At 46.2% G+C, this 144,179-nt stretch overlaps 2 protein-coding genes across 2 annotated transcripts; both read left to right on the forward strand.

Annotated features, from left to right (window-relative positions):
- The first annotated feature begins 14,203 nt into the window (after window positions 1-14,203).
- On the forward strand, window positions 14,204-119,841 carry ITCH (itchy E3 ubiquitin protein ligase). Its single transcript, XM_040438638.1, has 24 exons — window positions 14,204-14,321; window positions 63,006-63,093; window positions 74,730-74,871; window positions 77,768-77,892; window positions 80,640-80,768; window positions 88,378-88,423; window positions 90,041-90,192; window positions 93,212-93,389; window positions 93,706-93,801; window positions 94,397-94,574; window positions 95,256-95,316; window positions 95,824-95,908; window positions 97,023-97,151; window positions 97,270-97,342; window positions 97,534-97,605; window positions 100,720-100,808; window positions 100,891-101,050; window positions 101,495-101,628; window positions 102,805-102,945; window positions 115,986-116,106; window positions 116,197-116,301; window positions 116,522-116,618; window positions 117,530-117,602; window positions 118,401-119,841. The coding sequence occupies exons 2-24, from the start codon at window positions 63,027-63,029 to the stop codon at window positions 118,498-118,500; spliced, it is 2,553 nt and encodes an 850-aa protein (XP_040294572.1). The 5' UTR covers window positions 14,204-14,321; window positions 63,006-63,026; the 3' UTR covers window positions 118,501-119,841.
- Window positions 119,842-129,355: 9,514 nt separating this feature from the next.
- On the forward strand, window positions 129,356-139,722 carry DYNLRB1 (dynein light chain roadblock-type 1). The gene is made up of 4 exons (XM_040438639.1): window positions 129,356-129,455; window positions 130,577-130,652; window positions 137,436-137,603; window positions 139,249-139,722. The coding sequence occupies exons 1-4, from the start codon at window positions 129,453-129,455 to the stop codon at window positions 139,290-139,292; spliced, it is 291 nt and encodes a 96-aa protein (XP_040294573.1). The 5' UTR covers window positions 129,356-129,452; the 3' UTR covers window positions 139,293-139,722.
- The last annotated feature ends 4,457 nt before the right edge of the window (window positions 139,723-144,179 follow it).

Raw genomic sequence — 144,179 nt, forward strand, 5'->3', positions numbered from 1 at the left:
AATGCCACTCTCCAGTGACATGCGGCGAGTGCTACGCTGTGAGCTCTTGCTGAATGAAGCTAGGACAGCCACCGATGTTTCTTCATTAGAGACAGATTTCATGCGTCCACATTTTGGCAAATCCAACACTGAACCAATTTCACGAAACTTAGCAAGCAGTTTGCTAACTGTAGCATGGGAGATGGGTGGTCTTGTAGGGTGTCTTGCATTGAAATCTGCTGCAATGACCCGGTTACTGCATTCACCAGACATCAACACAATTTCTATCCTCACATGTTAACCTCGGCGACATGTCAATGGCTGTAAACAAAGAGAAACTTGTAAATAACTCATGAAAGAATAAAGTTACGTTAAAACCAAGCACACCATTGTTTTTCGTGTGAAATTCCCAATAAGTTTGATGTGTCACATGACCCTCTTCCTATTGAAAAAACAAAAGTTGGATTCAAAATGGCCGACTTCAAAATGGCCACCATGGTCACCACCCATCTTGAAACGTTTCCCCCCTCACATATACTAATGTGCCACAAACAGGAAGTTAATATCACCAACCATTCCCATTTTATTAAGGTGTATCCATATAAATGACCCACCCTGTAGTTAATACCTGGGTTAAAGTTGCAGGGGAAGTTGAAACTGAGGGGTGGCGAGGAGAACTAGTCAGAGGAAGACTGTTGTATACTCAGAAATCAAAAGACAATGACGCTTACGAATGACCTTCCCCCATATCCAACTGCCCCTAGACCTCCAAGAGGGAATGGACCGGAGGGATGGACATGAAATGTCTGTGGCAATCAGAATCCAGACTGGGCCAATGTGTGCCGAGCCTGTGCTGCCCCCCGACCCCACAGACCTGTAGGACTACCCTGTTCTGACTAAGACAAGACTCCGACCCACAACAGGAGGCGATGGGAGGAGGACCTGATACAACCTCAGGACCACCTGGACAAGTCATTGGATCGACCAGCCGGAATCGGGAACCTGAATTTTTTTCACACTAGTGTGACTGAGTACCACCCCTGGAGTCCGAAGGACCAACTCTGACTTTTGAACAGACTGCCGGACCCTCTGACGAGACCTATGCCTACTTCTAGGACTTCAACAGATACAGGTGACATGGGATTACGTGGACTGACTTGAAAGATCTGATGTTGCTGAAGATGGGCGAGTCACAACATTAAATTCTGAATGACTATATGAACGAACACAGAAATGTCCCCATGGATATTATGACTAGAGACTGGGTCAAGACTTTACAGTCTGGGACTGAACTTGTCAGGGTTTTTACAGAATGGGCACGTATAAGGGAAGAAGAAAGTTCCCGAAGTCTTAGATGTAGTACAGGGTCCTCAGGAGACTGTAGAGACTTATGCTGCAGGACTAAGGACTATCTGGACCAACATGGGTTGGGATCAAGCTGAAAACATGGGAGAAAAAACTGTTGACGTGCATTCATGGAGGGGTTCGAACCACCCTCCAGGCTAAGCTGAAAGCTTGTAAACCTGAATGGCGTTTGACCTCTTTAACCCAATTAATTGCTGCAGCCAAAGGGTTAGAACTAGACCTGAAGAAAAACAGTACTCTGGTTAAATACATGGGGCAGGGCACCGGTCCCAAACCCAAACGTGATTTTAAATGTTACAATTGTGGCAAACCAGGTCACATGAAGAGATTGCAGTGCTCTCAGGAAACCTAGAGACCACGGTGGCCAATTTAGTCCACAATCACCACTGTCTTTAGACTAGGATACTGGTACCCCAGTGACTGTTCTGCCTGTAAAAGTAGAGTCCGTGGGCCCTCAAATACATATCCAGAGGAAATAAAAAGGCAGCACCATTCCTGGTCAACACGGGGGCAGCCAAAACAGTTGTTGACCAGAACTTTTTTAAAACCCTATCAACTCAGTCCATACCACGTCTCAGCTATAGGTTTCACTGGGAAAACCGTGTTTGTCCATGAGTCTAAACCAGTCAAATGAAAAATCAAAGACAGTATGGTTATCACTCAAATTTTGGTAAAGGATGATCTCCCTGAACCTATTCTGGGAACTGATGTACTCCAAGCGCTCAGGGCCAGTATCCATCTACACCCAGATGGGACTAGTCACGTAGACTTTGGAGTCCCAGAAGAAGTTCTCTGCCCAATTAAACTTCCTGATTGGACAGAATCTGAAAAGAGTCTGCTCAGCCAGGTCCCCGAGAGCCTTTGGGCCACCTCAAAGACTGACATAGGCAAATTACTTGTGTCCCCTGTGATGATGTCTCTAAAGCCCGGGTGTCAGCCCCCGCGAGTTAAACTGTACCCATTGAGTCACACTCAGAAAATAGCAGTGTCCAGCCAAATAGATGTTTTTCTTGTAAAATTTTTTATTTATAAGAGTAAATAATGCTTTACAAACATTTGGAGTTAATTCACTCCAATCAAATAAAGTTATATCGATTATCATTAAGCAAGACAAGAACAGAATAATACAACCAACAAGGAAGGAAAGGGAAGAGTGAAAATAAAAAGGGGGGGGAGGGAAGAGGGTAAGGAGGTACCAGTCAAAATATTCATATGTAAGTTAATACAATGTGTATTATCACTTTGGACAAAATGTTTTGTACAATTAAACAGATTAACATGACAGTAATTGAGAACCTTTCTCTGGAGTCAAATATTCCAACCAAGTGCTTCATATGTCCTTGTATTTTTGCAGATTTTGTGTATATGGAACAAGGAATTTAACTCCCAATTTAACAATATGCAAACAGAACACATTTTGAAAAAATACCTCACTGTCTCTAAATCTTATCACTATCAAGAAATGCAATATAAAATAACAACTCGCTGGTACAAAACTCCAGCCCTAATGCATAGGATCAACCAGGAGATATCTGATTGTTGCTGGAGATGTAAAAATAAAACTGGTAACTACACACACATCTGGTGCAGATGCCCACACATTATTCCTTTCTGGGAAGCTATAAATAAGGGTACTTTCACACTAGCGTTTTTCTTTTCCGGCACAGAGTTCCGTCACAGGGGATCTATACCGGAAAATAACTGATCAGTTTTATCCCCATGCATTCTGAATGGAGAGTAATCCGTTCAGTTTGCATCAGGATGTCTTCAGTTCAGTCGTTTTGACTGATCAGGCAAAAGATAAAACCGTAGCATGCTACAGTTTTATCTCCGGCGAAAAAAACTGAAGACTTGCTTGAATGCCGGCATTTTTGCCCATAGGAATGTATTAGTGCCGGATCCGGCATTCAAAATACCGGAATGCCGGATCCATCCTTCCGGCCTGCGCATGCGCAGACCGGTAAAAATGTAAAAAAAAAGCAAGACGGATCCGTCTGTCCGCATGACAAGCGGAGAGACTGATCCGTTCTTGCAATGCATTTGTGTGACGGATCCGCATCCATCTCACAAATGCTTCCAGTCACATCAAAATTGGCGGATCCGAAGATAGTAAATGATGTATATAAAACAAAGTCCAAATTCACAGAAAGATTGATATTGTTTAACATATATTTGATGTTGGCCATGCTGATATAAAATCCAAATAGATGTTTTTCTCTGAGCAGGTGTTCTTGTCCCCGGCAAACACTCCCTTATTTCCAGTGAAGAAGGCCGTTAAGGGTCAGCCAGTCACATATCGAATGGTTCATGATCCTTCGAGAGGTCAACAAAGTTACAGTCCTACAAACCCCAATAGTGCCCAATCCCCACACTCTGCTGTCCCAAGTTCCATCCATAGCTACCCGTTTCACTGTGATTGATTTTTTTGTGTACCTCTGCATCCAGATTGTCAGTATCTTTTTGCTTTCACTTTCAAGAGGAACCAGTATACATGGACTGTTTTACCCCAGAGGGCCCAGAACTCGCCCAGCATGTACAGTCAGGCCCTACAGTCTGTCCTAGCCAACTGGTCCCCTCCTGGAACTGTGGTCTTATTGCAATATGTCTATGACTAACTCACTTTTTGTGTGCTGAAACAGAGACCAGCTGTCAAGCTGCCACTCTGTCACTCCTAATTTTTCTCCAAAAAAATAGATGTAAAGCTTCTAGACAAACTGCAGTTTTGTAAAGACAAGGTGATATTTTTTGGACACTGCCTCTCGCACGGTGCCCGGCACCTTACCCCCAAACAAGATACAGGTGCCCAAAGGAGCACAGAACTTGAGTATTTTTGGGTCTTGTCTCATACTGCCACCACTGGATTCTGCACGCGTCTATGTTAAACAGTCATACAGGGGCTGCATTGTCTTCTGATCCCTTTCATCTTACAGAAGAAGCTGTTAATAACTTTCATACTTTGAAACTGTGCCTACTGTCTGCCCCCACTGTGGGCATTCCAAAATATGACAAACCTTTGTTTGTTTTGTTCTGAAATGCAGGGGCATAGCACTTCTGTACTGACTCAGAAACACGGAGATCGGCAACGCCCCGTTGCCTACTTTTCTGCTCGCCTCGATCCTGTTGCCAGAGGCGCCCCCTCTTGTGTCAGCGCAGTAGCAGCAGTGCAAGCCATGATTGAAAAAGCTTCTGAAATTGTTCAAGTCTCCTCATGGCATTCTCACTCAACTCAACTCAGCATTCATTTTGGTTATAATATCATTAGATAATATTGTATACTTATGAAAATGCACAACAAATCCCCCTTCATTCCAAAAATGTTCCATAAAGTGTGAATGTATTTGGAATGTCCAAAAGGGCTTTTCATATGGAATCCTCTAAGGCAGTGGTTCTCAACCTTTCTAAAGCCGGGACCCCTTAATACAGTTCCTCATGTTGTGGTGACCCACAACCATTACATCGGATCTTCTGAGTTACTCAGCCGCAAAACAAGCACCGGCGACCCCCCGGAAAGGGCCGATCGACCTACAAAGGGGTCCCGACCCCTAGGTTGAGAACCGCTGCTCTAAGGATTGGGTGCGTGAACCTTGCTTGTACCACAACTTGGCCAAAGTCTTTTTGAAGAATCTTATCCAACGCACCACTTGGATGGTCAATAAACTCAACCATCCCAGGATAATGCGAAACAGTATATAAGTTCGATAAATGTTTTTTCTGTTTCTCCATCTCCACATGTATACTTAGTAGGTTACTCTTCAGTGAACCGATTTCAAGTTCCAATGTTTTGATAGAGATGGAATTGGCAACTGTTACACCTGTGGCAATGACAGCGCCTACTACGCTAAAGATTATAGCGGCTACGATTGCAGAAATGAATCGCTTTGGTCTTTGGTTCGTAGAAAACTGCTCTCTGGTCAAGGTCTTTCTCGCTTGCTCCAGGATTTGCGTAATCCGTTCTTGGGAATATCCGATGTGCGTCTGGTACCAGGCTTGGATCTCCGGCGACATGATCTTGGACACGTTGAATTGTCTTTCGACAAAAACGCGTGGATCCAGGCTGATGTAGATCTTCTGGGATAGAATCCTCTTGTTTGTCAGTATGAATCCTGCGGTGTCCTGCAGCATGATCCCGGATGAAGGGCCTGGCACAGCAACCGGCTCGGCGTGGAACTCCTTCCCCAAGATTAGGATGACATAAACAATGGCAATCATCTTAGTCGGCATCTTGTACCTATAGAATTGTATGACACATGAAAACATACATCTTTCACTTTTTACCCTGCAAGAAAAGAGTTAATGCTATCATGTATCTTTGATTGGCATAGGTTCTTTTCTTGAACAGAGCAAGTTCTCAGTTTTAGAGGTAAGTTAAGAGATGTATAGTTATGAAGGAAACACACATAAGGATGGTTAATACACATGTTCATACAATACCAATCCCGGTTTCCGTCTTTAGCTGGAACTGTAAAATCTCTCCACCTCTCTTCATCCAACTCCTATCTCGCGAAGTCGTGAGCTAGGATGACAAATACGTAACTGGTTAATGTGCACCCATTTTTCCACAAATTCATCCCCCTTAGGGATTTTTATCTTGTAGACCACAGGTGACAACTTGTCGGTGATGACATAAGGTCCTTTCCAGGAAGGTAAGAACTTCCTCTCCTTCACTTGATCCCGAGCGAGATTTTAGAGATAAACCTGATCGGAAATTTGATACTCCTTCTGTGTAGTCTTCAGATCGTAGTATGTCTTAGCACTTATTGCGGCTTTCTCTATATTCTTCTGGGCGAATGCAAAAGCATGCTGAAGGTGCTTGCGTAGATTTTCCACATATTGATGAGATGTTGTAGCATTTATTAAATTGTGGTCTGTCGTCCGGTAGAATAAATGTTGGGGTAACACCATCTTCCTGCCTGTGATCATTTCGAAGGGAGAAAGTTTGGTTGCTGCGCTTGGGGTGGCTCTGATGGCCATAAGAACCAAAGGCAATTTGACATACCAGTCCTTACCGGATTCATTGACAAACTTTTTTAGAATGTTCACAATGTATTGGTTGTAGCGTTCCACTCCACCACTAGAGACTGGCCGATAAGCTATATGTAGCTTCCTTTTTACCCCCAGTATCTCCCACATCACCTTACTAGTGAAATGACTTCCACGATCGGACTTGATGCGTTGGGGAAGACCAAACCTGGAAAATATGTGGTTAATGAGAAGAGATGCACATACACTTGAACTGCATGTTTTACAAGGCAACTATTCCACCCATTTTGTGTACAAGCTAGTTACGATTAACATATATCTGTTGCCTTTTGATGAGGTTGTTACTGGTCCGATTAAGTCAATTTGGATTTCTGACCATGGCATGGACATCCTCCTTTTCATCAGCGGTGCTCGATGAGTGGGTGTCTGTGGCTGGAATTGAGGGCAGATTAGACATCCTTGACAATACGTGCGAACATCTGGCAACATATGTGGCCAATAAGCGTAGTCCCGTAACAACTGGTACGTCAACTTCTCACCACGGTGACCAGCTGTCGGGCATCATGGGCGTGTTGTAGCATCAAATCTCGGTATGTTGCGGGTACTACCCATTGCGTGATGCCATTCTTCGAGGTCCTAATCAACAATCCATCCTGTAATGAAAATTGGGACTTGCCCTTCATCAAAATCCGTAACTCCTCTTTGCCATCGCAATCTTCCGTATTTATGGGACAATTCTGTGGATCTTCAATGTGTTTATAAAAAGTATCAATAATTGGATCCCCTTTTGGCTCGCGATGAGATCCTCACAAGGGGAATCTTGGCTCCATTGCAACACATTGGCTTTAGTTCCCTTTTGGGCCTGACTTCATGTTGTTGCATCCACTTGGACAGTTCCCATGAGATCATCCACATCCAAAACTTCTCTGTCATTGGCTGCTTGTTTAGTGAGGGAGTCTGCCAGATCATTCCCTTCCTTATCCATACCTGGATACTTTGAATGACCCTTTACCTTTTTCCAGTAAATGGTAAGATTGTGGGTAATAATCATTAATAGGTTTGGCTGGGTTTAGCTTAGTCTGAAGTTTCAGTATCAGTGTAATTTGGTGAGGTTGCCGGTGGCTATAGTATCCTTCACCTGGATACCCAAAGGTCTTTTATGCCTGGATTGTGGCTTTTATCCTTTTGGATGTTAATCTTTTCTTTCTTTTGTCCCTTTTTGGACTAAACATTCATCTGAGCAGAAGTGCTAGATCTGCACTCTCTCAAACTCAGCAGACTGACTTCTGATCACTGATCTGTTCTGTCTATTCTAATCTGACTAACTAGGCCTGACTTAGGTGCTATCCCCATCTAGTGGTGGGATGTATAAATTACACCAGACCAGCCTATGAACAGGGATACAACAGATTTTGTAGTACAAAATAACATGCAGTATGATAATGCAATTTTAAAGTTATTTTGCAGTTCCCACGTGTCCTGAGTGGGACGCTGCAACTATAAAGACCATAGACCGCAGCAGAGGACAGGAAGAGAGACAGGAGATGGTACGTGCGCACTGCGTGCGCCATCTCCTCATACAGCTGATCGGCGGGGGTGCCAGGTGTCGGACACCCGCCGATCTGATATTGATGACTTATCTTGAGGTAAAAATAGTAAAAACCCGGAGAACCACTTTAAAGTCAATAACAAATTACTGAAAAGTTTACATTTACATCAATTTTGTTGTTGGATTTTGTGGCATTTTTACATAGGCTTCAATATACGACTAGAAAAATGGCAAAAAAAACAATGTTCTAAATATTGCAAAATAGAAAAAAATAGCACCAAAACAGGGTGTAAAAAACTCTCTATTACCACTGTCATTTTTTCTTTCAAATCTGCGCCTCTTTTACAGGTCCTGCCCCCTTTAGAGCTGTGCCCAACCACCGCATGAGCATCTCCCTGCCCTCTGGCTAAATGCACACTATCACGATTGTGTGCGGATTTTCACCGCAGATCATGTATATTGTATTCTATGGGAATCTGAAATTCTCATGCACACGATGCAAATTTTTTCAGTGCGGATTTTGACCTACGGTGTGGATTTTATTATCCGCAGCATGTCAATTTATTTTATTTTTTTCTGACTGAATTTTCTCCATTCTCTTCAATGAGGAGAGTAAAATCTGCTGACGGAAAATCAGCACCAAATCCGCACCAATTGATGCTGATTGTCCACACAGATTTCCATGCGAACACCTGCGGATTTCAATGGAGATTGTCCACACATAAATCTTGAACCTGTGCATTTACTCTTAAGGGGCTTTGCGTGTTGGGGCTGCATGTAATGATGACGAATTCTTGCTCCACAGTTACATGGAAGGCTGCTTTCCAGGAAGTTTGGCATCTCTTTCAGGAGTTCTTTCCTCGCGTATGTTCGGAGAAAGTTGCCAGGTATTCTTCTGCCGTTTACACCATGACTGCTGAGGCCACTGACTGGTTGCAGCTGTTAGGTGGACGTGGCGTACACAGGCACAGAATGGAGAGGCGGGGGCTTAAATTGATGAATATATGTCATTATATCACCATTCTTGTCGGGGGAATTATATATTTTTTTAAAACTCCTTTAACCACTACAGGACCGCCGTACGCAGGATTGCGTCTTTGCGGCGGCCCTGTTATTCTGGGTGGACGCGCCGGTGCGTCCTCTCGCGAGACGCGAGATTTTGGGCAAAGCCGGCCTGCGCATTCGCATCGCGGGCCGTCGAAAGTTAAAAGACAAGTTCGTCATCAGCCTGCCAGCCAATGATCGTCGCTGGCAGGCTGATGATTTTCAAAAAAACGAATCAGAAGCCAGTTAACACATTATATTTATAAGTATAATGTGTTAAATGGCTTCTGTGCTCCTCTGCTGGTCCTTTTGGTCGGTTGGTCCCAGCAGAGGAGCACACATCACAGTAAGTACACCCAACACTACACTTAGCCCCCAGATCACCCTCAATCACCCCAATTAACCCCTTGATCACCCCTTGATCGCCCCTGTCAATCACCTAGTGAAAGGGAAAAAAGTGATCAGTGTAAACTGTCACTTTTTTTCCCACTGGTATTGACTGTTAGGTTTTAGGATAGTTTAGGCCCCTTGGTTAGGTAGTTAGCGATAGTTTAGCGCCCAGCCCACCGCACCGCAGTCACTGATTCGCTGATTAGCGTACCGCTAATCAGCATTTGTACTTTTATAGTATCTGTAAGTGATCAGAACTGATCACATTCAGATCTATAATAGTATTAGTGTCACCTTAGTTCGCCCTCCACCCAAAACGCAGTGTTTGCCCGATCAGGCCTGATCGGTCGCCCACACGTGCGTTCACCCACGCCCGCCCCGCCGCAGTGACAAAAAATATATTTTTTTTGATCACTGCACAATCACTTTACAAGCGCTGCGGCGATAAAAAAATCAGTTTTGATATTTTTTATCAATCGCAGCGGCCTCCGGTACTTTGCTAGCCTCCCATTTGTAAGACAGGCTTGCTTTTTTTCTTGGGTAGTCTCAGGGAATACCCCCTAAATTTAGTTGACCAAATGGCAAACAAGGGGTATTCTTCTGAAGAGGCCTACAGGATTCTGACCCAGTCGGATGAGGAATGGGAACCTTCATCTGACGAATCCAGCGGGTCAGAATATGAACCTGTAGAAAGCAGTGGCAGTCTGACCCAAAGTTCGGACAAGGAGGTTGAGGTCCCTGATAGCACCAGGCGTACCCGGCCCCGTGTTGCTAGACCACAGGTTGCGCAGGATCCACTTCAAGGGCAGCAGAGTGGGGCTGGCGCTGTCGGATTACGTGGTGAGGCATACACCAGCAGCGCAGCCCTCCCTGGACCTAGTACCAGCACTGCCGTACAACATGGTGAAGTGGCGAGCACCAGAAGGGCAGTTGAAGCTGGTACGGTGGCACGTGCATTAGTTCCCCCGTCGCAGCCACTGCACAGACCGGCCCGTAGAGCCCCTAGAGTCCCTGAGGTGCTGGCAAACCCTGATTGGCAGCCCCCAACTTCAGCCGCACCTGTAGTTCCCCCTTTCACCGCCCAGTCTGGAGTTCGGGTTGAGACAGCTCAGATCGGTTCGGCACTGGGGTTTTTTGAGCTGTTCTTGACTGCGGAGCTCTTGGACTTAGTTGTGTCAGAAAAAAACCGATATGCCACAGAATTTATAGCTGCCAACCTGGGAAGCTCTTATGCCCAGTCTTTCCGGTGGAAACCCGTCCAAGTTTCAGAATTAAAAAATTTTCTGGGCCTTCTCCTCAAAATGGGTTTAACCAAAAAGCATGAATTGCGGTCATATTGGCCCACGAACCCAATTCATCACATGCCCATGTTCTCTGCTGCCATGTCCAGGACACGATTTGAGACCATCCTGCGTTTCCTGCACTTTAGCGACAACAGCACCTCTAGTCCCAGAGGCCACCCAGCTTTTGACCGGCTCCACAAAATTCGGCCCCTCATAGACCACTTTAACACCAAATTTGCAGATTTGTATACCCCTGAGCAAAACATCTGCGTAGACGAGTCCCTTATACATTTTACTGGGCGCCTTGGCTTCAAACAATACATCCCAAGCAAGCGCGCCCGGTATGGGGTCAAATTGTATAAGCTCTGTGAAAGGGCCACAGGCTATACCCACAAATTTCGGATCTATGAGGGTAAAGATCAGACCCTGGAGCCGGTCGGTTGCCCTGACTACCTGGGGAGCAGTGGGAAGACAATCTGGGACTTGGTGTCACCCTTATTTGGCAAGGGGTACCATCTTTATGTGGACAATTTCTACACAAGTGTGCCCCTGTTCAGGCATTTGTTCCTAGAACAGATTGGCTGCTGTGGCACCGCGCGACCTAGTCGCCGGGGCTTCCCCCAACGGCTCGTTACCACCCGTCTTCCGTCTTGCAAGGGGAGAGAGGGCTGCCTTGTGTAACCAAGAACTGCTCGCGGTGAAATGGAGAGACAAGCGTGACGTTTACATGCTCTCCTCCATTCACGCAGACACGACAATCCAAATTGAACGAGCAACCAGTGTCATTGAAAAGCCCCTCTGTGTCCACGACTATAATGCGCTCATGGGAGGGGTGGACTTCAATGACCAGATGTTGGCTCCTTATCTACTTTCCCGCAGGACCAGACGCTGGTATAAGAAGGTGTCTATATATTTGATTCAATTGGCTGTATATAATAGTTTTGTTCTCTACAGTAAGGCTGGGAGAACAGGATCCTTCCTCAAATTTCAGGAAGAGATCATGAAGAACCTCCTGTATCCAGGAGGTTCCGTGGCTGTAGCAGGAGTGTAATAAAGCGTGACACCCGCTATTTCTGTCCTGACTGCCCTGACCACCCTGCCCTATGCTTTGGGGAGTGTTTCCGGAAGTACCACACACAGGTACACTTAGCATAGGGATTGCGTTTCACAGGACAGGCACACAGGGCTATTAGGGCCCTTTCACTCACAGCTGCTGCAAACCTCTCCTTTCACCTGGGACAAAGTGCATAATGTACTTCACCACATCTTTGGGCGATTTGCGCTTTGCACATTGTCCCATGGGGAAGGAGAGGTTTGTCCTATAAAGGTAAAAAAACAAAAATAAATTACCGGTAAGCACGTTTGCCGAGGCATATGAGCTGAGGGGCGGTGTTCATATGCTTTGGCAAACACTTTGTGTATATATAAAAAAAATAAAAATCCCGGCAATGATTTATTCATCCACATCGATTGATGTGAATGGAGAAATTGGGTTTGCCAGGGCATAAGGGCTAAGTGGGTTTGGATGTTGGGCGGGGCATCTATGTCCTGGCAGACGCCTTTCCCCTCTTTTTTTTTTTTGCACATTTTTTGGCAAAGATTTTTTCATCCACATTGATCCATGCGAATGAAGAAATCTGTGCCGTTCATTTTTTCTTTCAGCCCAAAGGCTAAACGGAAAAAAAATATATCATTACCCGTATGCTCAATATAAGGAGAATAGCAGAAACTCCTAATGCTGGCCATATATGTAATGATTGCGGAGACCCTCCAATGCCAGGGCAGTACAAACACCCCACAAATGACCCCATTTTGGAAAGAAGACACCCCAAGGTATTCGCTGAGGGGCATATTGAGTCCATGAAAGATTGAAATTTTTGTCCCAAGTTAGCGGAAGGGGAGACTTTGTGAGAAAAAACAAAACAAAATCTATTTCCTCTAACTTGTGCAAAAAAATTAAAATCTTCTATGAACTCGCCATGCCCCTCATTGAATACCTTGGGGTGTCTTCTTTCCAAAATGGGGTCACATGTGGGGTATTTATACTGCCCTGGCATTTTAGGGGCCCTAAAGCGTGAGAAGAAGTTTGGGATCCAAATGTCTAAAAATGCCCTCCTAAAAGGAATTTGGGCCCCTTTGCGCATTTAGGCTGCAAAAAAGTGTCACACATGTGGTATCGCCGTACTCAGGAGAAATTGGGCAATGTGTTTTGGGGTGTCATTTTACATATACCCATGCTGGGTGAGATAAATATCTCGGTCAAATGCCAACTTTGTATAAAAAAATGGGAAAAGTTGTCTTTTGCCGAGATATTTCTCTCACCCAGCATGGGTATATGTAAAAAGACACCCCAAAACACATTGCCCAACTTCTCCTGAGTACGGCGATACCACATGTGTGACACTTTTTTGCAGCCTAGGTGGGCAAAGGGGCCCACATTCCAAAGAGCACCTTTAGGATTTCACAGGGCATTTTTTACACATTTTGATTTCAAACTACTTCTCACGCATTAGGGCCCCTAAAATGCCAGGGCAGTATAACTACCCCACAAGTGACCCCATTTTGGAAAGAGGACACCCCAAGGTATTCCGTGAGGGGAATGGCGAGTTCCTAGAATTTTTTATTTTTTGTCACAAGTTAGCAGAAAATGAGACTTTGTAAGGAAAAAAAAATAAAATAAAAAATAATCATTTTCCGCTAACTTGTGACAAAAAATAAAAAGTTCTATGAACTCACTATGCCCATCAGCGAATACCTTAGGGTGTCTTCTTTCCGAAATGGGGTCATTTGTGGGTTTTTCTATTGTCTGGGCATTGTAGAACCTCAGGAAACATGACAGGTGCTCAGAAAGTCAGAGCTGCTTCAAAAAGCGGAAATTCACATTTTTGTACCATAGTTTGTAAACGCTATAACTTTTACCCAAACCATTTTTTTTTTTACCCAAACATTTTTTTTTTATCAAAGACATGTTGTTCTACAGGCTGTGAGCTGTGCGCTGCGATTGGCCAGCGCTACATCCTAGGAGGAGGAGACGCCCACAGGACAAGGGAAGACACCTCCTAATATAACTTACAGAGTAAAGGTACCGGAGGGCATAACGGGAGAACGGAGCGGCGCCCAGGGATAATAGTAAGTGCAGTGAGATCCCCGGGCGCCGCTCTGCATGTCAGCATACTTAGTTCACATTGTTTTTACAAGTGAAAGGTCCTCTTTAAGCTAGGGGAGCTGAGGTGGTTTATTTGCATGCATTACCCAAGGGTCTCCATTTTTGAGCCACCAATTTCCATTTTCAAATATTGAATAGTGTGAATAGATCGGAATTTCTATAAAAATAATGAATTTGGCTTCTTAGTGTTGTTGCTTCAATACACCGACTAAAACGCGGCGCCACACTAGAATGTACATCACACCCTTTTCAAGCTTCCCGCCAAAAGTGTATTAAAAACTTTATTGAAACCTAGCTGACGCAAGTACTCCCGCGCATGCGCCGTACTAACGCGTCCACTACGCAAGTGCTCTGCCGTGCACGCCTCTTTCAACTAAAAAGCTTTATTGCGTGGAGACATTCTGTGTTGTGTTGCCTCCTGCGCATGCGCAGTGATCACTTTAGTTTCCTCCTTTTGCAGCGGCCGCTGCCATCTTCACCGGGGCGGAAGAGCCAAGTACGCGAGTTTCGTCTTGACAGCGCCTTCGGGCCCGAGCTGTGTTGTGTCAGGCCGTTCCCTGGCGTGGTAAGTGTCATTAGGAACGGGGGGTAAACGTTTTCTTGTGCGGTGGCTTGTGGCTCCGTCTTGTCATGTGCCTGTGACTGGTGCTGTGGAGCTACGCAGCGGTGGGTATGTCCTCGTAGTATGTGGCTGTTATTACGTGGTCTCATGGCAGTCCTGGTGGACTGTGGAGAGATCCCTGTTACTTCTGCCCAGGGCTGATCAGCCTAGTCTGGACTGGCACAGAAACTTCAGAAGCCGGTTTTAATTTTTTAGTAGATTAGAAATATCTAGACATCCATAAGGAACAACAGGTTACGTGTCAGCAACTACCGACTCCTGGGATTTTATTCCCTCCCTGCCATACCTGCTGATAGACCCAGAATGACAAGCCAATCAGTATACAGAGATGGAAGGGGTGATTGGAGGGTTGTGACTAGTTCTCCCCCATCCACAGGAAAAGGGATAATTATTAGATTGTTGGGGGTCCTACCGCTGGGGGCTCCAGTCATCAGAATGGGGACCCTTAACCCTCACGGCCTCCTGAAGCTACCCTAGATGCAGCTCTTTTGAAGGACATGTACACGGTTGTGATTCAGATCTGGCAGCCCGGTCCGGCATACATGGTAGCTGTCGGTCAGACAAAATCCGCAGCACTTGGCGGTATTTGTCCACCCGAAACACGGCATTTATGCCAGATCATATCCGGACCCCATTATGCTCAATGGGGATCCAGAGGTGAACTGCGAAATCTGTCAGGCTCTGGATCCGGTGCCACCTACGTGAACCTACCCTCAGGGTGGTGCCATGTAGAGCTGGAACTCCTATAGAGATGAATGGAGCCCGCAGTGCACGTGCCCAACGTGCCGCTTCGTTAATTTCAGATGGCCCGAGTACAGGATCCTGTTCTCCTAATCAGTGGGGGTGCTGGTGGTAGGACCCCTGCCGATCTAAGAGTTATCCCCCCCCCCCTATCCTGGAGATAGGGGATAACTTGTCGCAACTGGTGGTCTCATTTTGACAGCTCCTGTCTGTGAGGGCCCATGAATGTTGTAGAGGAGGTCGCCTGCTCGAAACCCTTGTCTGAGAACCACTATCGAGCACTGGTGGAGCCGGCGCAGAAGGGTCTACAGCAGATGCGGCATCAGTACTCGTCGTAGCTTCACAAAGCCGTCCGCTCCTTGTATTGCAGTCTAGTGCATTGACGATTCGCCATCAGGTTTGTCTAAAGTATTCATTCAATAAAACAGGGGTCATGGACCTCAGGCACTCCAGCTGTTGTGAAACTACAACTCCCAGCATTCTTTTTTGGGAGTAGCCAGGAAAGCCGAGCAGTGTTGGAAGTTGCAGTTTGTGAACATGTGGAGTGCAGGAGGTCGCTGAGTATTTTCATCATTGTCTAACGTCTGGGACCCGCTACTGTCCCAAGAATGGGGCCCCACCGCGAAGGTAGAGCGAGCCGTGCAGGAGCATCTTTCTCCATTCGCTGCTATGGGATTTCCAAGAATACTGAAGCGCTGGCTTTTTCCCGAAGTGAATGGAGGCTGGCTGCACATGCACAGTGTTCTCTCCGCTCGCTGCTATGAGATTTGTGAACATAGCCAAGCTCGGCTATTTTCGGAAGGACACATAACAGTGAATTGAGAGGATGCCCGGCATGCACCTCTTGTACATTTACAGCGGGGCCCTGTTTTTGAGAGGAGCAGGTCCCAGATCCACACCTATGGGAATTGTATAGCATTTTCTATCAATATGCCATAAATGTCCAGAAGGGAATACCCCTATAAAATGACCCTCCAGTCATAGGTTAACCACTCCTAAAACGTGTAGGCTTCAGCCTGTATCTAAGAAGTGGTAAAAAAAAAAAAAAAAGCATACCGGAAATATACTGGTAGTCAATGTCATGGTGGCAGATGTCGCCATTGGTTCAGACTGCTGCTAGGGGGTAGCTGTGATCTAAAACCACCTTCAAAGATATATCAGCACAGTCTCCTCTGTGAAGATGGGCACTGGTTGGCAACTCCATTCACCAGCCACCGCCATCCCACTCCACACTGCATCACTGGGTTTCTATAAGTTCATTTTTTTTGCAATGAAATATAGTGCAACATATTGCTCTGGTACCGGACCTGTGCTCATTGCTTGGTGTTGTGCAAATAATCGGTACAGTTTAGGGATTTAGGACGATGGTTGCTCCCTCGGCTTGCATTGTAGTGTAGCGGATGTATGCAAACTAGATATATCTGGGATTATCAGTGGACTTTGGAGGTTGTGTTCACTGAGGAACCTTTGTTATGTTTGCTTTGCTGAATACCGTCATACAGTATGTACCTGAGATTGGTTTCACATTCTGGCCTTATGGTGATGGTGGATTCATCAGCTGGTAATGCAGAAGTAAAACCGCATGCGTTTTTCCGATGAGGTCTTCTGGCGACTTTAAAAGCGCATCCAAACTGCAGTGTGAAAACCTATCCTAGAAATCGTGAAGTTGTCGATTAATGGTTGGCTGCAGCGGCGCGGGTGATCATACCCATGCTGGGCTGAAGGTGGACACGCGGGAGCCAGCGCACAGGACCGGAGCGGTGGGAAGCGGGTAAGCATGATTCTTTCTCCGACAACCCCTTTAAGGGTCCAAGCATGTCGGTACAGTGGGAAGTTTCCTTGCTCTGCCTATTCCTTGGAGAGACCCTCTTCTTCGCTTGCGCCAAACATTGTAACTTACTGTTCAGTGCATCCACAGAAGACGCTCTGAAACGATGGAGCTTTATGATCGCTGGGGGTCTGACCTCTGGAACCTCCTCTGATCCTGAGAATGAAGGCGCTGCCTTGGCACAGCTTGGCAGGTTAAAGTTCTTGCAGAGCTTGGTGGTTTAGAGGTCAGACCCCCATCGATTATAAAGGGATGGCATATTCTAGGATATTCCTATAACTTTATAAGATAGGCGTAATCCTTTAAAGGGCAACTATCACCATGAAACTGCAGTGTAAGCTACAGGCAGCATGTTATAGAGCAGGAGGCGCGGAGCAGATTGATGTATAATTTTATGGGAAAACTTTTAATTTATTCATTTATATCTCTGCTCGTTCTGGTCTTTGGGGTCGAGGAGGCGGTCCTATCAGTGATTGACAGCTATCTCTATACACAGTCATAGATGGAAGGCTGTCAGTCACTGATCGGACTGCCTCCTTGACCCCAGAGCAAGCTTAGATATAAATTTAAAAATTTTTAAGTTTTATTGAATACTAGCTGAAGGACCCGTCTTCGCACGCGTATATTTAATCTATTTCATTTAATGTTTGTGTGTGTCGTTAAAATATATTGACAGTATCCACTATAACAGTGACATCCACAGTGCCCCGTCTCCTTAAAATGGGACCTCCACAGTAGGGATCGACCGATTATCGGTTTTGCCGATATTGAGGATTTTGAACGTTATCGGTATCGGCATCTATTTTGCCGATATACCGATAACGTATTGGGAACACAGAACGCGCTGCTCTCAGCGCGTTCTGTGTTCCCTCCGCAGCACAGGGGAGAAGGAAGCAGTGTCTCCTCCCCCTGTGATGCTGCTGCCGCTGCCTCCAATGACAGGACGGAAGACAAGAGAAGGGGAGGGGCTGTGGCCGCTGCGCCACCAATGAAGATGAGTCTTTCATTAATTCAAATACAGGAGGCGGGAGCTGGCTGCAGAATCACATAGCCAGCTCCCGACCTCTATGAACGGCAGCTGCGGTCCGCGGTAGTTAACCTCTTAGGTGCCGCGGATCGCAGCTACCGCTCATAGAGGTCGGGAGCCGGCTATGTGATTCTGCAGCCAGCTCCGGCCTCCTGTATGTGAAAGAGAGGTATCTTCATTGGTGGCGCAGTGCGCCCCCCCCCCCTCAAGCAGTGCGCCCCCCACCCCAATAGTAAAAACATTGGTGGCGCAGTGCGCCCCCCCCCCCCCTCAAGCCCCCTAGTATTAGTCATAGGTGGCGCAGTGCGCCCCCCATCCCAATAGTAAAAACATTGGTGGCGCAGTGCGCCCCCCCCCCCCAGTTCTAATCATTGGTGGCAGTGGCCACAGGATCCCCTCTCCCCTGCTCCTCCGATCGGAGCCCCAGCAGTGTAAGCCTGGGGCTCCGATCGGTTACCATGGCAGCCAGGACGCTATTGAAGCCCTGGCTGCCATAGTCAGCTCTATGCTGCTGTGTGCACAGAGTACAGGGCAGCAGGGAGAGTGCGAGATCCTATTCACTCTGATAGAGATCTATCAGGGTGAAAGGGACAAGGGTTCTAGTCCCTAAGGGGGCTAAAAGTTAGTAAAAAAAAAAAAAACACTAAAATATTAAGTATAAATGAAAAAGATTTACAAAAAAAATAAAATAATAATACACGTTAACAATAAACATTAATTTTCAGCAGATTTGTGTAGGAAATTTTTTTTTTTCCTCAAAAATAAAAATACCCAGAATATCGGTATAAATTATCGGCTATCGGCCTGAAAGTTGACAAATTATCGGTATCGGCCCTAAAAAATCAATATCGGTCGATCCCTACTCCACAGCAGCCCACCCCCTTAACTTTGACCTTTTACAACAGCCTGCCTCTTTAACAGTGAGTTCCACAGCACCCCACCCCCTTGACAGTGACCTCCACAGGGGCCTCCCCACTTAAGTCATCTCCACAGCATTTCACCCCCTTAACAGTGACCTCCAGAGTACCCCTACTCCTTAAAGGGGTTATCCCATCTTAGACAATGGGGGCATATCGCTAGGACATGCCCCCATTGTCTGATAGGTGCGGGTCACACCTCTGGGACCCGCACCTACAAGGAGAACTGAGCGGAGAAAGTGGAGGAGGGTGCACTGCGCATGCGCAGCCGCCCTCCATTCAATTCTATGGAGCCACCGAAAATAGCTGAGCGCTGGCTCGGCTATTTCCGTCGGCCCCATCAAAATGAATGGGAGCGGTGGCCGCGCATGCGCAGTGCGCTCCCATTCCCTTCAATGGGAGAGGCGGGGAGCTGCGCCTGGTGGTGGACGGACCCCGTGAAACCCGGGGTCCTCCAGCCACAACTCTCCCCGGCTCCGTTCTCCTTGAAGGTGCGGGTCCCAGAGGTGGGACCCACACCTATAAGACAATGGGGGCATATCCTAGCAATATGCTCCCGTTGTCCACGATGAGACAACCCCTGATGAGACCTCCACAGCAGCCTGCCCCTAGGGTAGCCAGAGGTCCGGTTTTAGGCCGGACAGTCTGGCTTTCAGACTCCCTGTCCTCCGTCCGGCGCAGGGCCTGGATGGATACAGGGGTGTCCTTTTGAAAAGCTCACTCTCGGACAGCAGCACAGTGAAGAAAAAGGGCTGGGTTGTTATGGAAACCTGGAGTAAAACTGTGTGTATGTGGAGACTAAGGACCTGCAAGCTTCTATTGGCTGATAAGGGAAATGTGACCGTGTGTATGCCAGTTGGGATATGAAGAGAATGACCTGCAGGCTTCTATTGGCTAATGTAGGTCATGTGATGTGCGATTTTGCATTTTTTGGGAATATCTCAGGAATGGTACGTCCTAGAGAGCTGAGACCCGATCTAAAACCTTCCTGCACACCTGATGTACCTGTGTGCCAAGTTTCGGGAATGTAAATGTGACGGTGCGGATTCCTTTAGTGGACATACATACTCAGCTTTATTATATTCGATTTTCCCACAAAACTATTGGGGTCATTTATCAAACTGGTGTAAAGTAGAACTGGCTAAGGCTACTTTCACACTGCCATTTCTGGTTCTGCCTGTGAGATCCGTTTCAGGGCTCTCACAAGCGGTTTTGCCCTAATGCATTCTGAATGGATAAGGATCCGCTCAGAAGGCATCAGTTTGCCTCCGTTCAGCCTCCATTCTGCTCTGGAGGCTGCTTGCAGCGTTTTGATGTCCGTCTGACGAAACTGAGCCAAACGGATCCGTCCTGACTTGCAATGTAAGTCAATGGGGACGGATCCGTTTTTACTGACACAATATGGTGCAATTGAAAACTGATCCGCCTGCCATTGACTTTCAGTGTAAGTCAAAACTGATCTGTTTGCATTTTTTTTTTGTTCATGGTAATGCAAACGGATCCGTTCTGAACGGATAAAAGCGTTTGCATTATAGGTGCGGATCCGTCTGTGCAGATACCAGACTGATCCGCACCTAAATGCAGGTGTGAAAGTAGCCTTAATTGCTTATGGCAACCAATCAGATTCCACCTTTCATTTTGGACAGCTCCTTTGAAAAATTTAAGGTGGAATCTGGTTGCTATGGGCAACAAAGCCATTTCAACTTTACACCAGTTTGTTAAATGACCCCCTATATATCATCAAAGCTATCTATCGCTACCTGTAGCTCAGGCACCATGTTCAATGTGACGGGTTCCCTTTAAAGGGATTCTGTCACCAGGTTTGACCCCTGTCAGCTAAACATATGCTGATCTTCAGGGTGTCTTCACGATTCCTAATGTGGGCTTATAAATGTCATCTGTGGGCTTATTTAGCTAAAAAACAGCTTTTACTAACCTGTCAGTCAAACAAATAAGGTGCCCAAGGGGATGTTAATGGGTGCAAGATGCCCGCCGCACCCACCGCCGTTCATGCCCAGCGCCGCCTTTCCGGACTTCTGCACTGCCTCCTAACCCTCTGTGCCGCCTCTCGCTCTCCCTCCCTCCCACCTCCTTCTGCTGTAAGATCTCGCGCTTGCGCACAGGGCTCTGCCTGATGCGCCCGTGCCGACTTCTCCATTTGGCTTCTTACAGCGAAGTGCGCATGCGCCGGCACTTCGCTCAACCCCTCTATGCGCGAGATCTTACAGCAGGAGGAGGGGGGAGGGAGGGAGAGCGAGAGGCGGCACAGAGAATTAGGAGGCGGCGCAGAAGTCCGGAAAGGCGGCGCTGGGCACGAACGGCGGTGGGTGCGGTGGGCATCTTGCACCCATTAACATCCCCTTGGGCACCTTATTTGTTTGACTGACAGGTTAGTAATAGCTGTTTTTTAGCTAAATAAGCCCACATTAGGAATCATGAAGACACCCTGAACATCAGCATATGTTTAGCTGACAGGGGTCAAACCTGGTGACAGAATCCCTTTAATATTCTTACAGGGCAAGGTTTTATTTTGCATACGTGAAATATTTCCACTGTGGTTTTGTTTGCGTTGTAGCCGTACGTCTGCACTGTTTTAGACTTCCTAGAAGCCGTCGGACTAGATTTGAATACTTTAATATGATGGCATGTAATATTCACAAAGCTGATTAGCAGGTAGCCTGCGTACCCAGAAATGTGTGGCTCCTGTAGGGCCACGTTCACACGTTTAGGATTCGGGTGTTGGTTCGCCACCTAGAGCGTGTAGAATGTGTAAGTAGATGGGGGGTTTCTCATCACATGGAAGGTAATTCACTGTATTACGAATGGAAAAGCCCCAGATGAGCTGTAACGCAGGATGCTGATCTGTGTCTGAAAGACGCACAGCGGAGTTTCTGCAGTGTAGACGTGGCCTTTCTGCCGCTTCCTCTGTCTTTCAGAGTACGTTTTTAGGGTATCCATGTGATTAGATTGGTTGATATGGACAGTGCTGGGACCAAATATTTCTTTTTGAAGTTCAATTGAATGTATGTGGCAATGCAGATCCAAAAAGTCCTGGGTGATACTGTATCTCTTTGTTGGGACCCCCAGCTGACATAGCATAGATTTTCCCAGGATGCATTGCTTGTAAAACCTCCTAATTAGCTCTCCTCCAGAAGGAAGAAGAATGTTTCTCTAAAGATCGCTGCCCTGTAAGTTCTAGGGGTGGGCGATATGGCCTAAAATCTATATTGTGATATAATTTGAAGCATGTGCGATATATAGCGATCTATTATTTTCTTCTGTATGTATACAAAAATAAAAATTTTCAAGAAATTTTTAATGTGTATTGTGTAACAGATCTTTTTCCAAACAATGTAAAGATGAAGACTAAGTGTTAGGCCCCATGCACACGGCCGTTGTTGGCGGCTCGGATGCGGACCCATTAACTTCAATGGGGCCGCAAAAGATGTGGACAGCACTCTGTGTGCTGTCCGCATCCGTTGCTCAGTTCCGTGGCCCCACTAAAAAAATATAACATGTCCTATTCTTGTCCGCGCTTTGCCGACAAGAATAGGCTTTTTTATTGAAGGCTGTCTGTGCCGTTCCACAAATTGCAGAACGCGCACGGACGCCATCTGTGTTTTGCGGATCCGCGATTTGCGGACCGCAAAACACAACAGGATCGTGTGCATGAGGCCTTAGTAAGACAAATTTCATACATGTCCCGCTGAGCCAGTGCCATCAGCCCCATGACATTTGACAATTGCCCTCATCATACATGTCCCCCAGAGCCAGTGCCATCAGCCCCATGGCATTTGCCAATTGCCATCATCAGACATGTCCCCAAGAGCCATGGCCATCCTTTGCAAATAGAGCCCCCCCAGAAGAATCGCTGTTATTATACTTACCTTTCCTGCAGGGTGCTCGGCAGCAGCTGGCTGATGGAGTCCGCAGGTGTCACGTCTTTTTCCCAGCATGCATTGGGTGGGACCTGACGTCACACACAGCGTTAGCCAGCGGTCTGACGCTGTGTGCACGCCAGGCCCTGGCCAGTACAGCGCGGTGCGGACTGCGGAGTCGGGAGGCCATGGAGCGGTGAGTTAGAAGCTTCTTCAATTCACTACCGCTCCGTGGTCATATCGCGGTCCGGCGATATAGACAAAATCTGTATCGTTGCACAAATTCATATCGTGCATATTGCCCACCCCTAGTTCTAACCAATAAAAGGGGTTTCCGAGATTTAAATACTGATGATCTGTCTTCAGGAGAGGTCATCAGTATCTGATTGGTTGGGCCCCGGGACCCCCAGCTGATCAGCTGTTTGAGAAGGCACCAGCGCCCCTGTGAGTGCCACAGCCTCTCCACAGCCCTGTACATTGTATACCGGCTGTGCTTGGTATCGCAGCTCAGCCCCATTCACTTCAGTGCGCCTAAGTCGTGTGACCGACGAATATGTCGTCACTCGGCCCAGGGAAAGCTGAGAGAAGACCGCGATGCTACTGTGAGCGTTGCTGCCTTCTCAAACTGCTGATCGGTGGGGGTCCCGGGTATCAGACCCCCACCAATCAGATGCAGATGATCTATCCAGAAGATTGGTCATCGGTATTTGTCTCTGAAAAGAACTAAGCAGATTGGAAATGGGAGTTTCCTTCCCGTTTCATACACAATCGGATTTACAATTATTATTATTTTTTATTTTTTTTAAAGCCACCAATCAAGTCCCTGCTCTCACTTTCCATAGGGCTTCTTATTGGTCGCTCTGGAAAACTGATCGCCTTTTTCCTTCTTCCCATTTAGATAAATAAATCCCAGTGTGTTTTCTAGGGTAAAGTGTATTTTTATTTCTTATTGTATGATACTGTATAATACATGTATAAAATGGTATCCTAATGGGCAAGCTGTCCTGTGCTTACTTTATTGATAAGTCCCGGAGTTTTACTTGCATCTGTCAGCAGTTCTGTACCTATGACACTGGCTGACCTGTTACATGTGCGCTTGGGAGCTGAAGGCATCTGTGGGGGTCCTGTGTAGGGCTGCAGCTATCAATGATTTTAGTTATCAAGTATTCTACCGATTAATCCAACGATTAATCGAGTACTCTAATAGGAAGCAGCTAATTTAAAAGAGCGTTTTCTATAAAAACTCATCAGCTCCCCTGCCATCAGTTCCCCCTCCAATGCAATTAGTTCCTCCAGCAGTACCACCAGCTTCCCCCAGTGCCATCACCCCCCCATGCCACCAGATCCCACCAGCTTCCCCATGTCATCAGTTGCTTCCCCTCCCCGTGCCACCAGCTGCCCCCACTGCCATCAGTATCCCCACTCCCCCTCCTAGCCATCAGTGCCCAGCCGCAGCGCCAGTGAACTAAAATACTTACCTTTCCTGTAGGGGCACTGATGACACTCCAGAAATCTACCATCCTCTTCTTCACGTGCTGCACTGGGACCTGACGTCACACCGCATCAGGCCATAGTGCTTGCGGGCGTACGTCAGGATCCAGTGCAGCGCTGTGCGGGTGACCACGGAGCGTGAGTAATAGCAAGCTCTTCACTCACACCCCATGGTCACATGATACAACCGAATCATCGATGCAAAAAATCTGCATCAAGAATTTTTTTGTCGAGTTAATCGATTAATCCGAGTAATCGTTTCAGCCCTAGTCCTGTGTTCATGTGTGCCCACATTGCTGAGAAAAAAGAATTTTTGATATATGCAAATTAGCCTCTAGGAGCAATGGGGGCGTTGCCGTTACACCTAGAGGCTCCACTTTCTCAGTTCCCCACAGCCAGCACTCATGCAGTCCCAAACTATGACTCTCCCACCACCATGCTTGACTGTATGTAAGACACGCTTGTCTTTGTACTCCTCACCTGGTTGCCGCCACACACGAGTGGAAAATGTCTAATCGGGCACAATTTGGCCATTCTCACTTAGGGCTGTACTCACTTTGGTTGCCAGCGGTTTAGACATTAATGGCTGTGTGTTGAGTTATTTTGAGGGCACACCAAATGTGCACAGTTATACAAGCCGTACACTGACTACTTTACATTGTATCAACGTGTCATCTTCAGTGCTGTCCCAGGAAAAGATATAATAAAATATTTCCAAAAGTGTGCGGGGTGGACTGACTCTTGTGAGATACTGTAAGCATGGGACCAACACGGATGCCTTCGATTGCCAAGCGCGCATGTAGGCACAAATCTGCTGACACATGCCCTTGGGGATACCTCATCTAAGATGATTGCCAGAAGATCGCGAGGCTGTGCCACCATTATTCAATCAATAGAGATCAAAGTGGCAACAGGTTTTTCAGGAAAGTTAGCTGCGCTCCCCATTCTCCTGAGAGTCTGGTCTTTACTTGTTAACAGTATCCTAGGCTTTAGGCAGTCTGTGTATTTTGGTGGTTTATGATGCAGTACATGCGAAAACTTTAGCTTTTTTTTTTTTGGTCTTTCTCAAATACCATTTTCTTCTTCGTCCCCTAATTTTCAGGTGACAAGAATGCGGTCTTTAGCCTAAAGCGGTTGTTGTGAGCCGCATATCTTTCTGAGCAGGGAGAAGCTTGCGTGCCTTCTGTAGGATCACCTTTCCACTACGTTGTACAGGGCGTGATCTTCTTTGCTTGCCTCATGAGAGCTGGGTTATAGCCATGACAGCACGGTTTCACTCGTGTCACAATGCACACTCACTCCTCTCACTTGTTCGGGGAGGGTTACAGTTTTTCCAGTCTTGAAGCCTGCAAAGTTTTAGTCCATTCCAGCACTGACCTCATTACAACAGCGCCCTATAAAAGGGGTTGTCTTGTGGAGGTCTAGAAGAGCGGCTCCTGCTCTGAGGTCCTTGTATTACATAGACAGCCATCCGTCTGATTGAGCCGGCTTTCCCTGGCAAAATTGGCTGCTTGACGCATCCAACATGCCCAACCCACCCTATGGTCCGGTGTAATTTTTCTGGCCACCTTTAGACCACCATAGAGCTGTGCAGAGATCTGCAGCTGAAGGACGCATCTCTGACTGATGCAAACTTCCGTCAGAAAGGTATAAACTTAATATTCATAGGAAACAATGTAAACAATTTTGCCTGTTTTTCTTTTGCAGTACTACAACATTGAGAATTAAACACTGAATATTGTCCTTCTGTAGCAGTCGGCACAGAGAGAGAAAACTCATATAGTGAAACCATTCTTAAAGGGTTTCTGTCACCCTGCAAAACTCATTTTTTTTTTTTTTGGATAGTTAGATTGCTCATAGTGCGATATAGCAGAATATAATGGTATTACTTACTTTCATGCGGCCGATTCTTTATAAAACAAACTTTTATAATATGTAAATGAGGGCTCTACCAGCAAGTAGGGCGTCTACTTGCTGGTAGCTGCTGCAGAAATCCGCCCCCTCGCCGTGTTGATTGACAGGGCCAGCCGTGATCTCCTCCTCCGGCCGGCCCTGTCAGTAATTCAAAAATCGCGCGCCTCGCGTCATTCGGCGCAGGCGCTCTGAGATGAGGAGGCTCGTCTCCTCAGTGCGCCTGCGCCGATGACGTCTTCTCTTTCGGTGATATCATCGGCGCAAGCGCACTGAGGGAGTGCTGAGGATACGAGCCTCCTGAAAGAATCGGCCGCATGAAAGTAAGTAAGAGCATTATATTCTGCTTTATCGCACTATGAGCAATCTAACTATCCAAAAAAAAAAAAAAAAGAGTTTTGCAGGGTGACAGAAACCCTTTAAGCCTCTATTACACTGGCCGATTTTTCGGTCGATAATCGCTTACAAGCGCCTTGAACCGCCAATCATTGAATTTATTTTATTTCCAGCATGCTTAAAAATCACAATACTGCCAGCGGCAGATCACGCTGTGTAATAGCGATCTGCCACCGGCTCACCTCTGCCCTGCATGGTGTCGAGCGATGGCATAGCGATCGCTCCTCCCCATGCTACGGAGAACATTGCTGCATGTAATAGCAGCTGTGTCCTACACTAGCTATCTTACGACTGCCGGGAGGGAACTCTTGTCTCCTGACAACCGTCTGTGGCATCGGGGTGTCTGATACAAAGCTCCTGATAGGCCTAGAGAAGTTGGCCGCAGAAGAGCACGGCACTTATCAGTGAGGCCTTCACCCCTCTTCCCTCTCTTGTATGGCCTGACTGAAGGTCAAGAGGCGCTATATATATATATATATATATATATATATATATATATATATAGAGAGAGAGAGAGAGAGAGAGAGGAGAGAGAGAGAGAGAGAGAGAGAGAGAGAGAGAGAGAGAGAGAGAGAGAGAGAGAGAGAGAGAGAGAGAGAGAGAGAGAGAGAGAGAGAGAGAGAGAGAGAGAGAGAGAGAGAGAGAGGAGAGAGAGAGAGAGAGAGAGAGAGAGAGAGAGAGAGAGAGAGAGAGAGAGAGAGAGAGAGAGAGAGAGAGAGAGAGAGAGAGAGAGAGAGAGATCCAGAAAATCATGTAAAAACAATTGCATAGAAAATTTTATAAATAAGCCGTTAATAAGTGATTAAAAAAGTTTTCTGGTAGCGTCCCTTTAAAGGGAACCTGTCGCCAGGATTTTGGGTATAGAGATGAGGACATGGGTTGCTAGATGGCCGCTAGCACATCAACAATACACAGTCCCCATAGCTCTGTGTGCTTTTATTGTGTAAAAAAACCGATTTGATACATATGCAAATTACCCTGAGATGAGTCAGAGCTTGAAAATATGACTCTTCTCTGGTCACACAAGTAAGATATGACTCTTTTATGTTGCATATGTATCAAATCGTTTTTTTTACACAATAAAAGCACACAGAGCTATGGGGACTGGGTATTGCGGATGTGCTAGTGGCCATCTAGCAAACCATGTCCTCAGCTCTATACACACAATCCAGGTGACAGGTTCCCTTTAAAAGCTCTCCTTCAATCACAATTATCTTTATGCTTGTAACGTTGCTGTGCGAGTTATTCCTCTTTTTTCCCTCTTCCTTTACATATAAAGAGGATCAGTCACAGGTCGGCCTTATGTAAGTGAACTGAAGCAGATGACGTATACATGTTAGTCTTGACCTGGGGCCAACCTGTAATCCTATTATACTGATTCTGGACAGTTGTATAGTTTTATATTGGATACAGATTATTCTTTTTATATTGCCCCCTTTTAGATTCCATATTGTGTCCGCAAGATCCCTGCTCCCTTTGGTTCAGTGAAGCTGAACATAGACCACCGTTGGACCCTAGTCCTTGAGCAGATGGAGTTGCAGTCCCTATGTCCCTTTATGTATAAATTTGATTTCCTCCCTATAGTTACCAAATTGAAATATCTGTGACGTCATGGAGCTGTGACAGAGGGTAGTGTTGCTGTATCCGTTACTTCAGTGAAGGCCCCAGTCCACTCCGTAGTGCCAGGTCCAGGACATGTACATTACAGTTCAGTTCAGTTTTTTTGGCAGCACTGGCAAAATAAGGTGTCGTTCACACAGTTGATCTTGCACTTGGAACTTTTGGCGCAATTCTGGATGCCACTGCCACAGCGCTTCAGTTCACAGCCGGGCAGTTAAAAGTTTGGACCATGCCAAGAAGGGCCACCTCACTTTTTTGCGTGTTGGGTGGAGTCAATGGAGCTAAGCCGCGAGCAGGTCCGTAGTATCTAACTCGGAAAAACTGTAGCAGAAACCGCCTAGGTTTCTACTGTCTAAATCTACCATGTGAACAGCCCTTTAGGGTTGACATCCCACTTGTCTACCTGGGACCCATGTATGTTTCTGTAGTGGACCATATGTCTTAAAAATGTATCGAGATAGGACTGAGTGACTGGAACGGGTCTGCTCTTCGCTTCCAAGTCCATTTACATGGGCCGAGTACTGTGGATGAGCGTTCAGACGAATGCTTGGCCCTTTTACACAGGGCAATTATCAGATATTATTAGAGAGCACTAAATCCTACGTGTACCCCACGGCTGTGCTGTGGTTGCTGCCGTAGGTTTTCTTGAGGACTGGCTGTAGGTTTGGCTCCAATGCATGGCGCTACACTGCAAGCAGGCTCCCACTGCGGATTTGTGAGGGGTCTGCACGGTAACTGCGCCAAAAATGGACCTGTACCCTCTTGGCGTGGTCTTGAAAATTGTGTGGCAAAAACCCTTGGCCACATGAACTGAAAAGTTGAAAACAGTGGGAGGACATTTCAGAGCAGATTCTGTCCGGTTTTTGTCACCAAATCCAAGCTGATACCCTTAGCTGGTACCAATACCAAAAATCCTCTACTTGGGCAGCAAGTCGTCATTTTTGACCAGGGATGTGCTCCCGGCAAGCAATTATTGTGTGTTGGATAAGTGATGGCAGTAGTGATCATTCATGCCCATACCGGAGAGATTATTGCTTCATGCAGACGCCAGTCTCCTCTGTGCTCATGGTCATGGTCATTGCATTATCAGGACAAACCAAATGTGCCTGTATAATCGGCCAGTGTAGAAGGACCTTTATTCTACTTTTATCTTTGCAGATAGCGTCTAGATTTCTTTTGCAGTCTCTGCATGTACTTATCTTGATAGAGACTTTGTACCAAAGGTCAATCTGATGTAGTACTGACACATGGCGATGTGCTGGCAGCGGATGGGAAGTTAATGGTGTGGGTGTGTGTGGGGGGGGGGTCTTGAATAAAGAAGTGTCTTTTTTGAGAGTTTACTAAAAATGTAAAAAATAAATAAATACTCATCCATGATATTAAGAATCTGGTATTATATATTTGTATTAATCACTGAGGTGAGTGGATAAGGAAAGGATTATTTTGCAAAGGATGGCCAGAACCTGATCATCTTCTGATGGCAGTGAGACCGGCTGCTCTGTCTGAATATATAGCAGGGGGGACACATGGAGTCTGATGATGGCAAATGCCATGGGGCGCTGATCTGATGGCACTGGCTCACTGGGGGACACATGGAGTCTGATAATGGTGAATGCCACATGGGGTTGATCTGATGGCACTGGCTCACTGCTGGGGGACACATTTCTGATGATGGCAAATGCCATGGGGCGCTGATCTGATGGCACTGGCTCACTGCTGGGGGACACATGTCTGATGATGGCAAATGCCATGGGGCGCTGATCTGATGGCATTGGCTCACTGGGGGACACATGTCTTATTCAGACATGTGTCCCCCCAGTGAGCCAGTGCCATCAGATCAGCGCCCAATGGCATTTGCCACCATCAGACGGTCTGATAGATGATGGCAAATGCCATGGGGCTGATGGCACTGGCTCTGGGGGGCCATGTCTGATGATGGCAATTGGCAAATGGCATGGGGCTGATGCTGACTGATGGCAAATGCCATGGGGCTGATGGCACTGGCTCTGGGGGACATGTCTGATGGCAAATGCCATGGGGCTGACGCTGACTGATGGCAAATGCCATGGGGCTGATGAAATTTCTTGCAAAGTTTATTAATTAGTATTTTTTGTATAGAAATAGAAAATAATATATCGCATATCGCACATGCTTCAATTTGTTGTAAAATGGCCCGGCGTAACGAGGATTAAGGGTTTTCCATGGGGATGAGCGATTGCTGTAGCAGAAGTGACTGCTGCACGTAAATGCCGCCCTTATCTCCACTGACTATCGGGTAATTATTAATACGTCTAGTTCTTTCCCGAAAATTGCTTGATATACCGGTTTGTGTAAAAGGACCCTTGGGCTACCTGCACATGTTGCAGATTACATGCTGTTTTTTTCAATGTGGAAATCTGGAGATCTGCAACAAATCCGCACCAAAAAACACAAGTAAGGGTCCATTCACACTTCCGTAGTGTATTGTGAATCCGCAATACACCCGGCCGGCACCCCCCATAGAAATGCATATTCTTGTCCGCAATTGTGGACAAGAATAGGACATGTTCTATTTTTTAGCGGAGCCGCGGACCGGAAGATCAGGGCCGCGCTCCGGATATGCGGATGCGGAGAGCACATAGTGTGCTCTCCACATCTCTTCCGGCTCCATAGAGAATGAATGGGTCCGCCCCCGTTCCCAATATTGCGGAACGGATACGGACCCATTTGCGGACGTGTGAATGGACCCTAAGGCTAGTTTCACACTAGGCAGAGAATTGGCTGGATATTCTCTGCATATTTGCAGGATCTCTGCCGGTCTCCATTATAGTAAATGGGGCCGGCGGTTATTCAGGCAGTATCCAGCAATGCCAGATCCAAAAAGCTCTGGCGCACTGTCCCCTGCCGCAACTATGAACGCTAGTGTGAAACTAACCTAAGATCTCTGAAAATGTACAGGAATCTGCATGGAAATCTGTGGATTTTCTGTTTGTAAACCACCAGGCTCCCCGGACACAGCTGCGGATTTCAAAACCGAAAATCAGCATGGTTTTTCATGTAGGTTTCGGCATCAAAAACCACGCGTGTAACTTGCAGTTTTTCTTGCATTGAAAAGGGTGAAATCCGCACAAAAATTGGACAAAGACTTGGCATGCTGCAGCTTACTAAACCTGCACTGAAAAAAAAGCAAAGTGGAGTTGAGATTTGTCTAGTCTCGTACACCTTGCTGGCACTTTATTACACAGCGGTTTTTCAGTATGACAGTCTGCTCTGAAAGCGCACGTAATCCGCAACGCATGCAGGTAGCCTAAGGCCTCTTTTACACGGGCGTTGCGGGAAAATGTGCGGGTGCGTTGCGGGAACACCCACGATTTTTCCGCACGAGTTCAAAACATTGTAATGCGTTTTGCACTCGCGTGAGAAAAATTGCGCGTGTTTGGTACCCAAACCCGAACTTCTTCACAGAAGTTCGGGCTTGGGATCTGTGTTCTGTAAATAGTATTATTTTCCCTTATAACATGGTTATAAGGGAAAATAATAGCATTCTGAATACAGAATGCATAGTAAAACATCCCGATCGTCTCCTAGCAACCGTGCGTGAAAATCGCACCGCATCCGCACTTGTTTGCGGAATGCTTGCGATTTTCACGCAACCCCCATTAATTTCTACGGGGCCTGCGTTACTTGAAAAACGCACAAAGAGGAGCATGCTGCGATTTTCACGCAACACACAAGTGATGCGTGAAAATCACCGCTCATGTGAACAGCCCCATAGAAATGAATGGGTCCAGATTCAGTGCGGGTCCAATGCATTCACCTCCCGCATCGCATCTGCGCGGAATACTCCCTCGTGTGAAAGGGGCCTAAGGGCTCTTTCACACGAGCGCCAAGCCACGCACTGGACAGCAGAGACACAGAGCATTAACCTGATTGATAATGCTTCTGCCTATCTGTGATCTTCTTACTACAAAATCACGGTGACAATTTTCTCTCACTGTCATTTTGTAGTAAAAAGATAAGAGCATTATCAATCATGTTAATGCTCCGTGTCTCTGCTGTCCGGAACGGGGCTTGGCTCTCTTTCACGCAGCGGATTCCACGCACTGGATCCGCTCTTGTGAAAGAGCCCTAAGGGTTCTTTTATACGGACCGATACGTCAAGCAGTTTTTCGGAATGAACCAAACATTCTGATAATCTTATACATGTATGCTAGTACAGTTCTGCACGAGAATCGCCGCCTAAAACTGCACGTATTGCAATGTGTGTTAGTACACATATGATGCTTTTTAGGCTACTTTCACATCTACGTTGGAAGCTCAATTCGGGGCTTCCGTCACAGATTTCATCAAAAATAGTGGAGAGAAAAGTCCTGCATTCCATTTTTTCTCCACTTAAAAAAAAAAGTTCCAAAAGGAAACCTAACGGATCCCATTATAGTCATAGGGATCTGTTAGGCGCTGGTACTGTCTGTTATTTGCTGAAATCCAGCACTTCTGTTATTTTCATTCCAAAAATCATCAGTTGTATGCAGCAGTGATCTGCTGAGCGGGAGCAATAGTTTTCTAAGGGGACAAGCGTTTGCTGTAGCGATCGCCGGTCCCCACACAGCCGAGGTGATGCTGCATGTAGATCCAGCCCTGCTGGTGATCAGGCAATGTCTGAGTCGTTCCCAATAATCTGCCTCATAATCAGTTCAGTTTGAATGGACTCTTTAGGGTCCATTCACACGTCTGCAGAATGGGTCCACATCCATTCCGCAAATTGAGGAACTGGTGCGGACCCATTCATTCTCTATGGGGCAGGAATGGACGCGGACAGCACACAGTGTGCTCTCCTCATCCGCATTCCCGGAGCGCGCCCCCCGATCTCGGTCCGCGGCTCCGGAAAAAAAATAGAACATGTCCTATTCTTGTCTGCAATTGCGGACAAGAATAGGCAGTTCTATGGGGTGCCGGCCGGGTGTATTGCGGATCTGCAATACACTACGGACGTGGGAATGGATCCTTACTCTGAGTAATAAAACCAAAAAGCGGGATCTTTTGGATTTATATCGACAATTCAAATTTCACAAAGCTACGAATGATGTTGGAGCTTCTGCCTACTACAGTTATGTTTCATTTACAATAACTTTTTGGTTAACAGAAAGACAGAGCAGACAGTTAGGAGGAGTTGGTGCTGATATCAGCATAATGCTACGCTCCATACCGCTTTCACTTTCCAGATGAACAGGACTGTATGTCATTACTTTTTTTTATAAAAATCCCCATGAGACCAGCAATGAACTAAAATAAAGAAAGATGAATGTTTGAAAAAAAAATTAAAAAAAAAAAGTCTATATATATTTTTTTAAATAAAAGTTGTGCCAAATCCCTTCCTGATGGAGTGGCACGTCAAGCATGTGCTCTGCTTCTGCATTCATACTCTGTGGGACCAGCAGAAATGGCTGAGAATTTTACTGACAGTATGTTAAAAAAAACAAAAAAAAAGGCTTTTTCAGCATTTTTGTCCAAGTAAAAATTACCGTAACATAAATTACAGTGGCTCAGTGGTTAGCACTGGTGCCTTGCAGGACCTGGGGTCCTAGGTTTGAATCCGACCAAGGATGACATCTGCATGGAGTTTGTATGGTTTATGTGGGTTTCCTCGGGTTCTCCGGTTTATCACACTCCAAAGACATACTGATAGGGAACTTAGATTGTGAGCTGCACTGGGGACAGCGAGTGACATTAATGTCTGTAAAGCGTTGCTGAATATGTCAGCGCTATATAAGTGCCGAAATACACCAAAATGCAAAGAGGGAAAAATCCAAAAATTGTTCTGGCCTCAAGGTCAAAATTCCCCCAGTTTTCATCAAAGTCCACACCCTTCAATAGAAATCAGAGTGGTGTATAGGGTAAGTTCTGTGATGACTAACCTCTGGCACTCCAGCTGGGTCAAACTACAACTCCCAAGATGCACACTTGTTTAGCTGTTTTCCAGAATCCTATAGAAAATAATGACGCATGCTGGAGTAAGTAGTAGTTTCACCACAGCTGGAGCGCCGGAGGTAGCCATCCCTGGGTAAGACATGCCGTGTCTGATTGTGTATGCTCATATATTTCGCCGCTTGTAAGTATTAAAATGCATTGAGAGGACTCTTTGGAGCGTGCACATATGATGGAGAGGACTCCAGGAAGAGTCCTGCCCTGTGCGTGTTACTGCAGGCTTCTGGAGCATAGCATTCAGGAGTATGAAGATACAAATAATCACATTGAGATCGTTCACACTATACACCACTTACTTTAGTTGAAGGGGCGGGAAGGCACTTTTAATTATTATTATTTCTTTCTTTTTTATGTTTGTTAGCAAAATTGTCGCTTGAAGTTCTCGTACACCACTGTGTATGACATTACGATTCTCTTGGCACCGTACAGGCCGGCACGTCGCTGCTTCTGCTTGTACCAGCGGGCTCTCTCCTGAGGGGGCTGTGTCGGCTGAGAGGAGCCATGAGCTCCTGCTTGTACCAGCGGCTCTCTCCTGAGGGGGCTGTGTCGAGCTGAGAGGAGCCATGAGCTCATGCTTGTACCACGGCTCTCTCCTGAGGGGGCTGTGTCGGGCTGAGAGGAGCCATGAGCTCCTGCTTGTACCAGCGGCTCTCTCCTGAGGGGGCTGTGTCGGGCTGAGAGGAGCCATGATCTCCTGCTTGTACCAGCGGCTCTCTCCTGAGGGGGCTGTGTCGGGCTGAGAGGAGCCATGATCTCCTGCTTGTACCAGCGGCTCTCTGAGGGGGCTGTGTCGGGCTGAGAGGAGCCATGATCTCCTGCTTGTACCAGCGGCTCTCTCCTGAGGGGCTGTGTCGGGCTGAGAGGAGCCATGAGCTCCTGCCTGTACCAGCGGCTCTCCTGAGGGGCTGTGTCGGGCTGAGAGGAGCCATGATCTCCTGCTTGTACCAGCGGCTCTCCTGAGGGGGCTGTGTCGGGCTGAGAGGAGCCATGAGCTCCTGCTTGTACCAGCGGCTCTCTCCTGAGGGGGCTGTGTCGGGCTGAGAGGAGCCATGAGCTCCTGCTTGTACCAGCGGCTCTCTCCTGAGGAGGCTGTGTCGGGCTGAGAGGAGCCTTGTGGTGTATGAGCTCCTGCCTGTACAGCGGCTCTCTCCTGAGGGGGCTGTGTAGGGCTGAGGGGAGCCATGAGCTCCTGCCTGTACCAGCGGCTCTCTCCTGAGGAGGCTGTGTCGGGCTGAGAGGAGCCTTGTGCTATATATGAGCTCCTGCCTGTACCAGCGGCTCTCTCCTGAGGGGGCTGTGTCGGGCTGAGAGGAGACTTGTGCTATATATGAGCTCCTGCCTGTACCAGCGGCTCTCTCCTGAGGAGGCTGTGTCGGGCTGAGAGGAGCCTTGTGATATATCTGGCTCCTGCCTGTACCAGCGGCTCTCTCCTGAGGGGGCTGTGTCGGGCTGAGAGGAGCCTTGTGCTATATATGAGCTCCTGCCTGTACCAGCGGCTCTCTCCTGAGGAGGCTGTGTCGGGCTGAGAGGAGCCTTGTGCTATATATGAGCTCCTGCCTGTACCAGCGGCTCTCTCCTGAGGGGGCTGTGTCGGGCTGAGAGGAGCCTTGTGCTATATATGAGCTCCTGCCTGTACAGCGGCTCTCTCCTGAGGGGGCTGTGTAGGGCTGAGGGGGGCCATGAGCTCCTGCCTGTACCAGCGGCTCTCTCCTGAGGGGGCTGTGTCGGGCTAAGAGGAGCCTTGTGCTATATATGAGCTCCTGCCTGTACCAGCGGCTATCTCCTGAGGAGGCTGTGTCGGGCTGAGAGGAGCCTTGTGCTATATATGAGCTCCTGCCTGTACCAGCGGCTCTCTCCTGAGGAGGCTGTGTCGGGCTGAGAGGAGCCTTGTGCTATATATGAGCTCCTGCCTGTACCAGCGGCTCTCTCCTGAGGAGGCTGTGTCGGGCTGAGAGGAGCCTTGTGCTATATATGAGCTCCTGCCTGTACCAGCGGCTCTCTCCTGAGGGGGCTGTGTCGGGCTGAGAGGAGCCTTGTGGTGTATGAGCTCCTGCCTGTACCAGCGGCTCTCTCCTGAGGGGCTGTGTCGGGCTAAGAGGAGCCTTGTGCTATATATGAGCTCCTGCCTGTACCAGCGGCTATCTCCTGAGGAGGCTGTGTCGGGCTGAGAGGAGCCTTGTGATATATCTGAGCTCCTGCCTGTACCAGCGGCTCTCTCCTGAGGGGGCTGTGTCGGGCTGAGAGGAGCCTTGTGCTATATATGAGCTCCTGCCTGAACCAGCGGCTCTCTCCTGAGGGGGCTGTGTCGGGCTGAGAGGAGCCTTGTGCTATATATGAGCTCCTGCCTGTACCAGCTGCTCTCTCCTGAGGGGGCTGTGTAGGGCTGAGAGGAGCCTTGTGCTATATATGAGCTCCTGCCTGTACCAGCGGCTCTCTCCTGAGGAGGCTGTGTCGGGCTGAGAGGAGCCTTGTGCTATATATGAGCTCCTGCCTGTACCAGCGGCTCTCTCCTGAGGGGGCTGTGTCGGGCTGAGAGGAGCCTTGTGGTGTATGAGCTCCTGCCTGTACCAGCGGCTCTCTCCTGAGGGGGCTGTGTAGGGCTGAGAGGAGCCTTGTGCTATATATGAGCTCCTGCCTGTACCAGCGGCTCTCTCCTGAGGAGGCTGTGTCGGGCTGAGAGGAGCCTTGTGGTGTATGAGCTCCTGCCTGTACCAGCGGCTCTCTCCTGGGGGCTGTGTCGGGCTGAGAGGAGCCTTGTGCTATATATGAGCTCCTGCCTGTACCAGCGGCTCTCTCCTGAGGGGCTGTGTCGGGCTGAGAGGAGCCTTGTGCTATATGAGCTCCTGCCTGTACAGCGGCTCTCTCCTGAGGGGGCTGTGTAGGGCTGAGGGGAGCCATGAGCTCCTGCCTGTACCAGCGGCTCTCTCCTGAGGGGGCTGTGTCGGGCTAAGAGGAGCCTTGTGCTATATATGAGCTCCTGCCTGTACCAGTGGCTCTCTCCTGAGGAGGCTGTGTCGGGCTGAGAGGAGCCTTGTGATATATCTGAGCTCCTGCCTGTACCAGCGGCTCTCTCCTGAGGGGGCTGTGTCGGGCTGAGAGGAGCCTTGTGCTATATATGAGCTCCTGCCTGTACCAGCGGCTCTCTCCTGAGGAGGCTGTGTCGGGCTGAGAGGAGCCTTGTGCTATATATGAGCTCCTGCCAGCGGCTCTCTCCTGAGGGGGCTGTGTCGGGCTGAGAGGAGCCTTGTGGTGTATGAGCTCCTGCCTGTACCAGCGGCTCTCTCCTGAGGGGGCTGTGTCGGGCTGAGAGGAGCCTTGTGCTATATAGCTCCTGCCTGTACCAGCGGCTCTCTCCTGAGGGGGCTGTGTTGGGCTGAGAGGAGCCTTGTGCTATATATGAGCTCCTGCCTGTACCAGCGGCTCTCTCCTGAGGAGGCTGTGTCGGGCTGAGAGGAGCCTTGTGCTATATATGAGCTCCTGCCTGTACCAGCTGCTCTCTCCTGAGGGGGCTGTGTAGGGCTGAGAGGAGCCTTGTGCTATATATGAGCTCCTGCCTGTACCAGCGGCTCTCTCCTGAGGGGGCTGTGTCGGGCTTAGAGGAGCCTTGTGGTGTATGAGCTCCTGCCTGTACCAGCGGCTCTCTCCTGAGGGGGCTGTGTCGGGCTGAGAGGAGCCTTGTGCTATATGAGCTCCTGCCTGTACCAGCGGCTCTCTCCTGAGGGGGCTGTGTCAGGCTGAGAGGAGCCTTGTGGTGTATGAGCTCCTGCCTGTACCAGCGGCTCTCTCCTGAGGGGGCTGTGTAGGGCTGAGAGGAGCCTTGTGCTATATATGAGCTCCTGCCTGTACCAGCGGCTCTCTCCTGAGGAGGCTGTGTCGGGCTGAGAGGAGCCTTGTGGTGTATGAGCTCCTGCCTGTACCAGCGGCTCTCTCCTGAGGGGGCTGTGTCGGGCTGAGAGGAGCCTTGTGCTATATATGAGCTCCTGCCTGTACCAGCGGCTCTCTCCTGAGGGGGCTGTGTCGGGCTGAGAGGAGCCTTGTGCTATATATGAGCTCCTGCCTGTACAGCGGCTCTCTCCTGAGGGGGCTGTGTAGGGCTGAGGGGAGCCATGAGCTCCTGCCTGTACCAGCGGCTCTCTCCTGAGGGGGCTGTGTCGGGCTAAGAGGAGCCTTGTGCTATATATGAGCTCCTGCCTGTACCAGCGGCTCTCTCCTGAGGAGGCTGTGTCGGGCTGAGAGGAGCCTTGTGATATATCTGAGCTCCTGCCTGTACCAGCGGCTCTCTCCTGAGGGGGCTGTGTCGGGCTGAGAGGAGCCTTGTGCTATATATGAGCTCCTGCCTGTACCAGCGGCTCTCTCCTGAGGAGGCTGTGTCGGGCTGAGAGGAGCCTTGTGCTATATATGAGCTCCTGCCTGTACCAGCGGCTCTCTCCTGAGGGGGCTGTGTCGGGCTGAGAGGAGCCTTGTGGTGTATGAGCTCCTGCCTGTACCACCGGCTCTCTCCTGAGGGGGCTGTGTCGGGCTGAGAGGAGCCTTGTGCTATATATGAGCTCCTGCCTGTACCAGCGGCTCTCTCCTGAGGGGGCTGTGTCGGGCTGAGAGGAGCCTTGTGCTATATATGAGCTCCTGCCTGTACCAGCGGCTCTCTCCTGAGGAGGCTGTGTCGGGCTGAGAGGAGCCTTGTGCTATATATGAGCTCCTGCCTGTACCAGCTGCTCTCTCCTGAGGGGGCTGTGTCGGGCTTAGAGGAGCCTTGTGGTGTATGAGCTCCTGCCTGTACCAGCGGCTCTCTCCTGAGGGGGCTGTGTAGGGCTGAGAGGAGCCTTGTGCTATATATGAGCTCCTGCCTGTACCAGCGGCTCTCTCCTGAGGAGGCTGTGTCGGGCTGAGAGGAGCCTTGTGGTGTATGAGCTCCTGCCTGTACCAGCGGCTCTCTCCTGAGGGGGCTGTGTCGGGCTGAGAGGAGCCTTGTGCTATATATGAGCTCCTGCCTGTACCAGCGGCTCTCTCCTGAGGGGGCTGTGTCGGGCTGAGAGGAGCCTTGTGCTATATATGAGCTCCTGCCTGTACCAGCGGCTCTCTCCTGAGGGGGCTGTGTCGGGCTGAGAGGAGCCTTGTGCTATATATGAGCTCCTGCCTGTACCAGCGGCTCTCTCCTGAGGAGGCTGTGTCGGGCTGAGAGGAGCCTTGTGCTATATATGAGCTCCTGCCTGTACCAGCGGCTCTCTCCTGAGGGGGCTGTGTCGGGCTGAGAGGAGCCTTGTGCTATATATGAGCTCCTGCCTGTACCAGCGGCTCTCTCCTGAGGGGGCTGTGTCGGGCTGAGAGGAGCCTTGTGCTATATATGAGCTCCTGCCTGTACCAGCGGCTCTCTCCTGAGGGGGCTGTGTCGGGCTGAGAGGAGCCTTGTGCTATATATGAGCTCCTGCTTAGCCTCTACCAATGTGATATGCAGGCTATTAGCGGAGCAGAGCAAGCGCAGGAAAAGTGAAAAAAACAACAAACATTACGAATATTCTTTTTAGCACATTAACAATAGGTTTTAAAAAAGTTTAGTTGTAAGCTTAGGTACACTTTAAAAAATAGTGATACTCTCTTCACGATCCGCCACCGCTCCTGTTCTGACACTTTCTGCCCCCCCACCCCCCAACGTTTCTACCTCCTGGTCCTTCTCAGCATGGAGTGTGATTTCTCAGCCAGTTAGTGACCGCAGATGGTGGGTGTTTCCTTGTTGAGAAGGATCATGAAATAGAGATTTTTTTTTTTTTTTTTTGAGGGGGCAGGGAGAGGGCACCCATAAAATGTGAGAGCAGCGGGTACTTAGTGAGGTCAGTAGTACTTGCTGACCCTTTTTTTTGACAGCCAGTTAACCCCATTAACCATATGGTATCACACAAATGCATTATGGGACCATTCATATGGCATTTCTGTGTGTGAGTCTTCAGGCCAGGTTCACACAGGGTGGTTTGGTCTAGCAATCTTTTGGTCCTTTTACCTAAAGCTAGGAATGGATCCTAAAACTGCCCAGCGGGAACTAGGTCTTATATTGTTCCCATTTTCCCTATCCTCCTATGTACTTGAGGCAAATTTAAAGGGGTTGTTTCATGTGCCCTATAACAGCATATGAATATCATATGGGGGGGGGTCCCACTTTATAATCCAGAATAGAATCAGCCAATGAAAGCGCCTCCTATTCAGGCGGATCCAAGCCTTCTTTGTATTATAAAGACTGCTATTGCCTGACATGCCTAGCAGGCCGCGGCCTCCCCGTCTACATCAGCTGTTCACCATGAGTGGACCACGGAGATGGAAACAACCCATTTGAGTCTTAAAAATTCCAATTAAACAGGTGATTCCAAATTAAAATGATGTCTCGGACCATATGTGATGGGTCGTTTGTGTTGCAGATACTAGATTAAAGGGGTTTTCTGGGATTTTGAGATTGATGGCCTATTTTAGGGATTGGTAATCAATAGTTAGGGTACAACTCCTTGCACTTCCTCAATCAGCTGTTTGAAGAGGCTGTGACCTCCTCACAACATACCTAGCACAGCGCTGTACATTGTATAGTGGCCGTGCTTGGTATTGCAGCTCAGCCCCATTCACTTGAATGGGACTGAGCTGTAAATAGGCCATGTGACCAATGACTGTGACATCACTGACCAAGTAAACAGCTGATAGGGGGTGCCAGGAGTGTGACCCCCCCCACCTATCAGTTCAGTCCACCAATCATAAGGATAGGCCATCAGTATAAAATTCCTTGAAAACCCCTTTAAGGCCTCGTCCACATTTCCATGTCAGGAACACATCCGTGGAAAAAAAGCGTACGTGTTTCATCCATGAAGATGTCCGTCAAGGATCCGTGGTTGGTCAGTGTGTCATCCATAATTCACTGATGCTGCTCAACTGAAAAATTTAATTAAAAAAAAAACTCCTATCTGTCTTCAGTGAAAAACGGACACAAGATTTTCACAGACCCATAGACTTGTATGAGCGTGCGTGGTTCGCATCACGGATTAAAGTAGTGCATGTCTCTATGATTTATTTATTTATTTTTTAACTGACCCCCACGGTCAATAAAAAAAAATATTGAAATGTGAACAGACACATTTATATCAATGGGTATGTGTGCTGTCCGTGGAAAATGCGGACAGCACACGTCGGTGAAAAACGGAAATGTGGTCGAGGCCAAAGACTGTCCACATATATTCCGGTTCTTACAAGCCGTTGTCACGTTGTGCATTGTCTGAATTTAAGAAGCAATTAAAATGCCATGCGCTGGATAGCTTGTCGCTGAATCTCCCTATGTCACACCGGTGTCTCTGGATTTTCTGGTTCTCTAGCAGGTGATTGCTGTGCATGATCTCCCTAGATAGAAAGCGAATAGCAGATCAGTTCCTACTGGCTATTGGGTAAGTACAGGTAGTCCGAGCTCGGGGTGGAAGCAACATGCAAGACTTACTGGATAACATTTATCAAAACTGATGCTAAGGAAAACTGGCTTTGTTGTCCATAGTAATTAATCAGATTCCATCTTTCATTTTCCAGGGGAGCTCTGAGAAATGAAAGGCGGAATCTGATTGGTTGATATGGGCAACTAAGCAAGTTGATAAATCTCCCCCACTGTACACTACTTGTAAATTGCTGAGGGTGCACTCACATGACCGTGTGTATTTTTCTGTCCGCAAAAAAAAACTGATCCGTGTGACCGTCTTTGTTGCATCCGTTTTTTTGTGACCCATTGTAACAATGCCTATCCTTGTTCTATCTTTTTTTGTGAGACAGCGGTTTTGGCCATATTTTGCGAACCATAGAAATGAATGGGTCCGTGTGCGATCCGCGAAAAATGCGGATCGCATTGGTCAAAAATATGTTGTGTGAATGGGCCTTTTAAAAGGGTTTTCTGAGATATCTTAAAATACTGATGACCTATCCTCTGATGCGTCATCAGTATCTGATCGACCTGGGACCTCTGTCAGATCAGCTGTTTGAGAAGGCACCGCGCTCCGTGAGTCCCCTCGAGCTCACCAAGCCTGGGTGCTGTACATAGTATAGCTGGTTGTGCTTGGTATCGCAGCCTCATTCATATCTATGGCTCAGCTGCTCCTAGGTCATGTAACCGATGAATGTGTCATCCACTGGCCTAGGAAAAGCTGCCAAAAACCCTTCTCAGACTGCTGATCGGCCGGATCCCGGTGTTGGACCCCCACAGATCAGATACCAATTACCTATCCTGAGGACAGGTCATCAGTATTTCGTTTCCGGAAAAACCCCTTTAAAGGGAACCTGTCACCAAAGAATCTCTTATTAAGCTGTTCAGAGTACCTTAGAGGCTTACATATAGTGTCCTATTGCACTTTTTCTTCGTTTTCCCAGCATTTAGCCTCTTGAGAAATCAATGTTTTATTGCAGCTGCTGCCCCGTGCTTCAAGTCAGGGCTGAAGTCATGGGGGCAGCGCTGGGCGTCTCCAATCCTGCTCTCCCCCCGCCTCCTGCAGCCTTGATTGACATGCCGGGACCGCGCTCTCAGCCCGCATGCGCAGTAAAGGGCTGCTGTAGAGTGATCCTGGCTTCAGTCTCGCTACAGCGCATGCTCCCGCCAGCCTTACATACTCGCGCCCGGCATCTTCTCTACCTGCGCATACAGAGTGGGCGCATGCGCTGTAGCGAGACTGAAGCCGGCTGAGTGTACGAGCCGGAGCTGGGATCGCGCTACAGCAGCCCTTTACTGCGCATGCGGGCTGAGAGCGCGGATGCGGCGTGTCGATGCGGCAGGCGGGGAGAGCAGGATTGGAGACGCCTAGGCCGCTGCCCCCTTGACTTCAAGCGCGACTTGAAGCACGGGGCAGCAGCTGAATAAAACATCGATTTCTCAATGAGGCTAAATGCTGGAAAACGAAGAAAAAGTTCAATAGGACACTACTATGTAGCACTATAAGGTACTCTGAACAGCTTAATAAGAGATTTTTTGGTGATAGGTTCCCTTTAAAGGAGTTTCAATTTTTCTAACCATTTTTCAGTCCCGAACTATTTTCAAGATTTCTGATTTCTACTAGTGAGTGGAAACATTCTCACGTAAATCCAGAGACTCAAAACCTCCAGTTCTAAGCTGATCAGTAAGCTTAATATGCCGACAGGTATGTTAGAATAGAATAATGTCAGATAACACTAGTAGCCGGAAGGGCACAAAAAATATTGTTCCTTCTGGCTGCTAGAACTCTCGTCGCATCTGCTATGAATGGAGAGGTGACCACTCGTGCATGGTACTCTCCATTTACTTCTGTGAGCGTTCCAAAAATAGCCCTGGTAAGAGCGCTTGTTATTTCCGGAACTCCCCGAGAAGGTTATGAAAGCCACGGAGCACGTCCACTTCTCCATTCACAGTGGCCCGGAGATGGGGCCCTATTCTCCAGATAGGGAGGGCCGTTTAGATGTAGCCTGTAGATATGATGGGAATAGCCCTTTGGTTCGGTGAGTGCGGATTAGTAGTAGTGGGTGTAACGCAGGGCTCGACAAATCCCAGATCGCCATGGCGATCTGGGATTTGTACATAGCCGGCACCCTGCCTCTGACAGGGAGCTGCAATCAGCGGCAGTTAACCCCTCAGGTGTGGCACCTGAAGGGTTAACTGCCGCTGATCTGCTGCCATTACCCGCCTCCTGTATTATGGGTTAATTATCATTGGTGGCACAGTGCGCCCGCCCCTCTCAACCTCCCAGTATTAAAATCATTGGTGGCAGTGGCCACAGGGTCCCCTCCGCTCCTCTTCATTGGTGGCAGTGGCAGCTTCTGATCGGCGCCCCAGCAGTGTAATCCTGGGGCTCTGATCGGTTACCATGGCAGCCAGGACGCTACTGAAGCCATAGTCTGCTCCCTGCTGCTGTGTGCACAAAGCACAGGGCAGCAGGAACAGTGTGAGGTCCTATTCACCCTGATAGAGATCTATTGGGGTGAATAGGACAAGGGATTAAAAGATCCCAGGTTCTAGCCCCTAAGGGGATAAATGGGTATTAAATAAAAAGTGTAAAAAAATAAATAAAAATATTAAGTATAAATCACTCCCTTTTTCAATTTCACACATAAAATATATAAACAATAAACATATCAAATATCGCCACGTCAGAAAAGTCCAAACTATTAAAATATAAAAAAAATCTATGCGGTGAACGCCGGAACAGAAAAAATTAAAACTGCGCAATGCACCATTTTTAAAAAATGCGGAATGCACGTGGCTTTTTTTGTTTGTTTGGTTTTTTTTTGCGTGGTATCGAGTATCGCAATACTTTTTTATGGTATCGAAATCGAATCAAAAATTTGGTATCGCAACAACTCTACTTTGTACACTGCCGCTGTATGTATGCGTGTGCGGTTCTGTACACTGCCGCTGTATGTATGCGTGTGCGGTTCTGTACACTGCCGCTGTATGTATGCGTGTGCGGTTCTGTACACTGCCGCTGTATGTATGCGTGTGCGGTTCTGTACACTGCCGCTGTATGTATGCGTGTGCGGTTCTGTACACTGCCGCTGTATGTATGCGTGTGCGGTTCTGTACACTGCCGCTGTATGTATGCGTGTGCGGTTCTGTACACTGCCGCTGTATGTATGCGTGTGCGGTTCTGTACACTGCCGCTGTATGTATGCGTGTGCGGTTCTGTACACTGCCGCTGTATGTGTTGTTAATGCCCATGTTGTTTGGTTCTAGATTTCTTTATATGTTTATTTAAGAGGTGTTCTTTTTGTCACTGAAAATAAGGCTTTATAAGGTAAAAAAAACAAAAAAAGGCTCCTAACTTTTTTAGCGGGCTCCTAGATTCCAAGGAAATTTGTCAAGCCCTGGTATAACGTGCGGCCCATTCAGCATGTGCGTCCACGTGACTCACTCCGGTATTTTGTCAACACGTTGCTGGTATCCATTTCACAATAGTGCGGCATACTTTCCCTGTTGTCACACCAGCAGGAGTAACATTTCAGCAGGCAGATCACGTCTCCAGCGGGCAGGCACATTAGCAAGGTAAAAATGTAATTTGGCTTGTGTACTAGCTCCTATTGTGTAAGCGAGGAAGACTCTTTCACTATACAGGTAACACACCGGACAACGCAAGGAGGGCTGCGACTTATCAGTCTCCTCTCTGGGATAGGTGCCTGTATTAGATTGTGGGGGGGACCAACTATTCGCAGTGGTACAGCACTAAGCAGAGCTGCTACGAATAGTACCGAGGTCACTAACTCGAGCTCCATGGCCCCTTGACACGGCTCACCAGCAGTAAGTCAGAGCCTCTAAATCTTAGGTGGTGTTCAGATTTTCATCGTCCGCATTTTCCACAGACAGCACACGTACCCATTTATTTCAATGTGTCTGTTCACACTGTGGGTCAGTGAAAAAAATCACGAAGACACGCACTTGTTTGGTCATCGTTGCCCATTGAAGTTTTTGGGTCCGTGAAAATCACATGTTGCATCCGTTCTTCACTGGAAATTAATTTGCATCTGAGCAGCTTCTGTGGAATACGGATGACACACTGAGGGTAAAAACGGACACGCAGTCCAAACACGAATCCTTCACAGACATCTTCTTGGATGTAACACAGAATTTATTTTTTATTTTTTGTTTCACGGACGTGAAACGGCCACTGACATGTGAATGAGGCCTTATATTGCTGGGCTGTCCTAAAGATAGGCCATCAATTTTTTTAAACTGCTAAAGGTGTTGTCTGAGATTGTGATATTGACAACCTGTCCTCGAGAGGTCATTAATATCAGATCCTGGGTGTCGGACTACCACCGATTAGCTGTTTGAGGAGGCCGCGGCTTCCTCGCAGCTTACCAAGCCCAGCATTCTCCACATAGTGGTTGTGCTTGGTATTGCAGGTACTTAGCTGCGGCGAGGCTACGTGACCGGTGAACATGATGTCACATGGCCTAGGAAGAGGTCGCAGCGTAAACTGGAGCACCACGACCTCTTTTTAAACAGCTGATTAGCAGGGTTCCCAATATTCGGACTTCCTCCGGTTTCATATTGATGACGTATCCTGAGGTATCAATATAAAACTCGCAGACCATAACAACCCCAGAGCATATACACCTCCTAGAAGAGTCCCCACAGGAGTCCATTGCACAGCAGAAAAACTACACCATGTGTGGGTTTTCTATAGATCTATGCAGTTTTCAGACTCCATTGTTATTGACGACGCGGTTTTGCTGGCGAAGGCTCCGTGCCGACGAACAGTCAACTTAAAAACTGCCTTGATTTGATGGACTGACCTGGTGACGGACTTATACATTAGATGGGCCAGCCGGTCCTGTGGAGATCCTGTGTCGGGCCAACACCTTTACTAGCACAAGGGGGGTCATACACATTGGAAAGGGCCTGATCTGATGTATATTGGGCGTTGGGGGAGGGGGAGAGGGGAGAATGGTTATACCGTATAGCGTTGTCTAATAGCCAAAAAACCGATCTCATGTTGGAAGGTGAATGAAATGTTACATAAGCTTCAGGTGTATGAAGAACACTACAGGGCGAGGTGTTTACCGTCTCGGAGGAAGTTTGGGTTTTTCCCTGCCTTGTTTCAGCCCTTTCCTTGTTTCCTGCACTAGTGCAAGTAGGACAAATTTACTTGCGCTTTCTGTCATTCCAAAGGTACACTGGTAGAAGTATAAGGGTACATCCACTGTGTGCCCGGTCCCGCTGTGGATCTGGGGAAAAAATGGCACCCATCAAAAAACAGCCATCTGGTCTGGTTTTTTCAGAGTGATCGCAGCAGGTCCTCTGCTGTTTTAAAACCTTGCATTACAAAGTTTGAAAGCCATGGGTATAACCTGCAGCATACATTGGATATAAGTCAGTTGATGCTGTGGGTTTTCTCTGCAGTGTGTGGGTACCATTTCTAAAATCTCATCCACTTTGTACTGTAAATGCTGCGGATTTTCAACCCTAAATTCTGCTGTGGAGCATCCGCAACATTTGCACCATGTGGGATCCCAAAGTTTTTTGCAAGCCCGTCATCCTGGGAATCTCTGGGTAAGGCCTCACCCACACAACTGTGTGCTGACCATACCCGTATTGTGGTCCCCAATATACGGGCGCCAGCCGTGTGTGCACTGTATCATGGGGAAAAGTATATAGAAAAACGTGCTTGTAAGAGTCTGTGGTGTAATCCACCGCAAATGTGTTCAGCAGCATGTGGATGTTTTGCCAAAATATTATCCGCCTTGCTGATACTGTAATACACTGAATTGGACATATTCGTGTATGTATGTATGTGTATATGGGGTCTCTAGATGACACCTGTTATGGGGATCGGTGTATGACAGTTATGGGGGGGATCTGTGGATGATACAGTTATGGGGGGGGGGGGAAATCTGTGGATGACACAGTTATGGGGGGGGGGGGGGAAAATCTGTGGATAACACATATATAGCATCTTATGCTATGTGTCATCCACAGATCCCCTCCATAACAGTGTCCCTGTCGTGAATGACCCTCAATACAAGGGGGTTGGGGTCGCATCTGCTTTTATAATGACAGCGAGGCCCGTGCAGTGACTGTATTCTACTACACGGGCCCCGCTCACTGTATAATCGTATCTGTATTCTGTAATGGGTAATTGTATATAATGTAAGCGCATAATCAGCGCTACTTACAACTACAAGCGCTCGGTAGGTAGCAGAGAGGAGGGAGGAGGCAGGACGGGTGCTGGCAGCGTGAGTCACTACGTCATGCGCCCACGCCGCCTGCTTCATTCATAAAGTGGGGCGGTGCAGGCGCGTGACGTAGTGAGTGACGCGCCTCCCGGCCTGCCTCCTCCCTCTTCTCTGCTACCTACCGAGCGCTTGTAGTTGTAAGTAGCGCTGATTATGCGATTACATTATATACACAATTAACTATTACAGAATACAGATACGATTATACAGTGAGCGGGGCCCGTGTAGTTGAATACAGTAACTGCACGGGCTCGCTGTCATTATAAATGCAGATGCCAGCCCCCAGCCCCTCTCTCCCTCACAGCTGATACACCCGCCGCACGGCATCGCGGCGGGTTGTATCATTGAAAATACGGCAAAATCATCAGCTTTCGCCCCATAAGACGCACTGCTATTTTTCCCCCACTTTTGGGGGAGGGAAAAGTGCGTCTTATATGGCGAAAAATACGGTATATCTTATCTACCTGTTCTATTTCTCATTAATGCAATTATTTAGTCAACCAATCACATGGCAGTTGCTTCAATGCATTTAGGGGGGTTGGTCCTGGTCAAGACAATCTCCTAAACTCCAAACTGAATGTCAGAATGGGAAAGAAAGGTGATTTAAGCAATTTTGAGCGTGGCATGTTGTTGGTGCCAGACGGGCCGGTCCTGAGTATTTCACAATCTGCTCAGTTACTGGGATTTTCACACACAACCATTTCTAGGGTTTACAAAGAATGGTGTGAAAAGGAAAAACATCCAGTATGCTGCAGTCCTGTGGGCGAAAATGCCTTGTGGATGCTAGAGGTCAGAGGAGAATGGGCCGACTGATTCAAGCTGATAGAAGAGCAAACGTTGACTGAAATAACCACTCGTTACAAACCGAGGTATGCAGCAAAGCATTTGTGAAGCCACCAACACGCACAACCTTGAGGCGCATGGGCTACAACAGCAGAAGACCCCACCGGGTACCACTCATCTCCACTACAAATAGGAAAAAGAGGCTACAATTTGCACGAGCTCACCAAAATTGGACTGTTGAAGACTGGAAAAATGTTGCCTGGTCTGATGAGTCTCGATTTCTGTTGAGACATTCAAATGGTAGCGTCCGAATTTGGCGTAAACAGAATGAGAACATGTATCCATCATGCCTTGTTACCACTGTGCAGGCTGCTGGTGGTGGTGTAATGGTGTGGGGGATGTTTTCTGGGCATACTTTAGGCCCCTTAGGCCAATTGGGCATCGTTTAAATGCCACAGGCTACCTAAGCATTGTTTCTGACCATGTCCATCCCTCACCATGTACCCATCCTCTGATGGCTACTTCCAGCAGGATAATGCACCATGTCACAAAGCTCGAAACATTTCAAATTGGTTTCTTGAACATGACAATGAGTTCACTGTACTAAAATGGCCCCCACAGTCACCAGATCTCAACCCAATAGAGCATCTTTGGGATGTGGTGGAACGGGAGCTTCGTGCCCTGGATGTGCATCCCTCAAATCTCCATCAACTGCAAGATGCTATCCTATCAATATGGGCCAACATTTCTAAACAATGCTATCAGCACCTTGTTGAATCAATGCCACGTAGAATTAAGGCAGGTTCTGAAGGCAAAAGGGGGTCCAACACCGTTTTAGTATGGTGTTCCTTAATAATTCTTTAGGTGAGTGTGTGTGTATATATGTGTGTGTGTGTGTGTGTGTGTATATATATATATATATATTTACACAAGTCCATAAATATTGGGACATCGACACAATTCTAACATTTTTGGCTTTATACACCACCACAATAGATTTGAAATGAAACGAAAAGATGTGCTTTAACTGCAGACTGTCAGCTTTAATTTGAGGGTATTTACATCCAAATCAGGTGAACGGTGTAGGAATTACAACAGTTTGCATATGTGCCTCCCACTTGTTAAGGGACCAAAAGTAATGGGACAGAATAATAATCATAACTCAAACTTTCACTTTTTAATACTTGGTTGCAAATCCTTTGCACTCAATTACAGCCTGAAGTCTGGAACGCACCGGACATCACCAGACGCTGGGTTTCATCCCTGTGATACTCTGCCAGGCCTCTACTGCAACTGTCTTCAGTTCCTGCTTGTTTCTTGGGGCATTTTCCCTTCAGTTTTGGTCTTCAGCATGCTCAATCGGATTCAGGTCAGGTGATTGACTTGGCCATTGCATAACATTCCACTTCTTTCCCTTAAACTCTTTGGTTGCTTTTGCAGTATGCTTTGGGTCATTGTCCATCTGCACTGTGAAGCGCCGTCCAATGAGTTCTGAAGCATTTGGCTGAATATGAGCAGATAATATTGCCCGAAAACACTTCAGAATTCATCCTGCTGCTTTTTGTCAGCAGTCACATCATCAAATAAACACAAGAGAACCAGTTCCATTGGCAGCCATACATGCCCACGCCATGACCTACTACCACTATGCTTCACTGATGAGGTGGTATGCTTAGGATCATGAGTAGTTCCTTTCATTCTCCATACTCTTCTCTTCCCATCACTCTGGTACAAGTTGATCTTGGTCTCATCTGTCCATTAGGATGTTGTTCCAGAACTGTGAAGGCTTTTTTAGATGTCGTTTGGCAAACTCTAATCTGGCCTTCCTGTTTTTGAGGCTCACCAATGGTTTACATCTTGTGGGGAACCTTCTGTATTCACTCTGGTAAAGTCTTCTTCTCTTGATTGTTGACTTTGACACACATACACCTACCTCCTGGAGAGTGTTCTTGATCTGGCCAACTGTTGTGAAGGTGTTTTTCCCCACGCCTCCACAACGGCACTACCTGGAGGTTGGCCCGCCTTCTCAGGGACAGGAAACAATAGCGAGATCATCCAATAAAGGGGCCCCCTCCCTCTTACCTCTCCAGTTGTTTCCTGTCCCTCAGAAGGTCGGGATCGCGGATCAGCAGCTCGTGCGGCCTTTTAGTGAGTTTCCCGGCTCTGCCGGAGGGCCGTTGCAGGAGGAGGGTTCGCGGGATGTTGCGGGAATCCCTTTCATTAATTGAAAGTCTTAGAACCATTATTAAAGAAGAAGTGGGGGCTGCAGTAGAAGCAAAAATGTCTACTGTCCCGCCAAAACCCTCTACGTCAAGTGCTTCCATTATTGAGCAAGACTCGGACGTAGACGAAGGGGAAATCTCTGCCGACTCTGACTCCTCTGTTTCTGAGGGCGTCTATCCCGACCAGATCTACTTCTCAAGGGACCAGTAATACATCACAGAGTAAGCCAGCTTCGCTTGACAGTCTGGAAACTGAAAGAAGTATCTTAAGAAAAAAAAGGGTTCTCAGAGTCAGTAATCTCCACACTGTTGCAGAGTAGAAAACCGGTAACGTCAAAAATCTATTTGAGAACCTGGGAATCTTTTTTACGTTTTGGAAATGAAAGGTGGGATCCCTCCAGGGAGCCAGAGGTGACCCTAATCTTGGACTTCCTTCAAACAGGGCTTGATAAAGGTCTATCCGTAAGTACCATTCGAGTCCAAGTAGCAGCTTTAAGTGCTTTTCTAAATATCAAACTTTCAGATTTGAATGTAGTCAAAAGATTCCTTAAGGGGGCAAGTAGAATTCGCCCTAGGCTTAGATCTTCTGTCCCTCCTTGGGACTTGAATCTGGTCCTATCCAGGCAAATGCATCTGCCCTTTGAACCCCTCGGAGAGATCTCCTTGAGAGCATTAACACTCAAAACCGTATTCCTATTAGCAATCACCACTGCAAGAAGAGTAGGAGAAATCCAGGCTTTCTCTATTTTGCCTCCATATCTTACGATTTTAGACAGGATTATATTAAAACATGCTCCAGAGTTCCTTCCTAAGGTAGTGTCCGGGTTTCACTGTCAACAGGAAATCACTCTTCCCTCCTTTTGTTCCCAGGCGACATCAGATAAGGAAAAATTGTTCCATAACTTGGATGTTAGAAGGAACGTACTTTAGTACTTGAAAGCAAACCGAAGTTTTGAGGAAGTCAAACCAGTTACTAGTACAATATCTGGGACTTCACAGAGGCGAAGCAGCCAGCAAAACCTCCATCTCCAGATGGATAAAGGCCCTGCATTACGTTAGCCTACGAAACTGAGGGGATTGCTCCACCTCCTTCACTGAAAGCTCATTCCACCAGAGCATTGTTGGCATCCTGGCCTAAGGTGCCTCGGCTTCATTGGAAGATATCTGGTCGAGCAGCGACATGGTCCAACCCTTGTACTTTCTTTAAGCATTACAAGCTGGACGTTTCCACCAATAGAGACTTGTCCTTTGGCCGCAAAGTCTTATCTGCGGTAGTCCCACCCTTGTTAGGTCTCCTATGTTATTCCTCCAGGTAGTGCCGTTGTGGACGCCTGGGGAAAAGACATAAATTACTCTTACCGGTAATTGGATTTTCCTTTAGCCTCCACAACGGCACGGGATTCCCACCCCAAAAAAATATATAAAAAATGTAGAAGTATGTGGATAGTTCTACATATATTTACTTTCAAATACTCTTTTTGAGATGATTTATCAGGCAGTTGCTCTTTTCTTTATTTATAGCACGCTTTGAAGTTTTGAAGTGCCTCTATTTCGAGTGAGATTATCTCTGTTGTTTGTTATACCTTATTAAATTGCTCCTTGTTTTCATGCCTATTCTGAGTCCTAGGTTAATAAATGGGAGAGGTAAGAGGGAGGGGGCCCTTTATTGGCTGATCTCGCTATTGTTTCCTGTCCCTGAGAAGGCGGGCCAGCCTCCAGGTAGTGCCGTTGTGGAGCTAAAGGAAAATCCAATTACCGGTAGAGTAATTTATATCTATCTTTACCAGGGAAAGAATTCTCGGTCATCCACCACAGTTGTTTTCCGTGGTCTTCTGGGTCTTTTGGTGTTGCTGAGCTCACCGGTGCGTTCCTTCTTTTTAAGAATGTTCCAAACAGTTGTTTTGGCCACGCCTACTGTTTTTGCTATCTCTCTGATGGGTTTTTGTTTTTTTTCGGCCTAATGATGGCTTGCTTCACTGATAGTGACAGCTCTTTGGATCTCATCTTGAGAGTTGACAGCAACAGATTCCAAATGCACATAGCACACTTGAAATGAACTCTGGACCCTTTATCTGCTCATTGTAATTGGGATAATGAGGGAATAACACACACCTGGCCATGGGACAGCTGAGAAGCCAATTGTCCCATTACTTTTGGTTTCTTAACAAGTGGGAGGCACATATGCAAACTGCTGTAATTCCTGCACCGTTCACCTGATTTGGCTGATAGTCAAAATTTTGCCAGGGGTATGAATAATTATGGGCAGCACATGTGTGTATGTGTATGTGTGTGTGTGTGTATATATATATATTTTTTTTTTTTTATATTCGTACAGACCAAAAGTTTGGACACACCTTCTTATTCAAAAAGTTTTCTTTATTTTCATGACTATGAAGGCATCAAAGCTATGAATTAACACATGTGGAATTATATACATAACAAACAAGTGTGAAACAACTGAAAATGTCATATTCTAGGTTCTTCAAAGTAGCCACCTTTTGATTACTGCTTTGCACACTCTTGGCATTCTCTTGATGAGCTTCAAGAGGTAGTCACCTGAAATGGTCTTCCAACAGTCTTGAAGGAGTTCCCAGAGATGCTTAGCCCTTGTTGGCCCTTTTGCCTTCACTCTGCGGTCCAGCTCGCCCCAAACCATCTCGATTGGTTTCAGGTCCGGTGACTGTGGAGGCCAGGTCATCTGGCGCAGCACCCCATCACTCTCCTTTATGGTCAAATAGCCCTTACTTTCAAAGTTTTCCCAATTTTTCGGCTGACTGACTGACCTTCATTTCTTAAAGTAATGATGGCCACTCGTTTTTCTTTACTTAGCTGCTTTTTTCTTGCCATAATACAAATTCTAACAGTCTATTCAGTAGGACTATCAGCTGTGTATCCACCTGACTTCTCCTCAACGCAACTGATGGTCCCAACCCCATTTATAAGGCAAGAAATCCCACTTATTAAACCTGACAGGGCACACCTGTGAAGTGAAAACCATTTCAGGGGACTACCTCTTGAAGCTCATCAAGAGAATGCCAAGAGTGTGCAAAGCAGTAATCAAAGCAAAAGGTGGCTACTTTGAAGAACCTAGAATATGACATATTTTCAGTTGTTTCACACTTGTTTGTTATGTATATAATTCCACATGTTAATTCATAGTTTTGATGCCTTCAGTGTGAATTAGGGCTGCACGATATGGGAATTTTGTGCGATTGCGATTAGGGCCCTAAAAATTGCGATAACGATGTGCGATGCGATATTTTAAGGGAATTGTGCTAGAGGTCTATTTGCTTGGATTTTCCCATATGCGCTGCTGACGCGGCTGGGTATGACATAGTTATGTGGGGGATCTGTGGAGGACGCTGTTATGTGGGGGATCTGTGGAGGACGCTGTTATGTGGGGGATCTGTGGAGGACGCTGTTATGTGGGGGATCTGTGGAGGACGCTGTTATGTGGGGGATCTGTGGAGACGCTGTTATGTGGGGATCTGTGGAGACGCTGTTATGTGGGGGATCTGTGGAGGACGCTGTTATGTGGGGGATCTGTGGAGGACGCTGTTATGTGGGGGATCTGTGGAGGACGCTGTTATGTGGGGGATCTGTGGAGGACGCTGTTATGTGGGGGATATGTGGAGGACGCTGTTATGTGGGGGATCTGTGGAGGACGCTGTTATGTGGGGGATCTGTGGAGGACGCTGTTATGTGGGGGATCTGTGGAAGACGCTGTTATGTGGGGGATCTGTGGAGGACGCTGTTATGTGGGGGATCTGTGGAGGACGCTGTTATGTGGGGGATCTGTGGAGGACGCTGTTATGTGGGGGATCTGTGGAGGACGCTGTTATGTGGGGGATCTGTGGAGGACGCTGTTATGTGGGGGATCTGTGGAGGACGCTGTTATGTGGGGGATCTGTGGAGGACGCTGTTATGTGGGGGATCTGTGGAGGACGCTGTTATGTGGGGGATCTGTGGAGGACGCTGTTATGTGGGGGATCTGTGGAGGACGCTGTTATGTGGGGGATCTGTGGAGGACGCTGTTATGTGGGGGATCTGTGGAGGACGCTGTTATGTGGGGGATCTGTGGAGGACGCTGTTATGTGGGGGATCTGTGGAGGACGCTGTTATGTGGGGGATCTGTGGAGGACGCTGTTATGTGGGGGATCTGTGGAGGACGCTGTTATGTGGGGGATCTGTGGAGGACGCTGTTAGGGGGTGGATCTGTGGAGGACACACATATAGCATCTTATGCTGGTCCCCCTCATGGCCCTATGTGTCCCCTCATGTGTCCTAAACTTCGCACATAACTCTCCTATTCATAAAATGGCCAGCGTCTGTACTTTCACTATGAATGCACTGCCACTCACACTGCAGAGAGCGGCAGCGAGCGAGCCGGCCGGTGCGTGACTGATGTCACTGTTACGCTCCTCCCACTTAGTCACGCTCCTGCTTCCTGAATTAAGTGACGTCAGTCACGCACTGGCCGCCTCGCTCGCTCCCGCTCTCTGCAGTGCATTCATTGTGAAAGTGAGTACAGAGGCTGCCCATTTTATCAATAGGACGGAGGACATTTTATCAATAGGGGCCCCTTCATATATAATCGCGGCATTTTCGGGTCGGCCGAATCGCCATATCGCATTTGCCGATTATCGCGATTCGATTATTTTTGCGATATATCGTGCAGCCCTAGTGTGAATCTACAATTTTCATAGTCATGGAAGTAAAAAACTCTTTGAATGAGAAGGTGTCTCCAAACAAAAATGCAGTCTGTGAGCGGCAGCCTATAGAGCAGGTAGAGCTGAGGAGATTGATATGCTTAGCTGTTAGTCTTTTTTTATTTTTTATATTATTGTAGATTTTGAATTTATTTCTCAAATGAGTATAGTTGTAACACAGCTCAGGTGACGTTAGTGCATTTTAACCCCTTAGTGATCTAATTTTAGCCTTTAAAGGGGTTGTCTCATCATGGACAATAGGGGCATATCGCTAGGATATGCCCCCATTGTCTTATAGGTGCAGGTCCCACCACTGGGACCCGCATCTATATCGAGAACAGAGTCCCGCAAGGTGGTGGCTGGAGGACTCCGTTCCGGCCACCACCAAGCCGGCTCCCCATAGAAGTGAATGGTAGCGTACCGTGCTATTTTCGCCGGCCCCATAGAAAATAAATCGAGGGAGGCTGCGCATGGCAGTGTGCCCTCCTTCACTTGCGGGGCTCCGTTCTCAATATAGGTGCGGGTCCCAGCGGTGGGAACCGCACCTATAAGACAATGGGGGCATATCCTACCGATTTGCCCCCATTGTCCATGTTGAGACAACCCCTTTAAGGGAATCTGTCACCAGCGACCTCCCTAACCTACTGTTTGCATAGATGCATAGCCGTGGTTCACCTGAATAAAAATTTTGTTGTTGATCCAAGTCATACTTTTTCTTGATATTCCTGTTAGGCCATTGGTGCAATGAGGGTATCATCATTGCTCTTGTTGCACCCAAGCTCCACCCCATTCTGTGGTCAACCCATCCCTGGCCGCTTTGCCTTTTCCTGGCCCTATCAATCAAAGCAGCCAGCAAAGGGCTGGTCACAGAAATGAGTGGTGCTTGGGTGCAACAAGTGCAATGGTGACGCCCTCAGTGCACAAAAGTCCTAATTTGCATATTTAGAAAAAGTATCATGACTTGAGAACGGAGCCTCGGATCAACTAAAGAAAAAACACATTTTAAACAGGTGAACCACAGCTTTGTGTCTATGCAAACAGTTGGATGTAGAGGTCGCTGGTGACAAACTCTCCTTAACCCCTTAAGGACTCAGCCCTATTTCACCTTAAGGACTTGGCCATTTTTTGCAAATCTGACCAGTGTCACTTTAAGTGCTGATAACTTTAAAACGCTTTGACTTATCCAGGCCGTTCTGAGATTGTTTTTTCGTCACATATTGTACTTCATGACACTGCTAAAATTGGGTCAAAAAAGTAAATTTTTTTGCATAAAAAAATACCATATTTACCAAAAATTTTGAAAAATTTGCAAAATTTCAAAGTTTCAGTTTCTCTACTTCTGTAATACATAGTAATACCCCCAAAAATTTTGATGACTTTACATTCCCCATATGTCTACTTCATGTTTGTAGCATTTTGGGATTGATATTTTATTTTTTGGGGATGTTATAAGGCTTAGAAGTTTAGAAGCAAATCTTGAAATTTTTCAGAAATTTACAAAAAACAAATTTTTAGGGACCAGTTCAGGTCTGAAGTCACTTTGCGAGGCATACATAATAGAAACCGCCCAAAAATGACCCCATTCTATAAACTACACCCCTCAAGGTATTCAAAACTGATTTTACAAGCTTCGTTAACCCTTTAGGTATTGCACAAGAGTTATTGGCAAATGGGGATGAAATTTGAGAATTTCATTTTTTTGCCTAATTTTCCATTTTAACCCATTTTTTCCACTAACAAAGCAAGGGTTAACAGCTAAACAAGACTGTATCTTTATTGCCCTGACTCTGCCGTTTACAGAAACACCCCATATGTGGCCGTAAACTACTGTACGGGCACACAGTAGGGCGTAGAGGGAAAGGTGCGCCGTTTGGTTTTTGGAGGGCTGATTTTGCTGGACTGTTTTTTTGACACCATGTCCCATTTGAAGCCCCCTGATGCACCCCTAGAGTAGAAACTCCATAAAAGTGATCCCATCTAAGAAACTACACCCCTCAAGGTATTCAAAACTGATTTTACAAACTTTGTTAACCCTTTAGGTGTTGCACAAGAGTTATTGGCAAATGGGGATGAAATTTGAGAATTTCATTTTTTTGCCTAATTTTCCATTTTAACCCATTTTTTCCACTAACAAAGCAAGGGTTAACAGCCAAACAAGACTATCTTTATTGCCCTGACTCTGCCGTTTACAGAAACACCCCATATGTGGCCGTAAACTACTGTACGGCCACACAGCGGGGCGTAGAGTGAAAGGTGCGCCGTTTGGTTTTTGGAAGCCAGATTTGCTGGACTGTTTTTTTGACACCATGTCCCATTTGAAGCCCCCCCTGATGCACCCCTAGAGTAGAAACTCCATAAAAGTGACCCCATCTAAGAAACTACACCCCTCAAGGTATTCAAAACTGATTTTACAAACTTTGTTAACCCTTTAGGTGTTGCACAAGATTTAATGGAAAATAGAGATACAATTTCAAAATTTCACTTTTTTGGCAGATTTTCCATTTTAATATTTTTTTTCCAGTAACAAAGCAAGGGTTAACAGCCAAACAAAACTCATTATTTATGGCCCTGATTCTGTAGTTTACAGAAACACCTAATATGTGTTCGTAAACCGCTGTACGGGCACACGGCAGGGCGCAGAAGGAAAGGAATGCCATACGGTTTTTGGAAGGCAGGTTTTGCTGGACTGGTTTTTTTTGACACCATGTCCCATTTGAAGCCCCCCTGATGCACCCCTAGAGTAGAAACTCCAAAAAAGTGACCCCATTTTAGAAAGTACGGAATAAGGTGGCAGCTTTGTTGGTACTAGTTTAGGGTACATATGATTTTTGGTTGCTCTATATTACACTTTTTGTGCGGCAAGGTAACAAGAAATAGCTTTTTTGGCACTTTTTTTTTTTTTGTTATTTACAACATTCATCTGACAGGTTAGATCATGTGGTAATTTCATAGAGCAGGTTGTCACGGACGCGGCGATACCTAATATGTATACAATTTTTTTTATTTATATAAGTTTTATACAATAACTTCCTTTTTAAAACCAAAAAAAGTTTTAGTGTCTCCATAGTCTAAGAGCCATAGTTTTTTCAGTTTTTGGGCGATTATCTTGAGTAGGGTCTCATTTTTTGCGGGATGAGATGACGGTTTAATTGGCACTATTTTGGGGTGCATATGACTTTTTGATCGCTTGTTATTACACTTTTTGTGACGTAAGATGACAAAAAATGGCTTTTTTTACACCGTTTTATTTTTTATTTTTTACGGTGGTCACCTGAGGGGTTAGATCATGTGATATTCTTATAGAGCCGGTTGATACGGACGCGGCGATACCTAATATGTATACTTTATTTTTATTTATGTAAGTTTTACACAATGATTTCATTTTTGAAACAAAAAAAATCATGTTTTAGTGTTTCTTTAGTCTGAGAGCCATAGTTTTTTCAGTTTTTGGGCGATTATCTTGGGTAGGGTATGATTTTTGCGGGATGAGATGACGGTTTGATTGGTACTATTTTGGCGTACATATGACTTTTTTGATCACTTTTATTACCTTTTTTGGGAAGTAAGGTGGGCAAAATTTTGATTTTCTCATAGTTTTTATTTTTTTATTTTTATGGCGTTCACCGTGCGGGGAAAGTAACATGACCGTTTTATAGATCAGGTCGTTACGGACGCGGCGATACCTAATATGTGTAGTGTATTTAATTTTTTTAATTTTTATTCAGTGATGAATGTTTTTTTTTTTATCTTAACTTTTTTCACTTTTTTTCACTTTTTTTTTGACCTAGACCCACTTGGTTCTGGAAGATCCAGTGGGTCTGATGTCTGTATAATACAGTACAGAACAATATATATTGTTCTGTACTGTATTTTACTTACACTGAACAGATCTATGCTTTCAGCACAGATCTGTTCAGCACCATGGACAGCAGGACGCCTGAGCAGGCGTCCTGTTGCCATGGGAACCCTCCCCGTCTGCTCAGAACTTCGCAGACGGGGAAGGGTAAGCACAGGGCTGAGGGGGGCTCTCTGGGGGCTCCCTCCCTCTCCATCGGGGGGCTGCAAAGGCACAGCAGCCCCCCGATGGAGAGGGAGGGAGCTCCCTGACCGACGACAGTTAACTTTTTCCATACAGCGGTCCGTACGGACCGCGGTATGGAAAGGGTTAAACGGCTGACATCTGCACAGATGTCAGCCGTTTATACCAGGGTGCCAGCAATGTGCTGGCACCCTGGAATAACCACTAGACACCAACGATCATTCATGGGGAGGCGGGCGGGGGATCGCGATCCCGCCTGCCGCACCGCCCGCCTCCCGCAACGCCCCCACCGCATGCGACACCCCCCCCCCGCACCACCCGCCGGCATAAAATCGTGCAGGGGTGCAGGGGGGGGTGAAAAATATAGATTATAGGCACTCAAAAGTTTCTGATCCCCGCGGTCAGGGACCGCGGGCATCAGAAACTGCAAAAAGCGCAGCAAACCGCAGGTCTGAATTGACCTGCGGTTTGCTGCGATCGCCGACACGGGGGGGTCACATGACCCCCCCTGGCGTTGTCACAGGATGCCGGCTGAAGGATTTCAGCCGAAATCCCGTTCCGTTTAACCCCTCGGGCGCCGGAATACTGATTTCAAGTTAGGACGTACCGGTACGCCCTGAGTCCTTAAGGACTCGGGAAATAGGGCGTACCGATACGCCCTGCGTCCTTAAGGGGTTAAAGAGCACTTTTCAGCAGGATCACCCTATGAAACCAGGTATCCTGCTCCGTAGGGTTGATTCATAGCTTTTAAAGAGGACCTGTCACCTCTCCTGGGAGATGACATGAACAATTAAAGGGGTTGTCCGGGCTTTCCTCAGGATAGGTCATCAATATCAGATCAGTGGGAATCCAGCACCAGGCACCCCCGCCGATCAGCTGTAAGACCTCTTACAGCTGATCGGCAGGGGTGCTGGGTGTCAGACCCCTGTCGATCTGATATTGATGACCTATCTGACCATCTGTCATAACTAGTAAAAGCTCGGACAACCCCTTTTTAATGTCATCCCTGTGCCTGGGATTGTCTAAACCCATATGGGGACAGGAGGAACATCTGTGATTCTCTTCCTCTCCCTGCGCCTCCAGCTACCCCCCTCCGTCTCCACACAGGAAGTAGTGAGAGCAGCAAGCAGCTCTAATTCAGGCCAGATCATGGCTAAGAGCTCAAGATGGGCTCTAGCTGCATTCCAGCCTGAGAAAGACCCCTCAGAAGTGACCTCCGATGGAGCCCCTCAGCCCGAGCTGGACTCCTTCAATACGGTATTGTCCTGTTTAGCTTGAATGAACCCAGCTCCGGCTAATCGGTGCGTGCGTGGAGGGGGGTGTTTAGCGAATGAAATACAAGTTATACTAAATCTTTTTCCACAAAACTAATATATGAATCCGGTCAACTCATGTAGCTCATCAGAGTGGGCTCACTAAACGTATTCATCTGTATTCTATTTTGTGTAGCAATTCATTTCCTATGAACAGATCTGGAATGCCACATATTAAAATTCCCCCCCCCCCCCCCCAAAATACTTCTGATTTAAGTGCAGATTTCAGTCTTTGCATTCTGCTGTATAAATTGGCATGCTGCAGATTTAAAATCCGCTTCATGGATGCCGCAGATTTTTTTTCTGCCACGTGTGAATGAGCATTGCTAAAAAAAAAAAAAACACATGTTGCTGGTACTGTACAACACCACAGAAAATCCACAGCTAATCACTTTCGTGTGAACCTACCCTGAAGATCAGCCAAGAACCTCTTGCCGCCGCCTCTGCCATCCTGACTTGATGTAAAAACCTGCGCCGTGCACGCATTCAGAGAGCAGCAAAGGAAGTGTTCAGAAACGTACGGTCACGTTTCTCAGTTGTGAACTGTGGCACAGGTATACGTAAGCGCCATTGCTTATTAATGAGTCCATTGAATGGCGCATTGTCTGCTTTGTACAGGCGGCTGCGCAGGATCTGAGTGTTGCCCTTCGCTTCGTTCTCCCTTTTGTTGTTATTGAATTGTTTATTTTTATTTTTTTCCTTTTACCTCCTATTTCTATCTTCATGTTGAAGATTAGTAGAGATGTCTCTGCCTTCCTATCAGCAGTGCCATGTATGACAACATGCCCGGTGACTGTGGTGTGATTCCCAGCCCGCTCCTTCATATCAGCACTGTCATTCTCTATCAGTATCATTTCTGGATTTCTTACATTCCAGCGAGCGCTCCTGAATACATTAATGCACGTGTTGTGCGGGCGGCAGCAGAGTTAATATTTAGTTTATTTGGGTATTCGGAGTATTTTTTTGTATTTTGGTTTCACATGACCAGTCCGTTCTGGTTGTAAACCTGCCATCGTGCATTTCAGAACAAATGGCATTTGTTGAGGGTTACCGCAGATTTATTTTTAGAGTGGTATAAATGGAAATATTGCCCTTATTTCTAGAGTATCTGGGTTGGTACTGGTCCTCATTTAAAGGGTGCATTCACTCAACTGTGGAATGGCCATGCCTGCGTTGCCGGCCGCAATCTGCGGATCTGCCAATATAGGCACCGGCCGTGCGGACCCGTTGAAGTTATCCGCAAGCTGTGGCAAAAAGATTGGACATATTCTATCATTTGCAGAGCGGAGGCACAGACGCACAAGCGCACGAAAGCCCTTCCACATGTTTCCTGGTCCGTGCCTCCGCCCCGAAAAATATTACTACAGTGTACTGTGTAAGTGGTCAAAAGATCGCATGTCCCCTTTTTGGTACTAGTGAGCGGTAAAAATAAGAGTTAAATAAAGTTTTTATTAAATAAAAATAACTCCAAGTTAACAAATACACCTTTTTCCATTGAAAAAACATTGCAAAAATAAAAACCCCTCCACATATTTGGTATCGCCACTTCCTTAATGACCCTATACCATCATCATGTAATTTATCCCTTACAGTGAATACCATATAAATGACACAATTGCTGTGTTTTTTTTGTGTTTTTTTTTGTCAAAATTAACCAATCAAAAAATGTTGTGTACCACAAAATGATAGCAATGAAATGAAAATAAATTCTGCAAAATTTGCAACATAAAAACTGATTGTGGGGGTCCTCCTCTCCCATAAGACCCAAAAGCATGTATAAATTGTGGTTTGTAGGGATTGATACCCGAGGCTTTCAGGCTTTGTAGTCTACAGGGGCATTCCAGGTTACTATATTTTATTGAAGAATTTTTAACACAAAATGACGCATAGAATAAATGTAACAACCATATGACTCGAACATACTAGAAGCAAATACTGATGTGCCAAGTAATGCACAAAATGAAATCACCTCTATAAAGATTAATATTAGGTTCCCTAGTTAACGGAGTGCAAAATAAACCAATACATTCTGCAAAATCTACCAGGATGTTCCATAGTAATCCTCTTGCATCTGTGTGCTTTACCTGCAGACACAGATTTGAAGAAGGGAAATGGATGGCGGAACCCCAAAACCAACGGTAAATGGCTTCACCATGAAATCACAACTTCAGGTTACAGGTAAGTGATGTTCTTCTCAGCGCAGCGCCCCACTTCTACAGTAGTGATACACTGCAAAAGGGTTGAAAATGTGCTTTATGTGATGTATGCATTTCATGTATTGTTGTATGCATAAGGAGCTAATAGGCCCTAGCTACCATCACTAGGTGGGGTTATTGTCACCCTCCCCGTAGTGAGTGGTTAGAACTCATCTGCACATCCGTAAGTGTTTTGTTTGCGGGCCGCTGAATAGACGTGCGGATGTGGACAGCATATGGTGTGTTGTCCGCATCTTTTGCAGCCCCATTGAAATGATTGAGTCTGCATCTGATCTCCAAACAGTGTGGATCGGATGCGGACAGAAACTACGGCTGTGTGCATGAGCCCTACGGCTGGATGTCTGTGTAGTGTACTGAGGGAGCAGAACACAGCCCTGGAGACGGCTAGCCAGCAAGAAATATTTAAACCAAGAAAAGTTGAGAAAAGAGTATGATATATTTAAGGAGTATTCCCGTGTTGAGAGGGGGTGCGTGTAGAAGTTCTGTGGAGATTAGCTGTCTGAAAGGACTTTATAGGCTCTACAGCAAACTTGTTCAGGAGATTTAAGGCTAGTTTTAACACAAGCGTTAGACATCTCCGGCAGGGAGCAGCCTGCTGGAGATGTCTGGATCCAGCACTGCTGGATGCTACCTGACACCCTTCGACCCCATTCACTATAATAGGGACTGGTAGAAATCCAGTCGCAACCTGGCATGTTTTAGCCTGCGCGCAGCAGTTTTCTTCCGGCGGATTCTCTGCATATTTACCAGGTTGCGGCCATATCTGCACAGGTCCTCATTATAGTGAAAGGGGATGGATGGCGAAGCAGAAGCTTCCGACAATGCCGAAATGCAGAGGGCTAGTGTGAAACTAGCCTAAGTCTTACAGTGCCTAGCCATATATTATAAAACAGCGTGGCCAGCTGTAACGAGAATACCACATCCCGGTGAGGACATTGTGGAAATCATAACTGAAGTAACAACCACGACTACCATGCTTGCTACTATCACTCCTATTCTCTTCTGAGCACCCTGCCCTGTGATATTTTTCATTATGGTACTGTAAGGATAATTTATTATTTGCAACTCACAAATTATTATTCTATATTAAGGATTAGTTGAATTAAACTAATGGCTACAAACACCTTGGGGGAGCATTTTTCCAATTGGTCTTAAATGTTGTCACTGACTCTGCAGACAGACTGTTCTGTCTCCTTCTCGCTGAAATCTATCAGCGAGCTGCTCTGCTGGCTCTTATCTACACTGTCATAAACACCTCACTTAAAGGGGTACTCCCTTTGGCCACATTAAGTTCTCCCCTATCATGTAGTGGGGGTCCCAGTGGAGTACAGTGCTCGGCTATATCCCGAACTCCCATAGAAATGAATGGAGTGGCTGCATGCATGCTGACCGGCCACTGTTCATTTCAGGGGGCTGCAGGTAGTTCTGAATGGTATACAATGGCATTAAGAAATGGCGATATCACAGTTTCTTAATTACAGCTGTATTTTAGTGATGTCAGTAGGGGCAGTCACGCGCTGACCACTTCTAAAACATCAGTACATTGTGCACTTACATGGTGTATTTTGGCCAGAATCTGAATATTTGTGGGTGATCTGCAAAGTGAGTAAATAAAATTGCTGTTCTGCCTGCAGTCTGACTGCTGGGATACTCATGTTGTATGTGTAGGACTACAAGTCCCAGCTGTACGGTACAATCACATTGCTGATGCACACAGGATCTTCCACTTGCTTGTTATTGTGCAATGCTCTGCAGACCCTTCTTCTCCGCACTCTTCTGGCTGTGAGGAAGACTCCTGCAGTCTTTGTCAGCTCTGTGTCTTTAGGATGAGGGGAGAGGGAAGATCCTGTGCACAGCATTTGTCTCCTCACTGCCTGGAGAAGAGGAAATCCTGCAGCTGCTCAGTTCCCGAGGCCGAACCTCCAGCCCTGAGTCTGTGCTGCTTATGGTAGAAGGGGTTAAAATTTGAAGCATCCACTGGGAAGAAGACACAGGACAGACAGCTCAGCCAGCAGATCGGGCAGTTCAGGGGGCGTGGGCAGCAGATTAGGCAGTGAAGGGGGCGTGACTACAACCATCACAGCCTTCACGGTGAGGTTCCATGCACAGCGGCAGACCTTCTCCTGCTCCCTCAGGCTTGTGAACACTTGCATTCTGGCAAGTGTTCAGTATTTTTGGCTGGAGAGAAAACTGCTGCGGTATTTTCTCCGGCCAAAAAGACGTAGGAGGGACTGAACTGATGCATCCTAAACGCAATGCTCTCCATTCAGAATGCATTAGGATAAAACTGATTAGTTCTTTTCCGGTATAGAGCCCCTGTGACGGAACTCAATACCGAAAAACAAAAACACTAGTGTGAAAGTACCCTTAAGCTGAAGCCTTATCAGTTTCATGAGAATTCAGCTTAAAGTGAACCTATCATAAACTTTATGCTGACCTCACTGAGGGCAGCATAAAATAGTGACAGAAATGCTGATATCAGAGGTGTGTCACTAAAAGTAAGTGGTTGCCGAGAACCAGCATCATAATCATTGCAGTCCAGGCCTTGAAAAGTCAAATCCACCGAGAAGAGTCCTGGTTATTCCTAATCTCCTGCTCTCCTGTCCATCTGCTGATGATTGGCAGTTCTCTCCTAGAGAGAAAGGGAGACAACTAGGTAGAAGACTGTCAGTCATCAGCAGGTGGGCAGGAGAGCAGGAATTCATGAATAACCAGGACTCTTCTCAGGTGGCTGGGACTCTTTTCCAGGCCCAGTCTGCAATGATTGTGATGTTGGTTCTCGGCAACCACTTACTTTTAAATGACAGACCGCTGAAATCAACTCACCTGTCACCTGAAAGCAGAAATAAGGGCTACAGATGGAGCTGTCAGAGAAGCTCTAATGGATTTTAGTGAGAAGGGAATCGAGGAGGCTGCGGGGGTGAGAGCGCAGGGAATCGAGGAGGCTGCGGGGGTGAGAGCGCAGGGAATCGAGGAGGCTGCGGGGGTGAGAGCGCAGGGAATCGAGGAGGCTGCGGGGGTGAGAGCGCAGGGAATCGAGGAGGCTGCGGGGGTGAGAGCGCAGGGAATCGAGGAGGCTGCGGGGGTGAGAGCGCAGGGATCAATAGTGAGAGACTATTTTTGATGGGGAGGGTCTGTTATAAAGTGTTGTGATACTTTACTTGGTATCAAAATCAAAGGCAAAATTCTGGTATTGTGACATCTATGGTCAACACCTTGTCTGAATGATGCCCAAGGGGCATAGAGTTCTGTAGGGTCCTGTGACCCAAAGTATCATCCAGCATCAGGAACATAAAACTTGTCATATTTCATGGCTATGATATCAGGCATGCTCAACCTTATCTATCTGTGGATGGTTTTACTGCAGAGGAATGCTGCGTTTTCTGCCTCTGGAGCTGGATAATCTTTTAGATACCGCCTCGCTGGGCTGGAGCTATACCTGTGATACCGGAGCTGAAACTGCTTCCCCGGCAGGCTGGACATGTTTGTATTCATCTTTAGAGCCCTGTGATGCTTGCATCCTAGCTCTAGACGTGTCCTTCCTTACCTTTGCTCTGGGCTCAACATATTCCGAGATGTGCGTCACAAGATTACTAGCTTTTTTTTAACCCCTTACAACGGCAGACAGTTTTGCCACCATTTTAGGGTGCATTGAAAAAAATGATTAACTTATTCTGAGAGTGAATTCAGGGCTTGTTTTGTAGGTACCATGTTTGAGGTAAATATGACTTGGGCGGGCAGCATGTGCTAAAACTGCATATTTGGCATTGTTTTTTGTTTTTTATTAAAATTTATTTATTTTTCTTTGCATTTACTATACAGATTAGGCTACTTTCACACTAGCGTTTTGGCTTTCCGTTTGTGAGATCTGTTCAGAGCTCTCGGACACTGTCCAAAACGGATCAGTTTGGTCCTAATGTATTCTGAATGGAAAAGGATCCGCTCAGAATGCATCAGTTTGCCTCCGATCGGTCTCTATTCCGCTCTGGAGGCGGACACCAAAACGCTTTTTGCAGCGTTTTGGTGTCTGTCTGAGGAACCTGAGACAAACGGATCTCTGGCACAATAGAAAATGGATCGGTCTCCCATTGACTTTCAATGGAGTTCATGACGGATCCGTCTTGGCAATGTTACAGATAATACAAACGGATCCGTTCATGACGGATGCATGCGGTTGTATTATTGTAACGGATCAGTTTTTGCAGATCCGCCCAAAACGCGAGTGTGCAAGTAGCCTTACATGATGATTATTTTTTTTATAGGTCAGGTTGTTACGGATTCAGCAATGCCAATTTTGTGGGTTATTGCCCCCTCCTCTGCAATCACATTGCTGGGTGATAATGAGGTACCGATGCCATGGTTAGCATTTAGGGTTAAACATCTAGGGTTGGAGATATCTCTAATCGACAGATAGCCAGGCCTCTGTGCTTTTTATGCAGCTCCTGTGCCCGCCGCCGATCACCTTGACGCACATGCGTGCCATTTTGCAGGAACTCCTTCCCACTGGTTATGTACATGTACGCCAAATATCTGGAAGAGGCAAAAAAAAAAATATTTTTTGCATTTTTTTTGTCACAAGATGTTTATCCTTCATGTGGTGACCCAGTGGGTATCATGTAAAGCCTGTTGAGGGTTTTGCCATCATATTGCGATATCGCATTGAATTTGTATTGTGAGAATTTTTGAGTCCTCAAAAGAGAATCGTTCACCTCCAGCAAGCCCTGAAAAGTACAGTAATTTGTATGTCGATACTCGCCCCCTTTCTCCAGCTCTACACCCAGACATGGAATTCATTCAGAGGACTCCTGTGCACGTGTAGGAGAGCGAAGAGAAATAAAATAAATGCGCACACGGCTGCAGGTCAAGACGTATGTATGATGTGCGCAGACCTGCGCTCCTTGGAACAGGTAGCTTCTCCACAGACGACGTAATCCTCTCCTTCGGAAGCTTTCTTCCTCCCACCAACCTCTTGCTGTTAAATTAGAGATGGCTTGCACTCACAAATGGCCAAGACCTCCGTGTGTTCTGTCCTCCAAAAAAAAGAATGGACATAGTGCAGACCAAAACACCAGAGGCTTCACGCAGAGACCATTTAATTTACCGGTACATAAAACCGCTTGCGTTATTGTCTTCCGGCATAGAGTTCCGTCGTCGGGGCTCTATGCCGGAAGAATCCTGATCAGGATTATCCTAATGCATTCTGAATGGAGAGTAATCCGTTCAGGATGCATCAGGATGTCTTCAGTTCCGGTACGGAACGTTTGTTGGCCGGAGAAAATACCGCAGCATGCTGCGCTTTTTGCTCCGGCCAAAAATCCGGAACACTTGCCGCAAGGCCGGATCCGGAATTAATGCCCATTGGAAGGCATTGATCCGGATCCGGCCTTAAGCTAAACGTCGTTTCGGCGCATTGCCGGAGCCGACATTTAGCTTTTTCAGAGTGGTTACCATGGCCGCCGGGACGCTAAAGTCCTGACAGCCATGGTAAGTGTAGCGGGGAGCGGGGGAGCAGTGTACTTACCGTCCGTGCGGCTCCCCGGGCGCTCCAGAGTGACGTCAGGGCGCCCCAAGCGCATGGATCACGTGATCGCATGGATCACGTCATCCATGCGCATGGGGCGCTCTGACGTCATTCTGGAGCGCCCCGGGAGCCGCACGGACTGTAAGTATACCGCTCCCCGCTCCTACTATGGCAACCAGGACTTTAATAGCGTCCTGGGTGCCATAGTAACACTGAAAGCATTTGGAAGACGGTTCCGTCTTCAAATGCTTTCAGTACACTTGCGTTTTTCCGGATCCGGAGTGTAATTCCGGCAAGTGGAGTACACGCCGGATCCGGACAACGCAAGTGTGAAAGAGGCCTTAAACAGCACATGTAATATAAACTTGCCCAACCTGGGTTTCGCCACGCTTCTTTAGGGGAGTCACGTGCTTTGTCTATCCATATTGGCGGTATTTATATCCCATCAAAGCCTATGTCACTTCTGCTTATTGCGGTTAAAAAATGTATGTAGAAATCTATTGCTCTTCAATAATCACAGACTAACAATCTGAAAACGGTTTCATCATTATTAAAAGAAATCCCAGTGAAAACCTATTCTGATGGCTCACATATGTAGACCATTTACATCCCGTATTCAAGAACCTCCTACTGACTGCGATCTGGGTTACCCTCATATTGATTACCTAGTGTTTGTAACTTGCGAGGTACACCCTGTTACTCCATTGATAGCCCATTCTATAGTCAAGCCCTTGGGTTGTAAGTAGTGTTGAGCGAACTTGTGGTTTAAGTTCGGCGTCTAAAGTTCGGGTTATCGAACAATCGCGTTATGGATTCTAAATTCCGTTATGGTCCGTGGAAGCGGAATCCCTAACGGGATACTTCGATAACCTGAACCCCGAACTTTAGACGCCGAACTTAAAACACAAGTTCGCTCAACACTAGTTGTAAGGTTTGCATATTAAAAATCCATTATGCTTCTTTCAAATTAATACGTTTGACTGGGTCTCCCCCTCTCCATCTATTTCTCACCAACTCCACTCCCATAAATCTCACACCTCTAGGGTTCTTTCCATGATGTCTATCTAGTCTCTTTTTTTTTTTTATATTCTGGACTTGTTTCCAGTTTCCTTAATGTTCTACCCACGTACTGGAGTCCACATGGACATTCCAGTACGTAGATTACTCCGGCACATTCACAAGAAATATCTCCTTTGATTTTAAACTCCTCCTTATCCTCTATATTGGTTCTAATGTTTTCTGCCTCTTTGTCTTCTTGCGTTCTATTTCTGCACCCCACGCAAAAACCCCTACTCTTGCACGGCTCGTCATTCGTTACGCTGCTGTGAACCAGCTTGTTTCTAATCGTTGGTGCTCTTTTGAAGATGAATAGTGGATTCTTGGGTGACAATTTTCACAGTATTGGGTCACTTAAAAGGACCCTCCAGTTCTTTTTAAAAATATTTTTGATCTGGGGACATTTCTCCGAATATTGGGTTAGAAAGGCAAATTTATATTCACTCTCCCTTTTTCTTATGGGCTTGGTTCTTATTTCCTCTTTCTATTTCGTTCTAACTCTTCTGTTTTTATATCCCTTTTCTTCAGATGTAGTAGTTTCTATAAATTCTCTGAAACTGTCCCTTCGGAATGTCTCTAACCCAAGGCCTGTAGTGACAACTGTTGATGTCACTGTAGCCATTGCGATCTGCACGCTTACAGTATGTTCTGGCTGGGGTGCAGTTTTCTCAAAAATCTCTAAATCTAAAAGACTAATGGACATCTGGCTAATATTTTCAGTGAATTTGATATTCCAATCATTTTCATTGATATATATCGAATATACTATACTACGTCTCCACATACAGATGCAGTCATCTATATATCTTTTCCACGCCAAGAGATTTCTATTGCTGCCCTCTATTTGTAGAAAGGCGGTGGCATAGATCTTCTCCCAATGGGAAGCTGGGGGACTCCTGGAGTCCTCTCCTATACGTGCGTGTGCGCAGGAGTCCTCTGAATGAATTCCATGTCGGGGTCGTGGGTGCAATTTTACAGATCGGAAGAGGACCCATTTATTTCTGTGGGGCCACAAAACATACAGACAGGACACCGTGTGCTCTCCGCATCCGCACTATCCTGGCCCTGCAAAAGGGGAAAAAATATATAAAAACGCGTTACTATGACTTGCTGTGTCCTCTTTAGGTCCATTCACACGTCTGCAAAATGGGTCCGCATCCGTTCTGCAATTTTGCTGAACAGGTGCGGACCCATTCATTTTCAATGGGGCCGGAATGTGCTGTCCGCATCCGCGCACTTCCGGATCCGCACTTCCGTTCCGCAAAAAATAGAACATGTCCTATACTTGTCCGCAATTGCGGACAAGAAAGGGCATTTTCTATGACAGTGCCGGCGATGTGTGGTCCGCAAAATATAGAATGCACGTTGGCGTTGTCCGTATTTTTCGGATCCGCAATTTGCAGATCCGCAAAAGACATACGAACGTGTGAATGGAACCTGAAGAGCAGGAACAAACTGACTGATTGGTGAAAGTAAGCAAATGGATTCCATCAGGGAAGCCTATGCCGGGAGGTAATTTGAATGCTTTCCAAAACCTCGGGGTCTGAGTGTTTAGGTGCTTTTCCACAGCAGACATTACACTTTGGTTAGAAGGAAGCCATGCGGTTAGAACTATAAAATGTGATCACACGTAAGAAGTACCACTGAGGGTGTTAATGCGAGATCACAGCCTTCCAGTTAATGACCGATCTGAAAAACATTGGATGTGTGAATAAATTCTGTCAGTAGTTGGGAGGGGGGGGGGGGTGAGAGAGACACATTAAGTTCAAAACCCGGGTGGTCCTAGTGAAATAACAGGTGCCGTGTGACATCATTGTACTATGTTCTGTTGATTATGGGGACCTGTCCGCTCTTCTGACATGCCTATTTTAGTAAATACTTGTATTTCTCTTGAAATAACAATTCTGGAGAGTTGATGCTGTCCTCTGTTATTCCTCCTGAAAATGTATGAATAGATTGGTAACATTCAGTTTTCATTCTCCTCAAGTGGTGTGTCTCTACACAGTCTGGCAGCACAGTTAGGGTACCACCTCATGGCATGGTCGTCTCCCTGTTGCATTGGGTGCAGTGTGCCCATGCAAGCCTCAGTGGGACCTAATTAACCTGAGACTGCATTGTTAATGCCCGCACGCCGCCCACAATACTGCGCAGCCATTAACCATGCAAAACAACTAAACAGTACAGTCTGATTAGTTAAATTGGGGTCCACTGCGGCCCGTACAGTTGCGTAGTACTTGACCAAAGCGCTGCTACGTCGCAACCGTGCTATGTGGTCGTACCCGTCAGACTATGTAGGAATACCCCCCAAATTAGTAACAAAGAGTTGTGAGTTTATTCATAAATTTCTAGGAGCAGTAGTAGAGGAACTGCACAAAGCAAAGATGTGAGAAGATTGTCCAGAATTATTTCACGTGGAATGCCAATACTTACTGAATTAGTATTTAAGGTCAAAGATATATGTAAGAACAAATCTGAATCTCCAAGCATTTCTGTCCCTGGAAATCTTGACATCGCATTCTAAGTAAAGGTCCATTTCAAGCCCTTGACAGTCGTCAGATGTTCAGCACCGCAAATCTCTGTGCAGTCAGTGCCAAAGGGCTTTATTTCAGTTTGAGATGACAGAATTCACGAATGTGATTTTCTAACATATACAGCCGTGAAACAGGAGATCTGTTAATTGGCAAATTGTGAATTTGCCTCGTCTCTAGAGAAGGTATTGGTCCAGATTTACTAATCCTAAAGATGACATGAGGCTGGTCTAAATGGTCACCAGAAGTGCACACTTCGGTGAAAAAAAATGGGATTGTTGCAAAGCTCGGCATGCAGTTATGTCTCAGGCGGATATGTAAGTTCTTACAGGTGTCTTCTGATATTAGACACTGGGTCATGCCACATGGGGCGTAAAAGTGCTTCCCCCCCGTTATAAAAAGGCTCTGAGGCTACTTTTGGGTAGTGTACTTCATGATGAGAGATTGACTGCTAGACCTGCCTCTACGACGTACTTGGGGGCATTTTGCCAAGTTTGCAAACTTTAAGAGGAAACACATCGAGAAGCAGGATGGTTGTTTTGGCAAATTGCCGTCGTTCAGATGTAGGCATTGGGGGCTGTGGTTATGTGAGGGCACGCACACAATGAAGTACAGGCTCCAGACAGACCACCAGTAGAGAGGATTGTTTTATCCGCAGCTCCCACAGTTTAATTACCCACCATCCAGACACTGGTGGCACATTTATTACACACCCACGTCTTTGTCCAGACTAGTTCTAGGCGCTTAGCAGAAGGAAATTCGGTGTCACGGCGCCCATTCCGTGTCCTGCCATTGACAGCCAGATACCATTGCCTTCTAGGGTTGCGTCGGGTATCGAACTTTTAATACCAAATCGATACTTTTTCACCCGGTTCAATACCAGGATTTGATTTTTTTTTTTTTTAAATACCAGAATTAGTATCTTTTCTTATTAGAGAATATGGCGATCCATGGTATCGAGTATTGCAATACTTTTTTATGGTATCGAAATCGAATAAAAATGTTGGTATCGTGACAGCCCTATTGCCTTAGTTTTCAGTGGTTTTGTGAATGAGAAGCCTGGACTGGAAGAGTATCTTCTTTAGTAAGAAATCCAGGCTCGTTGGGGTCCCACTACGGTCCGGATCGAGTATGGAGCCCTTCAGTCTCGTCTTGTATTCAGGCTAGAGGGTCCTTCCGCCTCCTTTTATATCACCATTACATTCACACATAGAACGTTTGATTCCATTCCAACATCTCTTTCCTGGTCAGTGAGTTAATCTGTTGCCGGGATAGTCACTTTTCTCCGACTCTACCACTTAGGCCTCCTGCACACGACCGTTTTTTTTCCCCCCGTTTACTGGCTGTTTTTTGCGTTCCGTATACAGAACCATTCATTTCAATGGTTCCGCAAAAAAAAACGGAATGTACTCTGCATGCATTCTGTTTCTGTATTTCCGTTTTTCTGTTAAGTTTAAAGATAGAACATGTCCTATTTTTGCCTGAAAATCACGTTCCGTGGCTCCATTCAAGTCAATGGGTCAGCAAAAAACGGAACACATACGGAAATGCATCCGTATGTCTTCCGTTTCCGTTCCGTTTTTTTGCGGAACTATCTATTGAAAATGTAATGCCCAGCCCAATTTTATCTATGTAATTACTGTATACTGTATATGCCATACGGAAAAACGAAACACAACGGAAACAAAAAACGGAACAACGGATCTGTGAAAAACGGACCGCAAAACACTGAAAAAGCCATACGGTCGTGTGCAGGAGGCCTTACTTTGAGACAGATTTTTATGCCAGAATTGTGGCGCATCTTAGACCCCTCCCTTTTCTGCTAGACCCTGCCTCCTTGTGGAGCATGATTGGGGGGGGGGTAAGGTGTAAAAACCTTAAATGCGTCAGTTTGTGCCGCTTTAGGCTACTTTCACACCTGCGTTAGGTGCGGATCCGTCTGGTATCTGCACAGACGGATCCGCACCTATAATGCAAACGCTTGTATCTGTTCAGAACGGATCCGTTTGCATTACCATGAACAAAAAAAATATATTTTTATTTTGTTCATGATAATGCAAATGGATCCGTTTTGACTTGCATTGAAAGTCAATAGGAGGCGGATCCGTTTTCAATTGCACCATATTGTGTCAGTAAAAACGGATCCGTCTCCATTGACTTACATTGTGTGTCAGGACGGATCCGTTTGGCTCAGTTTCGTCAGACGGACATCAAAACGCTGCAAGCAGCGTTCTGGTGTCAGCCTCCAGAGCAGAACGGAGGCAAACTGATGCATTCTGAACGGATCCTTTTCCATTCAGAATGCATTGGGGCTGAACTAATCCGTTTTGGGCCGCTTGTGAGAGCCTTGAAATGGATCTCACAGGCGGACCCAGAAACGGCAGTGTGAAAGTAGCCTAAGCCAGGTTTTCGGTGTAGACACCTTAATAAATCTGGGCTGTTTTCAGTTTTGAAGAAAATGCATAATCCTTTTTTTTTTTTTCTCTACTCTAGTCATATCTGCTAAACTGAAAGACAGCAGAAAGAACTGGTTCGGCCCAAGCCCGTACGTGGAAGTGTCAGTCAATGGACAATCAAAGAAAACTGAAACCCGGAACAACACGCACAGTCCCAAATGGAAGCAGCACCTCACTGTGTAAGTAGCGTTCTATCAGGATGAGACGACACAAACATGGAGACACGCAGGGTACCTGTGCAATCTATTACAAGTGGCGCTGCGCAGTAGTCTAGTATTGTGTGCGCTAGTTATTTTACTTGTGTGCGCTAGTTATATTACTTAAGCTTTTGTGTGTTGGGTTCAGTAGTTGTGGAGTTGTTACCACACGTTTTATGTCTTTCTTAGTAAATGTGTTCCTCATCAAATAACATTTCTGTAGCTTTTTTCTCTAGAACTTTGTGTTGTGGGATTCCTCTGTTATTCTTCCTTGAAATTTGTGAATAAAGTGATCAGTTATGGAGGGTCCCTACTTGGGCTACTCTCATACTAGCTCTAGAGAACCGGCAGGCTGTTCCGGCAGCCCTCTGACACGGGGACTGGTTATGCAGAATAACATGGCACAATGCAAAGCTCTAAGAACAGCGCTGGCTCAGCTATTTCTGTCGGCCTCATAGAGATGAATTGGAGCAGTGGCCGCACAAGCGCAGTGCGCTCCTATTCGCTACCATGGGGAGAGCGCTTGGTGGTGGCCGGACACGGTCCTCCGGCCACCACCTTCTCCGCTCCGTTCTCTGTGTAGGTGAGGGTCCCAAAGGTGGGACTCGCACCTATCGGACAATAGGTGCATATTCTAGCAATATGCCCCCATTGTCTCAGATGGAATACCCCCTTAACTGAAAAGGAAATCAGATTTTTTTATTTATTTATTTTTTAAGAAAAGCCCATACTTACCAATAGAAGGTTTAAAACACCAGGTCCCTGCAGGCCGCTGAGAGGCCACAAATTCATATGAGGGAGACTGCGCAGGTTTGATGAGCATCCACTCAGACACCTATCATCCCGTGCCAGTCACACAGTTAGTTGTAGTGCTCTATGCTGGTTGCCAGCCTCCTGGTCATGCCCATCCTGTTAGATCTGGTGGGTTGTGAGCCTGCGTATTTTGGCCAAAATGTCAGATAATGCCTGGTGTAGATCATTATTGCAGGATGCAGCCTGGTCTTATGATTTTGGGGGAGAACAGGGTGTCGGTGCTTTTGTCAGCGATTGAGTACCGTTCGGCGGTATGGGCTGCAGGTAGGTCCTGTAACGCTAATGAAGACTGCATTGTTAGTGGCAGCTAGGCACCTGCCATACTGTGTGGCTGCTAGCAATGCAGACGACTAAACTGTGCAGTCCTCATTGGTTTAACAGGAGCCAGTTGTCAATTGTACGGATGCAGGGCGGCAAAGTCGCAACCATGACATGATCATGCTGTGCGGTTGTACCCTTAGCCAGCATGGTGCACTACACCTAACAGTGTGACTGGCACCTTATCTCTGTTCATTTAGAATACTGATCGGCCACCACCTCATGGAGTGGGCGTTCATCATAGACCATTATAACCTTTCTGAGTCCTGCAGTGAAGTGGTATTTCAGCCTTGTATTAGTAAGTATGGCCTTTTCAGAGACGCTGTAAATTTGACTTGCTTTTCAGAGGAATAGAAGTACAGTAAGTAACTTTCAGTATAGTTTATCTGAATAGTAATCTGTAATGTTACCAGGCTTCTAATATTAATGACTGGATAGGTCATCAATATCAGATCAGCAGGGGTCCGACACTTGGCAGCCCCCCCCCCTCCAAATCAGCTGTCTCGCTTTCTGCTCTGCTGCTGCTTTGCTGTAGACCGCAGCAGCAGGAAAGGAGACGGGAGATGGCACGTACACTGTGCCCACCATCTCCTCATACAGCTGATCAGCGGGGTGTCGGACCCCCGCCGATCTGATATTGATGGCCTATCCTGAGCATATGTCATCAATATTAAGCCTGGAGAACCCGTTTAAAGCGTCCTTAACCTTTCAAAAAAAGTCTCTGCACTCAGACCCTTACAGGTCAAAATATTTGAAATATCAAAAGTTTTGTGAAAAGTTAGTGACACTTTAAAGAGGACCTTTCACCAGTATAAACTATGTGAACTGAGTATGCTGGCATATAGAGCGGCGCCCGGGGATCTCACTGCACTTACTATTATTCCCGGGCGCCGCTCCGTTCTCCCGTTATCCCCTCCGGTACCTTTGCTCCTTAAGTTATAGTAGGCGGTGTCTTCCCTTGTCCTGTGGGCGTCTCCTTCTCCTAGGCTGCAGCGCTGGCCAATCGCAGCGCACAGCTCACAGCCTGGGAGGTTTTTTTCTCCCAGGCTGTGAGCTGTGCGCTGCGATTGGCCAGCGCTGCAGCCTAGGAGAAGGAGACGCCCACAGGACAAGGGAAGACCCGCCTACTATAACTTAAGGAGCAAAGGTACCGGAGCCTATAACGGGAGAACGGAGCGGCGCCCGGGGATAATGGTAAGTGCAGTAAGATCCCCGTGCGCTGCTCTATATGGCAGCATACTCAGTTCACATAGTTTATACAAGTGAAAGGTCCTCTTTAAATACAAGGCAAATATATATATATATATATATATATATATATATATATATATATAGAGAGAGAGAGAGAGAATTTATTTTTATTTTTTTTGCAGCCCGAAGGCCAATTTCCCAAGAGCGTATTAAGTGCGAGAAATATGTGTGTGAGAGACATTGTCCTGAATGCTGCTTCTGTGATATGGACCCACAGTATTATAATGATTTATAATGCTGTGTGTTCCTGCCTGACCTTAACTCTAAGGAATTGTACTTCGATAATGCTGTCAGTACAAATCGTTAGAGTTGAGGTCAGGAAGAAACACTCAGCATTATAAATCATTATAATGCTGTGGGTCCATGTCACAGAAGCAGCATTCAGGACAGGATATACCTCTCCTACACAGAGTGTCAATATTATATTGTTGGCACCTTGTTATTTCTACATATTTTGTGTATTCATTTAATTTTTGTTTCTCGCTTCCGTTTGCAGCATTGTTACCCCATTCAGTGTGTTAAATTTCCGCGTATGGAGCCATCAGACTTTAAAATCAGATGCCCTCCTTGGCACCGCATCGCTGAATCTGCAGGAAACCCTACTTGCTAATAACATGAAACGTGAGTATGCCTCCTACTGTTGACATGACATTTCATGTGAAGGAGGAACAGCATGGGCTTTCCAATCCTGGTGCTGCCTTTTGTTTCATTTGTAAGATTCCTTCAGATGTTATCAGGTTGAAGTAATCGCCTGGTTGCTCTTATGACACAGCCCTACAGTAGTGGCTCATAAGATCCATCTGACTACACGGAAACGCTGACCTATAGCCATGAGAGAGCTGGTCCCCTGGCATCTCTCTTCTAGTGTCCAAATTAAAAAGAACCCAATTGGAAGCTTGCATCCTTATTGTATTTACTTTCTCAATATTCCTCCAGAACCCTAGTGCTCTCTTACAGGGTAAGGCCTCATGCACACAACGGTAGTTTCGGCCCACAACCGGTCCGCGGTCTGTTCCGCAGCCCTGCAAAAAGAAAAAGTTGCCTATTCTTGTCTGCAAAACGGACAATAGGACTTTATAACAAAGGGGAGACCGTGCAGATCTGCAAAACGTGGAACACACATGGCCGTGTTTTGCTGTGAAAACTCATACAGTTGTGTGCATGGATGGGCATAGCTTATCTAGCTTTGCACTCAGATGCTAATTACTAGAAGGCAGTTAATTCACATGCTGCTCAAATATTTTAAAATTGTTAAAAATGGAGAAAGTAGCAAATAATCCACACAGGGAAAGACCTTCGAGCTCCACGCCTAGGAAACTCCTCTATCAGACACTCCTGTAGGTAGTCAAGGAATCCCAGCCGTAGTGAAGCTCAGACGTCCACCGTATAGTAGGAAAGTTTATTATACTTACAAACAGCTTCTTGTTAAAAGCATATAAAATTATGAAAGTGCACACACACAGGTATAATAAACTTTCCTTCTATACGGTGGACGTCTGAGCTTCACTACGGCTGGGATTCCTTGACTGCCTACAGGAGTGTCGGATAGAGGAGTTTCCTAGGCGTGGAGCTTGAAGGTCTTTCCCCGTGTCACCAATTAACCTTGTATCGTGAATGGAGGAGGTGTCGATAGCACCGCGGTCCCCCACTTTGATGAATTGTCTGTTCCTGTGATTTTACCCACATCACATTGAGGATCTGCAGCGCAACAATACAGCTACGTATCTTAGTGACTCATTTTCTACTGTAGATTTTGTGGTGTAATGTGCTCAAGTGTTCTGGGGTGCATGTTGTTCAATGAGTCGGGCTGCGGAAGCGTTTTGTAAAAGCGACACGATGTTGGCGAGAGCTAAAACAAAAAATTACACCTGCGACAAAGGCTACATGCACGCGAACGTTGTTTGTTTCCGTGTCCGTTCCATTTTTTTTGTGGATAGTATGCGGACCCACTCATTTCAACGGGTCCACAAAAAATGCTGCATCAGTATGTCCGTTTCAGAGCCTCGCAAAAAAAAAAAAAATAGAACATGTCATATTCTTGTCCGTTTTAGGCATTTTTGCAATGGATCTGCGGGAAAAAAAACTGATGGCATACTGATGTCATCCGTTTTTTTTTTGTGGACCGCAAAACGCATACGGTTGTGTGCATGTAGCCAAAATCTGACTTTTCTACGCCAGAATACTGACAGAGCCATAATAAATCTCCCCAACAGTCTGTTGCTCTTTTGTGTCGCGTACTGGTATAACGGACCCCAGCGCTGAAGTAAGGTGCTTAAAGATCATCAAGTTTGAATCTTTAAAAAAATAAAATACATTTAATATATATAAATCAAATAGAATTTGATCAGATTAGCGTCAGGAGAGGTAAGAGAGAAGCTGCAGACTGAGCCATCGTGTCTGACAGAATTATTTATTGAAAAGGAAACACAACACAACAGTGCACAAAGTGTTAAAAGACGTCCATAGTCCATGAACCTGTGGCTGGCATCCAGCTGGGAAGAGCTTTGTTAGCGTCTGTCTGTCCATCATTAGCTCTGTCAGTCTACTTCACCATTGCGGAGAACACTTCTGACGCAGACAGCAGGTTCCGATAATGGTTTAACCCTTAAGGCCCCCATACACTAGTGTCCTGTACTGACACTCTCTGTTTGGGGACTCTTGCCTGACAGATAACGCTGGGGAAGAGAAAGATCTGGCAATCCTTTTGTTGTCCCGGGAGTAGTGCTTCCGTCGTGTTCCGTTCCGCATCTCCGGATTTGCGAACCCATTGAAATGCGGAATGACAATGTAACTATGCCCGTGTATTGCGTATCCGAAATTGCGGTTCGCAATACGGGAACGGGACACCAACTGTCGTGTGAATGAGCCCTAAGATGGTAAGTCTTTCAAACGGATGTAATACTATCCTCATGCATCTAGTGGTAGTGATGCTGAGCAGTCGGCCCGCTCTTTTTAGGCCTCCTGCACCGAACCGTATCCGTTTTGAGGTCTGCAAATTACAAATCCACAAAATACGGACAAGATGCGGTCTGTGTGCTTCCCTCAATTTTTGCAGGTCCTACTGTTTTCTTGTCCATAAAGGGTTCTGTAATTCTATCATTTGTGGTCCAGCCACATGGATGCAGGCAGGATGACATCCTTGTGCAGTTTTTTTGGGGACCCATGTGTGATTTACAAAAAATGTGGATCTGACACGAACCCAAAATAAGGTTGTGTGCATGAGGCACTAAATCCAAACTTACTGATATTGAGTGATTGTTATCTTTTAGAAGTAGGAATGCATTGTTTTATCTTTAGCACATAGAAGTGCATTGTACAGAATTGATTATTTGAATAATAAATAATATTTTGGATCATTTTCATTTCAGTGGAGGAAGTGATTGTGAACTTACAGCTGCAAGGAGACAGAGAGACAGTGGGTGACTTATCAGTGTGCTTGAATGGGTTGCAGGTAGATCCAGAGCTCTTGGCTAATGGAGATGCTACTTGTGTGCCAGGTAAAATCTAAATGTGTTTTTGGGGGGGAAAGGGGGAGGACCAATTAAAATATTTTTTAAAGGGAGTTTTGAAAATGCTAAACTGCTGACAGCTCGATGTAGGGGCTGGGGAGTAAACTACAAACATACCTTTTTGTAGAATTTTATTATCAGGAGTAGAGTGCTTATGAACATTTATTCTGCCAAGTTCTGCCCCTGCAAGCTCCCAGTGCGGGGTTTCACCGTGAAGCGCCCTCTGCTCATTGAATCGAGCTGCTGCACAGCCCCTCCCTGCTGCTCTGAGTGACTGTAGCATCTCACCAGGAGACCACTACCCGTACTCTTTGCTCCGAGTGACCGCTGTAATGAAGTGGCTCAGTGCAGAGAGTGCTTCACAGTGAAATCCTGCCCTGGGCATTTGCAGGAGCAGAACCTGGCACAATTTATATTCACACTATTCCCGATGACAAAGCTCCACAAAAGATGTTTGTACTGCACGCCCCAGCCCCTACTTAGTGCCATCAGCAGTTTAGCATGGTTTAAACTGCTGACAGACTATTTTTTATTTTTTTTAAATGGGTTCTCTGTCTGATAAATATACAGTTAAAACCAGAAGTTTACATAAATATATAAAAAGACACATGTGCATGTTTTTCTCAATATCTGACATGAAATCAGAATAAACCTTTCCTGTTTTTGGTCAATTAGGATTACCATAATTATTATTATTTGCCAAATGCCAGAATAATGAGAGAGAATGTTTTAAGGCATTTTTATTACTTTCTGCAAAGTCAAAAGTTCCATTACATTAATATTTGGTACCATTGCCCTTAAACTGTATGACTTGGGTCAAATGTTTTGGATATCCTTCCACAAGCTTCTCACAGTAGGTCGGAATTTGGGCCCATTCCTCTTGACAAAACTAACTGAGCCATGTTTGTTGGTCGCCTTTGTCGCACCTGCCTTTTCAGCTTTGCCCATACGTTTTCAATAGGATTGAGATCAGGGCTTTGTGATGACCGCTCCAAATCATTGACTTTGTTATCCTTAAGCCACTTTGTAACCAGTTTGGCAGTATGCTTCGGGTCATTGTCCATTTGGAAGACCCATTTCCGCCAAAGCTTTAACTTCCTGGCTGATGTCTTGAGATGTTGCTTCAGTATTTCCACATAATCTTCTTTCCTCATGATGCCATCTATTTTGTGAAGTGCACCAGTCCTACTTCAGCAAAACAACCCCACAACATGATGCTGCCACCCCCGTGTTTCACAGTTGGCATGGTGTTCTTAGGCTTCTCCCTTTTTTCTCCACAAACGATGGTCATTATGACCAAAAAGTTAAATTTTTGTTTTGTCAGACCACAGGACATGTCTCTAAAAATATAGGTCTTTGTTCCTGTGTGCATTTGAAAACATTAATCTGACTTTTTTTATGTTTCTTTTGGAGTAATGGCTTCTTCCTGGCAGAGTGGCCTTTCAGCCCATGTTGATACAGTACTCGTTTCACTGTGGATACACAATCTTACCAGCTTCCGCCATCATCCTCACGAGGTCTTTTGCTTTTGTTCTTGGGTTTGTATATTTACATGTCGGACCAAAGCACGTTCCTCTCTGGGACACAGAACCTTTCTCCTTCCTGAGCGGTCTGATGGCTGGACATTCCGATCTTGTTTGTACTTGCGTATAATTGTTTGTACAGATGAACGAGGCACCTTCAGGTATCTTAAAATTGCACCCAAGGTTGAGCCAGACTTATGCAAGTCCACAATTCTCGTCCTGATATCTTGGCTGATTTCTATAGACTTTCCCATGATACTACACAAAGAAGCAGTGTGTTTCAGGTGTCCATTTAAATACATCCACAGGTGTGTCTCTAATCAACAAACCTAACAGAAGCCTCCAAACACTCATCATCATATGGGCAGTCCAGGATTGTTTAAAGGCATAGTAATCGTAGTGTATGGAAACTTTTGACTTTGCAGAAAGTAATAAAAATGCCTTAAAACATTCTCTATCTCATTATTCTGGCATTTGGCAAATAATAATAATTATGGTAATCCTAATTGACCAAAAACAGGAAAGGTTTATTCTGATTTCATGTGAGGTATTGAGAAAACCTGCATATGTGTCTTTTTATATATTTATGTAAACTTCTGGTTTCAACTGTAGATAAATTCCTAAATGTCTTTCATTATTTATAATGGCTTGGGACAATCAGTGGAGAAATCAAAATGCAGCACGTGTCTGGTCTCCATTCCTACACTTCTGCCTGCCAGTACGAGGTGAACTTTATTCCGACAGCTGCCATTTTAATTTCTCCACAGAGTAAGGCTACTTTCACACTTGCGGCAAAGGATTCCATCAAAACGTATGCAAACTGATGGCATTTGTCAGATGGATCAGGATGACAAATGCATTGAAATGCCGTATTCGTCTCTCCGGACGGATCCAGCATTTTTTTTAATTTTTTTTCCACATTTTTTGCAGTCTGAGCATGCGCAGACTGCAATGCCGGAACACTCAGGGTTGGATCCGGCATTAATGCATGACAATGGGGGAAAAAATGCTGGATCTGGTGTTCCGGCAAGTGTCCTGAAAAGTCAAAAAGACTGAACTGAAGACATCCTGATGCATCCTGAACGGATTGCTCTCCATTCAGAATGCATGGGATATGCCTGATCAGTTCTTTTCTGGTATTGAGCCCCTAGCACGGAACTCTATGCCGGAAAGAAATAACGCTAGTGTGAAAGTACCCTAAGGCTCTATTCATTTTATGCTTAAGGGGGTTGTCTCACCTTGCAATTTGAGCACAGCCTGGATCTATAGCTGTGCACTTTCAGTTCATTCTGGGGCCGTCACACTGCATTGGATTGATGGCACAGGGAACGCTGTAATCATGCCCACAGCTTGCCTGTGCCTTGCTCGCTCCCCTGGCTGAGAGTGCAAGGGCACACTATATTCCGAACATGTAGTAGTTCACCCCCATGCCTGGAGCTGCTTTTTCTTGTGTTGAACAGCTCCCAGGCTTCTGACATCGGGAGCTGTTCAGCACAGTACATAGATGGTGGCCGGAACAGAAGGTAGCTAGTGCGCATGACCAGCTTTGAGAGCTCGCTCCGTGATCCCGGCCACCATACAAGCCAGCGCTGTACTTCCAAAGGGGCAGACGCGGCCACCGCTGCTAGATTGCAGTGGTGGCCGTAACCCCTGACAACGGGCATGCTCTAAAGGGCTACAAGATGAGGATTATCTAGGAGAGGATGCAGTTTTGAAGCATGAAGTATATTAGTATGTTGTTTATTATGGGCTTATATTGAACCTAACTATCATTGTTCCAAGTGAGACAACCCCTTTAAACCTTCTATCAGAGGTATGTGCCACTGTATGCATCCAATATAAGGCTACAACCAGGGGCGTAGCTAAAGGCTTATGGGCCCTGGTGCAAGAGCTCAGCTTGGGCCCCCATTCCCTCAGTGTTTTGTGACCAAGGGCAGGGAAGCATATAGCCTTCATATTGCCTGAGGCAAAAATTGAAACGGCATCCCCCCTCTCCTCCATTTTGACCTAACCGCCTTCCTCCATCCAGAGGTGTAACTTGACCAGCATGCACTTTCTATAATTCCGGTGTCTTCTAATGCAGCTCAAGGGTCTTTGGGCCCCCTCAGGCTCCTGGGCCCAGTAGCGACTGCTACCTCTGCACCCACTATAGCTACGCCCCTGGCTACAACATGCCACTGGTGCATTCGTGGAGTGTAGTTCACAGTGTGAACAGAGCCTTATAATTGCAGATTTTATGTTAATATTTTAAGTTTTCCGCCTGAGGGTTGTTCTGTAATCAGATGATGATCCAGAATATTATATAACCCAGGACCTAATGTATTATGTTCATCGGATAAAAAAATTGTACTCTATATGTGTATGCTAATATATGAATAAAGAGAAATGACAGGTCCTTTTTTAAGTACTAGCATTAAAGGGGTTGTCTCAGTTCAGCAGCTGGCATTTATCATGTAGAGAACGTTAATACAAGGCACTTACTAATGTATTGTTATCATCCATATTGCTTCCTTTGCTGGCTGGCTACATTTTTGCATCACATTATGCACTGCTTGCTTCCATGGTTACGACCACCCTGCAGTCGAGCAGCGGTGGATGTGCTTGCACACTATAGAAAAAAGCGCTAGACTATGCACACCTCCCCGGTCCCAGAGAGGCTGGCGCTTTTTCCTATATTGTGCAAGCACAGCCACCACTGATGTATTTTCAGGGTGGTCGTAACTAGTGTTGAGCGAATCGAGCTTTGGATCCTAGATTCAAAGTCAATTTGCTCCGTACTTCATTTTAATGCTGTACAGAGACGGGTTGTTGATAAGCGAACTTCAAGTTTGGGTGTCGGTATATGCTGAATTGCGTTATGGATCCCGTGACCACAATTTTAAAGGGAGTCTGTCATCAAAGTTTCACCTTTTTAACCCTTCCCATAGCTTTCTAGCAGCCTTACAGTTAATAAAAATGTTACCTTTGAGCAATCCTGGACTTATAAAACCGGCAAAAAACAACTTGGCATATGCAAATGAGCGCTCGCAAGTGCCCAGGTGCGGCGTTACCCTCGTAGGTGCCCAGCTAGCTCAGCCTTATCGTCGCTTCCCCCCGCCCATTCTTTCCCTCTGCCCGCCCATTCTTTCCCTCTGCCCGCCCATTCTTTCCCTCTGCCCGCCCATCTACTTACTTCTTGTTTCGCCGAGATCCCGCGCCTGCGCACTCAGTCCGTCGGCCGGCGCATGCGCACTGCGATGCCCATTCCTTGTACGGCATCACAGTAATTAATGCGCATGCGCCGGCTTTGCGCAGTTAGCTGGCGCATGCGCATTAATTACTGTGATGCCGTACAAGGAATGGGCATCGCAGTGCGCATGCGCCGACGGACTAAGTGCGCAGGTGCGGGATCTCGGTGAAACAAGAAGTAAGTAGATGGGCGGTCAGAGGGAGAGAATGGGCGGGGGGGAAGCGACGATAAGGCTGAGCTAGCTGGGCACCTACGAGGGTAACGCCGCCCCTGGGCACTTGCGAGCCCTCATTTGCATAGGCTACTAAGTTGTTTTTTGCCGGTTTTATAAGTCCAGGATTGCTCATAAAGGTAACGTTTTTATTAACTGTAAGGCTGCTAGAAAGCTATGGGAAGGGTTAAAAAGGTGAAACTTTGGCAGACTCCCTTTAAGGTTGGAATGCATAACAGAATGCCTTTAGGCTCAGTTCAGACCTGAGCCGCGCTGTAAAACGCTCAACAAGGAGAAACCAATGCTTCCCTATGGGAATGGTTCTCACCTGGGCGTTTTACAGCGCGTACGATCACGCTGTAAAACGCCCGACGCTCAAACAAGTACAGGAGCGTTTTTTTGGGCGCTTGTCGCGCGTTCCCGTACATAGACTTTCGGGAACGCTCGACACTGTGTGTACGCTTGTCTCTGTATGCGCGATTGTAAACGCCCGTACAATCGCGCATACAGAGCGCTCCTTTCAGAACGCTCAGGTCTGAACTGAGCCTTAGAGTCATTCCGTTTTGCATTCCTTCATAATAGAAGTCATCTCCTGCATAACGGAAACCAGTCGGATCCGTTATGCGGCCCATAGACTTCTTTTATGACGGAAGGACTCTAAAGGCATTCAGTTATGGCCAGTGGTAATGAAATCCATATCGGAATTGTAATAAAACCCCCGAACTCAAACTTGTAAAACACAAGTGCGCTCATCCCTAGAGACGGGTGTCTGTACAGCATTAAAATGTATGGGCTCTGGTGAGGTGAAGGGTGTTATAATTGAAGTTGTGCGAGACTTCGATGAATATCTTCGGCCATCGATTTTTAAACTTTAAACCTTTTTAAAACATGAATCTGAAGTCTGCTTCAGTATTGACTGGTACCTCGGGCCGAAGCTGACTTCGGATCCATGTTTTAAAGTTGAAAACTCAAACCCTGAAGTTATTCACCGAAGTCCTGCGAGACTTCGGGAATAACGAATTTCCTTCGCCGGAGCCTGTACATTTGAATGCTGTACGGAGATGGATCGAAGTTTTGAGTGAATCGACTTTGGATCTAGGATCCCAATGTCGATTCGCTTAAAGGGAACCTGTCCCCTCCAACAAACATCCCAAGCCGGCAGCAGTACCTGACAGTAGCCAGCAGCGTGTTTGTAACGATCGTTTTCTTCCTGCAGGCAGAGAAGCAAAAGCTGTAAAAACGATCTTTAAAGGGACACTGACAGGCCCTGTAAACATATTTAGTTATTCCTATGCAGTCAGATTATTCCAATGATATATGAGTACCCCCTGTCCGCATTGTAAACCATGTAAAAACAACTTTATATTCATCTGTCAATCACATTTCTTTATACCCAAGGGGCGTTTTTTCTCATACCTTTGTGCCCAGCCGCGCCTCAACTGTCGATTCCTACCGCCGCCCAGCTCATTATTATTCACTGCGCTGGGCGGCTCTTACATTCCCCGATCCTGTCAGCGGAGAGAAGAGTTTCTTGGCCGACGCAGGCTCATTAACTATCTGAATTTCTGATGACATCAGCGCTCTGAAGCACTGGATAAGAGTGCCTTGGAGGAGAGATCGGACGCAGGCGCATTCAATTACAGGCTTGGGAGGGTGCCGGCGCATGCGCAGATGGTCCGATGGAGGCCGATGCCCATAAGTCTCTATCGGGCATGTGCGGGAACTGACAGGATCGGGGAATGTAAGAGCCGCCCAGCGCAGTGAATAATAATGAGCTGGGCGGCGCTAGGAAGCGACAGTTGAGGTGCGGCTGGGCACGAAGGTAGGAGAAAACCCGCCCCTTGGGCATAAAGGAAGGTGATTGACAGATGAATATAAAGTTGTTTTTACATGGTTTACAATGCGGACAGGGGGTACTCATATCATTGGAATAATCTATGACTGCATAGGAATAACTAAATATGTTTATAGGGCCTGTCAGTGTCCCTTTAATCCCCTGCCGGCGCACTTCTCTAGTCAGGCTTGAAGTCACGGTGACCACGCCCACTTTCCCTGCCCCTTCGCTGTGATTGACAGCCGGCAGTTTGGCAAAGCCAGCCGAAGTGTCGTGCATAAGCTCTGTCAATCACAGCGAAGGGGCAGGGAAAGGGGGGTGGTTACCGTGACTTGAAGCTAAGAGGCCGCTGCCCCCGTGACTTCAAGCCTGACTAGAGAAGCGCGCCGGCAGGGGATTAAAGAACGTTTTTACAGCTTCTGCTTCTCTGCCTGCAGGACTAAAATGATCGTTACAAACACACTGCTGGCTACTGTCAGGTACTGCTGCCGGCTTGGGATGTTTGTTGTAGGCGACAGGTTCCCTTTAACACTAGTCATAACCAAAGAAACGAGCAGTGTATAATGTGATGAAAAAAAATAATCTACCCAGGAAAGGAAGCAATATGGACAGACACAATACATTAGTAAGTGCCTTGGACTAACTTTCTCTACATAATGTCACTTGCAGAAGTGACACAACCCCTTCAAATCTTTATCAGAGCGTATGCTCTCTATTCAGGTTGACCTACGTTAGAACACACAGCTCTATTTTGGGGGAATTAGATTTTTATGGTATTTCTTTATTCTGTTCTTGTGTAGCTTCCACTGATAACTCAAGAGTACAGATTGATGCTGCGGCTGCCAGGTAAGGGCAATTCTACGTGTACAAATGTGAATAGTACCAATAGTGACTGGTTTATGTGCACATGACTTGAGTTATGACGGATATACCAGACTGACGGACTGAAAGTGAAGCTGTCAGCTGAAGAGACCTTGTTACAAATTTAAAGATTTTTTAGATTTCTTGGCAAGTGTTCCTTTTCAGATTTACCCTCTGGTTTTAATAAACTTTTGCCCCCTGTCTCCAACCGTATGGTGGCCTTCTTTTTACTGATGCAAGCATTTAGATTTTTATCTTCAGTATTATATTTGAGGATATGTTCCTAAGACCTTGTTCACATCTGCGTTAGTTTTTCCACTCTGCTGTCTGAAAGGAGGAGAACAAGGAAAACAACTGAAACGCTGGTTAACTTGACGGACCCCAGCTGACCCCATTGACTATAATGGGCTTTGTCAAGTTTCTACCAGGGAGCCAGGCATTTAACTTAAGATAGTGCTGCATGCTGTGCTACTTTGTTCGCATCCTCAAACTGCGGCCCTCCAGCTGTTGTAAAACTACAACTCCCACAATGCCCTGCTGTAGGCTGATACCTGTAGGCTGTTCGGGCATGCTGGGAGTTGTAGTTTTGCAACAGCTGGAGGGCCGCAGTTTGAGGATGCTTGCTTTAATGGATCCTTCAGTGCAGATAATAATGAGGCCTAAACCTTTTTTCTTTCCTTGGAAGTCAGTGTGAGACTCCACCGCTGTTATAATCAGGATATTCCTCTTCACTGGCTGTAATAAACTCTGAAATACTTTGCCTAACACTCCTGTGTTCCTCATCTGATCCTACTGTAAGCTCAGGTTTACGAGACTCCTTTTAGTAAATATATTAGGAGATATTTCTAGTCATTTTCTATAGTGAATTTGTAGGCTCTCGAGGTATATTATGCTACAAATGGGAAATGGTAGTATTTTGTCCTGCTTTTTGCCAGAATCTCTGGAGACTCCTTAAAGGGTTTGTCTGCTTTTTACTATCAAAGACCTATCCTCAGGATAAGTCATCAATATCAGATCGGCCAGGGACCGATTCCCGGCACCCCTGCGAATCAGCTGTTTGAAGAGAAGGCAGCACACGTACTAGCTCTGCCTTCTTTGCTCTGTTTACCTGTTGCCACAGGTGCAGCTGATCAGAGGGGGTGGTAGGAGTTGGACCCCCGCCTATCTGATATTGATGACCTTTCCTGAGGATAGATCATTAATAGTAAAAAGCGGACAGCCTCTAAATCTCAGCGTTTTCTGAACTTAATCCCACCCATGTGTACAACTATCAGTGACAGACAGCTATCTCTGTATACACACTTACACAGAGATTGCTATGAATCACTGATGATGCCTTCTTGTGTACAACTGAAGTCAGAAAAATCTGAGATTTAAATCTATAAATTAAAAGTTTTACTGAATGTTTTCCCACAAAATGAAATATCAATCTGCTCAGCTCCTCCTGCTCTATAATACGCTGCCTGCAGATTACATGTCATATTGTGGTGACCGGTCCTGTTTAATTAATTTCTATGTATCCGCACCGTTGCTCTGGTGAATAGTTTTGGCTTTGTTGTATTTGATGGTCCGTGTAGCCCTTCAACCCAGATTGTTTTTCAGCACTGATGGCACAGATGGCGCCAGTCCAAGTGAAGATCGCAGATCCAATGGCACCAATTCACCATCCTTGTCCAATGGAGGTTTTAAACCCAGCAGGCCACCCAGACCATCGCGGCCACCACCACCTACCCCTCAGAGAACTTCTATCTCAGGTATGGTGAGAAAATTTGAGTTTCAAATCAATGACTTGGATGCTGTGATTAAGTCTTCCTCAAAATCCCTGTCATTTCTTTGAAAGCGTATTGTCAACCTTGATGCACAAATGTTTTTTTATTTTTTATATTACATATGTTAATGGTTACCTTCAGTTAAAGAAGTTTCATTAATTTGTAGTTTGCAACCTGCTCCTAGTTTCAGACTTTTCTCGTGGCCATGTCCCACCCAGCAAAACATGCTGGATCAGTGTGTTTAGGATGTTGCTCTCCACCATCTCTCAGCTTAATTCCTGAAATGCAGGGGAGCGCACAGCATCATAGATTACAATGTTGCTTTGCACATCGGGCCACCCGTGGAACTATTGTCTCGCACTCATAAGATCGAATGAGTGCGGGACAATAGCCCCGCGGGCGGCCAGACTTCCACAGCATCATTGTAATCTATGATGCTGTGTGCTCCCGTGCGCACGATCACGGACCGTATATCTCGGAGGGCATACGGTCGTGTGCAAGAGGCCTAATACTGAGAGAAGGGAAGGGAGAGCACTTAGATTTGTCAAATTCAGCAGCAGCACCAGTCATGTGAAGCAGTTGCACACACTCTGCAGATGCACAATGGTAGCAGCTTCTTACTAGAAACTATTTAGGGACCGCGCTGCTACCAGCAATAATAGACACAATGCAGACTTCAACACACGCTCCAGCGGGCAGCTGTTATAAATCCACTCCTATGGACGTTTCCTGCAGCGTCTAGATACCAACCGAAAACTTCAATGTACGGCACCAATTCCTTCACAAGACAAAGAGACACATAGCGCAACACCCAAGTGGTAAAAGTAAGTATCCAATTTATCGTACTTACAAAGTCCCATGTGATAAAAGGCATTTCATAAAATTAATTTTTTAATGAAATGCCTTTTATCACATGGACTTTGTAAGTACGATAAATTGGATACTTGCTTTTACCACTTGGGTATTGCGCTATGTGTCTCTTTGTCCGGTTGGTATCAAGACGCTGCAGGAGACGTCCATAGGAGTGGATTTATAACGGCTGCCCGTGTGAGCGTGTGTGGAAGTCTGCATTGTGTCTATTATTGCTGGTAGCAGCGCGGTCCCTGCAACTACTTGTGGATTTGCCTGTTTTAAGGAGACTGAACCTACTCCTGGATAAGGGTTCCGCTGCTTATTTGTGACTGTGCATCCAGCCCCCCCCCCCCCCTTTTCTTTCTATATTTAGTAGGACGTTTTGTAAGCAAACGATAAAAAAAAAAAAATTCAGTTCAGAGTTCACCTGTTGCAATCATCTTCAGGAGCCAGGGAGAGCAGTATTTCATGACTGGGAGGACTGGTATGTGCTGTGTATTGAGTGGATACCAGTGCTGGGCTTATGCAAGAGCTGCTCAATACAGATTTTAGCAAAACAACTGGGCGAGTTCAAGTAAGGGACCCCACGTTTTGGTAAGGGTATTTCTCACCACCTTCAGCTTTGACAACATAAAACTAGTGACAGATTACCTTTAAATTGTCCTCTGCTTCCTTATTGTGAAAAATGCTATAGTAGTGCTGCCACATGTCGAGGCTGTGCTGCATTTTGAATATGATAAAAAAAAGCGTGCCATTTGTGCAACAGCATACCTGCGAAAAAAGCTAATCACACAGCAAAACTGAGTGACATGAATTACAAAATTTGGAGTTACATTCATGTAATTTAAAATCTGCTGTGTGTTCACCATAACTGTGGGTATGTTGCTGCAAAACCTAGCCCCCCCCCCCCCCCCCTTCCCCCCACATTCAAAGCGCAGCATAGCCGCAACGTGTGGCAGCACCCTCAATCTGCTTCTTAATATTACCATGGAAAGCTGGATGACCGCAAATAGAGATGAGAGCCACCATTCTAGCACCCATACGAGTTGTCTCCCTGCTTTCTCAGATATGTGGATCACATGTCTGCCCAGCTGTGCAGTAATGCAGGGTGAATGTTTTCTCCGCACATAATTATTAGGCAGGGTGACCGGCCCTGTGGGTGTTTGAGGTCAGTAAGTATGGCTCATTCCCCATCCAGAAAGAGTATGCAGTACCAGTCTGAGGAAGCTAAAGTACTCACTTGATCTCTGCTGAAACGGAGTACTAATAGGCTCATGTGTAGTGAGGTGGTGTACTAAATATATAGTGAAAGAAGTGTGTGGCGGTGGAGATAAAAAGCCCTCTGTCGTGATCATGATTACTGGCAGAGCTGATCTGGGGACACCTGGCAGTCGTGTGATCTTCCTCTGTCCACTACATAGAACTCATTAATCGCAAGAGAAGACGGAAGCTGGTATAAGCTGCCTCTGTGTGCTCAGAGACCGGGTCTCTGGCTGTTTCTGATAGGCGCCTTTCAGAAGAGCGGGTGTCACACTACGGACTCGCAGCGCAGTGTCTGGTTCGCATAGCATTATATTGATTTTATGATTCTATGTAACCCTTAGAGGTCTGGATTGTCAGTGTTATCCAGTACATTCCAAACCTCTTAGGGTTATATAGCATCATAAATCGGTATGATGCTATGTGACCCCGGCAGTGCTGGAAGGTCAGGACCGGAGCTGCGCTGCGAGTCCGCAGTGTGACACCGGCTCGCCTGAAAGTGGCCATAGTGGGGGATCCAACTTACTCTAGCTGGATTGTGGGAACATTACTGGACGTGACCCCGAAAGACAGTATGGCAGATTTCATACGCCTGCTGTCAAGACAGATGATTGCTAAGGTGTTAAAATGATCAGAATTTGGGTCACAATGGAGGCAACTTTCCCATCTCTATGATCATATTCAGGTATCACATAAATGCATTTACTTATTGATCGTTAGCAAAGAAATTAGAGGGCATCTGTCAGCAGATTTGTACCTATGAAACTGGATGACCTGTTGCAATCAGCTAGTTTTATAGGTATAAATCAGTATAATGCTATGACAGGTGCCCTTTAAACTTTTTTATTTTTTTTTAGCTTCAAATGAGTGATTCTTTGCTTTTTTTTCCCAGCCCCTCCTAATAATGCCCTCTTCAGTAATTCAGAAACCACTGCAAACCTGGCAGGCAGCGGTCCTCCTCCTGATATAGATGCGACGCCCGGCATCCCTCCTGTTTCCACACAGGTTCTTCCTGTGAACGTGGATAGCCAGAGAATCGGCAATGTCGCCCAAGGAGCCCTTCCTCCCGGGTATGAAGGCATAAGTGTCATTTACTGATATTGTCTGTGCTGGCAACCAGCATAGGCATACTTTCTGTAGAAGTGAATACATGATAGGAGGCAGTGATTGCCTCATATTCGGACTGATATTTCTGCATTTGGACATTCTACTTTATTTGAGCCATGGCCAGCGTTTGTCATGTGAAAATTTTCATGTGTACTTGTAAGATTATGGAAGTCTTTGGGTGGTTTTTCATGTTTTGCACGTTCATAAACGGAATTCACAATGGGAAGCACAAATGTGTTCTATGTGTAGATATTTTATGTCTACTGTCCCTTCTCACAGTTGGGAGCAGCGAGTGGATCAACAGGGACGTGTGTATTTTGTGGATCATGTGGCAAAAAGGACGACCTGGGACAGACCAGAGCCTCTCCCCCCTGGGTAAGAACTTAATGATACGTTTAGGCTGCAGTTATGTTAAGGGATGCATTACACAGCCTGATGTGGCAGATGATTGTTGGGAGGCGAGCGTTTCCTCCCAGCTAGTGAAAGAGACCACTTACATGCAGTGAACTCCTCTGCAGCTAGGCCATCACGCGTCCCCATGTTGTATAGTGGTTTGACGGCAGCAGATCTTTATTAGACACAGCGATCTGCTGCCTGAATTTTTTAACATTTCATTAGATTTAGGTTGCCCAATGATCAAGCGTTTGCTCGTTCATCGTGCAATCGGCGCCAGTACTATACTGCCAGATGATCGCTAACTAGCATTCATGCGAACGCTCTTTAGCGATTATCTGCTGAAAAATCGTGCAGTGTATTACAGGCTTCAGGCTCTGTTCACAACAGAAGGAACAATGCTCTGTGGCACCCATTTGCTTCCCCCAAGCACTTTTGGTGTCAAAAACTGTAGAATACTGCTACCAGAGCCAAAATGCCGACTATGGAGCAACCCTCTTGTGGTCTTTTCTTCAATTGCCAAGGCTGCTTTTTTTTTTTTTCTTTTGAATAAAAAGTTTTTTTGTTTTTTTTTCAGGTGGGAGCGTCGTGTAGATAACATGGCGCGAATCTACTATGTAGATCACATAACACGGACTACTACATGGCAGAGGCCCACCATTGAATCTGTACGTAACTACGAGCAGTGGCAGCTTCAGCGTAACCAGCTGCAAGGGGCAATGCAGCAGCAGTTCAACCAGAGGTTCATCTATGGGGTGAGTGCCTGATATTACCGCAGTGAAGTGTTTGTACTAGGAATTGCAGTGCTAACCTTTGGTCACATGTAGAAAGGGCAAAACATTGTTTGATTAACAACTTATGTCACTGCATAGGCATACTGTGGTCTACACCCCCCCCCCCCCCCCCCCTTTCCATTTTTAAAAACATAAAATATTCTATATATATTTTACTGGATCCTTCTGCATAGAAATACTATTTTATAAAGCAGGACCAAAAAAAAAAGTATGGTGCCAAAAACGGTTCTGATACCCCACACCCTCCACTAGCTTTTCTGCAGTAGCTCTGCTGCCTGTACTACACAGCTCCGTCCATTTTGTAGTGGACAGAGCTGGATACTGGCGCTCTTCCCCCATCGAAGTGACCAGGAGCAGCCCTGCAGTAACCAGTACCATCCTCTACAAAGAGGATGGCGCTATGTGGCTCCAGCACTGGAGCTCATTTTCTAGCTGCTGATCGGCAGGGTGTCAGACCCCCTGTTGATGAGATATTGATAGCCTGTCCTGAGGAGCTGTTGATTTTAGAGGTACTTTGTCTTTAATTTTACATATATTTCAAATGAGGAGTGTTAGAAAGACATACATGTGCATACTAGTACAGAGGAGTGAAATCTAAAATATCTAGATATGTTTTAGCATTTGCTGTCTTACTTCTTCCAGAACCAAGATTATAGTCAAAATAAAGAGTATGATCCCCTGGGGCCCTTACCTGCTGGATGGGGTAAGTACACGGGTTAGATGCTACTTATCCGTTTACATCTAGGTATTTTAAAGAGGTCCTGTCACCACAAAATGCAGTGCCATCTAAAAGCCCCATGATATAGAGCAGGAGAAGCTGAGCAGATTGATATACATATTTTTGTATAAAAATATTCAGTAAAACGTTTTTTTTGTTTTTTTTCACTTCCTGTGAATACCGATCGGTACAAGAGGGAGGTGTTATCAGTGACGGCTATCTTTCTATGCACACTTGTACAGAAAATGCATAGTCACTGATAACCCCTAGGTGTTCAGGCAAAAAAAGCTAAGATATAAATGTATAAAAAAACATATATTAATCTGCTTCTCCTGCTCTATAACATGCTGCTTTCAGATTGCGTTGCATGTTGTGGTGACAGGTCCTCTTTAAACACTATTTACAATGCACAAAAATTGAATGTTTCTGGTAACCAGGTCATTATTTGACCTCTGAATTTACCATTAAATGTTATGCTTTAATTTATTGTAGAAAAGCGGACAGATGGGAATGGCAGGGTGTATTTTGTGAATCACGCTACACGGACAACTCAATGGGAGGATCCAAGAAATCAGGGGTAAGTCAAGTGGCCGTTACTAACAATAGTAGTGGAACATGAAATTTTACATAGTATTCATTGTATGTGCGTATTTTATTTAAATTTTTTAACTCTCATACTGATATTGTTATTTTAAAGGGAACCTGTCATCAGGATTTTGTGTATAGAGCTGAGGACATGGGTAGCTAGATGGCCGCTAGCACATCCGCAGTACCCAGTCCCCAGTCCCCATAGCTCTGTGTGCTTTTATTGTGTAAAAAAAAAACTATTTGATACATATGCAAATTACCCTGAGATGAGTCCTGTCTCTGACTCATCTCACATACAGGACTCATCTCAGGTTAATTTGCATATGTATAAAATAGTTTTTTTTCCAAAATAAAAGCACACAGAGCTATGGGGACTGGGTATTGCGGATGTGCTAGCGGCCATGTAGCAAGCCATGTCCTCAGCTCTATACCCAAAATCCTGGTGACAGGTTCCCTTTATGTCTGTTGTAATGAAGGGTTCCCTTTACATTTGGATTCATTACATAAAAAAGGAAGACCGCCTGGATTCTGCACCGAAAAGTTGCCGTCGGCCGCTCAGAATCTTTCTTCCATTGACACAGTTTACGGCCTTTCTTGTCGTGGCTATAAACCGTTGCTGCATGAATCGCAGCACAACCTCTCATTGAAAACAATAGCAGAAGCAGAATCCGCGCGGCACTCAGCGGCTTTTTGGTGCACATTGAGGAGCTCCCCTGCCTGGTGTTTGCCTTTTTGGTAAAGTAAATAGATGTGTATTCGCTCACCCTTTTGCAGCAGGACCGCACCTCTTGGATTTCCACAGGGCTCTAGCTTGGCTGTGTCAGTCCAGTCCACCCTTTGTGCTGGGAATCCTGGACAAATCTTCTGGTACGTGTGGTTAAAAACTCCAAATCTTTATTTCAAGCTCGTAAAAACATCATCATGCAATACAAAAAAAAAACCATAAAGCTTTTTTTTGTATTGCATGACGATGTTTTTATGCGCTTGAAATAAAGATTTGGATTTTTTTAACCACACGTGCCAGAAAATGTGTCCAGGATTCACAGCACGTTTTGGTTTTTGGTGCAGTGTTAATTGTATTCATTTGTTGTTGTGTATTTCAGGCAACTGAATGAAAAACCACTGCCAGAGGGCTGGGAGATGAGATTCACTGTGGATGGCGTTCCATATTTTGTAGATCACAATAGAAGAACCACTACGTATATTGATCCTCGGACTGGAAAATCTGCCTTGTGAGTCATGGTTTATCATGAGAGTGACGCTCGTTTGTCACGTGCTGGTTTTTACTAGTTTTCTGACAACAAAAACAAGCCGTAAAACATTAGTCCTCTCCTTTCTCCCTGTGTACAGAGATAATGGACCCCAGATCGCCTATGTGAGGGATTTCAAAGCCAAGGTGCAGTACTTCAGGTTCTGGTGTCAGGTAAATACATGTTTGTAGTTGTCAATAGAGCTTTTATATCTGGGCAAAAATAGTTGCACCCAATCCCTCCCCATTTTTCAACTGCACTGTATTTTATAGTAACTTTATAATGCATTCAATTTAAGCTAGTGTTTTGTTTTTTTTTGTTTTTTTTATCAATTAAATGAAAAGTTTTCACTATTTCATTACAGCAACTCTTCATGCCGCAGCACATCAAGATCACAGTCAATAGGAAAAGTTTGTTTGAGGATTCCTTTCAGCAGGTCTGTAACCATGAAATAAGTAAACTCCACTTTAAAGGGGTTATCCAGGTACTGATGATGATGACCTATCCATAGGATAGGTCATCATTATCAGATAGGCTGCGGTCCGAGTCCCCTGCCAGAGCTCTGGGGTGCGCAGCTGGCTCCCGGGTCAGTCTGTCTGGTGGCCAGGACCATGGCAGTGCACATAGGCAAACACGTACAGAAGCTCCCTTCCTAATGTGAACTGATTGACATTACTGAAGGCTAGTGGCTTACATTTGCACATGATAGACTGCAAAGCAAAGGACCATTCAAACCCATGTCAACTTCATCAGAAAGTTAGACAGAAATCTTAGTGCAGTGCCGAAAGAGTTTACATGATCATATTGACTGGGTTTCTACTTTTTGGTCTCGTTTATTTGAGTGGTATATACAGAGAACAAGGCAAGGTTTTACAATATCTTGAGATCATTCTTGGTATATCAGATAGAGTATAAGAAAGAAAATCAACACATTCGGGGGTATATACAGGTAATGGAGGCAAGTACCACGTGCCACACACCTTTCCGAAACTTCTGTGGCCGCCTTTTTCTGAACACAACCTTTTCATATAGGAGTATTTCATTTACGAGGCAATCTCCCATCCAGAGCAGGGGTTTTCTGGGCTAAAAACAGTGTCTCTAAGAAAGCTTCTGGTATGGTGGGGCCATTGTTCTTCTGGTAAAAAACCTAACGAGCAAATCTCAGAAACACAGGGGACTGGTTGAGATATCATTTCCAAAAGGAGGCTAGTGATGTCCTTCTAGAAGGAATGCAGATAAGTACAGTCCCCTATCAAGTGCCAGAAATCTGCTTCTGATTCTAAACCTCTATGGCAGTTAGAGTGGGAGAGGCGACCCTATTATTAGCAGATGGAGAAACCTATAATGGAGACTCCATCACAACCAACCAGTCATCTGCTGATAAGTCAGGTATGTATTCTCTCCATTTAGACTCCACGGACAGCGGAATAGAGATTAACCTCAAATCTATTAGTATTTATACAGAGTAGAGATGACACCTCTTTTGGGACCCCGATCAATGGGTATACAGAGGTGCTGAGCTGGTCTTCAGTTTTTTTGTGGGGCACGTGGTGTAATTGTAGAAACCTATAAAAGTGATTATGAGCAACCCCCATAAGTCTCCTGTATGAGAAAGAGATGACAATACTCCGTCGACATAGAAATCCCTTAAAGTATGAAAAGAAAAAAACGCTGCACTTGTTAATGGTGTGGTGGGTGCAAATCCTCCAAGAATTGTCCACTCAAGGTCCAAGTAAAAAAAAGTTCAGATACGAGGCAGCACTCCAAATAAGGTGAAGGGTGGTGGACCGGGATGAGCGAACTTGTGTTTTCAAGTTCAGCATACAAGGTTCAGGTTATCTAAGAATTCCATTTTGGATTCCGCTACCTCGGACCTTGTATGCCGAACTTGAAAACAGAAGTTCGCTCATCCCTAGTGGTGAACCCAATTTTATTCACCCCAACTGCAATGTTTCAGCCCATCTCTATGCTTGAGAAAGGCCTCATAAAGTTGGACTGAAATCTTGCAGATGGGGTGAATAAAAAGTTTTTAGTTTTTTTTTCCCATCCCTTAAAATAGTTATTGCTAGGCCTTTCCGATATTTGACTCCCTAAAGTTAACAAATGGAAGGGGGGGGGCGACAACAGCAAATTTGCATTCGGTAAATCCTGATAATGACATAATAGCATTGCTGCCTTCCACACCTAGTTGTTCTCTGTCTATAGACACTCATTCCCACACTGGCCAAAGGTTAGTGACCTTTTAAATATCGTCTCCGAAGACTTTCTGAAGTAAGTTAGTTCCAGTAACCCAGGATGATGGGCATCTCAATTGGCTGGCCAGGAAATACAATTAGAAGTCTGGAAGGATATTCCCCTGACCTTTGGGAAGAAGGGTCATTATATTGAATCGCCCAGCTATTAATAATGGCAGAGTTTCCCAAGCTTTAAATACCAGAATACTACCTTATGCCTATTTTACATCAGTATGATGTCTGCTCATCCATACTTGCCAAGATATTACCGCTAAAACTAAGCAATTGGCTGGACTAAATAGGAAGTTCAACACTGATAACCCTTAAAGGAGGACCTTTCGTTGGATTATGGGTTACAAACTGGTATGCTTTCCAGATAGGGCGGCCCCTACAGATGCCACCACTTTATTTTATTTTTTTCTAAAATACCCCTCCGTTCCGGCACCTGATATGTTAATTTACAGTATTGGTACAGGTAGCAGTCGACGGCCGGGTTTCTCAATGGGGAGAAAAAACAGCTCTCCTTCTCCCAGCCAGGGAGAAGGAGATGCCCATTGAGGAACCCGGCAGTCTTCTCCTCCCTGTACCGATACTGTAAATTAACATATGAGGTGCCTTAACGGAGCGTTATTTTAGAAAAAAAAAAGTGCTGGCATCTGTAGGGGCCGCCCTATCTGGTAAGCATACAAGTTTGTAACCCATAATCCCATGAAAGGTCCTCTTTAATGATCTTGTAAATTATTATTACGTTGGAAAATGTTGCTGTAATAGGACCATTAGCGGTTTATAAATCACCTATTTATCCCTTGGGGTATCTTGCCATGGAACAGGACAGTTCTCCTAGCTGGGAAGGAGGAACTGTGCACATGGTCTGGAATCCCCAACAAAATACCGATATATTAGATGGCAAGTTTTGCATTTCATCCTCTGTATCAAAAGGGTGAAATCCACAGCAAGAATCCAAAAGAAAAATATAATGTGTAGGGCGTGCTGTGGATTTGGGCAGCATGCCTAAAATCCACACTGAATTCTTCCTTCCACCATATACCATGTATGAGCCTAGCCTTCAGGGTTTGGCCTGTGCAGTTTTTTCTTCCATAGTCATCTCTGTGGCCCACTGCCTGGCTTTGCCTGATTAACAGGTCTCTGCCTATACATAAATAGAGATCTGCCAGTCAAGCCGGCTAGGGAGCCACCCAGATGACTAGCTGTCTGTAATAAAGGGGCCTGCCTGGATTTCATGCTGCTCCTGTTAATAATAGACTTGTACAGTGTAGGACTAGTTAATTACTCATTGATTTCCTTGTCACATTTAGATCATGAGCTTTAACCCACAAGATCTGAGGAGAAGACTTTGGATTATCATCCCCGGAGAGGAGGGGCTCGATTATGGAGGAGTTGCAAGGTAACACCCTGAGCTATGGCATGAAGTATCCAGACTAAAAAAAGTTCCATACATGTTTCATACCTTATTCTTTTCTCCACAGGGAGTGGTTTTTCCTCCTGTCCCATGAAGTCCTTAACCCCATGTATTGCCTGTTTGAGTATGCCGGAAAAGATAACTACTGCTTGCAAATTAACCCTGCCTCCTATATCAACCCCGACCATCTGCGCTACTTCCGCTTTATTGGCAGGTTCATTGCCATGGTGAGTTCAGGTTTTTGAAGGTCTATGAGGAACCCTTGTAAATGGGTTTTCGAAGTTCAGGATATCGATGGCCTGGTCTCATGGGGTCAATCTCCCAGCTCCCACGGCTGATCAGCTGTTTAAAGGGTTGTGGTTCGCCACGAGTCCGCTGCCCACCAGTCCAATACTGGTGGCCTATCGTGAGGGTAGACCATATATATCCTGAAGCTGGAATCTTAACTAATAAGAGTGTTAGGTGATATGTGGTGAATCTCGCCAATGACTGAAAACTACTATTCTTGGTGATAAACACCGTAAGATGCAATTTTATAATAATTTTCCTCAGGAATAATTAACCGTGCATTATTGAAAAACGTACTTGGAAACAATCCAAGTTCTTTCCACATGTACAATAAGTTAAGATTTCTTATATGTGGTCATGTTGGATTCATCTCCTCCTTATAGGCATTATTTCATGGCAAATTTATAGACACTGGTTTCTCCTTGCCATTCTACAAACGCATATTAAATAAGCCAGTGGGGCTGAAGGACTTGGAATCTGTGGATCCTGAGTTTTACAATTCTCTCATCTGGATCAAGTAAGTGACTTAAAAATACTATATAATTTCTCTTTATTAAAGGGGTTGTGCAGTGGTACTTAATTTTCATTACACTACTCATAGTCTTCCTTGCGGTGGCGTAGTGTAATTACAAGTACTCCCTTCATTCAAGTGAATGGAGCGAGTACTTGTAATTACACTCACTTCTGAGACGATGGGCAGTGTAAGGAAGAGGAAGCAGCACTCGCATGTAGTGACACATCCTCTTCAGACAGCTGATAGTCATGGGTGCCGGGTATTGGAACCCACTGATCAGATATCGATGACCTATCCTCAGGATAGGTAATCGGTAAATACTGCCTGAACAACCCCTTTATAAGGGTCCATTCACACGTCCGTGTCTGTTTTGCGGATCCGCAAAACACGGACACCGGCAATGTGCGTTCCGCATTTTGCCGGCACTAATTGAATATGCCTATTCTTGTCCAATTGCGGACAAGAATAGGGCATGTTCTATTTTTTTCGGGAACGGAAATGCGGAACAGAATTGCGGACGTGTGAATAGACCTTAACTCTTATTTTTGTCAGGGGCCTGGTCTGTAACTTTTAGGCAGAAAATGGCAATTGTAATATTTTTTTTTTTCTAATAAAGGGTGTAGGTTTCATTAGTAACATAGTTTATAAGGCTGAAAAAAGACATCCATCCAGTTCAACCTGTTATCCTGTGAGGAAACTAATTTTCCTCATTTTAGGGGGAAAAAATTCCTTCCCGACTCCAATCAGAATAACTCCCTGGATCACCGACCCCTCTCTAGTAGCTATAGCCTGTAATATTATTACACTCCAGAAATAAATCCAGGCCCCTCTTGAACTCTTTTAGTGAACTCCCCATCACCACTTCCTCAGGCAGACAGTTCCATAGTCTCACTGCTCTTACCGTAAAGAATCCTCTTCTATGTTTGCGAGACCGCTCAGCGAGACCATGTCTTGTGACACAACCCCTTTTGATAAATAAGCTCCAGTGGGGTCACGCATGGTTGTAGAGTTATGGCAGGGTGCTGCCTGTGAATGTCACTATAAAAAAAAGTCTACATGGCTTTTCAACCTTTTTAGTCGCATTGTTGTCGAGAATGAAACAAAAATGCTAAGACTTGGAATTTTTTTTTTTTCATGAAAATCCGCCACAAAAAAGCATAACCTAATTGTTTTTCACAGAGAAAACAACATAGAAGAGTGCGGCTTGGAAATGTATTTTTCAGTGGATAAGGAACTGCTTGGGGAAGTTAAAAGCCATGACCTAAAACCAGATGGGAGCGATATCCAGGTGACCGAGGAAAACAAAGAGGAATACATCAGGTAAAATACATTCCTGGACTGTTGTCTCATAGAGCTGACCAGATGAAGTGGCACTCTACTTTACTAGCACCTATGGCCCTTCATTTCTCGCCCATATTCATTGGGGGACACAGGAACCGTGGGTATAGCTATGTCCTCTAGGAGTCGTTGACACTAGTAAAAGCTGTTAGCTCCTCCTCTGGCAGCTCCACCCTTTTCGGGCGCGGGCACCAGGAAGCGCTGGTCCGGAAGGGTTAACGCCCAAACGATGCCGGGCCGCAGCAAGGGATTCCGGTCCGCGATCTTCCCAGTCCGGGGTGAACACCCCCGGCCGGTGGGCGCAAGTGGCCACTTCCGCTCTCTGCTCACGGTCCCTATGCACCCCGGCCGACCGACAGCTCCCAGTCAGCCGTGCGTGAAAACTTCATCCCCCGCTGCGGACCGGGACCATGCACCGGTCGGACAGGCAAGAAAGGGAGCGGAGGAGGCTCCCCACTCCCCTATATGTGATCCGCTGCAGGGCTCCAGATGGCGACCAAAATGGTCGCCAATGCGACTTAGAATTTACAAATGGCGACAAGACTTTTTAGTCTTGTCGCCATTTGCGACTAGAGCCGAGCCGCAGCTCTGAATACAGCGGCGGGCACAGAAGCTGAACTATCATGTTCTTATCAGCAGCGCAGTGGAAGAGTCTCTCCCTCCCCCTGTGCTGCTGCTGCCGCGGCCAATAAGAAGCGGGACAGGGGGAGGGGCTGTGGCCACTGCGCCACCAATGAAGATAACTGACCTAGTAATACAAATACAGGAGGCGGGTGCCGGAATGTTATAGCGGCACCCGACCTCTATGACAGGGAGCGGCACCCGAGGGGTTAACTGCCGCTGATCGCAGCTCCCTGTCTGTCATAGAGGTCGGGTGCCGGCTATTTGATTCCGGCACCTGCCACCTGTATTTGTATTAACAGGTCAGTTGTCTTTATTGGGGGCGCAGTGCGCCCCCACCTTCCCCAACACCCCAGTATAATAAACATTGAGTACGGCCCCCTCCCCAGTATAATAAATATTGGTGGCGCAGTGGGAAGTGCCAATGAGGGTTAAAAAAAAAATAATAATTAACTCACCTCCTCCAATTGATTGCGTAGCTGCCGGTCTCCTGTTCTTTCTTCAGGACCTGTGGTGACGTCACTGAGTTAATCACATGGTCCATTACCATGGTGATGGATCATGTGATGTATCATGTGATGAGCACAGTGATGTCACCACAGGTCCTGAAGAAAGAACAGGAGACCGGCTGCTATGCGATCAATTGAGTTAATTTTTATTTATTTTTTTAACCCTCATTGGCACTGCCCACCAATGTTTATATGTTTATTATACTGGGGGGGGGGGGGGGCACACTGCGCCACCAATGTTTATTATACTGGGATGTTGGGGGGGCGCACTGCGCCACCAAGGTTTATATGTTTATTATACTAAGGAGGGGGGGGGGGCGCACTGCGCCACCAATGTTAATTATACTGGGGGGAAGCGCACTGCGCCACCAATGTTTATTATACTGGGGGGAAACGCACTGCGCCACCAATGTTTATTATATTGGGGTGTATAATATATAATGTTTATTATATTGACCTTCTACTACGCATTCTGCATTAAAGAATGCTATTATTTTCCCTTATAACCATGTTGTTATAAGGGAAAGTAATACAGTGAATAGACTTTCATCCTAGCAACCATGCGTGAAAATCGCACGGTTCAACCGGAAGGATGGATCCGGCATTCCGGTATTTTGAATGCCGGATACGGCACTAATACATTCCTATGGGGAAAAATGCTGAATCCGGCATTCAGGCAAATCTTCAGTTTTTTTCGGCAGAGATAAAACCGTAGAATGCTGCGGTTTTATCTTTTGCCTGATCAGTCAAAAAGACTGACCTGAAGACATCTTTTCCGGTATAGACCCCCTGTGACGGAACTCAATGCCGGAAATGAAAAACGCTAGTGTGAAAGTACCCTAAAATATTAAGTTTAAATCCCCCTTTTCCCAATTTTACATATAAAATATATAAACAATAAATAAACATATTACATAGCGCTGCGTCCGAAAAGTCCAAACTATTAAATTTTTTTATAAATTTCTCCTATGCGGTGAGCATTCGCCATTTTTAGTCACCTTGTCACCCCAAAAAATAGGATAGGACTGTTCTATTATGGGCCGAACGTTTCATAAAATGAGAAATGCACGCGGCTTTTTTCTTTTTTTTTTTGCACGGTATTGAGTATCGCAATACTTTTTTATGGTGACTAAAGCGAATCAAAACTTTGGTATCGAAACAACCCTACGCCAATCTGATCGGCGTAGCGTTGTCACAATACCAAAATTTTGATTCTGTTTTGATTTGGCGACTAAAAATTTAATTTGGCTCCTTAATATTTCAGTTCAGGAGCCAATGGCTACTAGGTATTTTTTTTAGTCTGGAGCACTGTGCTGGTGTCAGGGCACTTAGGGGGTGATTCGGGCTCTGACTCGAATCCGTTGCAATCTTCCAAGATTGCATTTACGGTAGCCAGCAGTTCTTGTCGTCTGCATTACCCCCTTTCCTCAGGCGGAGTATTTGCACCACTGCTGTATACAATACTTACCTTAGGCATTACCTCCTTCCATAGGTGAACTAACTGCTAGAGCGCTGTTTTCAGTGATGCCTGTAGGCGTTCCCCCTTCCATAGGGGACTGAATTGCATTTACACTGGGTACAGTACATACCGTATGTATTAGCCTCTTCCATAGGTGGCGTTATGACATTATCACCGGTTACAGTGTTTACCGTAGGCATTACCCCTTCCTTAGGTGGAGTAATTGCACTCTCACAGGGTACTTGATTCGCCCTACGCATTACCCCCTTCCATAAACGGCGTAATCTCTCTACCGTTCCATTCAGTTCCTGCTGTATGCATGACCACATCCGCTAGCAGTACTTGTTGTATGCATTACCCCTTCCATAGGCGGAGTAATTGCACTACTACGGATACAGTACTTGCCTTATATATTGTCCCCTGCTGTAGGTGGACTAAGTATAATTACACATTTCAGTGCCGGACGTATGCATCCCCCCTTCGGTAGGTGGCTGCATTGCATCTCCACTGGGTTCTGTACCTGCCGTATGCATTAGCCTTTCTCCCATCACCGTGCTTCCTGTTGCATTTCCCCCTTCCACAAGTGATCCACTTACAGGGGAATACCTAAGCATCTTGGGTTGCTGCAGTTCAATTACGCCACGGCTCTAGATGCCTTAGCTTCTTTCACAGTGGGGCGTGGCAACAGTCGATACCCGCGGGTGCCGGTGCTCTGCATCTGTGGTGTGTGGGTGCCACCAGTGGATACGGTAGCTGTTTCCACATGGTATCCTTCTTATCTTTCGGTGCTGGTTTGGAGCATGGTTGTGACATCCTCTGTCTTAGAGGGGTTGCCTAGCAACACTTATATGTCCTAGAGACCACCCATCTCCATGGGCCTCCTCGGTTCCAGTCGGTCATGATATTGTCCTCATCAATACGTAGTGCATACGCCATTGCGAATAATATGGGGAGTATGTTCCAGCGAGTCGAGTGTTCACTGACTCTGTAATCCCCCTCAGCTGGGGGGTTCTGCCCTGACGCTAGCTTGCTGTTGCTCCTGTTCAGAGCCCTTCCAAGGTAGCTCTACTTAACTGGGGCAGTATGGTGCCATGGCTTCTATGGGATAGCCTCACGCTCAGTTTTGCGCTGATGGGGCAAGCGCTGGCTACTTCTGGGGGAGTGGTATTTGCATTACCACTACATACTATGGTTCTTTTTTTTTTAAATCAGATAATTTTTATTAAAGATTTTCAAGTTTAACCACAGACAGAACACTGTCCCCCAATCCCCCCTCCCCCCAACAGAACCCCTTGGGACAAGAGCAGTTAAATGACGTCGCATCATAGGGTCTGGCATATCATCACATTAATCATACACATCACGATTAGAGTTGAGCGAACACCTGGATGTTCGGGTTCGAGAAGTTCGGCCGAACTTCCCGGAAATGTTCGGGATCCGAACCCGACCCGAACTTCGTCCCGAACCCGAACCCGATTGAAGTCAATGGGGACCTGAACTTTTGGGCACTAAAAAGGCTGTAAAACAGCCCAGGAAAGAGCTAGAGGGCTGCAAAAGGCAGCAACATGTAGGTAAATCCCCTGCAAACAAATGTGGATAGGGAAATTAATTAAAATAAAAATAAAAAAAATAAAAATGAACCAATATCAATTGGACAGAGGTCCCATAGCAGAGAATCAGGCTTCACGTCAGCAGAGAATCAGTCTCTTCATGCCATAGCAGAGAATCTGGCTTCATGTCAGCGCAGAATCTGTCTTCATGTCATAGCAGAGAATCAGGCTTCACGTCACCCACCACTGGAACAGGCCACTGTCACACATTTAGGCCCCGGCACCCAGGCAGAGGAGAGAGGTCCCGTAACAGAGAATCTGGCCTTATGTCAGCGCAGAATCTGTATTCATGTCATAGCAGAGAATCTGGCTTCATGTCAGCGCAGAATCTGTCTTCATGTCATAGCAGAGAATCAGGCTTCACGTCACCCACCACTGGAACAGGCCACTGTCACACATTTAGGCCCCGGCACCCAGACAGAGGAGAGGTTCATTCAACTTTGGGTTGCCCCGCAATATAATGGTAAAATAAAAATAAAAATAGTATTGAATGAGGAAGTGCCCTGGAGTAGAATAATATATTGTTAAGGGGAGGTAGTTAATATCTAATCTGCACAAGGGATGGACAGGTCCTGTGGGATCCATGCCTGGTTCATTTTTATGAACATCAGCTTGTCCACATTGGCTGTAGACAGGCGGCTGCGTTTGTCTGTAATGACGCCCCCTGCCGTGCTGAATACACGTTCAGACAAAACGCTGGCCGCCGGGCAGGCCAGCACCTCCAAGGCATAAAAGGCTAGCTCTGGCCACGTGGACAATTTGGAGACCCAGAAGTTGAATGGGGCCGAACCATCAGTCAGTACGTGGAGGGGTGTGCACAGGTACTGTTCCACCATGTTAGTGAAATGTTGCCTCCTGCTAACACGTTCCGTATCAGGTGGTGGTGCAGTTAGCTGTGGCGTGTTGACGAAACTTTTCCACATCTTTGCCATGCTAACCCTGCCCTCAGAGGAGCTGGCCGTGACACAGCTGCGTTGGTGACCTCTTGCTCCTCCTCTGCCTTCGCCTTGGGCTTCCACTGGTTCCCCTGTGACATTTGGGAATGCTCTCAGTAGCGCGTCTACCAACGTGCGCTTGTACTCGCGCATCTTCCTATCACGCTCCAGTGTAGGAAGTAAGGTGGGCACATTGTCTTTGTACCGGGGATCCAGCAGGGTGGCAACCCAGTAGTCCGCACACGTTAAAATGTGGGCAACTCTGCTGTCGTTGCGCAGGCACTGCAGCATGTAGTCGCTCATGTGTGCCAGGCTGCCCAGAGGTAAGGACAAGCTGTCCTCTGTGGGAGGCGTATCGTCATCGTCCTGTGTTTCCCCCCAGCCACGCACCAGTGATGGGCCCGAGCTGCTTTGGGTGCCACCCCCGCTGTGAACATGCTTCATCCTCATCCTCCTCGTCCTCCAGTAGTGGGCCCTGTCTGGCCACATTTGTACCTGGCCTCTGGTGTTGCAAAAAACCTCCCTCTGAGTCACTTTGAAGAGACTGGCCTGAAAGTGCTAAAAATGACCCCTCTTCCTCCTGGGCCACCTCCTCTTCCATCATCGCCCTAAGTGTTTTCTCAAGGAGACATAGAAGTGGTATTGTAACGCTGATAACGGCGTCATCGCCACTGGCCATGTTGGTGGAGTACTCGAAACAACGCAACAGGGCACACAGGTCTCGCATGGAGGCCCAGTCATTGGTGGTGAAGTGGGTCTGATCCGCAGTGCGACTGACCCGTGCGTGCTGCAGCTGAAACTCCACTATGGCCTGCTGCTGCTCGCACAGTCTGTCCAGCATATGCAAGGTGGAGTTCCACCTGGTGGGTACGTCGCATATGAGGCGGTGAGCGGGAAGGCCGAAATTACGCTGTAGCGCAGACAGGCGAGCAGCGGCAGGGTGTGAACGCCGGAAGCGCGAACAGACGGCCCGCACTTTATGCAGCAGCTCTGACATGTCGGGGTATTTGCGAATGCAATTCTGCACCACCAAATTCAGCACATGCGCCAGGCAAGGGATGTGCGTCAAACCGGCTAGTCCCAGAGCTGCAACGAGATTTCGCCCATTATCGCACACCACCAGGCCGGGCTTGAGGCTCACCGGCAGCAACCACTCGTCGGTCTGTTGTTCTATACCCCCCCACAACTCCTGTGCGGTGTGGGGCCTGTCCCCCAAACATATGAGTTTCAGAACGGCCTGCTGACGTTTACCCCGGGCTGTGCTGAAGTTGGTGGTGAAGGTGTGTGGCTGACTGGATGAGCAGGTGGAAGAAGAGGAGGAGGAAGCTGAGTAGGAGGAGGAGGAGACAGGAGGCAAAGAATGTTGCCCTGCGATCCTTGGCGGCGGAAGGACGTGCGCCAAACAGCTCTCCGCCTGGGGCCCAGCCGCCACTACATTTACCCAGTGTGCAGTTAGGGAGATATAGCGTCCCTGGCCGTGCTTACTGGTCCACGTATCTGTGGTTAGGTGGACCTTGCCACAGATGGCGTTGTGCAGTGCACACTTGATTTTATCGGACACTTGGTTGTGCAGGGAAGGCACGGCTCTCTTGGAGAAGTAGTGCCGGCTGGGAACAACATACTGTGGGACAGCAAGCGACATGAGCTGTTTGAAGCTGTGTGTGTCCACCAGCCTAAATGACAGCATTTCATAGGCCAGTAGTTTAGAAATGCTGGCATTCATGGCCAGGGATCGAGGGTGGCTAGGTGGGAATTTACGCTTTCTCTCAAATGTTTGTGAGATGGAGAGCTGAACGCTGCCATGTGACATGGTTAAGATGCTTGGTGACGCAGGTGGTGGTGTTGGTGGTACATCCCATGTTTGCTGGGCGGCAGGTGCCAACGTTCCTCCAGAGGCGGAGGAAGAGGCCGAGGCAGCAGCAGCAGAAGAGGCCGAGGCGGCGGCGGCAGCAGCAGAAGAGGTAGCAGGGGGAGCCTGAGTGACTTCCTTGTTTTTAAGGTGTTTACTCCACTGCAGTTCATGCTTTGCATGCAGGTGCCTGGTCATGCAGGTTGTGCTAAGGTTCAGAACGTTAATGCCTCGCTTCAGGCTCTGATGGCACAGCGTGCAAACCACTCGGGTCTTGTCGTCAGCACATTGTTTGAAGAAGTGCCATGCCAGGGAACTCCTTGAAGCTGCCTTTGGGGTGCTCGGTCCCAGATGGCGGCGGTCAGTAGCAGGCGGAGTCTCTTGGCGGCGGGTGTTCTGATTTTGCCCACTGCTCCCTCTTTTGCTACGCTGTTGGCTCGGTCTCACCACTGCCTCTTCCTCCGAACTGTGAAAGTCAGTGGCACGACCTTCATTCCATGTGGGGTCTAGGACCTCATCGTCCCCTGCATCGTCTTCCACCCAGTCTTGATCCCTGACCTCCTGTTCAGTCTGCACACTGCAGAAAGACGCAGCAGTTGGCACCTGTGTTTCGTCATCATCAGAGACGTGCTGAGGTGGTATTCCCATGTCCTCATCATCAGGAAAAATAAGTGCTTGTGCGTTAGTGCATTCTATCTCTTCCACCCCTGGGGAAGGGCTAGGTGGATGCCCTTGGGAAACCCTGGCAGCAGAGTCTTCAAACAGCATAAGAGACTGCTGCATAACTTGAGGCTCAGACAGTTTCCCTGATATGCATGGGGGTGATGTGACAGACCGATGGGCTTGGTTTTCATGCGCCATCTGTGCGCTTTCTGCAGAAGACTGGGTGGGAGATAATGTGAACGTGCTGGATCCACTGTCGGCCACCCAATTGACTAATGCCTGTACCTGCTCAGGCCTTACCATCCTTAGAACGGCATTGGGCCCCACCAAATATCGCTGTAAATTCTGCTGGCTACTGGGACCTGAGGTAGTTGGTTCACTAGGACGTGTGGCTGTGGCAGAACGGCCACGTCCTCTCCCAGCACCAGAGGGTCCACTAACACCACCACGACCATGTCCACGTCCGCGTCCCTTATTAGATGTTTTCCTCATTGTTCCCGTTCACCACAATTTTGAGAGTGGCAAATTTGGGAATAGTTTTTCAACCCAGAACAAAAACTGTGCTTTTACCATCACTACAAATAACTTGACCAGCTAAAACAGTACAGATTTGGTTGAATAGAAATGTGAGGCCTGTTTTTTTTTTTGCGCTGTGTGACAGGTATAGGTTTAATCACAGAATTAGACTTCTATCTGCACGGTAGCGTGTGTCTTAGGTTTTTCTGAATGACACTATCAGCACCTTCAATGTAAGATATCCTTTTTGGGATAGATTTCAAGTAGGCCTCATATAGCAGAAACTAGTTATTTTGAGAATGGCAAATTTGGGAATAGTTTTTCAACCCAGAACAAAAACTGTGCTTTTACGGTCACTACAAATAACTTGACCAGCTAAAACAGTACAAATTTGGTTGAATAGAAATGTCAGGTCTATTTTTTAGGCGCTGGGTGACAGGCTCAACTTGCCCCTGATGTAGTATATGGCCAAAAAATAACCACGCTATTGATGGTTAAATGCACTTGGGTGACACAGGCTCAGCCTGCACCAGATGTAGTATATGGCCAAAAAATAACCAGACTGTTGATGGTTAAATGCACTTCGGTGACACAGGCTCAGCCTGCAGCTGATGTAGGATATAGCACAAAATAACCACACTATTGATGGCTAAATACACTTGGTGATAGCTTGTGCTGGCGCACCACAAGCCACAAAATGGCCGTCGATCACCCCAGAAAAAAGTGATCTAAAAACGCTCTGGGCAGCCTCAAAAAAGTGAGCAATTGAATATCAGCACTTCAATGATCCACAGCTGGAGATCGATCACTGAATGAAGTCTTTTGGAGGAGTTAATCTGCCTAATCTCGCCCTAACGTCGCAGCAGCAACCTCTCCCTACGCTTGTATCAGCAGAGTGACGTGCAGCGCTACGTGACCCAAGCTTATATAGAGGCTGGGTCACATGCTGCACTGGCCAATCACAGCCATGCCAATAGTAGGCAAGGCTGTGATGGCCTCTTGGGGCAAGTAGTATGACGCTTGTTGATTGGCTGGCTGCTTTGCAGCCTTTCAAAAAACACTGAACCCGGACTTTTACGAAAAGGTTTGGGTCCGTGTCACGGACACCCCAAAATTCGGTACGAACCCGAACTATACAGTTCGGGTTCGCTCATCCCTAATCACGATGCATTAAGTCATAACAGTACACTTTTGAACAATGTAATACATCCTTCAAGAGTAAACAGTCAGGTATACAGAATATGAAGTACTCCTATTCCAGAAGTCATTTAAGGCAGCTCATTTAAGTAAACAATCCCCTTATATTTCTTTGCTCACCTTTCCACCCTCTCCTTTACATCCCTTATACTCTCACACATTCACTCCCTTACACCTGCAGATTATAATGTTGAATCCAAAGCGACCATATCTTTTCAAACTTTTTTAAACAGTTTCTCTTTTGGTAGACATAGTTTTCAAGGCTGATCAGCATATGCACCTTTTTTTCTAGTTCACCCACTGATGGCGGTTGACTATCCAACCAGTGAAATGCTATTATCTTTCTAGCCTGGTATAGTACCCTAATGACAGCCAATCTTTTCTCAGGCATCAATTCTGGTACATCCACGCAGCCCAATATACACGTCACAATCTCCACGCTGAGCTCAACATCAAAGACAGTTCTCACTATCCCTACTACCCCCATCCAATACCTTCTCAGTCTGGGACAATTCCACATTAAGTGTATGAGATCTGCATTCGCCACATCACACCTCGGGCAGCAATCATCAGTTCTCTACCCCATTTTTTTCAATAGGACCGGTGTTTTGTATACTCGGTGTAACAACAGGAGTTGACACCCTTTGAGCTTCACACATACTATGGTTCTTACTGCTCAGCTCCTTCATCAGGTGGCGGATTCTTCTAGCACTGAATTGCTGGCCTCTGCGGTGTGGCCCCTCCTCCGCTGGGGTATGGGCTAGCGATACAGTTGTGGCTCCCCTTGCTTGGCTTCCTCCTCAGGCAGAGTTTTGGCACAGCCACTAAATCCCTGGTTGCATTTGCACGGGGTATTCTTTTGTGGCCTTCTATTCCAGAGTTCCGGACCCGGCTGGTGGGCTGTGGCACACTCCACATCTCTCCTTCTACAGGTGAATCCTTCCCTTTGGTCCTGGGTGTGCTACCTGTATCTACATTACCTCTCAACACATGACTAATGTCTAGGTCACGTCAGCCCTCTGGTGATCATACTTTCCACCGCCCATTCCGTGGGTAGGCTACAAGACTCCCCAGACCAGACGGAGCGGAGTTGCTGTCACGTCTTGCCACGCTGATAAACGTTCCATTCCTGGAACGGAACACTCTTCTATTTCTTCTTCCTCCTCGAAGAGAATGGCTGCCGGCCTCTCTTTTCTGTATTCCGGGACTGCGGAAGGTGTTCGAGGCGATCTGTCTGCGTTGGAGTCGCCCGGACGTGGACTTGAGGGCTTAGAGACTGACTCGGAAGCTTCCCACCTTTCTCTCCTGAGCAAGAGATCCGGAAGCTTGCGGCGTGGACGCCCTTTTTTTCCCTTGGCAGGGGTTCTCCCTCCTTTGCGTTTTCCTCCCTTCCCCCTCCTACCCAGAGTTCTACAGAAGATCAGGATGGAGGGTATGCCGACTATCCGAGTCACCCTGGGGATTGGCCGTCGCACGTGGTACGCCGACCTCGTTCTCCTTCTAGGAGACGTTCTTGGTCACTGCCACTCGGAGATGACCTTCTTTCGCAGAGTCTGGTCTTCCGTTAGTATTTAAGGTCTCTTCGTTTGCTGGCGTGGCTATTAAGACCGCTATTCTACGCGAAGAGGTTTTTTCGGCGGATGTCATCCGCAAGCCTGCATCGTCCAGGATCTAGTCAGGACCTGGAGGTCCTTCCTGGGTTTCTGTGGAAGCCAAAATGTTCCGCCACTTTGTTTTTCTCTCCCCACGGTCCTGTCCTTGCTACAATCAGGGTTGGACCTTGGTCTGGCCCTGAGTTCTTGAAGGGTCAGGTGTCAGCGCTTTCTATCCTTTTCCAGCGCCCTCTGGCCCCCCTGGGGCCTATAAGGACCTTCTTCAGGGAGTGGCACATATGGTTCCCCCTTTACCACCTTGGGATCTGAATTTAGTCCTCTCAACGCTCCAGGCTTGCCCTGGAGCCCTTGCGGGAGATTTCTCGCCGACTCCTGTCCTGGAAGGTAGTTTTTCTGGTTGCTATCACTTCCATCAGACGGGTGTCTGAGTTGGCGGCGCTCTCTGCAGAGAACCCTTCCTGGTTATTCATAGGGACAAGGTGGTTTGCCGGCCTGTCCCTTCTTTTCTTCCGAAGGTGGTCTCTGACTTCCATATTAACGAGGAAATTGTCCTTCTCTTACTGTGCCCATCTCCTTCACGCCCTAAGAAAAAGGAGTTACACCATTTGGACGTTGTCAGAGCTCTGAAAATCTACTTAGCAGTCTCCAGTCCCTTCCGCCGTACGGATCCCCTTTTTGTCATTCTGGAGGGTGCTCGAAAGGGATTGGCTGCTTCCAAGGTGGCAATCACAAGCTGAATTTGGTCTACAATTGCTGAAGCATACCGCGCCCGAGGCAGGGTTCCGACCTTAGGTGTCACGGCTTACTCCACCAGAGGGGTGGGCGCATCTTGGGCTCAGAGGAATCGTGTTTTGGCTGCACAGTTGTGTAAGGCGGCTACTTGTCCTCCTTACACACATTCACTAAATTTTACCAGGTGCATACTTTGCATCGGCGGACGCTGCCTTAGGCCGCATGGTCTTGCAGGCAGCAGTTCTTAGATGCCTGCAGGGATGCTTACTTCCATGGGTCTGTTGTTTTTCCCTCCCTGTGGACTGCTTTTGGATGTCCCACGATTCCTGTGTCCCCCAATGAATATGGGCGAGAAAAGGAGATTTTTGTATAACTTACCAGTACAATCTCTTTCTCGCTCTTTATTGGGGGACACAGCACCCACCCAGTATTGTTGTTCGACCACAGTTGGGCAGTTGCTGGTTCCATGTTTTTTCTTTGGTTGGCTTGCTTCTCCTACTGCTTGTACACAAACTGAAGCTCTCTCTCCAGGCTGGAGGGGGTATAGCTGCCAGGGGAGGAGCTAACAGCTTTATCTAGTGTCAACGCTTCTCTGCACAGACATCTCCACTGCGCCTGTTCCTCGGAGCACTATGATGTCATCGGCGCAGGCGCAGTGGAGATGTCTGAGCAGGGAAGCGGTCAGACATTCACTGCGCATGCGCCGAACAGAGACGCGCACAGGGAGGATCGCATTCAGCAGGAGATGGGCGGGCTGGAGGGACGCGCTGGGCGGCGGCAGATTATGAGGGTAGACGGAGCCTCTAGGTGCTAATGACGCCCCCATAGCACCTAGAGGCTCATTAGCATATAGATATAAGTTCTTATTTTAGCGAAACGGCTGCCCCAAAACCTATCATATTAGGATGGTTTGTTAGAGCAGACACTAGCGGATCGCTAGTGTCTGACACCTAAATATGTGATACGAAGTGATAGAAACCCTTTAAGGAAAACAGTAAAAATGCAGAGCCTGCTACTAGAGAATCTCAAGGCTGTACAGAGAAAGGGGCTCAAGACCAAGTGAAAAAAAGATTTTTAGCTCAAAATGAGTACTATGCAGTAATAAAAAAAAAAATTGCCAGCAAAAAGTGTGCATAGCCTTTAAAGTATTGCTTACTGCTTTCATTGCACACTTACAGGCATTAATATGGGCATTGCCACGCTATAGCTTTCTAGCTCTTGTACTATGGCAATGCTCAGGATATATGGTGTAAGTAATAAGTAGCATTCCTGATGCACATACTGATCCCAATTGACCATTTGTACCCACTTACTGCAGGCTTGTCGCAGAGTGGAGATTATCTCGAGGAGTGGAGGGGCAGACGCAGGCATTTTTTGAGGGTTTTAATGAAATTCTACCCCAGCAGTATTTGCAGTATTTTGATGCCAAAGAATTGGAAGTAAGTGGAATATAGCAATATGGTAATCCAAATAAAAGCTGCTCTGCGGTCAACAACGTGTACATAATCTGTTTTCTCATCCCCCAACAGGTTCTCCTATGTGGGATGCAGGAAATTGATTTGAACGATTGGCAGCGAAACGCAATCTACCGGCACTACACAAGAACCAGCAAGCAAATAGTGTGGTTCTGGCAGGTGAGGATTTTTACTTGCTTTGATAGGATATGGGTATATGACAGTCCAGTGCCCCATATATGTTACATAGGTTGTATGAGATTAGAATATGAAAGTCTTGTTTTTCTCCCCCAGAAACAGAACCACTTTGTCCATGGGCTGTGTTTAGTATTGCAGCTTTATAAGAATTTCCCTTTATTTTCATTTACTGTTTATTTTATTTTTTTCTATTTCGTTTTAGTTTGCTAAAGAAATTGACAATGAGAAGCGCATGAGACTTCTTCAGTTTGTCACTGGGACTTGCAGATTACCAGTTGGAGGCTTTGCAGATTTGATGGGTATGTAGATCATCTATTTCTCTCCATACTAAGGCAGCCGTGCAGATGAAGTAACTGTTGGCCAAACCATCCTTCAGCCGACATAATCAGCCCTGATATGAAGTGCTCTTTGCTGAGTCTGCACATTTAATACACAGCTGGAGAGAATCGGCTTTAGGACCTTGTCTTCAGTGGAAACCGTAGAATGAAATCTTTCCAAACCAAATGTTTTCCACAAAACATGTCCTTGGAATACTGGTTTAACAGGCTTATATGACGCTGCGATTGATATCTGTGGGGCTCAACATCCCATGGCCACTGAATTTATGCTGTTTGTCAGGGATGCCCAACCTGTGGCCCTCCTAGCTGTTGCAAAACTACAACTCCCAGCATGCTCTGACAGCCCACAGCAGGGCATGATGGGAGTTGTAGTTTTACAACAGCTGAAGGGCCACAGGTTGAGCATCCCTGGCTTATGTAATTGGGAACGGGGCGCCAGCGCTTCATTCTTCATAAAATGAGGAATTCTAAATCGCAGGACCATGTGCTTAATCTGTGCTTGCCATGAAACCATGGCATTTCATAGTAGACCGCTGTGCCCCTGCTGCATGGTTCTTGGCTGCACTGCACACTACTACCCTGTGGCCGCAAATAGAAACCCAGCTTATACAGCATGGCTGCTAATGCGGCCGGTGAATTAATGTACTGTCCTGGTTTAAAGTTGTCTGGCTTTAAAATAGCAGATGATCAGACATGCAGGGCATACTCTGTAGAGACATATTTCTGCCTGCTGGACTATATCACGGTCACCCAGCCAGTCCTTTTAACTAGATCAAATGGCTAGGTATGACATAAAGACTGATAAAATTTAGAGTCGCCACTTTTGACTGTTTTTTTTTTTTTTTTTTTCAACATAAATTCTTATCTTGTAGGGAGCAATGGTCCTCAGAAATTCTGCATTGAGAAGGTGGGGAAAGAAAACTGGCTACCTAGAAGTCACACATGGTAAATACACTGTGCTAACATGTATCTGATTTATACCGGAGAAAGCAGGTTTTAGGATCACTTGATTTAGACCAAAAACAAGTCAAGGAGGCAGCATTTTTGTGCGTCTCCTTCTGTAACTGTTATGGGCTCATCTGATCTGATTACTGACAATTAAAAGGTATTCCCATCTGAGTCATCGCAAGGATATGCCATTAGTGTCAGATAGTTGCAGGTCCCACCTCTCGGACCCACTCGTATCTACAGAATAAGGCCCCTGAAGTGAAGGGAGTGTGCCGGTCATTCGCGGCCTCCCTCTCGCCACTGCTATGAGACTTACAAATGTAGAGCCACACTCGCTCAGTCCCATAACAGTGACTAAAGAGCAAGCTTCGTGTACACAGTGTGCTCCCCTTCACATTGGGGGCCTCGTTCTGGAGATAGGTGCATGTCCCACAAAAGGGACACACACCCACCTCCAGTCTTGGGGTGCATTTACACGACCATATGAATGGATCCGCATCTGTTCCACATTCATTTCAATGGGGCCGTAGGTTAGTTTTGCGGCCCCGCAAAAATATAGAGCATGTCCTATTCTTGTCCGCAATCACGGACAAGAATAGGCTTTTTCTATATAGCGCCGGCCATGTGTGGTCTGCATAATGCGGAACGCGCACGGCTGGTATCCTGCAAAACACTTACGGTCGTGTGAATCCACCCTTACAGTCTGACAGATTGGACAGCCCCTTTAACAAGTCTGTAGCCAGTCTGCAATGATGTCAACTCAATCACTTTTTTTTTTTTTTTTCTTATTTTCAGCTTTAACCGTTTGGATCTTCCACCTTATAAAAGCTTTGAACAACTTAAGGAAAAATTGCTCTTTGCAATAGAAGAAACAGAAGGATTTGGTCAAGAGTGAGAAGCCCCTGACATATCCTCCTGGCACAATGAGAGTGTGTATACTGCTGATCCCCTCCCTGGCCTCCTCCATTCTCCAATTAGTTCTTTTTCCTCAAGGATCCAGTCTTCAGTGACGGCATATGGTCTCGCGACATCTTCCAGACTGTTTTACGTCCTTCTCAGCCGGACCGTTTTCTGCACACCTCTATCTGTGATCGGTCACCTGGAGATACATGGCTCTCTGTAAATGTAGCTGAGGCTTTGGTTTTATTACAGTCTTCCAGGGATGTGACACTATGCGTCCCATGTGGGGATAACATTCACAGAGTTCTGTCCACTTTACCCGAGTTCTGCCGCAGGACACCCACAGCCCATTGAGCTGTATATAGCCATATTTATTATGCACTACGGGAGGGTGTCCTGCGGAGAAACGCTCAAGAGGAAAGTTACCTCTCCTGCTTTCTAATGAAAGCAATACCCCGAGGTCTACTCGAATTAGGGGGTGTTGTTTTTACACCTGTAGAAAGCGGGACTTTGTCTACTTGATCATGTCACCTCAGAGCTTGCACAGCGTGGCCTCCAGTCACTGGTTATTTCGGGAAGCAGACTTTTAATAGGCATCTCATCCCCCATTAGTTTATTACTGTATGGATTGTCTGCGGTCCTTGTACAGAACATAAAAGCACTGTAACTTTCATACAGATCATTTTACGTTTGTTCGACAGATATCACGTAAACGCGCATGCTTTCTATTTCATAGAGGACCATTTTATAGGCGACTGGAGATTTAGAGCAAACGTCTGAAGAATCAAGTCTTAAGCTCTTAGATCTGTCTGTACTCCATGTGTATTTTGTACTCTTACTTGAGGCTGATAACCTGCTTTATGTGTCTGACAACTGAGCATGAACCTCACTTGTGTGATGTCGGTGAATGTGGTCCAAACCAGGCCTTCTTTAGAACTGCAGGATCTTATGGTTCCTAGCCTACAACTGTGTCTGGACTGTCGAGAAAATATATAGCAAGATGATGATGATGTGACTGACAGCTGATTAACGAGGTGATTATACCACTTGTCCGTGGCGTAAAGGTCACCTGTCACCGGGAAATTCACTGATGAACCAGGCACAATGCCTTGTAGAGCTAGATATGCTGAATGTGATCATACCTTTCACTTAGTGATCCGATGCGTCGTTCTGGAGGGAAAAAGTGCACCAAGGGGGAGCTCAAGTCACTCTGTGCACCCTTGCTCCTCCTGCTTCCTCTGCCGGCCCCTCCCTCTCCTTCCTGATTGACAGTAAAGGCTGGAACAGGAAGCAAGGGTGCACAGAGTGACTTGGGAGGCCTTCCTCACAGCACTTAAAGAGGACCTTTCACTAGATTAAAAAATCTAAACTAACTATACAGACATGGAGAGAGGCGCCCAGGGATCCCCCTGCACTTACTATTATCCCTGGGCGCCGCTCCGTTCGCCCGGTATAGTCTCCAGTATCTTCATATATTAGGCTCCACCCAGTGGAACCTGCCGGCGTCTCCTTCTCCCATGCTGTGGCGCTGGCCAATCGCTGCGCTCAGCTCATAGCCTGAGAGGTTTTTTTTTTCTCTCAGGCTATGAGCTGAGCGCTGTGATTGGCCAGCGCCACAGCATGGGAGAAAGACGCCGGCAGGTTCCACTGGGTGGAGCCTAACGTGAAGATACCGGAGCCTATACCGGAGAACGGAGCGGTGTCCAGGGATAATAGTAAGTGCAGGGAGATCCCTGGGCGCCGCTCTCCATGTCTGTATAGTTAGTTTAGATTTTTTAATCTAGTGAAAGGTCCTCTTTAAAGGGGTTGTCTCACTTCAGCAAGTGGCATTGATCATGTAGAGAAAGTTAATACAAGGCACTTACTAATGTATTGTGATTGTCCACATTGGTTGCAGCCATCGCTGCAGCGCAGATACAAGGGAGCTGCTGCGCACCACCAGAGAGGCTGCTGAATTGAATCCAGCCAGCAAAGGAGGAATATGGACAATCAGAATACATTAGAAAGTGCCTTGTATTAACTTCCATTTGCTGATGTAACAGATCGCTGACCTAGCTCTACAAGGCGTTGTGCCTGCTTTATCAGTGTATTTCCTGGAGACAGATTCCCTTTAAAGTTGAGTTACTTTGGTACATACATTGCATTACTACTAGCGTTATATCCTGTCGTTGGAAACGGGCATTAACCTTTTAGTAGGACAAACCCTTAAAGGAACACTAAACCTAGAAATGAATGACCAAAGTAAATATGAGATAATCAATCAACGTACTTGGCTGTTTCCAGAAATGCCAGAGAAGTGAATGGAGAGCGCCACATGTGCGCGTCCAAGCCCTATTTTCTTGATAGGTGCAAATCCCACCTCTGGTAACCTGCAGCGGTCGTAAATGTCCACATGGATCTTTTTGTTGCACTGCAGACAAGACAGAGGGGGGAAGCTCCTGCTGCAGCCAGTTGTCTTACTGCCAGACCCACAACACACAGCAGATTTCTTTATATGTCTCCCATTGTAATATGAGACAATGGGGGAGGAAGTTGTGGGATTTTTCCTCTTCTTTTTTTTTTTTTTTTTTTTTTTTTTTTTTTTGTGTTTATTGTTCCTTAAAGGGATTGTCCAAGTTATTTTTATTGATGACCTATCATCATTGGCGGGGGTCCGACACCATACACTTAAATAGGAGGGAGCTGTCCCATTGAAGTGAACGAGACAGCTTCTTGTAGTTACACTTGCTCACTGCTGCTGTTGCAACGGCGAGCAGGTAAACAATGAAGAGAAGGCAGCGCTGGCACTTCAACCAGATTATCGACAGGGGTCCTGGGTGTTGGACCCCCACCGATCAGATATTGATGACCTATCCTGAGGATAGGTCATCAATTTAAATAACTTGGACAACCCACTTTAAATGGCTTAGCTGAGCTCATTTAATGCCATGCAACAGCAGACTTCCGCTACATCGCATTGCATGGTGCAAATTATCAGGGCAAATTATGTGCAGTGATTGATCCAACAAGGAATGCTGATTGTGAATGTCGCTCTGAGCTATAGTATGGATGGGCTAGTACAAGATGGATAATACAGTCTATAGGTGAAAAACAGAAAATTGTGTTTGAAGGCAGACATACTTTAGAGCAGGGGTAGGCAACCTGCGGCACTCCAGCTATTGTGAAACTACAACTCCCAGCATGCATACTTGCTCTGCTCTTCTAAGAACTCTCATAGAAATGAATGGAGCATGCTGGGAATTGTAGTTTCACAACATCTGGAGTACCGAAGGTTGCTGATCCCTGCATTAGGGTGTTCTTCTGCTCGGATCAGTACAGGGTAATATATTAGGGAATTACCGTACATTGCTGTCTGTGGCAGGTTGGTTGTAGCAAGAGCAGTTCATCTCATGTAATTGTGTTAGGAAACGTCCTATAACGTCATTCCCTCATGTATAACCCCGTATACCTCCAGGGCACACTTACAATTAGACGTTCTCTAAGCCTCCAGTCAGTATGTCAGCTAGAGCACTCCATTTACTTGTGTTCCCTCCATACATTTAAAGGGACACTAAACCTAAATTCTGTCTTATTTTCACACGCTGTGTAATTGAAGGCAGGGTAGAGTCTAAGGCTGATCTATGCCGACCCCTCCATACACATGCAAGCTTGGCAGAGTGGGCATGTGTGGGCAATGGGGAGATGGGAGAAAGCAAATGCCAGATACCTCAGATGGTGGCTTATGTCCCTAAGGCCTCTTTCACACTACTGTTTTTTGTTTCCGTTTTGCGGGCCGTTTTTTTGCGTTCCGTATACGGAACCATTCATTTCAATGGGTCCGCAAAAAAACGGAATTTACTTCGTATGCATTCAGTTTCCGTATCTCCGTTCCGTTTAAAGATAGAACATGTCGTATATTTGCTCGCAAATCACGTTCCGTGGCTCCATTAAAGTCAATGTGTCCGCGAAAAAAACGGAATGCGTACGGAAATGCATCCTTATGTGTTGTGTATCCATTCCGTTTTTTGCGGAACCATCTATTGAAAATGTTATGCCCAGCCCAATTTGTTCTATGTAATTACTGTATATGCCATACGGAAAAACGGGAAAAAAAAAATGGAACAATGGATCCGTGAAAAACTGACCGCAAAACATTGAAATAGCCATACGGTCGTGTGAAAGAGGCCTAAGAAGAAAAGTTTCAAGCATTTGAAATCCAACCAGCCGATCCCGATCTCTCCCTATAGGCAGGGAGAGTCAGGAGGCCACCTCCATACACATTAGATGGCGTCTTGTCCTGGTGAAATTGGCCAGTTCGGTCAATGCACATCCATCGTGTGTGGGCAGCTCGTGAGATAAATATCTGCCTTTGTGACTACTACATCTCAATCATCCAAAGAACTTTTTAAGTTTAGTGCTCCTTTAAATTTACCGATAACCTGTGGATTTTTTTTTTTTGTTTTTCACCTCAAACCTTAGAAATTGAATATTGTAGCTGCATCTATTTCTACCAAACTGTGTGAAAATGACATTAGCAGTAATTGTATATATGGCATCCAGTAGTCGTTCACCTTCAATTCACGTCATTTCTGTTCTGTCACTCTTCGTCTTAACCCACGCACATCTTACATTGAAGACGCGGTTAAAGCGGTGTGTAAATCATTTGCAGATCTGATACAGCGGCGCTCTGCCCTATATTTTTAACACAAAGTAAAGTTATAATTAATATGGACTTCTCCCTAGTTCTATAGGGTAGGCTCCTACAATATTTTTATGATTGATATAGGAAGACGTTATAATTGCTTGTGTGTATATATATATATATATATATATATATATATATATATATATATATATATATATATATATATATATATATATGGACTTTTGTCTCTAAAGAGGGGCAGGGAGATGGATTTTTTTTTTTTTTAACTCCTTAATTGCAAGATATTTTCTTGTAGGTAAGGTGTTGACCCTGGTAACAAAATATTTTTAAATCCTAGATCCCTCTCCCTGCTCCCCCTTTTTGTTTTCAAATTTTGTCTGATTTGAATAAAATTTGATCTACTGAAAGAGATTATCAGTAAAATAAAAAATATTACAAATAAAAAAATTATAATTTTACCCAGTTGTGTCATTTGTGTTTTTGTTTTGTCAGGTCTTCTCTTTTTTTTTTTTTTTTACACCCCCCCCAATTCAAGTAGTGAGACTGAGCTTTCCAGAAACTTTTGGTATGTCATAGCAACATATCAAAGGTGTTGATAGGTGGAGGTCTGAGTGCTGAGATCCCCATGATCGCTAGAATGAAGAGAGAGAAGCGTTCTTCTTATTGCAGGAGACTGGCTCAATAGAAGCCTAATGAGGGGCATGCTATGCGAACGCTTCCCTCTCCATATTCTATAGATTGGGGGGGGGGGGGGTCTAAGCAGTAAACATTTTCTAGGGATTGGTCTTCATTAGGATATGCCACCAATGTCTGATAGCTGTGGGTTCCAGAATCTCTAGGAGGGCAGACCGCACGTTCTCGGCCACCCCCATATAGCTAAGCTGCTGACTCGGTTATTTCCATCAGCCCCAGAGAAGTAAATGAGCAGTGGCCGCCCTTGTGTGTTGCGCTTCCTATTCTGTTCTATGGGACTTCCAAAAATCTTCAGCACTCTCATGGAGATGAATGAAGTGCAGCCAGTCATGCACGGTCCAATTTCCTTCACTTTGCCGGCTATGTTCTAGACAGATGCCAGCAATGTCTGATGGGCCCAACCCCTTTAATACAAACACAGCTAAGCAATTGGGGTTTATATACGCTGTTGGGAGTGGGAGCTGATATAGCTTTGTATATTTGCTACTTGTTTGGCGACATCAGCGGGGAGGGAGAGACAAGACCTTGACATAATATAAAGATCGGCCATTTGCAATCCAACATATTTATAATGTGTTTTTTTATAGACTACATGTAAAGCAGTGCAGAATAACTGGGGCAGTATCCAAGGAGGAGAGGTCCTTGCCTGTAAGAGCCTACAATCTAAATGCAGTGGAGGACACAGGAGGAGAGACATCAACTACACCACTACATATATGCCTGTTTTAAATCCATTATAGCCATTGTAAATTGACTAATAGGGTGCCATGCTAAAGTACTGCCAGCTCTACTCTGCTTTTCCTCCACTTGGCAGCTGGCATTGCCAGGCCGCTGCCCAACTGGGGTGAATACCCATTCACCCACCTAGCAAGACATTTTATGGTATATCCTGTTGGTGCTATAAATGTTGTTAAACTATCAAGACTTTACTATCATCTCATATTACAGCTCAGAAGATATACTTAGGCCCCTTTTAAACGAGCGAACCGTGTGTCAGCGGGAGCACCCGTCCTGACCTCCTGGCACTGACTGGGTCGCATAGCATTATATTGATTTACTATGCTATGTAACCCTATGTAAGGTCTGGAATGTATTGTATAATGCTGTCAGTGTTATACAATACATTTCAGAACTTTAAGGCCTCTCACATGGGCGTTGCGGGAACATGCGTGATTTTTCCGCGCAAGTGCAAAACATTGTAATGTGTTTTGCACTCGCGTGAGAAAAATCACGCATGTTTGGTACCCAAACCCTAACTTCTTCACAGAAGTTCGGGCTTGGGATCGGTGTTCTGTAGATTGTATTATTTCCCCTTATAACATGGTTATAAGGGAAAATAGCATTCTGAATACAGAATGCATAGTAAAATAGCGCTGGAGGGGTTAATTTTTTTTTATTTAACTCACCTTAATCCACTTGCTCGCGCAGCCGGGCATCTCTTCTGTCTTCATCTTAGCTGTGTGCAGGAACAGGACCTGTGGTGACGTCAGTCCGGTCATCACATGGTCCATCACATGATCCATCACCATGGTAAAAGATCATGTGATGACCAGAGTGACATCACCACAGGTCCTTTTCCTGCACACAGCTAAGATGAAGACAGAAGGAGATGCCGGGCTGGGCGAGCAAGTGGATTAAGGTGAGTTAAATAATTTTTAATTTTTTTTAACCCCTCCAGCGCTATTTTACTATGCATTCTGTATTCAGAATGCTATTATTTTCCCTTTATAACCATGTTATAAGGGAAAACAATAATGATCGGGTCTCCAACCCGATCGTCTCCTAGCAACCGTGCGTGAAAATCGCACCGCATCCGCACTTGCTTGCGGTTTTCACGCAACCCCATTCATTTCTATGGGGCCTGCGTTACGTGAAAAACGCACAAAGAGGAGCATGCTGCGATTTTCACGCAACGCACAAGTGATGCATGAAAATCACCGCTCGTGTGCGCAGCCCCATAGAAATGAATGGGTCATGATTCAGTGCAGGTGCAATGCGTTCAACTCGCGCATCGCATCCGCGCGGAATACTCGCCCGTGTGAAAGGGGCCTAAGGGTTACATAGCATGATAAATCAGTACAATGCTATGCGACCCCAGCGGTGCTGGGAGGTCAGGACGTGCTGCAAGTCTAATGAGTGGAACTCGCTTGTGTGAAAGGGGCCTTAAGACATGTCCACACATAATGGAGTTTTCAATCCAAAGAAAGCCACAGGGAAAACACAGCTATAAATATATTCTAAATCGTGTTATATATATATATATATATCATTAATTTCCCTGATTATTAGTCATGTAGTGGTGATATGTTCAAAAATGTTATTACCAGAGGTAGGATGTACTGGAGACCAGTAAGGTCCAGAGAAGGTTAGTATTATCATGATTACCATACCACGACAAATTCATAGGTAGAAGTTAGACTACAAGTGACTCCCAACAGGTAGAAGAATGCAAGTACACAATGGTGGGAATGTCAAATCGTAGAAAACTGTGGTAACGGTAAGCGCCCAGGACAGGGACATTGGGCCCAACACAAATTATCTTTTACAACTAGATAAAGGTGTAAAAGTGGAGTGAAACAGTCAGGTGCTGGAACAGTCCAGGGACACGGACTGGCAGAGATGAACCTAACTTATGGTGAAGCCTGCTCCTCCTCATAAATTAGGTATTCTCTCTGCCTGCGCCGATCGTTGTAAATGAACCCCAATGTGTCTCCTTCCAGAACTGATGACTGCGTGCTTCCATGGTGTGTAAACTGGCATATAAGGTCCCTTTTTTTTTTTTCACGTCCATTTTGAGAACAATGGTAGTCAGTTTTCATGGGCAGACAGCCCCCATACAAGTTGAAAAGAACTTTATTTAATGTCTGTTTCTCAGAAAGTCAGTTAAAAATGGACTGTTTTGCTGTTTTTTTTAACGGACGTTGTGTGAATGTAGTAGCGTTTGAACAGATAAATGTGGCACCTTTAGGCTTCTTTCACACAAGCGAAATGGATTGTCAGGATCTGTTCAACCAGCTTTGTCTGCGATTGCGTTCAGCAGGTGCATTTTTTTTTTTCCTGTCCAGATTGTATGCGTTTTTCATGCCTATGAAGAAACACTGCAGAATAATAATCTACATCTCCCAGCAACCATCAGTGAAAAAGACATTGCATCTGGACGCCTTCCGGTTTTCACACAAGCCCCATTCACTTCAATGGAGCCAGAGCTGCCTGAAAAACGCACAATATAGAACATGCTGCGATTTCTCATGAACACCGAGATGATGGGTGAAAAACGACGCTCAGTCCGGATGCTGTGCGTTCACTACACACATCACATCTGGACGGAAAACTCGCTTGTCTAAAAGGTGTTTGGAAATTGCTCTAAGGATGTACCAGACTTGTGGAGGGCCACAATTCTTTTTATGATGTCTTGCTGATTTATTTATATATATATATATTTTTTTTTATTTTTTATTTTTTTTAATTATTTTCCCTAGATGTTAAGGGTGGCTTCAAACACTGACATTTCCTGCCACAAAATCCTCACCATAATGTGAAGCGAACCTGGGAGACATCTCCCATGTTAGCCTATGGGGATGAAAAGTGTCAATACTTGTGTTCTGTTCCGCTGAGGAATTAAAGGGGTTGTCCGGGCTTTTACTATTGATGACCTATCCTCAGATAGCCGATCAGCTGTATGAGGAGACGCGTGCCGTCTCCCTTCCTGTCCGCTGCTACGGTCTATGGTCATTGCCGATCTGATATGGGTCGCCCGGAGAACCTCTAACATTCTGCAGTGGAACGGAACACAAATAACGTTTTGGTGCAGATTTCCTGTAGCTGAATGTCCCACTCATTTCAATAGAGGTGTAATCTGCACAGAAATCCGCAGAATAAGACTACATTCACATGACTGTATGTGTTTTGCGGTCCACAAAAAAAATAAAACGGAATACCTTCCGTATGGTATTTTATTTTATTTTTTTGTGGATCCATTGTAACAATGCCTATCCTTGTCCAACAAAAACAAAACGGGCATGTTCTATTTTTTATTTTTTTTTGTGGGGCTACGGAACGGACATACAGATGCGGATAGCACACTGTGTCGGTGTGCTCTCGGCGTTTTTGGCGGACCCATGGAAATGAATGGGTCTGCATCCTATCCGCAAAAAAAAAAACCAAAAAAACGGAACAGACACAGAAACAAAACACGTTTGTGTGAATGTAGCCTTAGGCTAGGTCTACATGATGACATTTGTCGTGCGACAGATTTTGATAATGGTAGTCGCAAAAAATCTATTCAAGATTGACTTTTCTGCGAATGTTGCGTCGCCGCATGTTGCAGTGCGACACCATAGACTAGCGTTATAAAAATTGTCGTGTTACAGTGTAGTTGTGCCCTATCGGTCGCGCGACAAATGTCGTGTAGACCTAGCCTTAATCCACTCGCATCCGCAACAAAAACTGCAACTTTGAAAAATGTGTGCACATGCGGATTTTGTTGTGGAAAATTCTGCAATGTGTGAAGGCACCCTAAGAGACTGCCCCTGGTACACATCAAATTAAAGGGTCATGCACACGGCCGTTGCCGGTTTTGTGGTCCGCACAACATGGATAATAGCCGTGTGTGTTCTGCATTTTGCGGAACGGAGTGTCCTACACTCTATGGAACTGTCCTGTCCTTCTCTGTAAAATGGACAAGAATAGGACATGTTTTATTTTTTTGTGGGACTGCAGAACAGACATACGGGTGCGGACAGCACACGGTGTACTGTCTGCATCTTTTGTGGCCTCATTGAAGTGAATGGGTCCGCATCCGACCCGCAAAAAATGCAGATCGTATGTGGACCAAAAATAAGTTTGTGTGCATGAGCCCTAAGTCTCACTCCACGAATTGTCGAGTAAGGCTACGTCTACACGACGACATTTGTCGCGCGACAATTTTTATAATGGCAGTCTATGGTGTCGCACTGCAACATGCAGCATGCTGCGACTGTGACGCAACAGTCGCAGAAAATCCATTTGTTGCAGTGCGACACCATAGACTGCCATTATAAAAATTGTCACACAACATTAGTGCAACAAAATGTCACACGACAAATGTCGTCGTGTAGACGTAGCCTAACATGTTGCCGTGTAGACTTATCCTAAAGGGAGAGATTTATTAAACTAGGGCAAATGAAAAGAGGAGTTGCCTATAGCAACCAATCAGAATCCAGCTCTCATTTTTCAGAGGCCATCTTAGAACTGTCAGCCTCTAGCTAATTGGCTTCTATTGGCAACTACATCATGGGATTGATAAACACAGGGAAGTTTTATAGCACTTTATCGCATAAAAAAAAAAAAAATGAAGATTCTGTTATGTACAGCAGTCTATTACCCCTGGAAGTAGAAACAAATCGTTATACAATAAAAAAGGGCAATTTTCGCAGTGGCTAATGCGCATGCGCCGCGGCTTCAATAACATGTCTCCCACACGTCGGACACTTTATTCTCTAGCAGACAACGCTCAGCCAGCTGGTCGCAGTCAGGGCGGAACTACTGAGGGTTTGGTCGCTGGGTGACGCTGGTCTGTGCGCATGCGCGGTGTATTCTAGTGACAGCCTTACTAAGGGCAGCCGGGCGCTATGGTGAGTGATGTCAGTGGTCGGGATATGTTCTGTTCAGCAGCACCGGGGTGTTAGAGCCGCCGGTAGACGGTTACCGGGGGGATGACGTCACGTCACCCCAGATGGGAGCTCTCCATATCCCGCCCCTCTGTATACTGTGTATCTACCATTATGGCAGCATCCTCTGGGGTGCAGTAGTCACAGGCTTCCTGATGAGGCTCCTGGGTGCAGCTGGCAGCAGCCACCCCTTTATTGTGCTGGTTGGTGGGTGTTGGTCCAGTATCACGTGGTTCAGATTGCTACACTCGGCCAAAGCATAATGGAAATGGCTCCTTGTTGCCCCCTGGCACTCACCATCTGGGGGGCATGCCCTTCCTACCATTTACTGAGAGACTTGGGCAAGTATAGATGAGATGAAGAATCATGCCCATTGTGCCAGCGGGTCCCTCCAATAAACGATACATCTACGGACTGGGACTTGACAGGCAGCTTATATACAATCAGTGTTTGATCAGTGATTGTGAGCCAAAACCAGACCTGGAGGCTACACAGAGATAAGGGAAAGATCTGCACCTGTTCTGTGTTCAGACCCAGGCCTGGTGTTGTCTCACAATCACTGACCAAACACTGAGGCCCCGTTCACATTTCCATGAAAAAAAGTGTACGCTTTTCATCCGTGAAGGATCTGCGGTTGGACCATGTGTCTGTTTTTTAGCATCCGTGTGTCATCCATAATTCACGGAAGTTGCTCAGCTGAAAATTAATTTCCAAAGAATCTTCTTTCAGTCTTCAGTGAAAAACAGACGCACCACGGACACAACGCAGAGGCCATCCGTGGTGTGCCAGTGAATGTCACGAACCCATAGACTTCTATGGGTGTGCTTGGTGGTCCGTATCACGGATCAAAGTAGTGCATGTCCCTGCGTTTTTTTTTTTGTTTTTTTTTTTGTTTTTTTTTACTGACCCACGGTCAGTAACAAAATACTGAAGTGTGAACAGACATTTAACTCAATGGGTACGTGTGCTGTCCGCGGAAAATGGAAATGTGAACTAGGCCTTAGTTGTCGTCCCCTTGCCTATAGCAGCGTAACGTTCAGAGCCCATGAGTTTGGCAGCCATCTTTTCTTGCTTGTGTTCTGCAGGCAGACGTCGAAGAAACTTTAAAGAGGATCCAGAGCCAGAAGGGCGTACAGGGGATTATTATTGTCAACTCGGAGGGTGAGTGGTGACCCGTCATTCTGACTGCTGGAGATCAGCCGTTCCCGAGGCCTCATGCACACGACCATATTTTTGGGCTGCATCCGATCTGCAATTTCAGCGGGGCCCGCAAATGATGCGGACATCTCACCATGTGCTTTCCGCATCCTTATGTACGTTCCGTGGCCGCACAAAAAAGATAGAACGGGTCCTGTTCTTGTCCATTTTGCAGACAATAGACATTTTCTAACCTAAGGTTGGACAGGCGGAAGGGAAAATGTGGGATGCACAAAGCCTGCATCCGTGTTTTGCGGATCACAAAACGGATATGCGCACTGTGTGCTGTCCACATTCGTGTTTCTGTGCCGCAGCCTCGCAAAAAAAGATAGAACATGTCCTATTCTTGTCCGATTTGCAGACAAGGATAGGCATTGTTACAGTCGTGTGTATGAACCCTTACTTTAATTTTCATCGTTTTTTAATGAATGATCTTCCCTCGTTCCGACCCCTTCTAATAGAATGCAGTTATTTGTTGGCAGCACGTCCCCTGGTCATCCGGGGTGATGTGCCAGTGCGACCCACGTAGAAGATACGATCACCCACAAACAGGCAATCGCTGGTCATATGTGTGTGGGGCGATGATTGTGAACAAGCATTTTATTGGCCTGTGTAAAAGAACCTAAAGGCAAACGCACATCGCGCCGTCCAGTTTATCTTGGCTGGAGACGACCGGATGACAGCATCTACTTGGGGTAAGAAAAAAACAAAAAGTATTTGTTCCTCCAGCTGCAACGTTTCAACCCTCATAGGGGGCTTTCTCAAGCACAACCGTATGTGTACATACAGAGTATGGGGCTCATTTATTAAGACCGGCCATTTGGACGCCAGTCTTAATTGTTCCTGCGCTGCTGGAGGAAGCGCCAAAGTTATGTGGAACCGCGACAATCTAAAATCTATGCCAGCTCCCTTGCCGGCGTATATATATTTAAGTCATTTTGTTGCCAGTTTTTGTCAGGAAAGTGGCGTGAGCGGGGAAAAGTTGCAGATTTTGTTGCAATATGGCTTTTGACAAAATCTGCGACCGATATATACGCCACAGAAGTGGCATATATCTGTACGTAAATGGGCCCCTATGTGTCGGTGCACATAAGCGTGTAGACCTATAACATCTGATCACAGCACATGGCCACCTGGAGTTAAATTACAGGGGTTGTCTGACTTCAGCAAATGGCATTTATCCTGTAGAGAAAGTTAAAGGGGTATTCCCATTGCATACAATGGGGGCATATTGCTAATATATGCCCCCATTGTCTGATAGGTGCGGGTCCCAGAGGTGGAGATCTGCTCCCGTACAAGTAAATGGTAGCGCACCGCCCCTGCTCCCGTTCATTTCTATGGGGCAGACGGAAATAGCCGAGCCAGCGCTCGGCTATTTTCGGTGACCCTATTGAAATGAATGGAGGGCGCACTGCACATGTCCTGTAGAGGCATGCGGTTCCACATAACTTTGGCTCTTCCTCCAGCAGTGCAGGCACAATTAAGACTGGCTTCGGCTATTTTCGGTGGCCCTATTGAAATTAATGGAGGGCATGTGCAGTGCGCCCTCCACCACCTTCCCTGCTCTGTTGTTGGTGTAGGTGTGGGACCCACACCTATCAGACAATCGGGGCATATCCTAGTCATTGTATGTGATGGCAAAACCCCTTTAATACAAGGCACTTACTAATGTATTGTGATTGTCCATGTTGCTTCCTTTGCTTTCTGGATTCATTTTTCCATGATATTATATACTGCTCGTTTCCGACTACCCTGCAGCACAGATAGAAAGGGGCCCGGGTGGGAGCTGCTGCGCATGCATGTCTATGTGCAATCCCATGGTCCCATCCATCAAAGAGGCAGTCTCCTTTTCCTATATTGTGCAAGCACGACCACTGCTGCTGGATTGCAGGGTGGTTGTAACCATGGAAACGAGCAGTGTATAATGTGATGGGAAAATGAATCCAGGAAGCAATATGGACAATCACAATACATTAGTAAGTGCCTTGTATTAACTTTCTCTACATAATAAATGCTATTTGCTGGAGTCAACCCCTTTAAATCCCTTCCCCACGCTCATTTATATGCAGGACATCTGGCCGCTGGGCATCTGCAGTAGGGCCAAGGGGACGATGATGTAAGGGAAGCGCTTCCCGAGTATAGGTTTGTGGGCAGGTTTTGCATATGAATGAGCAAGGATAATAGGTTTAATTTTGATGAACGTCTTCTGGGGATGCGCTGTTATCGGATGTTATGTCTATATAGTATAATATGGCAGGGAGGGGGAGGACTGCGACCGCACGATGCCATAATGATTACTATGTGCACATATACATACCCTGTATGTACCCAAATGTGCTTGAGAAAGACCCCTATGTGGGTTGAAACGTTGAACAATATGTTTGAGGACTACTTAGTTTTTTTCTACACCTAAGAAGATGTCATCAGTCCTTTTATCGTTCTCTTGTTAATGTGCATTAAAGAGGATCCATCACCTCTTCTGACATTGTTTGTTTTAGTAAATAATTCTATGCCACATTAAAGGGGTATTCCCATCACAGACAATGGGGGCATATCGCTAGAATCTACGCAGAGAACGGAGCGGGGAGAGTGGTGGCTGGAGGACCCCGGCTATCGCCAAGCGCTCTCCCCATGCAAGTGAATGGGACCGCACCGAGGTTGCGCGGCCACCGCTCCCATTCATTTCTATGGGGTCGACGGAAATAGCCGAGCCAGCGCTCGGCTATTTTCGGTGGCCCCATAGAAATGAATGGAGGGTGGCTGCTCATGCGTAGTGTGCCCTCCGCCACCTTCCCCACTCCATTCTCTGTGTAGGTGCGCGTCCCAGAGGTGGGACCTGCACCTATTGTCCGTGATGGGAATACCCCTTTAAATTACCATTCTGGAAATTACCATAGGGTTGTATCTGTTCTAATGGCTCTATGTTGTGGCATTCCTCTGTTATTCCTACTAGGAGATTATAAATAAAGGTACAACTGAGTGTAACTAAGTGGGGGAAGGGGCGGGTGGTTCTCTGCACAGTTTGACACTATCCAGTCAATGCTGCCCGTGTCGGAATTTCCCCAAATGGTAACACCCAGATGTACCTTTATTCCAGACTGCTGACAATTTGTAGATTTCTAGTAGTAATAATAGAGGAAAGACATGCCATACAGTTAGTAGAAAAGATGCTCCAGAATTGGTATAACATGGGAATGCAAGTAGTTACTAAAACAGACATGTCAGGAGAGGGGACGGGTCAACTATAGAGTAGTAGATTTTCTGCTCCATTTAACCCATGGAGATCACAAAGTGTTAAACTTATTGTGAGAAAAAGATTCCCAGCTAGATAACTCCTCAAATCTACTGATCTCCTGAACCTTTCTGGTGCACTCGCTTACAGAAGGTGCATACTCTGATAGATTTAGAAGATCTAAAGATGGGGAAAGAGGAACTACATGTGAATAAATTTCATTAATGGCATTGGAAAAGGGCGTTCCAAAAAGGAACTATCAGGGGGCTATGTCCACCAAATATGTAATGCAGTTCCTTCGGCACTATGACACTGCCAATGTTCTGTGGGCAGAGATGGGTTAATCCTATGAAGGACATCCGGAGGACGATACCACTTGGTAGCTAGCTTATAAGAATTTTCCTGAATGCGCATAAAACATGACCTCAGCACTGGCCAACATACCCTTCAGCAGTAGATACCACCCCTCAGGATCGGCCAGATCAGAGGTCTTCGTAAAAGGCACATTTCTGTGGAATCCCCATATTGACACCCCTAGATGCAGAACGGTCATAACAGGAATGGTACCAAAACTGGTAAAAAGAGTGAGAAAGCTTCGGTACGTGGCCAAGCTTAAAGGGGTATTCCCATCACAGACGATGGGGGCATTTCACTGGGATATGCCCCCATTGTCTGATAGGTGCGGGTCCCACCTCTGGGACCCGCACCTACTCAGAGAGTGGTGCCCAAGCACTTTCCCCAAAAAAGTGAATGGGAGCGTACCGCGTTTGCACGGCCACCGCTCTCATTAATTTCTATGGGGCCGATGGAAATAGCCGAGCCAGGGCTCGCAGTGCACCCTCCGCCACCTTCCCTTCTCCGTTCTCGGTGGGGGTCCCAGAGGTGGCAATATGCCCCAATTGTCTGTGATGGGATACCCCTTTAAAGTGTGTTTCCTAGAGCATAAAAACATCAGCTTTTTTTTTAAGATTAGAAAAAATGGCTCCTTTTAACAGGGTTATTACAGCCGTGTACATTAAAAGAAGTAAACTCGAACTGTAGAGCCGCCATCTTTATCTGACACCTCACTGAACTGTCTGTCTGTATGCTCCAACAAAAAACAAACAACATAGAACAAACAGAAAAGGCAGAGCAAATAAGTGGCGACACAAAGGAGCCAGCGGGAGGAAGGTAAACATACATATCTGTACAACCTCATCTGCCAATCTTCCACAACGTAAGCCTGAAGTGTAAAATAAACCGCTGTAACTATCTGTGACCTACCACCCTTAGAAGAATCGTGAGGAGGGGGAAGAAAGATATGGGGCGGAAAGCTCATCACAAAGTAAGATGCTACCATAAATTGTCTCAAGAAATGGAGACCCCCATATAACATCTTGTAGCTCAGGTAGAAGATCTCTTTGATCTCGGATTCTTCTGCTTACGGGCAATTGACCATGCTGTTGAAGCGGGTAAAGGGGGATAAGTCGTCCTCCTCCTCAGGGATAGGTAGCCATCATGGAACTTCAACGTAAACGTAAGTGTCACGGTTAGTGGGGAAAGGAAGAACACCAAATAAACAAACTACAATAGTAACACAGACTAGGCCCCAAAGCTAGTGAGGAGGGGGATGGTAACCTCCTAGTTATCCCTGAGCCTCTCCCTGACTGCTGACAGTATGAGCAAATCCTAATGCTGGAAGAACTCATACACCGGAACCTAAGACCTGCTGAAACTGTCACAAACTCTAAATTAAGGAGTAGGGATGAGACTGCCGGGACCTTCCACCGTGAAGGGACCAGCGTCTCCCTGAGACCTAGACATAACACACACACACACAAAGTAGAAACGGGAAGACTTGGCTTGAGCTGAGTAAGAAGCAGGAGAACCTCTAACAACCAGCTTAGAACTCCAGAAGGAACTAACAACCACAAGGTCTGCAGTGAGAGGCGAGCATAAATAGAGCCACTAAAGAGCAAATGAGCAGAACCTGTGGAGAGGTGAGATCCTGCCCACAACAACAGACAGCAAGGAAAAACAGAAAGACCTGTCAGATACTCGCGTGCTGCAAGTCTATCTGATCTTCTCAGACCTCTCACAGGGCAGGCAGTGACAGTAAGGCATCCAACAATTGATGTAGATCCTCCGGTGAGCGGACAGTGAGGCGTCGATTCCCAGATGCGATAAGGAGTCCAAAAGAGAATAGCGAAACGGTAGGGGATCTTAGAAGTGCACGGCAGATCCATAAGAGGCTTTAAGATCCTCCTTTTCTGGAGCGTTGATGGAGCCAGGTCTTGGAACACTTGTAAACTTGTGTCCTCAAATGAATCTTCCCTCACTTCTCTAGATTTGTGCAGAATGGCTTCAGTATCTCGGAAGCTCAGTGCCCTGTGCGCTCTTTCTACAATTACAGCCGCTGCATGTTCAGGGCCAAGCAGAATAGTAAATAAGGCCTGCATCACAGCAAATAAGTCCTGTATCCTAATATTCCTCCCGCGGCTCCTATTCTGATCTTCCAGTAGCATCAGAGAGTTATTGATGGCTGCTTGATGTGCCCGTAATGGCTCTAATGGCGGAGTTGAAAATAGTCAGCTCTTCTTGCGCCTGTTCTAGGGCCTCCACCCTGTTTCCAATATGGCGGACGTCCGCCTTAATGACCGTGAGATCTGCAGCTAATGGGGCTAACGCCCGCTGTAAAGACCTGATTCAAGTAATCTCGGGTGAGGGATGAAGAATCGCTCAACCCGGGCAGCTCTGGGACTCTATCGGCGTCAGAGTCCCCGCTGAGCCTCTGTGCGCAAGGAAGATCCGTGCAGGGACGCTGCCGCGCCATCTTGGGTGTCCGTGCAGTTGGATGAGCTGGAGGTTTATGAATGTATTTCTCCATTTGAGACTGGAGTTTCTTAGCTTTCTGGGTGCCAGATGTGTCTCTGGGGTTATCCTTTGGCTGTATCTTCACCATGCCAGCGAGATAGTGCTCAGGTACAGGCTTATTAGGAGCTTGGTAGCGGGAGTGCTTCTCTCAAAGCAGCCGCCATAGAGCGAGGTCAGGCTCCACCCCCTATTTGAATGCTTTAAAACAGCATACAGCAGGTGATAACACGTTTCAGACCTTAAAGTGGACCCTTAGTCAAAGCATTGCCAGAGGTGTTTGGTAGCCACCTATCTCCCGTCCTCTTTATATCCCATATCAGGGGCCGGCAAATTCTGCTGCTGTGAAACTCCAACTCCCAGCATGCTCTGTTCACTTCATTGAGAGTTTTGAGAACAGTGAAGCAAGTGTGCATGCTGGGAATTGTAGTTTTACCACAGCTGGCGTGCCAAAGGTTGCTGGAGTCAACGACTTTGGAGAAGTATGTTTTGTAACTTTGGAGTCAACGACTTTGGAGAAGTATATTTTGTAACTTTGGAGTCAACGATTTTGTGACTGCCCCCTGCTTGCTGAGTTTGCATGTGTATAGTGGGGTCGGGGGTAACAAATCTTAGCCAAATTACTCTTTTGACCTCTATACAATGTATTTGTTCTGTCGTTTCAGGAATTCCCATAAAGAGCACCATGGATAATGCCACCACCGCACAATATGCAGGCCTAATGCATCAGTTAGTGACAAAGGCCAGATGTTCATTGCGGGATATTGACCCCCAGAATGACCTGACATTCCTCAGGGTCCGATCCAAGAAGAATGAAATTATGATTGCTCCAGGTATTACTGCAGCAAGAAGCTTGGTTTCCGAATTTTATTTCCAAACTCGCACCGTATAGTTCACTAGAGCAGTCAGTCACCGGGTGCCAGTTTAATCCAACAGGGCGTTGTGACCTTGTCATCTGATTTCGTTTGCAGCATAATGAGCCCTATAAACAAATTAAGGAAAATGGGTCTCCTAAGAACACAAGTCCTTTCTGTACTCAAGTGCCTTGTACTGGGAGAGGAATATGTACACAATGTATTCCTCTTTCCCAGAATGGTACATAATAATCATTATGCAGAGCAAATCACAGGCCTGCTAGATCCCTGTGAGAAGAAACCTCGGAGACAGATGCATCTCAAACATGGACATTTGCAAGAAATCAGTAAAGGGTTAAACGTGAGGTGCAGTAATCTCCTAAAATGCAATCCTTGGGGAAACATATCTGGATGTTCCTCTCGTACTTTGCCAACCGGCTGCCAAATTCTGCTGCTTAGGAAAAAATCTGTACACCTTGGAATGTCCATTCTAGAGTCTGTGTAGTAAGTGCACATCCCCCCCACTAGTGCAACCGGTTACAGAGATCCTATAGATCTCCTAGTGTAAAGAAAACGTGCTGTACAGTAAAAAGGACTTTTACACTTAAACTGGTACTTTTAGGCCATGTGACTGATGAACGTGACGTCGCTGGCCTGGGAAGAGTGCTGAGGCCTCTTCAAACAAGCTGATTGGCAGCTGGGTACCAGGAGTCCAACCCCCACAGATCAGATCCTGAGGACCATTAGTATTATTATTTATTATTAAAGCGCCATTCATTCCATGGCGTTGTACATATGATAAGGGGTGCACATACATAATACAGACAATTGCACTAATCATAAACAAAGTTACAAAACTGGTACAGAAGGAGAGGGCCCTGCCCGTGAGGGCTTACAATCTACATGGTATGGGAGAAGGACACAGTAGGTGCAGGTTAAGTTGGTCATGGCGTTATAGAGGCATCAGGGTCACTGGTTGTAGGCTTGTCTGAAGAGGTGGGTTTTCAGGTTTCTTTTGAAGGATTCCACTGTAGGTGAGAGTCTGATATGTTGGGGTAGCGAGTTCCAGAGTATGGGGGATGCACGGGAGAAATCTTGGAGTCGATTGTGGTAAGAGGTGATAAGAGGAGAGGAGAGAAGGAGGTCTTGTGAGGATCGGAGAGTGCGTGTGGGGATGTATCGGGAAAGTAGCTCAGAGATGTAGGGAGGGGAAAGGTTATGGACGGCCTTGTATGTATTTGTTAGTACTTTGAAGTGAATTTGCTGGGCAATGGGGAGTCGGTGAAGGGATTGGCAGAGGGGAGAGGCAGAGGAGTAACAGGGTGAGAGGTGGATTAGTCGGGCAGCAGAGTGGAGGATAGATTGGTGGGGTGCGAGAGTGCTAGATGGAAGGCCACAAAGGAGAATGTTGCAGTAGTCTAGGCATTAGTATTGATCTTCATTAGTATTGATCTTCCGGAAAACCCCTTTAAAGGCTAATTGAATATCCTCGGACTGAATTGAACGCATCTATAGTTATAATCAATCTATAACGTCATTTCCACACTACACGTACCTCGCTATATTGTAGACGTCATATACTGCTTTACTTTTTAATAATGTTTTGACTGTCTTTTATTTTCAGATAAAGACTACATATTAGTTGTCATCCAGCAGCCTTCAGAGTGATCACCCCGACAGATGCTCACCTTCCTCATCCCCTTGTTATATATTCCTCCCATGTCGCTTGGATATGGCCCTGCTTGGTGTAAAGCTGGAGACGCAGAATGAAGACTTAGGCCTACAGATCTCACCCATGTATCTACTGCCTGCTCTCCTGGACAACGCTGCAAGGAGGAACCATATACACGAAGAGCATCCTACCCAGGCCCATATAGAAAGCTGCCCGAGGGATGGGATTGCATACAGACTTTAACCCAATTAGATCATTCATGTCATGAATTCTTCCTGTCTTCTTCCATTTTCTTTCAGCAGCCATTATGACACCGTAAACTGTTTTATTTGCAAACCTTTTTGCCAAGTCATTGCATTGATTTTTTTCACCCGTTGCAGCAAAATCGTGTAATATGTAATCTGCATTAAATCTACAATAATTGTACAGATTTGGTCTTATTTGGTTTATTGTCAAATACACTGTATAGATGTGTAGAGCTTATATCTACCTTCCAGATCTCACAGAAACTTCGTGGACATGGGTAAGCGGTCAGTTCACTCGGATTCACCTTTCCTCTGGGGTTCCTTTATGAGAAATCAAGGTGCCGCAATAGTGAAGTACAATCACAAAAGTTCCAACTGCAAGGCTTTATTTATCTTTATTGATGGATATGGTAACAAGCAGTATACACAAATCATTCACCCGACCCGGGTTTCGCTATAGGAAGCTTCGTCAGGGGTATCTCCTCCGCCTACCTAGAGGCAGTCTTTATATACCTGCCAGTGATAAGCTACCACACCTCCTTAAAATCATCATAGCCCTTACGGCTCAATACAAAAATAAAAATCCATAAAAAACATGAAATACATTCATAAAACGCATATCACACAGAGACCTCCCTCGGGTCACCAAATTACTGGTTAGCTGTACATTACAGACATATCTGGACTGAGCCAGACTAATCGCATATGATCGAGTGCCATGCGATCATATCCGGAACTATCACACATGATCGCATAACACCCTCATTAACACAGTGACATATCTGAACTGATCACATATGATCGCATAACATTCTCATACTTAACTCTAACACTCCCATGATTAATACAAAACATTATCTGGACTGGTCGCATTCAATCACATAACATCCTCCTACTTAACACTACTCGCCCACCCCATAAGGCACAATATCTAACCAATACTAAAAACGCACCTCCTGGAGGCTATCCCCTCATTCATGGATAGCTGAACATGTCACCACCCACATAGTTACAACCATTCAATCAGTTATACCTAGGACCGCCCTCCTTCATTCATTGCTGTCCTACGTGTCATACCTACATGGTACACTCCCACCAATGGGGATATCAGAAGTCACATGACTCTTTTCTGCCAGTAACAGCTTTACACATCATGGGACCGCCCTCCAATAGTAGTTTTCACACCATAGGACCGCCCTCCTTCATTCATGGATGGCCACTCGTCTACCCCCACAAGATCCTTCCCCACCAATGGTAGAGTACATCTCCTAGGGCCGCCTCCCTCCATCCAAGAATGCCTGAACACATCACGATCCACATGATTGCCTCCAGTCAGATGCGATTACTCCCTCACTACTGCCACAGGTCTTTACATGGTCAAACCGGGGATTACAGAAAATTCTCTCAGGTGAGACAGGGTTTCAAATCGAATTCCATATTCATCCCTTTTGGTTGTAATGAATCCATCTTGTAGATCCATTCAACCTCCCTCCTGTTGATCCGCTCGATGGAGTTCCCTCCCCGCCAATGTGGTTTAACCAATTCAACCCCTGCAAATGACAGGCCATTAGGGTCTTTCTGATGTTTGATTTTAAAATGCATCGAGACACTGTGTGTCTCAAGTCCCTTTCTGATGTTACGAACATGTTCCTGAATTCTCACTTTCAGTTTTCGCATGGTGCGGCCCACATATTGGAGGCCACACGGGCACTCCAGCATGTAGACCACCCCTACACTTTCGCATGTGATGGATCCTTTTATTTTATAGTCCTGACCCTTCTGATTGGAATGTACAGTCGTGGCCAAAAGTTTAGAGAATTACATAAATATTGGAAAAGTTGCTGCTTAACCTCTTAAGGACACATGACGTACCGGTACGTCATGATGTCCTGGTACTTAAGGACACATGACGTACCGGTACGTCATGTGTTGTTCCGATCACTGCCGCCCGGCCGGCAGTGATCGGAACCCGGTGCCTGCTCAAATCATTGAGCAGGCACCTAGGCTAAATGCGCGGAGGGGTCCCGTGACCCCCCCATGTCGGCGATCGCGGCAAACCGCAGGTCAATTCAGACCTGCGGTTTGCTGCGATTTCTGCAGTTTCTCGTCCCCGCGGTCCCTGACCGCGGGGATCAGAAACTTTTATATTCCTAAAATAACGTTTTATTAACCCCCCCTGCACCCCCGAATGATTTTATGGTGGCGGGAGGTGCAGGGGGAGGGTTGCGGGCGGTGTGGGCAGTGCGGGAGGCGGGCGGTGCGGCAGGCGGGATCGCGATCCCCCGCCCGCCTCCCCTTGTATAATCGGTGGTTTCTAGTGGGTATACCAGGGTGCCAGCACATTGCTGGCACCCTGGTATAAACGGCTGACATCTGCGATGCGATGTCAGCCGTTTAACCCTTTCCATACAGCGGTCCGTACGGACCGCTGTATGGAAAAGGTTAACAGCGCAGGGAGCTCCCTCCCTCTCCCATCGGGGGGCTGCTGTGCCTTTGCAGCCCCCTGATGGGGAGGGAGAGAGCCCCCAGAGAGCCCCCCGACAGATCCCCTCCTTACCCTTCCCCGTCTGCGCAGTTCTGGCCACTACTGAGCAGACGGGGAAGGTTCCCATGGCAACAGGACGCCTCTCAGGCGTCCTGCTGTCCATGGTGCTGAACAGATCTGTGCTAAAAGGCATAGATCTGTTCAGACAAGTGTAAAATACAGTGCAGTACAATATATATTGTACTGTACTGTATTATACAGACATCAGACCCACTGGATCTTCAAGAACCAAGTGGGTCTGGGTCAAAAAAAAAGTGAATAAAAGTGAAAAAAAAAGTAAAAATCAAAAAACACATTTATCACTGATTAAAAATGAAAAAAATAAAATTCCCTACACATGTTTGGTATCGCCGCGTCCGTAACGACCTGATCTATAAAACGGTCATGTTACTTTACCCGAACGGTGAACGCCATAAAAATAAAAAATAAAAAACTATGATGAAATTGAAATTTTGCCCACCTTACTTCCCAAAAAAGGTAATAAAAGTGATCAAAAAAGTCGCATGTACGCCAAAATTGTAACAATCAAACCGTCATCTCATCCCGCAAAAATCATACCCTACCCAAGATAATGGCCCAAAAACTGAAAAAACTATGGCTCTTAGACTATGGAAACACTAAAACATGATTTTTTTTCTTTCAAAAATGAAATCATTGTGTAAAACTTACAAAAATAGAAAAAAAAGTATACATATTAGGTATCGCCGCGTCCGTATCGACCGGCTCTATACAAATATCACATGACCTAACCCCTCAGATGACCACCGTAAAAAAATAAAAATAAAAACGGTGTAAAAAAAGCCATTTTTTGTCATCTTACGTCACAAAAAGTGTAATAGCAAGCAATCAAAAAGTCATATGCACCCCAAAATAGATGCCAATCAAACCGTCATCTCATCCCGCAAAAAATGAGACCCTACTCAAGATAGTCGCCCAAAAACTGAAAAAACTATGGCTCTTAGACTATGGAGACACTAAAACATTTTTTTTGTTTTAAAAATGAAATCATTGTGTAAAACTTACATAAATAAAAAAAATTGTATACATATTAGGTATCGCCGCGTTCGTGACAACCTGCTCTATAAAATTACCACATGATCTAACCTGTCAGATGAATGTTGTAAATAACAAAAAATAAAAACGGGCCAAAAAATCTATTTCTTGTTACCTTGCCGCACAAAAAGTGTAATATAGAGCAACCAAAAATCATATGTACCCTAAACTAGTACCAACAAAACTGCCACCCTATCCCGTAGTTTCTAAAATGGGGTCACTTTTTTGGAGTTTCTACTCTAGGGGTGCCTCAGGGGGCTTCAAATGGGACATGGTGTAAAAAAAAAACTGTCCAGCAAAACCTGTCTTCCAAAAACCGTATGGCATTCCTTTCCTTCTGCGCCCTGCCGTGTGCCCGTACAGCTGTTTACGACCACATATGGGGTGTTTCTGTAAACTACAGAATCAGAGCCATAAATATTGAGTTTTGTTTGGCTGTTAACCCTTGCTTTGTAACTGGAAAAAAAATATTAAAATGGAAAATCTGCCAAAAAAGTTAAATTTTGAAATTGTATCTCTATTTTCCATTAAATCTTGTGCAACACCTAAAGGGTTAACAAAGTTTGTAAAATCAGTTTTGAATACCTTGAGGGGTGTAGTTTCTTAGATGGGGTCACTTTTATGGAGTTTCTACTCTAGGGGTGCATCAGGGGGGCTTCAAATGGGACATGGTGCCAAAAAAACAGTCCAGCAAAATCTGCCTTCTAAAAACCGAATGGCATTCCTTTCCTTCTGCGCCCTGCCGTGTGCCCGTACAGCAGTTTACGACCACATATGGGGTGTTTCTGTAAACTACAGATTTAGGGCCATAAATATTGAGTTTTGTTTGGCTGTTAACCCTTGCTTTGTAACTGGAAAAAAAATATTAAAATGGAAAATCTGCCAAAAAAGTGAAATTTTGAAATTGCATCTCTATTTTCCATTAAATCTTGTGCAACACCTAAAGGGTTAATAAAGTTTGTAAAATCAGTTTTGAATACCTTAAGGGGTGTAGTTTCTTAGATGGGGTCACTTTTATGGAGTTTCTACTCTAGGGGTGC

This window comes from Bufo bufo, chromosome 6, assembly GCF_905171765.1.
Source record: "Bufo bufo chromosome 6, aBufBuf1.1, whole genome shotgun sequence".
Classification (NCBI taxonomy): Eukaryota; Metazoa; Chordata; class Amphibia; order Anura; family Bufonidae; genus Bufo; species Bufo bufo.

Bases quoted from the DNA above. Each gene is read 5' to 3' on its own strand.
- DYNLRB1 (XM_040438639.1), top strand. The intron at 130,653-137,435 runs GTGAGTGGTGAC...CTGTCGTTTCAG, and splicing joins TATTATTGTCAACTCGGAGG to GAATTCCCATAAAGAGCACC. The intron at 137,604-139,248 runs GTATTACTGCAG...TTTTATTTTCAG, and splicing joins TGAAATTATGATTGCTCCAG to ATAAAGACTACATATTAGTT.
- ITCH (XM_040438638.1), top strand. From the start codon at position 63,027: ATGGATGGCGGAACCCCAAAACCAACGGTAAATGGCTTCACCATGAAA. The intron at 93,802-94,396 runs GTAAGAACTTAA...TTTTTTTTTCAG, and splicing joins CCAGAGCCTCTCCCCCCTGG to GTGGGAGCGTCGTGTAGATA. The intron at 101,629-102,804 runs GTAAGTGACTTA...TGTTTTTCACAG, and splicing joins AATTCTCTCATCTGGATCAA to AGAAAACAACATAGAAGAGT.